The sequence below is a fragment of the Anguilla rostrata genome, chromosome 11, assembly GCF_018555375.3.
Source record: "Anguilla rostrata isolate EN2019 chromosome 11, ASM1855537v3, whole genome shotgun sequence".
In the NCBI taxonomy this organism is placed as follows: domain Eukaryota; kingdom Metazoa; phylum Chordata; class Actinopteri; order Anguilliformes; family Anguillidae; genus Anguilla; species Anguilla rostrata.
This window is the reverse complement of record NC_057943.1, coordinates 13526671-13670849: the sequence shown is the minus strand read 5'-3', so window position 1 is coordinate 13670849 and position 144179 is coordinate 13526671. Positions and strand designations below refer to the sequence as shown.

General features: G+C 40.7%; 6 protein-coding genes across 12 annotated transcripts in view; 2 read left to right on the top strand and 4 right to left on the bottom strand.

The window, feature by feature from the left end:
• Positions 1-26837: 26837 nt before the first annotated feature.
• Positions 26838-38424, bottom strand: acss2 (acyl-CoA synthetase short chain family member 2). The gene is made up of 19 exons (XM_064298051.1): positions 37602-38424; positions 36595-36790; positions 36262-36353; positions 35992-36095; positions 35488-35560; positions 35045-35120; positions 34550-34661; positions 34191-34238; positions 33084-33221; positions 32686-32856; positions 31461-31594; positions 30988-31120; positions 30388-30444; positions 29980-30060; positions 29279-29387; positions 28738-28806; positions 27846-28022; positions 27440-27514; positions 26838-26997 (listed from the first exon to the last, which is right to left on the bottom strand). Exons 1-19 carry the CDS (start codon positions 37726-37728, stop codon positions 26870-26872), a joined length of 2100 nt encoding a protein of 699 aa, XP_064154121.1. The 5' UTR covers positions 37729-38424; the 3' UTR covers positions 26838-26869.
• Positions 38425-48968: 10544 nt separating this feature from the next.
• Positions 48969-57896, bottom strand: mapre1b (microtubule-associated protein, RP/EB family, member 1b). Of its 3 annotated transcripts, none has more exons than XM_064298048.1 (8): positions 57704-57896; positions 54342-54462; positions 53820-53965; positions 52963-53161; positions 51751-51798; positions 50980-51092; positions 50671-50823; positions 48969-50292 (listed from the first exon to the last, which is right to left on the bottom strand). In XM_064298048.1, the coding sequence occupies exons 2-8, from the start codon at positions 54460-54462 to the stop codon at positions 50242-50244; spliced, it is 831 nt and encodes a 276-aa protein (XP_064154118.1). In that variant the 5' UTR covers positions 57704-57896; the 3' UTR covers positions 48969-50241. The 3 variants fall into 3 exon arrangements, with proteins under 3 accessions (XP_064154118.1, XP_064154117.1, XP_064154119.1); XM_064298047.1 differs by having other exon boundaries at positions 54342-54465; positions 57704-57895; XM_064298049.1 differs by lacking the exon at positions 51751-51798 and having other exon boundaries at positions 54342-54465; positions 57704-57895.
• Positions 57897-60295: 2399 nt separating this feature from the next.
• On the bottom strand, positions 60296-80803 carry LOC135233988 (uncharacterized). The gene is made up of 26 exons (XM_064298046.1): positions 80663-80803; positions 78181-78305; positions 77812-77957; positions 77374-77575; positions 75510-77251; positions 74964-75111; positions 74466-74525; positions 74197-74270; positions 73270-73419; positions 72018-72080; positions 71401-71550; positions 71085-71192; positions 70515-70662; positions 69551-69931; positions 69408-69452; positions 69215-69294; positions 68424-68536; positions 68098-68281; positions 67640-67724; positions 66393-66538; positions 65652-65742; positions 64982-65130; positions 64595-64680; positions 64027-64096; positions 63536-63654; positions 60296-62473 (listed from the first exon to the last, which is right to left on the bottom strand). Exons 2-26 carry the CDS (start codon positions 78293-78295, stop codon positions 62332-62334), a joined length of 4797 nt encoding a protein of 1598 aa, XP_064154116.1. The 5' UTR covers positions 78296-78305; positions 80663-80803; the 3' UTR covers positions 60296-62331.
• A 3006-nt stretch (positions 80804-83809) lies between these two features.
• Positions 83810-118578, bottom strand: dnmt3bb.1 (DNA (cytosine-5-)-methyltransferase 3 beta, duplicate b.1). Its single transcript, XM_064298044.1, has 22 exons — positions 118426-118578; positions 114172-114265; positions 102050-102200; positions 101034-101122; positions 99771-99923; positions 99078-99233; positions 98371-98529; positions 98040-98147; positions 96969-97110; positions 95462-95584; positions 95299-95343; positions 95045-95124; positions 93541-93653; positions 92975-93158; positions 92329-92413; positions 91766-91911; positions 89789-89879; positions 88667-88815; positions 87971-88056; positions 87659-87728; positions 87155-87273; positions 83810-86435 (listed from the first exon to the last, which is right to left on the bottom strand). Exons 1-22 carry the CDS (start codon positions 118488-118490, stop codon positions 86294-86296), a joined length of 2550 nt encoding a protein of 849 aa, XP_064154114.1. The 5' UTR covers positions 118491-118578; the 3' UTR covers positions 83810-86293.
• A 490-nt stretch (positions 118579-119068) lies between these two features.
• commd7 (COMM domain containing 7) lies at positions 119069-128669 on the top strand. Of its 4 annotated transcripts, none has more exons than XM_064298042.1 (9): positions 119069-119147; positions 123741-123794; positions 124447-124549; positions 125379-125435; positions 125543-125580; positions 125828-125918; positions 126727-126776; positions 127982-128030; positions 128175-128669. In XM_064298042.1, the coding sequence occupies exons 1-9, from the start codon at positions 119109-119111 to the stop codon at positions 128249-128251; spliced, it is 558 nt and encodes a 185-aa protein (XP_064154112.1). In that variant the 5' UTR covers positions 119069-119108; the 3' UTR covers positions 128252-128669. The 4 variants fall into 4 exon arrangements, with proteins under 4 accessions (XP_064154112.1, XP_064154113.1, XP_064154110.1 ...); XM_064298040.1 differs by lacking the exon at positions 119069-119147 and adding an exon at positions 122774-122958; XM_064298041.1 differs by lacking the exon at positions 119069-119147 and adding an exon at positions 123017-123270.
• A 14860-nt stretch (positions 128670-143529) lies between these two features.
• Positions 143530-144179, top strand: part of nol4lb (nucleolar protein 4-like b) — a 104146-nt gene continuing 103496 nt past the window's right edge. Inside the window, exon 1 of one of the 2 annotated variants that reach the window (XM_064298037.1) lies at positions 143530-144179. This exon is cut by the window's right edge and continues 492 nt beyond it. The gene's annotated coding sequence lies outside the window, so the exon portion shown is untranslated. The other variant, XM_064298038.1, reaches the window with a different exon arrangement.

Genomic DNA, 144179 nt, shown 5'->3' with positions numbered 1-144179 from the left:
AGGGGTCTTCAGCTGGGGTCCTACACAGGGCTGTAGGTATGCTGGATTTTGTTTTTGCCTCAAAATTATCGACCAGTTTAGACTCAGGTGAGGTTAGTTTGTGCAATTATTTGCTTTAATTGATCAATAAAGTGTTAAGTAACAACGAAAACCAGCATAGCCTGCTGCCTTCCGTAACCAAGGACGAGGATTCCTGATACGCTTCATCTATTCTAAGCCCTCAGGAACCCTACGGAATGGAAAATAACAGGATCTTACCCACAGTAAGTCGATACAGAACAAGGGGGAAAACACTTTGTACCCTTCACACACAGTTTGACATAATCAATTATAAAAAAGCAAACAAATCACTTACTAAAAATGTTGTGCCGTGTACAACTCACGCACAGCATTCCCCAGACAACAATTTAACTTGAGATAATCATAACAATGCCATCTTTATGAACTAGCTGAAATGACATTCTGAGCTTGGTTCTACTTCAGGTGTAATTAATAACCAGTTGGGCTTCACAGTACAGTTATCAGCTATATCCCATCTTATCTGTCATATAATGTTAGAGCCTACTCTGAGGGTCGTAAAATGAATGGTGTTTGTAAAAGCTTAAAGAGCACAGGTAATGAAAACATCCACTGAGAATATATGTACTCTCATGATGACTGGGTAGGAATTTGCTCTTTCTATTTATAATTTTAACACCTTCACCAGGCCTTCCTCATTGGGCTTACCACTTCTAACACTGACCTATTTTCCCCTGAAACAAGAGTCTGTTTTTAGGAAGCCCTGCCACTTCCTTTTTATTTATTTTTTTAGCAGGGACCTCTGGGAAGAATCTGCGCTTTGAAAATGCTGGCAAGGATCCAAGAGCAATCCTTCATATGAAATGATACCATTGCTTTGCTTTCTTTAGACCCTTTCTACTCTCCTCCTCTGGAGATTGCGGGGAATGTGTTAACTGCAAAAGGCAGTGCACCATTTATCATGGTCAGCATACTACAGGGCTCAAAACACGCATCGCTCATCATATGTTTGAGTAGTGATAAAAATGCTGCTTCATTTTATGTTTGAACTCTACTTTTAAATGAAACATTTAATTCCATGTGAGGGTAACAATAATTTATATTTTTGTTGTGTTGCACAATTATTTATAATCGTTTAATGGTTTCCAAAGGACAAACCTTGCTTTATGTTCAAAAACTAGCTGCATGCAGCAAATTTCCCTTGAATTTGCTGCTTGAATCACAAATGCACTGCATGCTGAGTAGGCAAAGTTCCAGGTAGCGTGTACTGCCTGAATGTCATCAGTCCAGTATTTGTGGGGTTACAGCTGAATGATAACAGGTTATCTTAACAGTGGGTCTTAAAAAAAGAAAAATGAAAAAGGCTGATGGCTGTGCAATGGCAAAGAATTCCATTTGGGGCAGGGTTCAAAATTACAAACTAAGGGACTTCACGAAATTGTCATTGGGTGAATGACTGATGTTTATGTGTGTCTGTGGGGTTTTGGGTGGGGGTTTAATCCCAATCCCCTATATTCTCTTAATGGGAATATAGCTAGGATCAGCATTTTTTCATTAGAAGCATACATTCAGCACTGATGATGGTTAATGTTAAAGACTCCCTCACAGACACCCATAGAAATGTGCCAGAATGTTTAGTACCACTCCTAAGCAGACTCCTTTACGTATACAGAGCAACTCTGAGAAGCCTGCATTCACACCATGCAGGGACAGAGAGAGCGTGTGCTCTGCAGAGTTTGTTCCCTGCTTTTTGAGGCTTTTCTAGGTTAGGGGGAAAAATGAATGTATAAAACAAAGCTCAGCACTGCTTAAATCATTTGTTTGTGAAGCAATTGCATACTATATAACAACATGTATATGCACACACACTAACTCTCTTTATCTGTCCACATAGAGTATATAGACATAGAAATTTAGCAGCATCTTAAACGGACATGCTGGGTTTGTATGTGACTGAACACATACTGTATATTTATGAAAAAGCCTGCCAGGTGGTCCCTATGTTTAATTCATTGAGGGGTAGGTGGATATGTCCATATTTAGATTGAGAGGATTAAAACATACTTTAAGAACATGATTAAGATTTTATGGCAGCGTCCAATCATAATATTCACATTATCTTATAAGGTAAAATGCACAGCGCCATATATAGTTGCGATTGGTGTAAATCAACGCTGGCCCTCAGTAAACACAACAGGAGTTAAATATATAAACAGAACGGTTGCCAAGAGGAAACCCATCAGATGAGAGTGTGTGAGGTGTGAGCCTCTGGTAATGTAAACAAGTTCTCTATTTAGGCATGCACTCCCCCTCACAGCACTGAGCTCTGAGCCACAAAGAGCTTCCAGTGAAAAGAGTCTCTCTTAACAAGATGCACACTCATCCACCCACACACACACACACACACACAGACATGCATACATACCTCAACACACACGGCCACACACACACACACACACACACACAGACATGCATACATACCTGAACACACACGGCCACACACACACACACACACACACACAGACATGCGTACATACCTGAACACATACGGCCACACACACACACACACACATGCATACATACCTGCACACACACACACACACACACAAACACATTCTACATACACGCACTAACCGCAAGAGGAAGTGTGCAAATTTACCTCATCAAAGGCAAACTGCCACAGCCAGGAGGCAGAGGGGGATGAGAGAACGCATTTGAAAGGAATCATCACAGGCATAAAATACAGAAGAGAGCAGCGTCTCTCGAGGCTGGGCACCACTACACCTCCTCAGAATCAGCTGTCACTCCATCCTCACCCACAGGAGGGCACGTATAGATTTCCATTAAATATATGCTGCATGTCAACCCTTTTCTGGTATAATACAATCTCTCCTGCAATCAGAGTGCCAGGGAGGCAGGCTTCTGGGTCATACTTCATGTGGAAGTGGGTAAACAGCACCTGCTGAACTCGTTCCCCAACATCCATTTGTATACACGCTGATAACAACCAACGCTCTTCGCTCGTTCAACAACCCCCATCCCAGCACCCTTATCAGCACCACAGCCACCCTCACACACATTTGCGGGCCATTCATTGTCACAGTTAAGGCTACATGGAACACGACTTGGTTATTTATAAGACGTCGCATTACAAGGAAAGGGGGGAGTGATAGCATTCCTGGAATAAGATTCCTTTAGCCTGGGTGGGGGTGGGGGGGTGGTTGGGACAGGGGCTGTGGGGATGAGATGCGGTGGCTCTTGGAACGCTGGCTCATTGTGGGGATGAGTTTCCTGTTCTTCGGGCTGCTGTGTGTTCCCATGCAGAAGCCCCTTCACTACGGCCCTTGTCAAAGGGAAGATGGTGGCTGACAGAGGACTCGTATCTCGCCGCAGCAGAGCCCGCATCATGGCAGCTAACAAAGGCCTACATCCTCCTTGTTTAACCTTGAGTCTGCCCCCCCCCCCAGGAACCCTTCTCCACTCCCACCCCCCATCATTTACACCCTCCCGTGATCACACACTCACGTGTGGGTCAGCCCCTTCTCCTCCCCACCCACCACACACACATGCACACATACTGTACGCACAGGAAACATCATATAAGACAAGGCTAAGCTCCGTTAAGCCAAGAAACGAGGTGTGGAGCCTGTCTTTGCCCTCAGGCGAATAATCCCAAACTTCCTGATTCATCAATCTCTCCTACTGCCCCCCCCCCAATGCAGAGTTCGTCGCATGCCTCGTCTGCAGGGACAGAGTCTTTAAAGGCCTGCCTCATCTGGACAGGTAAAGCTCACCTCATTAGGCCTGAGTGCTAAGCTGCCAATAGGGTTGACCGAAACAGACTGATCGTGTCTTTCACCCTAAAGCATTAAAAAACAAATTCTTCCTCTGTGCAAGATAAAACCGAAAACACATTGTGTCTATTTTAATTGCTGAGTGATGAAAGGGTTTATGAGACTTTATTGGTGCAACTATATTGGAGGAATCCAGTTTAATCATGTATCAATTGTAATTAGAGTATGACATCACAGGTTAACCTTTAAAGATTTTGCTCAAAGCATTTTGCTTTTCTCCAATCTGGAGCTGTCATTTTCATTATTATTTTTAATAATTTCTCATTTTTAACAATCTTTCCATTAACAAAAGCAACATAATTCAGTGTTATTTGCCCGTCATAGGTATTAACGATGCAGGGAAATGACATTCAGAACTGAATGATTTTCTCTCCCAGAGATATAAAAGTTATATTGCTGTTTTATTGTCTTAATGGATAATAAAATAATAATAGATCTCTGCTCTGGCCAGAGGGGAAGAGGAGAAGAGGCAAGAGTGTGTGGGAGAGGGGGGGTGAGCTGCTTTTGATCCAATGACTTTGAGGTTTCTGATCACAAGTTCATGAGTCAAACTTAAAAAAGAAAGGTAATTGTTTATTTAAAGTGTACAGCCATTTTTGGCCACTCCATAATTTGAAAACAAATTGTTTATTTTTTGCGAACATAAGCAGTATTTCTGACAGCAGTTCATGCTGGCAAGGTGATTAACATGACATTACAGCCAACCATAATTTCCCTCTATGATATAAAATTTCCTAAAAGAACAACCTGAAATTGAGTGTACAATCAATACTGCTTCCTGTCAGAGCAAGAATGAACCTGAAACCTTCAATTTCTTGAAAATTACAGACAGGTCGATGTTCCGTGTTGTTCTCAGAATATTGACACAAAATGTAATAGTGCTAGATTTTGCAATAAATTACCTATCTATTTATAGACAGGAGAACAGATTATGTGTAGTTGCAGCTTGAGTAGAACTTATGAAAGTAGCATGCTAATGTAGATTCATCTTGTTGGATTTTGTTGGCGTAATAATTGTGGTCGAAAGCGTACATTCGATGACTATGATGCTCATGCATTAGTGCGATATGTAATGAAAAACACAATAGCAACGTCAGCAAGAACAGCAACGTCGGCAACTACAGAGAGAGGGATATTATAGTAGGGTTGCAGTGCATAAACCCCTCATTACAAAGACGAATGCACATTTTAAAATTCAGCGGCGCAAAAACCATAGCCACTGGTCTACAGAGATGTGGAAAAAAGTGATATGGTCAGATGATTCATCCTTCATCATATTCTCAACAAGTGTGGCACACACTAGGAGAATGTTACAGGCCTGAATTATTGACCCCTACAATGAGGATGGTGGCTCTGTTATGCTGTGGGGGGGGGGGGTTGGTTTGGGTCTACTTGGTCACTGCAAATCAATACGAAGTTATTCTCAGTGATCACCTTTATCCTATGATAAAACATTTCTATCCTGATGGGAATGGTCTCTTCCAGGATAGTAATGCCTCCATTCACAGAGTATGAGGGGTTTGATGAGTATGAAAATTGTGTTAATCATATGCTATGTCCTTTCGCAGTCACCAGGTCTCAACCCAATCAAGCACCTATGGGAGATTTTGGACAGACGTGTTGGACAGCGTTCTCCTCCATCATCAGCAAAACACCAAATAAGGGAATATCTTTTGAAAGAATGGTGTTCCATCCCTCCAGTAGAGTTCCAGAGACTAGTAGAATCTGTGCCAAGATGTTCTGGCAGCTCATGGTGGCCCAACACCTTACTAAGAGACTTGTTGGTTCTTCCTTTAATTTGTCCCCTGTCTGTGTATGTGTGTGTGTGTGTATATATATATATATATATATATCACATGAAAAAATTTGATTGTATAGTGCATTTTGCAAACAATTTTCACAATACACTTCACAGTCTAAACTAAGGGTGTGCATAATATGGGAAAGCACTGACCATGTGTGTTTGTGAGCGTGCATGTTCTTTTAGAAAGCCAAGTAACGAAGCTCAGCAAAGAGCCGCAGTGAAGTGTTAAGATTAAACATTTGTCCCATTGCCACCCCCCCCACCTCCCCACCCCCCCACACCACTTGAAGTCAATGCCTGAGCCCTGCCGCAGCCCATCTTCAGCTGAATGCTGTCATTACCACAGCTGCCCTGGCAGCACAGTCCCATCAATGTGGAAGTGCCAAGCTGTGCACTTTTGCCATAAAGAGCAATCATCCCTCATCCAAACATTTTGTGCTGACTTTCTCAGCCTCCCTCCTTGTCACACAAGCAAGAATGTAAAAAAAAAAACAAGAATCACAACACAACATGAACATGCCATTTTTTAAATCGCACACCATAATTTTATCTGCTCAGCAGGATCTTCCTCGTGTATAAAATAAAGCTCTTGTCATCTGTCAGAGCAGAAGGAAAAAGGGAAGGGGAAAGCAGGTAGCTGTGTCCTGGGATGAGTGCCAAGAGATGCCCCTTTCCTGGGAGATGGGGGGGGGGGGGTGGAGCGGTTGAGCTCAAGCGGATATTAAATTCAAGTCACAAAGCTCTCACCTCACAGCAGGAAAGCGAGTGGAAAAACAGGAGAAGTTACACCACAATGCTCTGATTTTAATCACAGAGGGTTAATTAGGATGTGTGAAACTCTCCAAGGAAGGTGCAAATAAGTAGTTAAATATAGAGAGGCCTGCTCACACGTGCTCAAGCGTGTACACACACGCCTGCACACACACATTCACACACACACGCAAGCACCAAAACATTTTTTTCATATTTCAATGGATTTTTCTCAAGAAGAGCAAAGATCAAATCTAGCTTACAAAATATATGACAAATTTGAAAGAAGCATTATTCATAAAGCACTAGGAATTGAGAGGAATGCTCTGAATGCTCTTTGGTGCTTCACTAGCTGATGCAAGATTTTTTTTTAAAGTATTATAGAGATAGTAAATAAATACCTTGTGTATGCTTTCCTCATAAATCTGAATATTTTTCTAAAACATATATGCATTATAGCTGTGATTAATATTTTTGTGAGATAGCCTTACAGGGTAGATATGAGTTATACTACATTCCTCAAAGACACTATAATTAAACTAAAAACTTTCATTAAGGATTCAAAATACGATCATGAACCCCATTAAATTAAATGACTGATGTCTTTCATTTTGAGCCATGACTGAGCCACAAATGAATGTTCCAGAAGAACAATGTCATAGATCATGCTCAGCTGAAAGCAGCAGTTTTGGGGTTTGTTTGCATTTGTGTGTATTAAATAAATAAATTACACACTAATGCAACCTGTGTGTTGCCATGGAAACAACCACAAAACTGTTCCCAGGAGTCAGGCTGTGGCAGATCTTTCCCAGCATGCCAAGCTGCCTTCACAAATGCATTAGAAACCCAAGCCACTGGTTGCCATAGGAATGGGAATAGGAGGTGGACGAGCCATTCGTCAGAGGTGTGAACGGGTTTGGGTAGTGCAGACACTGAGATCAGGTGCACTGTGCTCAGGTTTTAAAGCGTTCAGGGGGAGCCTCACCATAATGTTCCCAAATCACATGGTGCAAAGCCCACATGCACAATTCACCTCCTGATGACGTTACTGGCCAAAACATCACTGTATCAGTCAGAGAGGTCAGGGCCTGATTTCCAAGTTCCAAATGTCAGATAGTCCAAATCTTTCTGTTTGAGAATGGGTGAAAAAAAAACACAATTATCAAAGGCAAAATACATTTACTTATAAGTAAATTTATATAATCAGAAAATGCAACGTAACCCAACTATATTCTAATAAGTTATTATATTATTATAGACATTGATAATATTGAAACTTTCTTCTCTTTGGTGGTCATCATGAAGGCTTTAAAGTATAAATAAATGGCCTGCAAAATGTAATTGGCTTCTACAATGGTTGATTTTTACATTAAAATATGGGCGAACTGTGTGGGCATGCAAATACTTTACTTTGGAGTGTTGTTACTGCATGATTCACACATGCTCTTCAATCAAAGAATTTCTGGTGAAGTGCTGTTCTTGTAGAAATCACACGCACTCTTCAATTAGGTCATGATTAAGGGGACTGGTCTATTGTGAGCTTGAAGCCCTCTCCAAGAACTTGTACAGCGTTGTCCCTGTTCTTTTCTTCCTGTCTGAGCTGTGATTGGCTCTTGTGTTGCCAAGGCAAAATAAGATAGCCAATCGTGAAAATGGGAGGTAGTCCAGCAGTCCTCTTCACGAAAGAAGACAATGGAAATGAATGTTCGGGGTATACAAGAAATGCATATACTTATATAGGCAACATGTGCAGATCATCAAAGTTTAAATATTTAATGCTTTTGATTTTCTATTATATATTTTAATGTATAATGTTAAATTTGGAATAAAATAAATGTTTATGTAGATATAAAATTAATGACAATATAATCTCCCACTAAACTTCTAAGCGTCTATGTTTGTGTGTGTATGTGTGTGTGTATGTGTGCGTGTGTGTGTGTGTGTGTGTGTAAATTGTTAAAAGAGATCATTTTGGCAGGTTTAGAAGGTAATAATTTTATTTCATCAGAGCTTTAATTAGAAATCTTTGATGAACTGAGAGTCTGCTGTTGTATAATCTTATCAAGAACAGATATCTCATACAATACATATAGTTACTTTGCCGAAATAGAAACATTTGGTCTTCAAAAATAAAATGTGAAGGAATACAGCAAAAAAAAATTCCCAAAATAAAACTTATTTTTCTTATTGTTATTCTAATACATGTCTGTGTATTGGCCAGTGTAGATGGAGGCCTGGACATGGCTGGAGGATTGGTTTCTCACACCAGGGAAAGAAATGTTCAAAAGAGAAAAGAAAAATGAAGGTGGAGAAGAAAGCAGGCCCTGGGACTCAAGTGCTAACCAGAGGGGTGTGAAGGAGAGGTCATGACCCCTTCACGCCGCAGGTCGACATGCCAACAGAAGCATTCAAACGCCGGAGAGCTGCATTCAAACAGACCTCAGAGGTCTGAAGGAGAATAAACAAGAACCCAGAGGTATAGCTGCACTCTACAGAAGAATAATTTTCTCGTGGAGGATTCTTAGACTGTACAATGTGTATGGCTGTTTCAATGGAGAAGATATATACTATACGTGTGAAGAAGATGGTATGAACTCATTTTCATTGCATATAAACAAAAAAGTGAATTAGGAGTTCCAATAAATTCACATGAACACTATACCCTTTATGTGTCCAATGCTTTTACAAAGCCAGGTTAGGAAAAGTATCTTGCTTAAAGATCATAAGCATCAATATCCCAATAAAGATTCAGATCTATTACTTTCTGGTCCGCAGTTTAATGCTGCAATTTTTTACACTAGCAATAGCTCCAAGGAGCACCTCTGAACAATATAAGAACAGAAAGAATTATAAATCAATGTCCTTTAATGGAATATGCACACACATTTTAATGTGTTTCACAATGACTGAATCATCTAGTGGTGAACTAGTAAATGTCTGGAAGGAGTTTGAAAGAGTCTCTCATATAACTGACCTTTTCACACATTTGCATCATCACCCAAAGTGTGCACACTGGTGCGTCAGAGCCCTACTCAAAAAGCATACCCTTTTGAAAAACAGTTCTTATTTTAGCAACAGGTAGGGAACAAAATGTCACACTCCCCACTACCACCCCCAGCCCGATAGCCCTGCTGTGCTTGTATTTTTACATCCCCCCTGTGAAAAGGTAACATAAATGGCAAGCAGTCTGGTTGTTTCCCTGTCTCTGGTGTGACAGCATCTCTAACTGCACCCAACAGGGGAGTCCATTCACATCAGTCCCAGCAAGCTTACACATCACTGGGTCAGGAACTGTCCTGATCTGATATGGGGAGCTACCCAGGACATGTCACATCCATTCACTGTCTAAGAGGATGCAGACCTGTATTTGTTTTTCTTTTTTTTTTGGGGGGGGGGGGGGGTTGTAGTGACTCACCTGCCTAGATGTTGCTACACCTGATGCAGTAAGGCTCTGTACAGTTACACTATACCTCAGCATTTCTTCAATCACGAAAGAAAACAGGCTTTAGTGACTTCACAATTTTAGTGTATTTTAATAATCCTTGTTTGGAAGTCACACTCAATAAGAGACAGGGAGATAGAGACAGCGCACAGGGGCCAACCCCAGTTCTGAGGCCAGTGCCTGGCTCAAGGGCAATGGCAGGAGTATAACTAATCTGACATCCATGTTTCCAGGCGTGGGAGGAAATCGGAGTACCCGGAGGAAGGCCACGCAAGCATGGGGAGAACATGCGAACTCCATCTTGACTGGATCCAGCAGACTAGGACTGGAACCCGGAATTCAAACTCCTTCTTGCGAGGCAACAGTGCTAAGCACTACACCAATAATAATAATAATAATTTAAATAAATAAATAAATAATAATAATAATAATAATAGTAAGAAGAATAAGAAGATTGTAAATATTATTATTATTATTATTATTACTATATTGTTACTACGACTACTACTACTACTACTACAACAATCCAGTAATAACTGTGATTAAAGGATATCCGGGTGAAAAGTGGTGCCTTGGTCACTGGAGAGAAGAAAGAATTGCCTGACATAGGTCCACTGCAGCATGCTTCATATCATGGCGGCACTTTAAAAGCTAAGGAGAAAAAGCACGGGAGACAAATGATATATTTCACAATGACACGATGATTGTTCTTATGGACATTATTGTGAGGGAAATGTGCTTCCTAAATGAACACAGCATGTGCAAACAACAGCAAGAACAGCAGCAAAAATAATAAAGCAGTTGAAGTTCTTTTTAAATTAGAGCTACATTCCGCTGGACTTGACTGCTTCACTGGCAGACACCCTCCTGGGAAGTAGAACTCCAGCCTGACAGATGGTGCAACGCTGCATTTTTGTCAAAATTTCGCCTCTTATCGCCAAACTGAGATGTGTAATTGGGGTAAGCACTTTTTCCTGCTCCAACTGTACTGTGAACATTCAGACACACACACGCATGCACGCACACGCACACAAATACTCACACACACACATGCACAGGTCAGCAGCTAGTGAAATTGGAAAGCACAAGAATGTATTCATTCTGACAATTCTGTTAATGGTACACTACCAACATGCTTATAAGAATTCTGTCATTTCATATATTTCGATCATATTCTGACAGTACATCCTTCATTTGTTTTTGGGTTTTTTTCCGTATGGAACAAATGAACTCATTGTGTATTCCAGTTCAACCAACTCGAGAAAAGTGCACTCCTTTGAGCTTGACCTCTACACTCCAGCTGTGGATGCTGAGGGCCAAAGGTAAAAGGTTAAGTGTTCTTGGTACCATGGTCATCCATCAATGTGTCAGCAGTGTTTACAATCTTCCCATGTAAGCATTAAAAGTCCCAGTTGTTATATCTCAGTTAAGATTTCCTTCAAGGGTAAGGATGATGGCATAGCCTAATAATAGACCTGAAGGTAGGTTTAAAGTTATATTTGCATTTTGCACTGTGCAGCAAACTGTAAAGCTAAAGACATATTGACGAGTCATTGCTGCTGTGTTTATATATTAATTTATAATTTGATAAGGCAACATAATTATACATGACCTCTTTTTCATCTCTGAAAGCATCTCTAAATATTATACAATAGCAATAGCAAGGCTACGTGCACGGGCCAGTTGCAGCTACATGTATCAATGTGTAAATCGATACTAGAGCCCGTCAGTGCATGGGTCATTAACTTGGCGTAAAAGTAAGGTACGGTTCACAGTTGACTCCCTCCTATCATTAGCTTTAAATGTTAACACAAACACCAATTCGGCAGCTTTGTTCAGACATCAATTGATCTTGGACGAAGGCCTACGCAATTCATTGTACCCAATCCGTCCATTCATTCGCTTCTCCATAAATTCAGCCGGGACGACTCGGATTAGAGCAGCTCGATACAGAGCCGTAACTCAGCGCCAATATTGGCCGAGGCTAACTTTCCGCAGATGCCGCTATGATCCTGCGGTCTGCTCACCATTCCGAACGGAATTCTGCCTCAGTACATGGCAGCGCGATAAACAAAGGAATAAATAACTTGACAGACACCACGTCGCTGTGCAAACTGCTTGTAGGCTGAGCAACGACTGTCGTTAATTCAGTGAAAATCTCTCCCCGGAGTGCTGCCGCCTTGCACTCCAGTTTAAACACCGGTGTTATAACCAACGCACCAGATGCTACTGCACAAGACCCAGTAATATGGAGAAATGCAAAAACACGATACTGACGAGCTCAAGGCTGAAATTCCCAGGCCCGGGACAAAATGATGTCATTAATAATAATAATAATAATAATAATAATAATAATAATAATAATAATAATATTTATAACAAGTTCAGGGAACACTGGGCCCGTACAGTATATTACAAAAGTCAGAAACCACCCTTTTGTTCATTCAGTTTCCAGTCAAATCAGCCATTCAATTTTTTTCAGTGTCAGACAATAATGCGGGAAATATACAGTATATTTAACAGAGAATTGACACATAACTGTGATATATAATATCAAATCTATCAGTATTTGTCCACTCTTTCTTTTGAGCACCCTACTACTACTTTACATCTTAAGTCCTTCCAATCAAGGAAGAAGATACAGCTGTGTCCTCCCAACAAAAGTTACCAAAAGTATCAATGGTGTTGTTAGAATATTTTGCCTTCAGAAGTGGCAACATTCAATCAAACACCTACTCAAACACACCTCAGCTGCCTTGTTTTCATGTGCCTCTAAAATGGCTAAAGGGTGTGTTTCTGATGAGATTAGAAAAAAAGATAATTCAACTGCATTAGGGAGGTGAAATTCAAAGGAAAATAAGTGAAAAAACAGAAGCCTTCAAAACTGGAGTTCAAAAGATTATTGCAAGATATGGAGAATATGGAACTCCTATCACCATAACAAAGACAGTACTTAACTATTTTATCTTTGAGAGGAAAAGCAAAGTCTCCCGAAAAGAATGGCAGCTGTGATAAAAACAAAGACATACTAAATACTGATTTGATATAGGGTGGTCTCTGACTTTTGCACAGTACTGTACCGGGACCCACTGATAGATAGTGCTGAAACAATGGGGTAGGCCTCAGTGCTTGTAGAGTTGATCTTTACGGTATTAAAGTATTGAGTGACAGAGTGTGTAAAGTGTAGGCTATCTCTTGCATTGGCCGTGATCACAGTACGCTAATAAACGAACCACCTGCCAAGAGAAAAAAACATTTTGGCAGGCGTGAACACAACAGTCTAAATAGCAACCCGTCAGCAGTTAGCAGGTGGGCGAACACGATTATTATCAATTTTAATAGTCTGTGCCTATCTTACGAAAATAATGAATTAGGCAGCAGCATCCCAGGACGTTATGTCTGTTCCTCAAAATCAATTTCTTGATGTGATAGGCGTTATTTTTCAAAGAAAAAACTACACATCCCTTGGTGTCACCAGTAATTGAACGTGGCATCTTAAAAGAGGCGTGGCAGTCAGTGTGTGAACGAGGAGAAGTGAAAGATAAAGCGTTCTGGATCTGAGCCAGTTGTCAAAGGCGATCAGTTCCATCGGGCCATAAAATATTTAGACACATGCAGTTTAGGTCCGCACACCAGCCTCTCTAATCTGCACAACCTAGGAAGCACAGAATTAAATATTAACCGTCCCACAGAAAACACAGTGCAATGTGTGTGGTAATGCACACGTGTGCACACATCAACCACACAAGCATATTGATATACACATAACACTTAGTGCTCAAACATACAGCACATGCACATGTATCTACACATATGATCACAAAAAAGTCAGTAGGAATGTCTCTCTGTAAAGAGACAAATCTTGCACAGGGGTGAAGAGGAGGTATGGTATTTTTAAAGAGAACAGAAAGATGAACCAGTACAGTATAGAGTTCCACCCCTCCCCATACAGAAATGCCTTCTGTTGGGTTTTTGTGAGAAGTCCCAGTCATACAGCTTACTGGCTGGATCACAGCTCCAGAGTGGTGTGAGGAGCAGGAGCATTACTGATGGCGATGCCAGACTGGGAGTGGCTGAGTTTACATTCAGGAGAAGCGGCCAGGGACTGTGGCTGGCCATAGAAGGTAATGGCAGGAGAGTCGCTTTGCTGCAGTGCAAAACGGGGTTAAGCTGTGGCAGCTAAATCAAAGGAAAGACTAAACCATGAGGCCAGGGCAGTCTCCGCCATTAAAAGGAACAGTTCACGATTAACATTTCAGTAAAAAAATCCAGACCAGAAACAGAAAATGCATTTTAGCCTGATCTAGTTAGTGTAAAATGCATAATTATAAAACATAATAAATATTCACTGAAGCGGCAACAGATTGAGGCAAAACCAAACAAGCTGATTTTACCAAGAGACTGTCACACATACGCACACGCACCTTGGACCAAAGAGAGAAGAACGAACTTCCAGACATTTCTGGAACAGCTTGAGATTGGTGAAGTCACTTCACTTAACACACTTCAGCATATTACCACATTATTACTAGAAGTAGGTCTTCAAATGGTGGGGGATATATATGCACCCTTTTAAAAGACGATTGCATTTTAGACTATGATTTACAGTTCATAGTGTCATGGAAAGAAATTATTTCAAAGTGCCCTTGGCCAGCTGGACCCATAAAATGTTTTATTAGAACGGTTGTGTTGGTCTCTGATCAAAATGATCTAATAGTCAAGAATCTTACATTGCATTTTTTCAATGAGCCTCATCTTTAAGGGAATTCATTGGGATTTAAAGGGATAATGGAGTCAAGCCCCCCTTTTTCCAATATCATTCTCGCTCCATTTGCTGCACTTGCCTGGCCACCCTGTCTAGTACATTAGGTGAATTCAATGGTTTTGTGTGAAAGGTGATGGTGTTCCTTCAGCGGAAAGTGGAATGATTTGTTGCCTGGAGTTTTTCAAGAGGGTGCTCCAGAACCATTATGAGGAGGAAAATGATGGCGCAGAGAGGGGGATAAGGGACCATTTTTCATGTCCTTGCGTCTTGATTCTGGAAAGGTTGATGAAAAAGGGATGGGCCCTAGAGATATATTATAATGCTACTGATCTCTTCAGCTGACACTAGTGTTACTGTGTGGCCTAGACCCAATCCTTTGCTAAATTTCTCAGTTTATTCAGGGTTATCATCACTATGCTTATGGTTTTATGTTTTACTTTTGTTAACAATTTAGTTCCTTGACTCTTTAAATAAAGGAGAAAAGGTGCTTTTTTCTTAAGGGACCAAGAGCAGTAGCTCAGCTGCATTTCCAACCTGCAGATCTCCAGGGGCACAATCCAGTCTGCACCCTACAGAAACAAACTGTGTTCTCTCATTGTGATTTTAAAACTGTAGATGCCGACATATGTGAGAGCTGAAACTGTCGCACAGACACAAAACGCACACTGAATCAAAACGAAACAGACAATACGACACTCTACAGAGGGAAAGTGTGTCAGCCCTAATGACTTTTCAACTAGCAATCATTTGCCATGTCTACTGCCTCCACCTTCCTAATGAGATTGTCTTCACCACCATGTGCATTGCCTGGAGATGGCCAAGATTTCCTGCTGGGAATTACCAATCCATGGAAAGGAGAGAGGCAGAAATGAGACCTACATATTAAAAAGGTAATACTACACTTCAATCTCTCTCTATGCGATGGCGCTTTTAAACTCAGGCTTCCCGAGTTATTTGGACAATTCAACACACCATGACCATGGAGTTCCATAAGGTTTCATGTTGTCAGTCTCCATGAAGGCTATGCCCCATGGGATGTGAGGGAGAACTTGCATGCAGTGTGCCATGGGGAGTGTGGGGGTTGTCTTAAAGAGAACATTGGGTTTAGCCCTTGAGGAAGTCCGCACTGTGTATGTATGACTGTCAATGTAGCTACAGTCTCTACACTTAGCTGATTTTAAAGTGGGCATGTCAATTATAAAATGGTGCAAAAGAGGCTATTTGGTCCATTTAAACTGCCTACTGGCTTTCTATTCCTTTGTTCTGTTTCATTCCATTTATTCTAGATGGCTGAACAAACAACTATAGACCAACAAATCTGACGGTGTGAATGATTGTGCCACTCAGTGTACTAATTTCTGGAACACTCCTCTCCTGCCCTCTTCGCACAGAGAGCATCACGGTATTTGTTTGTTTGAGAAGGAAGTGATCCCTAGTGGCTCGTCTCTGTCACACGGCAATGAGCAGCCAGAATTTCCCCCCCCATCTCGTTTTTTAATGCTGGGCTCAGCAGGGGCGGAGAAACTCACCCCCAACAACTCGCCGCACGCACCATCCTGTGTTGCCACGGCAACCCCGAGCCAGGCATTCACTGTGCTGAGCACAAGGCACAGGAAGAGGAGAGAGAAAGAGAGGGAGTCTGACAGAGAAAGAATATAATGATCAAATTAACCAGACATAGAGAAGACATGAAGAAATAATTCACATAAATACAATTAACCTCATTAGGATTTTCCTCCAAGTACTTCCAAAACCACTGCAGAAAAAAAAAATGGTCTCACCTGCCTGTGGTGAAATAATCCCGACAATACAACAATACATCAAATAGCAATGACCAACACTGTTCATGGCCCTGACCATTACCGAACAATAACCTCTTTCAATTGATTAAGCTTGTTATCTTTAACAAAACATTTTACACCAGTGCCAATTTTCTCTCCGCTGAGTCTGTTTGCAAACACAAAGGAAACTGAACTCAGCTGGCCACCTGCAACACTATAGCGCCCCCTGTCTATTCCTTGTAATATGGCAGCCAACAGTTAAATTTGAAAATACAGAATACTGTGCGACATGTATCTGTTTCACCTTGAATGATACTGTTACATTTTATAGCCATGATAGCAGAATGTGTCCATGGAAAGATTATAAATTGTAGGACATTTTAAGGTCATCTTGCATAAGACTTTGGTTACCACGCCATACCATTGAAATACAACAAAGTTTGTGATTCGACCTGTTTCTGATCTGACAAGCTTTCTAAATATTCTGTGGCAGCTGTGTGTGAGATTGGAAAAGCTCAGGGGGACTGAAGTTATCCAGATTTCTGTGGCTGATTGGATTTAAGTACACCCCTTAAAAGGCCCAGGCAAAGCCCATTACTCCCAGGCTATCTCTGTAATGCAAAGTGCTTGGCTGAGGGTTAAAGCCATTTCAAATGTTTGATTTTGAGCTGGGTGGAGATGAAACCCTCCATTCTTTTGTATTAGCTCGGTCTCTCCCACCACAAGAGAACATAAACCAAAGAACTGTTTATAAAAATATGCACACGCAGGTACACATGCGCACGCACACACACACACACACACACACACACACACACATGCCCGCATACACAAACCAGAGCGAAAAACTGTAATTACATGTTTTCCATCCAACTCTCTTATACACACCTGAAAAAATCTACAATAATGCGCAAGCATGTATATGAGCATTCTTCTATGCTCATATAAACACCACCTGAGGCTGTCCTGGCCTAAATGTATAAATTAATTGTTTAATTGGTTCACTTCCAGTAATTTCCCTGACTCTTGAAAGGCTGGAGAGATTAAACGACCTGCATGGCCTGCTGGTTTGATCCTCTCCTGTCTATAACCCCCTCAGGACTGGAACTGAACTGGCACAGATGATAATTGCAGTGGCACTGTAAATGCAAAGTGAGGACCTGGGGATGTGCTGTGCTTCAGTACCCACAGTGCCGCACTTTCAGGACCCCAGAATGATTTTACACGCTTTTGGGTTTAATGAGAAAATAACACCGCAAGGGCTAAAAGAATCCCAGTACCACCCTCATTGTAGGGCACAAAAGGAATTTCTTAATCAGTGATTGAAAATACGATTCATACATTTTCTACCGCCTTTAGAGAACTTTTATGAATACTAATATAGCTAGTGGTTGTCATGGGCTCTTGAATTTATTGTGAAATTTCTTGCCAATCATAAAAAAAGTTTAGGTCAAAGCCAAAATAATTAATCTTGCTTCCACAACAGAAAACGATGTCACCCTCCAAACAAGGGCACATTTATCTTGGGACTGTAGACCATACTGCAGAGAACTACCCATGCACCTTAGCAAGTCATGAGGCTGAAACTTGCAGGGGACTTCTGCTCTGTATGTATATGCTGCAAGAGGAGACTGGAAGGCAGGAGAGAACATGCACAGTGAATTAGTGTGGTCAGTTAGAGCAACAGTCTGATGTTCTGAATTCAGCCATGAGGAGACCTGAACAAAGATTTCCCTGAATGAAACAGACACAGAGTAAAATTAGCAACAGACAGCTCAGCGGCGGTAAGTCTGTGGGCAGCAAACAGATGGTGTTGGGCTGTTTGTAATTACTCAGCCTCGGTGTGGTGTCAGGGGCTGGGCGGGAACGCCTTCTGGGATTGGATCAGCCGGGCTGGTGGAGAGGACATGCAGCCCCTCCCTGTCTGACCACCTGGTCCTCTTCAGGTGTTCCAAGCTTTGGCCCCTATTGGCCCTTCTGTAACTGTGGGAGGAGTCAGTCAAATTTCCACATGATTAAACCCTGAGACCTTCTGGAGCTCAGGCCTGGACCTGGGGAGCATTGTAAAGAGGAGAATAAAATGATCACAAATCACATGAGGTTTGCTTTTGGGATCCTTGATCAAAGGGGTCTGATTTTACACTTATTGCATCACTTTTACACACTGCATCAGGAGAGCCACACTGATTTGGCAGTGGTATGCCTCAATCACAAGGCAACTGGGCTCTGTAAGCATTATGTCAGATGTGTACAGAATGTCAGAACTCTGCTAATCTCCCACCGTATACCAGACATGCATTTCAGACAGAATATGACAATAAGGTGGGGGCTGTAATTTCAAAATTCTTAGGCAGCAGAGAAGTTGAATCATGAGGCAGTTACAGGAATTACATTCTCCCTAGTTGAAACAGCACCTTTAAAACAGATTACCGTCATGCAGTTTGTCTGTATATTGTTTCTGAAAAAAGAGTATTATGCTTTCCATTATTATTCTTTTGGCAGCTACATTGTAGTGCCCCTTTGAGAGCTTGCATCCATTTTACTTTTTAAAAGTCTAATCAATATATTCAAGAATTTAAAAAAATATGATTAATAACAGCAAAGGCCTTGAAGCAGAATAGAGGTTACACACAGGTGGTCCAGTAATTGCTTCTTAATTGCATTTCTGCCACAAGCACATTTAAACCACAGCACTGTCCTCTGGGGAGTCTGACAAAATGGTGTCTAACCCTGGTTGTCCTCAGCAGTATGCTGACCTTGTTCACACACTGTGCTGTAGCATGCTTTGGAAGAGCAGGGACATGGTGACACTCATTTGGAATGCTCTGATAAAATTCCAGAGTGGAACATTGAGTAGTTCTGCTTGCCACAGAAGAGCCCTTCTGTGTGAAGGAACTGGCCTGACTGCTCAATTTGGAATATCCTCTCTCTCTCTCACTCATACACACACACACACATGCACACAGTATGCCTCAGCAGGAGGAGAACAGCAGTACTTCGAGAACTCAGCTTTAGAAAATCCATGGCTTCAATTTAAGCATTGAGTAATTAAACTAAATAGACCTTCCGTTCTACTGCTGTAATACCCTTAATATTGATGCATTTAGCTTTAAAAACACTACCAACAGATTATCAACAGCATATCAACAGTTTAAAAACACTATCAACATACACCATTCAATTTCCTTCTCTCTGATTATAATCATAAATGTCCTGGTAAAAGCAATGTCTGCTCACATGCATGGTGACTGGATCTATTTTGTCCTCATGAATACATGATTCCACAGTAATTTTGGGAGGACTGAAAGGAGGTCACCTAAATTGGTGTGTAGGGTATCTGCCAAGAACCAGTCACCTCCGCTGTCTCCAACATTGCCAGCTTGCTCTCACTCACAAAACAATCTAGTTAGACCCTGTCACAATCTGCTGATCACGACAGTTCTGCACTGTTTTGTGTCGATAATCACAAAAGTGGGTTGGAATAGGGAGAGAAAGCCAGGAGGGACATTCCCTTTAGGGAATTAAAAGCAGCACTGTTTTGACAAGTGCAGCAGCCTCATTATGTACAGAAGTTTGCAAATATGTCTGCTGTACAACTGTTCAGACAGTATGGTTGATGTACTCCTCAAACAGACTACCATTTTATTCCCATATATGTTCTTGTAGCTTAGAGCAGTGTCAGGGTATCTAAAGAGATGATGTACTGAATAACAACAGTATACAGGAATTGTGGGTAATGCAAGCATGCACCCCAAAGTAGAAAGGTTTGAAAGTTTCATGATATGTGAATGAACATATGAATTAAACTGCAAAAAATATTATAAAATGTAATTTTAATGGAAAGAAAGTATGTATTTTAGAATATGTAACACTACATATTATAAAGGACATGAAGAGGAAATTGAGTTTAAAATATATCAGCACCAGCCTTGGCAATAATTTCTATGCAGGGAAATTTCACTTTAGAAAATGCGGTTACTATTTCTGCATAGTCTGCATATCCACATAAATTGGGGGGTTCAAACATTATTTTCTCCTATAGATGGAGGCCTAGGGGACAGAGAGAGAGTTAGATTCCCCCAACACGAGCAGCAACAAGGTCTCGACTCTTTGCAGTTCTGGCCCCACGATGGTGGAACGATCTTCCAGCGGAGGTCGGAACAGCAGAGTGTCTGAGCACCTTCAAACGGAAACTCAAGACGCACCTCTTCTCTGTGTACCTCTCTCCTCTTCCCTAAACCCCCTCCCATAACTATTAAAAAAAATAAAAATAAAAATAAATAAAAATAAAAATAAAAAAAAATTTTGGTTCAGACTATCTTGTTTCTCCTTAATGTATGCTATCATAGTAAAGGCTTTTTATCTGCATTTTGTTCAATGGACTTAAGTGGACTTGATCCTGAGTTTGGTTACACTGTTGTAAGTCGCTCTGGATAAGAGCGTCAGCTAAATGCCTATAATGTAATGTAATGTAATTTATAGAGCCATAGCAGGGGGCTATGAGTTCATCTTATAGACAGAAAGAACAGAAAACAGAACTGCAGGTGCTGTGTTCAGTACTGGGATTAACCAGGGCACTGGAATTAGCCCTAATCCTGCATGTCAAATTCCCCCCAGCTGCTACGGAGGAGCTCAACAACTCACCCCACCGTTGGCCCCACCACACACCTTCTCAGGTTAGTAGTAGACATATGCACGCTGACTGCTTTACCATTATCGTCTTAGTAAGTCATTATTGGCTTACAGAATAAGCAGATTCATTAAAAATAAAATAAAAAACGAGCGCAAGTGTCAAAATCCAGACAAAATATGCAATAAGGTATATTTAGTAATACAAAGACCATGACTGCTCCATATGAATTAAAATCACATGACACCTAATGAAATAGGCTATGGCTCATGTTTGATGGAGTGTTCGCTTTTCTCTCTTGTAATAGTTCAACACAAAGCACAATCTGGCCTCTTGATTTCGCACAGTCGTCCAGCTGCTGTCTTGTCTCTTGCACTCTTCAACCCGTCCAAAAAACGCATGTGCTTGCACACAGACACACACATACAGTACACAGACACACAGATGTACACAATCTAAAGAAGCAACAGTATTCAGTGGTAGGAAAAAGAAAAATGTTTGTGGATTCCCGTGAAACACTCCTGGGGCAGCAGGGAATCTCCAGGTTTGAGCTGGCAGTATGACATCACGGCGACTTAAGGGAAAAGCCGTAAAGTATTTTACAAGATTTCCCTGCCTGGCACATACTGCGGACACCAATGTCTCTGTCTTCCGCAGCCTTTGTTTCCATGTGCAAACACAGAACCCACCCAGCCCCCCCCCCACTGTGCTTTTCCCCTCACCCCCAGTGTCTCAGCATCAGCGTCAGTCCCCCCAACACACCCCGTCCAGCTACATATGTTCAGCGGGGTCAAGCACAGCCGACAGCTGGCCGGCACCCCGGGGACGCCCAGGCTGTCCCCACATTTGTCTCCGGGCCTGAAACGGGACTTCCAACCCATTCTGTATACCTTTCAGTTAGGGCAGGTGGGATGGGAGATCAACACAAGCCTGGCTGTGGGGGTAACTGTACAGCAAGGCTGACAATTCTCTCAAAGGGACACAGCAGAAAAAAGGGTTTGTCTTTAATCGGGAAACCGCTCAGCGCAATCAGAGCAAATTCATAAGCGGTATGACGTGGCTCAAAGCCAGCCGCCGTTACCAGCGACCTCAACTCAACATCGAATTCGTCACCTTTGTTATTACACAGGAACGGATCTGCTTAGTGTTTACGTTCGCAGAGGATTTACAGGACACGCATTTCCATTTAATGTGACACAAATGCTAGCCGCAGGAATTTTTTTTCCCCAACTGGTAAAAAAAAAAAATTGCAGTGTAATGTTTATGGAGGCCTCCATCAAAAACGCATCACAGCTGCCGTAGAGAGAGAAATAATGACCATTAAATCACCGCATTTGTACTCCCTCCGTTTAAACTAAAGAAGGCATATATTTATATGTTCTCCAGCCTGAGGTTAAAGGCAGCATTAGAAGCTGCAATTCCCTCCACAGTGCCACAGACTGCAGCAGCGTCTGGCTCAGCTGCAGGCTGCTGAAGATATCGAATGGTCTGACCACGCTTATTCCCTGACCGCCTCTGGAACAAAAGACAGGCAAAAAAAACAAAAAAAAAACATCAGCAATATCAGGGAGAGACAGAATGAGAGGAAGGGGAGAGGGAGGAGAGAGAAAAAATCAGAGAGATGGAGAGATAGATGAAATGCTTGCAGGGTTTTCATTTGCTATAGCTGCATAAACAATGCAGGGAACGTTTATTGAAAGCTGAATTTGAGCATTTGTAGGCGATTGTATTACACTGCCCTATGTCTGCTTTGACACGCATTAAATTTTTCTTTCTTTCTTTCTACAGCACAGTCAGGCGATCAACTGGGCAGGGTCTTCTTTCACAAAGAAGGTCCCTGTGGATCGGCCCAAAAGCACAGTATCTCAAGTTTCATTTAGGGGGAAAAAACACAAGGGGAACAGAGAAATATTACCGTAATAAACATGCCAGGTATGGATTTTTTCCTCTTTATTTTTTGGGAAATTACAGCATAAAACTGACATCAGACACCAGGCCATCACATGAGAACAAATCTCTCGCTTTGTCCATCATTATGCTAGCCTCAGCCCATTAGTGATTCAAACTGTGGTTCTTCCATGAAACAAAAGAAAGGCAAGGTCAAAGATAAATACACACAGACACACACAAACAGGACACAAAACACAGCTCTCCTCAAACCTGAACAAGCACTAGAGCATGAATTATTCAAATGGAACCATCCCCCAAACGCCATAGCATTGAGATCCTTAATGTGAGGATATACTTCTCAGTGTGTGCAAACAACACCTCAACATTAGTCTGCCCCACTAGAAAACAAACCTCGACCAAAAATCAACACCAAAACAAGAGTTCCAGTGTGTCGTGTTTTTCAACATAACAACAGAATGCTAGAGAAAAAAAACCTGTATATTTCTCATGAAGAACAAGATCTGTTTCTAGCCTGCATGACAGGTAGATATACATATTTCCTTCAGCAATGGTGCCACCTTGTGGTCACATGCCAATAGTCCTTTATAATATTTGTGCAAGCAGAGTCTATTTCCATTTATTAATATTGACTTTAATATTATGGTAATGCAGACATAACTTAATTAAGATATATGCAATGGGCTCATAAGGAGAATGAGAAGGAAAATTTATTACATCGCATTTGCGTTATTTATTGTCACTATTCATGAGATCCCTAAAAGGTTTAAATACAACTGTTGTTATGGGTCAGATCAGATTTAAGCTTTTCAGTTACTAAGAAATATGTGCAAAGACCTTTGATTTAGATAGGGATGCTGGGACCCAAAGCCTGATCCAAAAGATAGCAACTCCCAAGGGTGCTGCTTTCTCGATGGCACATATCAGACAGAAGTATGTCTCTTACTAGCAAACTATTGCTCGTTTCAAAATAAACCAAATTTCCTATATGATCTTCCGGGTAAAAACTAATGGTGCAGACTTGCGCACAGTGTCTGGGTCTTTTCTCACAAGATAAATACAAGATGGCGTAGCTGCTGGCCAGCCTTAGGGCAGTATTACTCCGAAATTCTTGCTTATCACATGAGAATTCATACTTGTCAAGAACCACTTCAGTCACTCACCAACAAAAACCACTTATGACACTGACATTTTATAGGGACTTGGCAGCCACCATTATTTGCATAGCAAGTAGTCCACACTCAAGTGCACAGATATATCCAATTATATACACCAGTAAGGGGGGTTGGGGAACCATTTTCTTTTATTTAATTATGTCTATTCAATGTCTTAATTAGTGCACAGCTTAAAGCTGGAAATGGACAGGTTTAACAGCATGAAAAGTAGAAAAATATAGGCCAGGACTACAGTCTGCCACATGGTGCCTAATTACATGGATGGCAAAAGAGCTTTAAAAAAATCTAGCAATTTTGAAGAGTCAGTAATTCAGTGCATTTATAAAAGTAAACTCACAGAAACTCAAACTGACAGTCTGAAAAGTCTTAAAATGGAGTATAAATCCATAGGCCAGTTATCACAAATTACAGCACTTTTCCAAATGCAGTTCTGCCAACATACATAATTATGTTTCCCAAAGCCTACAACTATCAAAATGATATATTGCATTATTAAAATATCACATCATGGTTTTGTTTTTAAGCTGTTCCCCAAGACATGCTCTGTGAAAGCAACTACAAAATGGCCTAACCGGATAAAATTTTCAACAGAGTAACTGTCAACAGAGTACAACTACGTTGCACAAAATTATTTAGTACAAAAGAAATTATAATTTTCTAAGCATAGAGTTACAGCTCATTTCCTGTGATATTTAATACAGGGTCTTTATCAAGGATGCAAATCATTTTGGAGTCCACTATCCATCATTTAGGCCTGACGTATTCCATTTCTTGAGAAATCACACTAAATATATTAACAAGATCTGCCTGCATTCATTGTAAACCCAGCTGTTCAACTGGGTGATTGCAGAATAAATTTCAATCAATTTACCAACTTTGTGAGGGCTCACAACTGAAAGAGCAGATCAGACCAGTTACACTGCAATGAATAAAAAACCTGAATGCATGACTCCTACCTGAGAGCCAACAGTTACTGTTCAGTCAACATCCATCCAGGAATCTCTATTCCTGCAGCCTGAACAGTATGATCCATAGATGGTTCAGTTAGATTAAACAAGAGAGGTATTTCATGTATTTTACATCCGTGTGTTTGCCGAGTAAAAAATAATAAATCACTGTGCTTTGTTATAAGATTACAACACTTAGGTCAATCATTCACGTCCACATCGCAAACAGGGCCCAGTATAAATACTGAGGTTTTACGTTTTAATGTTTTGGTATTTTTAGTTATTTGACAAAATGCTTAATACTTAAAGGCAGTGCCAAAAGAAAGCAAAATACTACACAGATAATTAAAAACTACAATTTTCCAGGACCTACAATACAAAAAATAAATCACACAAAACAGATGCCAGCAGATACAAATGAGGAAGAACTGCTTTAGCGTACAGTAGCTATGATCCTGACAAGCTTATATCACCATGGCCATTTCCCTAAGGGAGTACTAAGCACAAAAATAAACAACTATAAGAAAACAACAACATGGAGTATGGATAGTAACTGGTAGTAAATCAGAGGTTCATAACCTTTCTTCAACTAAATCTGTTGCATTTGTTATGGAATAAATTAGGGTAAATCACAGACAAAACATGAACATTTAAATTGTTCACATGCACTTGCATCTACTCCACATTTTAATTCAGTTTCAATTTCTGCATTAATTAAACAAAACATTTCCTTTCACAAGTCACGGATTTCATTAGTAAAATAAATAGACCTAAATAACTCATTCTTGCTCCCTGATCAGATTCCTGGTTGATCGACTGAACAGTGAGGAACTACCAATAACTGCATAAATGACCACATGAAATCTCACTGAATTGAGATATAACGGTATAATTGCACAGTAATCAAACAGCAGGAAACCTCTATGGCGTGTTTGTTGAACTCTAGTGACCCAGCATTCCCTGATAGACAGTGGCAGGGTCTTATACTGGGAGTTCATTCATTTATTTCTGACAAACTACAGACAAGTCGTAGTCCAAAAGGTAGGACCAAAGTTCAACAGACAGACCAGCCAACCCTGCCAAAATGCAAACCTGCTGTAAATTGACTACTTAGGCCACAACAAGAACATATTTTGCAAAGACCCGATTTACTCAAATGCTATTCAACTATATACGAGAACCTGTATTTTCTACTTTAAAAAAAATACTGGACGGAAACCACATTCTGACTACTTAAGCTTGAATCATTTACTCTCTAGTGCAGGAAATGGTAACAAAAATATACGTTCAAATGCATGTTTTTATTTCTCTAACAAATACCAACCCGTTTCCTTTGTAGTTATGTTGAAACATGGAAATTTTTACCATGAAATCATTTAGTCATACACACCTAATCACAAAAGGGAAAAAAAGAAGAATGGTGTGATGGTAATCATTCTGATACTACCATAGGTAATTCAAAGCGCAATGCACAGAACACACTGAAAAAAGAGCGGAGTGAAAATGAAAGGGCAGCACAAAATAACACAACAATGTTACATGGATTAGCAAGTGAAAAATGAGTTACAAACAACCTGAAACCTCCTACGTATAACGAAGAAAGGCTAAAAAATGGCAAAAATCTGGCAAAAAAAATAAAAGAAAGGCAGCGAGCTGTGTGTTGAAAATGTACAAAATGTAATTGCATCAGGGGAACATTCCACCAAAGTGAGCTGCATTGTTACTGCAGTGCCCCCCTATCTCCACCCCAGCTGCACCGCCCCCCCCCCCCCCCCCAGTTGAAGCGCTGCCCACATCACATGGCGGTGGCGCAGCGGTTTCCGAACAGCTGCTCGATGACGGAGGTGTCGGCCAGCGTGGACACGTCGCCCAGCTCCCGCTCGCCCCGGGCGATCTTGCGCAGCACGCGACGCATGATCTTTCCTGCGTCCACAGAAAGGGGAGGAGCAACGACGCCCATCGCACGCGTAAAAGGAAAAGAAAAATTAAGAGGCGTTTTACAAGCCTTTGGCTTTGTTCAGTCCTTTAAAGTTTTCTTAAAACTTTTGAACACACAACCAAGGGTGTGAGACAGGAGAAAGATTTATCAAACAGATCCAGCTGGATAAAGACCCAGGACCTGAATCTTCGAGTTACTAAAGTGCTATGGTGTGATGGTTAGAAAAGTACTACTGAAGAGACTAGGACAGGAAATTAGGTTCAAATCACAGGTGAGCACACATAATACTTAAGTTTAAAAACATCAAGTGGTGTAAATGAACACTACTGTAAACAAAGACATTCGCCAGACACAAGAATAACTACATAAAAATCAATCATCAAAAATATAATATAATATGTAAAATGCAAAGAGTGGAATCCTCACCTGATCTGGTTTTGGGCAAGCCAGGGGCACTCTGTATGTAGTCTGGAGTGGCAATTGCACCAATCTTCTCTCTTACTGTTGGGGGCGGGAGGCAGCCATTAGTACCACGCTAACTGAACCCGAACCCTTATACCATATCATGCATTACAGATTTAAGATTAAGTAGCTCCTCAAAAAGAGATTGGACATTGGTTATGCTAAAACACTATTTACTCAGTACTCTAGTTGTATGCATAAGAGTATTAATCACTGTCTGGTCCTATGATGGGTTAGCATGAATCCAGATGGACTGGGTTTCACCACTGAGGGAGTCTGGCAAACTGGCAAAAATGCAGACATCAGGTGTGCACGTTCACAAACGGGACGGTGGTGCGTACAGGTGAAAACGCCGCCCCCTCAAACGCACCCAGCTTCTTGAGCTCGGCCTCCAGCGCCCCGCTGTAGCCGACCCCGTCCCGGAGGGTGACGAAGCAGTACAGGCTCTCCCCCTTCACGGGGTGGGGGCACCCCACCACCGCGGCCTCCGCCACGCCCGCGTGCTCCACCAGCGCCGACTCCACCTCCGCCGTGCTCAGCAAATGCCCTGAAAGACGCGGTGAGAGAGATGTCACTCAAACAGACAAGTCCATTTCAAACAAGGCAGCAAAGTCTGACTGCACTTAGGAACAATAATCATGACTAATGGCAACTATAAATGGACCACTCAAACTCACTCCAGGGAACAGTTTGCCTCTGAACTCAATCAATTCAATGTCAAACAATTATTTTTCAGAGTCACAGAGCTGGAGACATGATACAATCATGCATTTAAAACAAATGTGATTGCACAGCACAATATTTATGTAGAGCATTCACGACTTGAACTAACATGAACTGTTTATGATGAGGCTATTTATGACCATATTCCCAAAGTTAATGGCACTACTGAAATAGTCTGAGTAACTTAACACGTCAGCAAATGTAAGAACATTTTTGTACAACATGACTTGAAACATGTCTGAAAGGTAAAAATGTTTCAGTGTCAGGAGTCCATAAACAGAATCACTGATTGAGCTCTCTTATACAGTGCTGATTAGTCTTACCATCAAAAGCAAAATCCAAAAACCACTCAGAAAGCAGTGGTACTGATACATGTTATAGCCATCTTTTGCACTGACCAGTTTCATAAATCAGTGATATTATTATATTACATATTTTTAATTGAATGTATGTTATCGCTATGGTTCGATCTGTGAGCAGGCCTACAGAGGCATAATTATGAGCTCACCCCAGAGAGAGAGTTCTGCAGCAGTGCTTACCAGACACATTGAGCATGTCATCTATCCTCCCCGTGATCCAGTAGTAACCGTCCTTATCCCTACGGCAACCTGTGAGAGCAGCGTCAGAGCTCATACTGGAGTCTTTATGGACCTGGTAAACTCATGCAAATGGTAGCACTGCTAATGTCATTTTCAAAATGCTCGGATGAGGTTTCAGAATTTAACATGCAATTCTCATCCAATAAGTCTCCAGATTCCTTGAGCTACACTTATACCCTAGAATCTTTCATGGAAACATAAGCCTCAATAAAGCACCTATGCAAAGAGTCTGACATTCACAACTTGAAGATGTACCAGTAAGCCCCAAATTTTAAAACATATAAAGCGTTATATTGCAACAGTAGATAAATGAGCAAGCTATATAGGGTTCAAATTCTCCAATATGACTGCACTCAAAATCTCCTTGTAATCGGCTGAGCTATAACACTTGCAAAGCTTCAAACATCGCCTGGGCAGATTGTAAATCAGATTTCTAGTGTGAATTTCAAGGCGAGCCATTGATGGAGAAATACTATCTTACCATCTCCTGTAACATAGTACCCAGGGAATTTCTTGAAGTAGGTGGTCTCAAACCTCTCTTGGTTTCCAAACACTGTCCTCATGATTCCTGGCCACGGCTGCTTGAACACCTAAGAAGCAACAAAAGGTTTAAAAAAAATTCTGATGGGGAAAAACTTCTCCCATCAGCAGCTCTGTCAGTAAAGGTGATCTTTAAGAGTGCAGGCTGGGCCACATGCGCTTGATTCAGGCTAAAGCCTGTGATACAGCATGAGCTAACCATGCCTAGGGGGTTTATCGCAGCGGGACATAATTAGCTTCATTCCGCCAGGGGTGGGTTACAACCAATTTAGCCACTGTTCCTCAGGCAAGAGTAGCTAACAGCGGCGTTAGGTCCTCCCAATGCCGAGGCACCTCTGATCAGTGCTAGCCCTCCTGTAGTAGTGTGTAGCCCCCGGGACCCTTCCCGTTCCCTAGCAGCAGTTCTCTCAGATACAGAACACCACCACCATGCAATGTAAGAGATTCTATGTACTAAATAACAGTTGGAGAACGTTTGGCTACTGTAATCTACTTTACATGCACTGCATACAAAAGTACAGTACATTTACCAAGTTATATTACACAGACATTAGGAAAAGGTGTATAAGTATTGTTGTAGCATAAACACAAATGCAGATCACTAGACCGGCATGTAAATACGTTGTCATAAATTCACAGTACCAGATAGCCTTCGCTTGGTCCTTCCAGCTCCTCCCCAGACTCGTTCAGAATAGCAGGAACAACACCAAAGAAGGGGAATGTCTACCACAGCAAACAGATAAAAGCCTAAATGTACTGCAGCCCATAAAACTAGAACACAAATGGATAACAAGGCAGAAACAGCAGCTCTGACTTTGCTAGGTTTGTGTGGAGCCATTTTGTTCTGCTGAACCCTTTCTTTCTTAATTCCATTGTGTGTTTTTGTTATTTTAGTGGCTTTGAGTTTGGTGGAGTCAACTCATAAAGTACATCTCATCTCATGCACAACCGGAAAATGGCTGAATTAACACAAGGTGTGAAAGAAGTGAAAAGCGCTGTTGAAGAGAAACGTCTTAATGTGTCAACAGCGAGACCAGCATGAGAACCTACAGCTGATCCAGGCTTCATGGGTGTGGCACCTGGCAATGGTGTCAGAACATGCCCTCCCTGGAGAAGAGGACAGGAGGGGAAAAAAAAGGAGAGGGAGGGGAGGAAAAGGGAGCAGAAGAGTGGGAGGAGAGAGAAGAGGAGGGAAGAGCAGAGTCAGGTCACTACTCAGTCTCAGCAAACACCCACAGTGAGTACAAACTCATTTTTTAGGACTACGGTCGCTCTGTCATGCAGTGTGCTTGAGCTCTGTGATGGAGCATTCTGTTCCCGCTCTTGACCTTCCACTGATACCCATCCTTTAAATTCCCACAGACTTATTATTAGTGTTCAGCTGCCAAAATGCACTGCAGAGGAAGCTGGATCTGAATCAACATGCCTGATAGTTCAACGCATGTTTATCCCAACATCAATTTTATCAACATCCAATCTACAATCTAAACCTACTTTCCACTCTCGCAAAGTACGTATCCACGCAATGATGAGTGCCCAGCACAGCGGCACTGGACGCTTCTGCTCGGGATCCAACCAATGACCTGCGATGCGTCTCCGACCACGAGGCCGTGAGAGAGCGGCGTTTTTAAATGCCCGGCTGGCACTCACTGTCTCTGTCTGCCAGAAGGTGTCCACCACAGGGCACCTCTTGTCGCCGACCACGCTGAAGTACCACTGCCAGGCCTCGGGGTTGATGGGCTCCCCCACCGTGCCAAGCACCTTAAGGGACTGGCGCTTAAACCTGCAGGAGGAAGGGGAACAGACCAGAGGGCTTATACACGCCCTCATCCAAAACTAGAAGCATTCAACATGAAGGCCTGCAAACTTTCCCAGACAACTGATTGAAAAGATTAAGGGTTAACTTACTAAAACACCCATGCGTGCTTTATATTATAACTGATTTCACCAAAGCCCAGTGTTAAGCGTTTCCCTAATACATTGCTGCACTACTATAGCTCATAGGGAGGAGGAACTGTTTGAGGTTCGCCTTACCTGGACAGTAGTAGTTACTATACCCATTTTACCCCAGTTATACACAGCCTATCAGAGATGAGGACTCAGTATCTGGGACAGGAACTCACTTGTGGACCGGCTCGTTCCCGTACTTCATCAGCATGCGAATGGCAGTTGGGGCGGTGTAGAACTTGGTCACCTGGTACTTATCGACGATCTCCCACATGCGGCTCACGTCCGGATAGGTAGGCAATCCTTCAAACTGAACAAATTACATGTTTTTTATACTGAATGATTACCAGTTTTTAACTAGTCCTTCTGCATTGTGTCCCATTTCAGCACCTCTGTTCAATAACAGTTATGTTTACCCATTTTGAATTTGTTTATTGTGTCCAATGCTACTATGAACATCAAGGCATTTTAATGATGTACAAGTAACAGGGAGTGCAGGTAAGCGGCATACACACAGACTTTTCACATAAGATATAAGCTTTCATGTGCCAACAACCTTCTCTTTATTTGAACAGAGGGAGGAAGATGGAGAAGGACATGGAAAGAACAGAAGGAGAGGGGGAGAAGGTCCACGTAGGGAGGTGGATAAACCCAAAAAGAGAAGGGGCTGAGGAAGCTACTGGAGGAAGGGGTGAGAAAATGGGAGAAATTTCTATACATTTCTGGATAGACAAAATTATGAGACGCCAAAAAAACAGTGCACTCAAAATTAAAAGAGAAATACGACCAAGAAACAAGAAGAAATATTCACAAAAAATAAAAAAGGAGAAATTAGAGTAGGATGATTTCAAACAAAAAGAGGACAAAAAGACCCCAGTGACAATAGAAGGACATGTCTCAGGCTGTGCAGGATGCCTTTCTATCTCCTGTATACCGTTTAATTCATAGAAAAGAGACACAGTCACAGGGTTAGCTTTTCATCTTTTGTTACATTTTATGATGATGGTCAGATTTCTTTAAGGCAGCTGACAGTAGGCAATACTGTAGGCTTCTCTTTTTCAAATCCAATATGCACAGCTGATAAAGATAAAATAGCTTTAATGCTATGTGACTACATGTCCTAATTTCAACTGGATTTTAAACATTGTTAAAAGGGTTTAATTAAGAGGATCACAGAAGAAATTTGAAAACAGGAGATATGTTAGCAAAACAAGACAACCTCGATGGAAAATTACAGCGATACCATTTTGCACTTACAATTGGATTTTTTTGTATTACACAAAGTTATTAATTTATGGAACAGCTTACACAAGCTCATACCAGAAGCAGCAGAGAACTTTAAAGCAAAACTGTAAACACAAAGGCAACATTCCTGACAGGAAACACTTTGTTCTTTCTTACCAGCACGCTGGTGGCCCCATTGGCCAGGGGCCCATAGGTGATGTAGGAGTGGCCTGTGATCCAGCCAATGTCTGCTGTGCACCAGTACACATCATCAGGCTGGTAGTCAAACACATATTTGAAGGTGGCGGCAGTGAACAGCAAGTACCCGCTGACCGTGTGCAATACACCCTGCCAAGAGAGAGGGCGGAACGGCATGTAATGGCATCGAAGTAACATGAAAAAAAAGAATTACAAAATGAATTACACTTTAAAACCATAAGTAACTCCTAAGTCAACTATGGCTGCTGTTTACACACGCTCATGCCTAAGCTCATTTGCATATGAAGCACTGAAAAAGTGTTTACTGTGTATTGTGAACGTGCTCAGAGTGTGGGAAAGAAAGAGAGCTCCAGTACCTTGGGCTTGCCCGTGGAGCCGCTGGTGTAGAGAATGAAGAGAGGGTCCTCGGACCCGCACCATTCCGGCTCACACTCCTCGGAGGCCCCGCCCACCAGCGTGTGCCAGCAGAGGTCCACCTCCGGGTTCCAGGGCACCTGCGTGGAAATGCAGCTCTTATGATCTCTCTGAGGACAACTAAACCCTATAGAACTGTAGGATTTTAATCTGGCCAATGGCTACACCGGCCAATTCCTTTATTACAAATGTCATCTAAAAGTAACCTTTTTTGCAAGAAAGATAATACACAGTATCGTCACCTACATGTACATATGCTGATAAAAATGCCATCATACAGCTTGTTTAGACTTATATTATCACCATACTTAATTACTGATTCTGTGCCAAATTCTTATTTGACATTGGAGAGAAAACAGGACTAAATGACATGTTGATATTTTTTACAGAAAAGCAGGGCAATCAAATACAAATGTTTAACCACGATGTAATAAAACAATTAAACAAAAACATGTTTACATTGTTACTGATGATAAATAATAATGTTAATTCAAACAACATGCTGATGCTTCTATTAGAGGAAGAACAGAAGAACACAGAGGCAGAGACATGGGATTGTGTAGGACCACTCAGATAAACACTATGAACAAAGGTCAAAAGATGTTGACCAAATTACACTATACGTAAAATTAGATTTTAAAACTGCCACAATGTGACATTTTTCAAGCAAGTTAACAGTTCCCAGCATTTTTCAAGCAAAATGCTGTTCGTGTAGGAAAAATGTTTCCCAAACAAAGGTCCATTGTTCTAAGCAAATGGCTTGAATTCAGTTGGGAGGGCTGGCAATTCTAATTTTCAAGAATTATCAAATAGACCCTATATTCCAGAATATAAATGGAATAATTAATTAAATAAACCCCAACCCACATGAGAATGGTCGTTCAACAGCTCATGAGAGGACCACAAAAAACACAAAAACATAGTGGGGCTCTTACAAGACAGGCGTTTACCTGTGTAACAAAGGGAAGAGATATCACTAGTGTAATAGACAAAATAATTGTTTGAGCAAAGCTAAAAGGCATTGGAGCTTGGGGAAATCTGTAAAATACCTGAGGTGTAGGGTGGACTTTCTTGGCTCTTTCTCTCTGTTTCTCCTGCTAAAGGGTTAATCAAAAGGTTTAAAACAAAAGGAGAAAAAATGATGATACTATCACAAACAACAAAAGCTAAATCTCATTGGGCTCAAGAGAAGGATATGAATTTACACTTGCCTCTTCAAATATGTTACAAAAAATATGCATACCAAAGATTACTAAATAAATGAAAAAAGGTTTGAAAATATGGGTGCACAGAGGTTAATGCTTACAAGTCAAACAAAGAAAAGCCATTATTTTACTGTGAGGACACCACTTCTTAAATGGTGACCCCCCGAACATAAACAGAGACCAGGGCCATATCCCTGCCTTACCTGCAGGTCGGGACAAGCACGCTTCACTGGGGGAGACTGGCAGCCAGCCGGGGAGACAGACTCTTCCTTGGACAAGTGCTTTATCATGATGCACTTCTGCACGGGGAAGTTTCTGGAAGTAGGACAGCAACAAATCTTCACCGCTCTCTTACAGTATGAATAAAGGGTGAGAAAATTTTTTGAATTACTGAAGAACATTTTGATAAGTGAACACATATGTATATAACGTATACTGAGCGGAATCAATTATACAACAGATGTGGTTCTCAGCCAATAGAAATCTGACTTATATTGCTTAGAGAGTTTATGTTGTGCATCCACATACTATGTGCTGCCCAGTATGCTCTGAAATTTAAGAGCCACTACCATATTATACAAATGAATATGTAACATAATTAATGTTGCTCAGTGAAGATTGCGCAAGTGCGGGTTGAAGTTTTTCACTCAGTCTAACAATGGACAGGCATGCGCTAGGATTAGGTTGTCTGTGCTCACTTGTCCCTGCATTTCCTGAGTGCATCATCTGCAATCACTTTCAAGTTGATCAGCTTGTCTCCTCTGTAAAATCCATCTGCAAGGTAGACGGGACAGTGCAAAATTAATACTAACTGAAAATGGGACTGGATCAATGATAATGGCAGAATCTACAGGAAATTCTGATAATGATATTAATCTTTTTAGATACTTCCAAGTAAAATTCTTAAATTACTGAGACTTTATGAAGGGATAAAATAACTGTGAACCTGTGTTGGCAGTAATCACAATCAACATCCTCTGTCAAACAAGTCCAACAAGCCCAACAAATCAGAAAACGGATAAGAAAACAGAATTGTGTGTGCAATGCTTTAAATTTTAGTGTGAAATAAGTTCATTAACACCAAGCAAAAAGGTCAGGGGATAATCCTTATTAGCAGTGCAATAAAAGAGGCTTTTCTTACCAGCAGTGATTAGCAAAGAACACTGAGCGTCTAGGATCCTCTCACAAAGGGATTCTGCCGAAAATCCTGCAAACTAGAGCAAAGAAATTAAAGAATAAAAAAATAACCATACCAACCAAACAGGGCAGGCGTCTTCTCCAACGGGCCTGAACATCTGAACCTAAGCTGGTCCACATAATGGGCACTTTTAGTTCCTTGAATTTTTCCCTCGGCCTACATAAAGAAACCGCTATAATTTAGAAATACAACCGTTGAAACGGATTCAGTTATTGCAAAACTATTGTCTTATTTCAAGACAATAGTTTTGCAACATATGGTTTCATAATCTTAATGAAATGAGCATGCCTGTGGGTGCATACATTGCATAAATAAAAGTAGCAATGCTGGACAAGCCTGACGGTACTGGCAGTTACAGGAAGTTTAAAAAAAAAACGCAGCCGTTCTAGCGTTAAGTTATGAACGCCCTGTCTTGTCCTTGCCTGCAGTCTTCACGTTCTCACTTACCACAATGGAGTGAACCGCTCCAATGCGTGCACATGCCAACATGGCAACCACCAGCTCCACGATCATGGGCATGTAGATGGAAACGCGGTCACCCTTCTTCACTCCTGCTTACACACAAGCACACAGATGGAGAACCACGGTTACCAACTACCACAGTGTTCTGCTTGTCTCCCGCTAGGCTGCCCCACCAGTATACCTCATTTCACTGGTACGATTTTTAAGTAATACTGTTACTCTGAATATAACATTAAAAAAGGTGAGCCCCTGTACCGAGTGACTTCAGGACGTTGGCGAATTTGCAGACTTGCTTGAGTAACTCCCTGTACGTTACGTTCATCTCATCGCCAGGCTCATTCCCCTCCCTAAGATTCAAATAAACAAAAAGGATTTTTGATATTAAAGGTTAATCAATGAGTTTGAAGAGTATGACAGCCTGTTCATTTTAGAAACATATCAACACGTAATATGTGTTCCATCCATCACCATAATATACTTTGGGAACAAGATTTTTTCCATTGTAATAGGAAATTTAACATTCACACAAACTCAAGCCAGTGATTTTGTAAACGAAACACAAACATGACTCACTGCATGATGACTCACCAAAAGAAGGCAATTTTATCCCCAAGTTTTCTCTCATGGACATTCCTGTCTAGGACATTGTAACAGATATTGGTGGTGGCCCCTTCCATACACTTGACATAGATTTTGCCCTTTGTGATGTCGAAGTTGTAGTCCAGGAACTGGCCAGTGTGCTTGGATTTCCAGAAGAAGTCATTTGCAACAATGCCCCAGAATTCTAAAAATGCAAAAGGGTTTGTAAGAGAAATAAATGGATTAATTATAAGAGTGTGGAAATCCACAGAAACATCAGCTCTTCCATGGGACGCAATCATAGAATTAGGCAAGTAAAATGCCACAAGAGGAAACCCTTGTTAAAACTATGTGGGACTGAACTTAGTTAGTAGTCAAGTGGCAGACCACCCCAGTGACACAAGGTTACAATAGGAAGTGGGCTAGTAGGGGGCAGTCTTCACTGTAGATCAAGTAGAAAGGGCAATGCCCCTGTGTAGTGACATTGTGCTGTAGATAGAGGACATCCTTGAAATGAGATGATAAACTGGAGTTCTTGACGGACTGTATTCATTTAATATGCCACTTACTACTGTGTAAGCGTATTTTTATCCCGGAAAACTCCCCAACATGGACATCTAAAGCGGCCCCCAGTTTAAAATAAATCCCACTTCCTCAAAGTGAAGTTGGTGTGAGGTGAGTCCTGGCTAAGAATGTACCGCACACAATTGAACCTCTTTGGAATATTGGTACAAGAAACACATAGCCAAGCATTTCGCTAGAATGCATACACTGCTGCCGAGTAAACTAACAGATTATGTTTGCCATCTCGCAAACAGATATTAGCTTCATTTATGCTAAGCTCGTACTAGGTTGTCAGTCAGTTAGCTTAGTAGTGCATCCCTTCCTTTACAGCTAACAAACCATGTAGATCAGCACTAGCTAAACTGTAGTCCACCAGACAGCGATGCATGGAGTGCAACATTAACTCCTTAGTTCACCGCGAAACATGAATAACACGTAGACACGCCACTTACCTTCTGGGTTTTCAATTGATTTCTGGTAGAGTTCTTTGTATTTCTCAAAGGTGGGAACATGTGCATCTTTGAGTAAGTCACTGGCTGCTTGATAAACATCATCTCTGGGGGGTTTATCGGGAATCATTTTGCCCGAACCGACTGTCTTAGCTATCTTAGAATGTATATAGCTAACGTTAGCGAGCTGCCTTTACGCTGATTAACAAAACAAACACGAATGGCAACAATTTAGTGTAAGATAACAAGTTATATTGATGCTACACTTCCTTTTGTGCAGCTTGCCAGCAACCTAACTAGCATTGGCTAACCCTCTCACTGGTAAACACAGCTAGAGCTAGCGTCGCTTATTAACCCTGGCTTAGCGAACGTTAACATGCTAACCAGTGCAGACTAGTGCACTGATGTTTGCTAAATCAAAGAGCGATATGGCATGACATATATAGATGTTTGAATCAAGGACAATGCTACCGCTACTGTCTACAGAACTGTTGGATGACTACAGTTAACTAGCTAACGTAGATTACTTATTCCGAGTTGCTCGAGCAAGCTAGCTAACTGAGAAAAACGAGATGCACTGTCCTTTTACGTGAGACGAGGTCGTTTGCATCAACTTTACTTCAATTCCAAATTTTAACTTGTAATCTGAAGTCGTATGCATTTATAAATGCTAACGGTACCATTCATTTAATACAAGAAATATATACCAAAACTCCGCCGTTTGTTATCCTACTAAAGTTGAGCCTTCGAAAGTCCTTATTCTAGTTCCCATTATCCACTTGCTACGACCCAACGCATGGAGAGGACAGTGCATCGTTACTGTAATGGTTGGAGGAGGTGCTAGCCTCGTCAAATCATTCATCAGGACAAACGATGACGAATTAAATGTTTCTTAAAGTGATAGTGATGTTACTGAGGTTGTAGCAGTTGGATTTACCGGGTGCTTGAAGGCACCTCGAGTTATTCACCTGACAATTTTTTTATTCATTTTCCCAACAAAGGAGTTCTGTTTTCAAGAGGATCGAACGAACATGCACGCACATAGAAACACACACACACACACACGCACTGCACACAATAAACACAGAGAAGTCCGAGACAATTCCGGAAATGGTACATTCCACTGAGAGAAGCAGTGACAGGGGGTGCTGTGGTGCCAGGCTGTGTCTTTTAACCCCACAGAGCCTTCTGTAAGTGTCCTACCCTGACCTGAATCCGGCTGCTTTGTTAACAAGGACTGCGTGGGAACTATGCATGTTACAAAACCCAACAATGAACACTATTTAAATGTCAGCGAAGTGGATTTCAGGCGTCTCTCAGAGCCTGAGTTCATGTTGCTGACAGCACACCTCGGTACTGCATGCAAGAATTTCTTAAGGTCTCAACAACATCACAGTCCTGAAGGAGGATGTTTTGGGAGGAAGGATATAACATGTTCTACATTACATACCTCAGTCAGATGTAAAAACAGGGCTTGGCTGTTGTTCTATGTTGTATGTTGGTCAAACATAAAAATCGTACTTTTATTCTGAAGCAGTTCAGAATCCACCTTTACTGAAGATGGGATCAGTGAAAAACACTTGAGTTCACTGTTCAATGCTATTCACTTTATTCAAATATGCTCAGCACTGTTGGCTACATTTTGAGGGGATTTGAGGTGATACTCACCAAGACTAAAGCCCCACTGAGAGTATAAGGCCAGATAAAGAATGTTTTTGAATAGTTCCATTTAAGTAGAACAAGAGAGCACCAACTCAGAGGAAGGGCTCATCTTCAACCATGGCAGAAAAGATCAGCTGAGGTTTCCTGTTTGAAAATCACAGTAAATGCAAATAAACCATAATTTGGCTATAAATAACTATGTCTTCATTCTAAAACTAAAATCTGTTTTCTTTTATTCAAGTATTCTTCTGTGAGAGTTTAGTCACAAACCCTATATGCGTCCTCCCCCTCTCTATACCCCTGATGTTACACGGCTCATCTGTGCTCCTTAATGCCCTTTTGTGCTCACAGTAGGAATGTGATGTGGGATGCAAATATGGTCCTTTCACTTCTGAAAAGAGGGGTATAGAGGTCCTACTCTCACTTTGACCAGTCCAGGGCTCTGCTCTTGGTTATGTTCAATTATGTTTTTGAAGTGTTAGCGTATTATTGGAAATATGTACTAAATACCACTGATTTATTTATAGATGGCTATGTTTGATAATAATGACCGAAGTGGGATGTTTTCTATGGGAAAAAACTATGTTTTTATGGCGTTTCTATAAAGATAGTATGTTTAAGGCAATTCAATGTTTTTAGCAGAGGTCTTCAAATAATAACCTTTTTTATTATTTGAATGATTTTTTAAAGTATGGCTGCTTCTGTGATGCATGATGAATGTATAATTTGAATTGGCTATAGACCCAAAAGAACCTCATGTCACATAACTATCCTTTGTTGGAATACTTGTTTCTTTGTTGTGACTGAGTAATTAATTTCCAAAAACAGAACGCATGTCTTTAAATTCTCCTAGAAGGTTCGAAAGTACGAAGCTGCTGCAGAGCTGCCAATGTGAAAGATATTAAATCACTGTTATTAAAAAAATTCTGCATACTAAACAAATTACAGCTAGGTGATGTTTCCCACTTCAGCCACAGTGTGTCATCAGAATGGTCTAATTGTCAAGTTGGTAAAGGATGCAAACATTTAATTTCATCATCATCTTCATTTAATATTTGTATGTGCAGATGCCAATGTGCATCATTCACACCAGTCATTTACAAAATGTCTAGCCTAAACAAATGTATCATTCCATAACAATTACAAAAACAATGTTGTCTAAATCAAATAGGCTGCACAAAGTCCTGCAAAATATAATTCACATGAATTTATGTAATATAATACATGTTCAAATTAATTACATTAACTAATTTAGGAGGAAGGTAGTCCCTTTATATTTTATCATTAATTCTCATGAAAATGAGAGAAAGACAGAAATATATGGATTTTTTATCCGACCCATAGATTACACATATTGGATTAAACATGCGACAGCCCCGAGAGGCAAATTCATGGTAACTGCATTACAGGAGCAGTGGAGCATGCCGTCATCCTCTCTTCAACTTCATACATGACTGGGAAAATTTGGTTAGTTTTTAATTGGAGCAATTTACTTTGTCATCAGCAGGTGGCGTTAGCGTTCAGATCCCTCAGGCAATGAAAGAGCTAAATGGGTTGGTATGGTGCGGACAGAATCAAAAAGCTTCTACCTAAAACAGAAAGTCACACACCCACAGCTGACATATTTTCCAGCTTTTAAAAAGGGCAGACTGAGATATGGAAAGTAGAATGGATTGTAGTGGCTTTATCCTTGCACGACATTCTTGCACAGATTTTCATCATCAAGTACACATTAGTCAGTGACACTGAGGTTGTCCGTGGGGAATGGGATGAAAAAGCGGTGGTCTCTCCTTGACAATAACTAATGCATGCCTCCTGATATGTCTGTCAGCCATTTACTTTCCAATAAGCTCCTAAAATGGATACCAACATGGCTCACATCTCTTTCCCAAATGAACTTCTCATGTTAACAGGTTCTATTCATCAAGCAAAACTGGATGATTATCCCAAAGGGTATTGTCATTTTTAATCAGCACTAGTACCTTATTCAAAAAGTTTTAAAAAATGTATTCTTTCAAAGCAGTGTTACCAGTACACTCAAACCATGTGTCATCAAGGCTAAATGACAAGCTACACATTAGTTACCAAATATGGAGAATGCTTTAGAGTAACAGGGAAAAAATGAACATATCTGTAATTCATAATAAGGCAGGTATCTTAGGTGGTCACCCTTGACAGCTTAACACGATTAAGTTCAAGATTTAATTTCACTCGTCTCATTCCCAACTGAATGCAAAATTACACCATAATTTAGGGTTGATCATTTTACTAGGAGAGTTTGTGTACTGTGATTAGAATGGTAGACACAAAACCAAATGCATCCAGGCTCTTGCATACTGAAAATATATGTTCAAAGTAAAGGTGGTGCCTGCGATGAATTTAGCAAAACTCCCCGTCTGGGCATGCAGTAGTACAGTCACAGATGTAGTGCGGACAACCAATGGTGTGCTTGAGCCAATCATTCTCCTTTGACCCCACTCTCTGTGTCTTGTCCTTTGTGTCGTTTCTGTGCATGGCTGAGACACATGCATGTACAGAGTTCTGATTGGCCAGTCGCAGTGTCTGTGCCCCCACAGTCAGAAGAAAGGAAGCACTCTCACTCACAGATACTTAGAACATGCTGTACTGCAGGAATCGTCGGCCGTATGATTAACAACCACAGCTGTGTGAGAAGAGCCCCTCATACTCCCACTTCCCAGACACGCACACACTCACACACACACACACACACACGCTCGCACAAATAAATCTTTGAATTGAGAGAGAGCATAGTAGTCGTATTCTTTACTGAGTGCAAGATAATTCTGAATTAAAAGAATCTGGGTGAGAATCCTAAAAGGAAGGAAAAATGTTTATTTCGTTATAAAATACTGAATCTTCACCCTCCAGTTTCTTAAGAAATAGGAAAGTAGGGGCACAAAGTTGATGAATGGCTCATAATTTTAAAAGGAAAATTTGGAAAGTAAGGCTGGAAGAATATATGCCTTAAAGGCCCTGCTGTTCAACATGCTGTTCTGAGCCACACTAGAGAGTTTAACTGATTCACAGGTGCTGTCTACAATCTTATAGTACAGCACCAGTAGTACAGTACAGTAGTAGTACAGTCTTGCTTGGATGTTCTCAGAGTGGGAATCTGTTTCATCACAGATGTTTTCACATCCACACACAGACAGTGTCACATGTCTATAACAGTCTAACTCTCCAGTGGTTGTTCATCCCACATTGCACACTGCAGTTACCCTGGGACACATTTGTAGCCATTGTATCTTTACAAAAAAATTTTTTTAGACTTCAATTAAAGCACATAAATGGTAAATGGACTGCATTTTATATAGCGATTTTATCCAAAGTGCTTTACAATTGATGCCTCTCATTCACTCATACACACACACCAACGGTGACAGGCTGCCATGCAAGGTACCAATCAACTCCTTGGGAGCAATTAGGGATTAGGTGTCTTGCTCAGGGACACTTTGACACACCCAGGGTGGGGCGATTGAACTGGCAACCCTCCGACTGCCAGACAACCACTCTTACCTCCTGAGCTATGTCGCCCCACATACTGCACATGCAGTATCATGGCTAAACAAGTTCTTAGAAATGTTCTGACTGGGCTCAAACTTATAGATCACAGCAAGTAAATTCAAAAACAAATCACAGACACTTACAATGCAAATCAACTGTTGAAATAACAATGGTGAAACATATTCACCTGAAAGAAAACTAGCTGAGCTGAGGGATAATAACATCAGACAAACTGCTGAAAAATACAAAATAACGTAATAGTCTAATAGCATTTGACAGGGATTGGATGGTGAAAGCAAAATACTGTACAGCAGTGGTCTCCAACCCTGGTCCTGGAGAGCTACAGGGTCTGCTGGTTTTCATAGTGATTCTGCACTTCATGAATCATTTAGAGCAGTTGCTTACACAGTTAACTCAACTCACCTGGTGTCTTGGGTCTCAATTGGGTGCTGATTTTAAGGTGAAAACAAAAACCAGCAGACCCTAATAGCTCTCCAGGACCAGGGTTGGAGACCACTGCTGTACAGTATATGCCACGTGTTCTTAGTTTTCTTATTTATATTATCCAGAACATCAAAACTGGTTTGCGTCTGCATGTTAGCGGCAGGTTGCCATCTCTTTTGGACTACGTATAAAATATACAGTGAGCTCCATAACTGTGCACTGTACATGCACAGTTTTTACAGCTGCTTTCCATGAGCAATTCACTGGCCTGCTACAGGGGTATCAATGACTGAAGGGGGCTTTATGATGATGTCATATCATATGATATGTGAGTTAGATAATACCGGCTTTGTGCTTCTTCTGCAGTACAAAAGAAAAAAAGAAGAAGCTTGAAAGTGGCAGGGAGGATGAGCTAGTGCTACATACTGGAGTCACAGCCAGCAGCGTCTTAATAATTAAGCTGTCTGATCCAAGCAAATTTAGGGGTCCTGTCTCAGAGAAGCACAGCAGCTCCTGGATTTGGGCTCATCTAAACCCTTAATTTAAATGAAAAGCTACCCTTTGATTATCTGAACAGCAACAACCAATCAGGCTGATTACACCAGTCTACTCAGAAAATGCAGATTTTATTTTTATTTTGCTACCTACTGCAATTCATGTAAATCGACATGCAGAAAGTTCTGTAATAATCCATTGACGGCTGTGACCAGATAGATCTGGAAACAGCAGAGCTGGTAATGACCTCACAGTGAGCTTGTGAACTTAAAAGAGCAGAGGCTGTGGACACACATATCATAAAATCTCTCAAAAGTAATGTTAATGTTTATGGTATAAAACAGGAGATATATTTGGATATTATGAATATATTCAAAATTCACACATTTTATTAGAACATTAGGTAAATGTTCAAAATATGTCAATCTGGTTGTATATTACAACTAATAATTTATTATATTATGCATTGTAATTTCACCTGTATATGATTTTACATATAATAATAATAATAATAATGAGTATTACCAAATACTGTACATTTTGAATTCTTCCTTTTAGTTTTAGTCATTGCTCAGCTCTCTTGTTAACAGGCAGCTGGTCTCTCGACATGCAGTCAGTTCAGTCACATGACCCGCAGACATTATGAAGTGATTAAGAGTCCAGTCATGTGCTGTGTCATCTTCAAGAAAGGGGGAGAGAGAGCTGCAAGGAATTATCTCTGACTAAGGCACAGACTGTCTGAACGCACGTTTGTACATGCATACCTGCACACACACCCAAAACACAGACCCATTATTCAGAGAGATAAAAACAGTCAGCATGCACTGGAAAATATACATATCACACGTGTGCTTCCACACATGCTAAAATCAAGCCATTCTCCAACATGCACATCTCTATACTGCATAGGCATGAGATTCACACATTATCAGACAGATCCATTGGAAATAGAAAGCACATACACAAACAAGTATAGCAACACACACACATGCACAACGAAGATCCACATGCAATCCCACACATATCAACATGAGACAGGCACAGGAAAGTTGTCCTACTGCTTCTCTAACCAAACAATATGCACTTATGCAAACATTCCATTTTCATGTTACTCTGTACCATCTGACCTTTTGAATCATCAGCAACAAATTGTAAAATATTCATGACACATCACATAGTATCACTTCTTTATTAACTGCTTATTGTGTGGATGGCGAGACCAGGGAAAGACATTCTGCACTGAAGCACAAGGCTAGTTTGAACAAAAAGGAGGAAAGAGGCAAACACAGACACGTGGTGTAATCAATGTTTCTGAAATGTCACTCCATGTGGGATTACCGGTTCTCAAGAGGATATCGTGGTTACCATGAGCACCAGGGATGGGGGGTTGGGGGCTAGGAGCTGAGGGAAGACTGTGTGGAAATACACTGTTAATACATTTTAAATGGAATGGGGTCATATCTGACAGGCATAAGGCGAGTCAGGTCTGACAGATAATATGTTGCTGCTATTTGACAATTTACAGCCAACACAACTACCTCCCAAAGGTTCCTTTAAAACCTGTGTTAAAATTAACCAAGGTCTCAGGTCCTAGATCTTTCCACAAACTCCTATGGTAAATCTGGGAAGGAGGGGCTGAGGTACAGTAGAAAAGGGTTTGAATATTGATTTTTGCGTGCAAGACTGAATCATAGGAATAGGTGTTATCCATTTTACAGTCGTGGAATTGATTTTGGCCATTCCAACCAAACCTATAAAATATTTAGACTAGTAAGCAGTGGATATTTGATTCTAGGGATTTTTCATCCTTGGGTATGTAACAGCAGACAATGAGAAGCAGTGGCTTTTTATTTTAAGGTTTAACAAAATTTTAAATTGAAAATATAACTTCCAAGACTATGACAAAAACTACAAGTACCAATACACTGATGCCATGCACAGTAGGAGGGTATGAGGCATAAATAGAATATCAGAAAAGGATAAAAGACATCAGCAGCTTCAGAGCACAGAGAGGGGGTGGGGAGAAGAATGCAGCCCTGTACAGCCTGTGTTATTCTGGTCTCCGATGTCTCTAATGGGACAGAAGCACCAGGGCATTGCTGATCGGCACACACTACTTCCGGCCAAAGGGACTGGTCCCTAGCCAAATGCTGGGGTGGCTTGTTCAAACATCCCCCCTCCCAATGCTTTAAAAGAAAATCATCTCCAGAGCTCTTCACCACTTAAAGCATAAGTGAACCCTGAGAATTTTGTCCCAGATTTACCTTTTTCCTGATCTGATTACATGCATTCTGAACATTTAAGGGAAAGCCAGCATTCCTGCCTGGACTCTTTCACTGGCAGCAGTGTCACAGTTTGGAATCTGCTGGCAGCTCAGCTCAAAACCCTGCCATGACTGTCTCAATGGAGCACATGTTTCAGCACACAAACAGCCCCAGTATGGGGCTCTGTGGAGAATCTGAGAAGGGGGTGGGCAGGGGGGAGGACATTAGGGCTGTTCATGATAAATTACGCATGACTATCCTCCCTGGGGAGCCCAAAGATCATCTGTCAAAGTAACCAGCAATGGTGCTGAAGCCAATGACTATCAAACTACCAACCATACCCCACCATAGCTTTAAAAAAAATCACTGTGGTGGTGATGGTCTTGGCCATTTTCCTTCAACAAATACCTTCAACTAACTGTTCTGTTAAAGGTAACAAACAAGCAATTAAGGTTAACATAAAAAAAACATCTTTTAAGGACTTTAAGGTCTGATCCCAAGTGAATCTGTTGTTGCTAATCCTATCCCAAGTTTTATTTGGGATAAGCAGCTATTGGCTGTACATGTGGTACTTTGAGATGTATTCAAGAGCAATGGTACACCATTACACTCGTTGCAAATACATTATTTTATATTTTAGAGGAAAACTGAGTGTTGTTAGATTGTCTTCATTTCAAATGAATGGTGGATTAATGGTACAGATTTAAAATGTAAATGATGAAGGGCCACATTAACCTTAAATTTAAATAAAGACATTCAACTTCCTGTTTCTCAGCACTGCATATATTCCTAGGCATGCTTTCCATTACTGAACTGGTATGAGACCGTTCGCCTTGCACAAAAACTAGATCTTGGTGATAAAAACACTGATCATAATTGCAAATAGGTCTATACTATAGGGCATGCATTATATAATCAATCTGGATAATATAAAAGAAAATTTTATCAGGGCTTGATTTTTATAGATTAGACAATTATTTTTGTAATTGCAGTTAAGATATTTTTAAAAATAAGGTTACATTTAACCATAAATGGCCACATATCAAATGTATTTGATGCATCACCGTTGGCTTTAGCAATAATGGCATATTGACAAAACATATTAGCCAAAGATGCAACCAGTTGTGCAAGGACTGACATAGCGGTCTGAATGCAGAACCAGACATAATAGGGCAGTACCACATAATAATCATACACAGATCTTGGAAGACTTCTTAAATTCAAGGACGTTTTCCCCTTTACAAATGTTTTGGAAAAACCAGCAAGAGGAAGCAAACACTACTTGACTCTTGGTGTGCAGAACATCTGAAATCTTGGTGCAGACTGCATTTTCAGAAAGGGAAGCAGGCTGCACTTCCTGACCCTCACAAAAGGGAAGAAAATAAACCCAGTCACAGTACAATTAAGAGGAACTTGAAATTCAGTGCTAAGATATGTGCTGCTGAAAAACTAAAAAGTGATAGGGGGGGGGGAAAGATTAACACAATACAAAACATGGAAATACCATTTTATTTTTATTATATGTAAGAATTTGACTTCAGCAAATGTGAATTTTTAAAAAATGGGGGGGAAAGAGTCAACACCCTGCAGGAAGAAAGCAATCGAGGTACATGGTCCACAGTGTACAAGAACGTCAGCAAATAGTAAAAAGGCCACAGGAGAAATCTCAGATAGCACCACTGCAGATCTTGAGTGCAGCAGAAGGAAAACCCTTTCACTGTTTACCTCCTTCAAAAAGTAATATTTCACACCAACACGGGAAAATTTCCCTCATGAAAGACAAAAATGAACACATTGGCACAAAATAAGAAAATCCAAGAATATGTATGTAGAAATACAAAACGGATTTCATTGAACAATGTTTTGGAGATCATTCTTTGTTGCAGTTCTACACCCCAGAATGGCTTCCACTCCAAGTACAGAACACCAATAGGTAAAAAATACCAGGCCACAGATTACATTACACCCTTTCATACAGTTATGATTTGTCTGAATAATTTTCCTTCCTACTTGAAGCTTGATGCAAGTCATTTACTGCTTCAACATGAGGCTAAACAGCAAGCTTCCTTTGCATGAAAATATTTTAGAGCACACCAGCTGGCGCATTAAAATGAAGCTATGCGATCATATCCCTTTTGTGCAAAACACATGCCAGACGCATGGAATTGCAACCATGCAGTTCAGGCCAACAAAAATCAGAAGCCAACAGGACATATGTCCTCCTCACAGTTTGGCTGAGAAGTTATGCCCGTGAGAAAAAACGAACAATGCTTGCATGTAGAGGTTCCATGAAGATGACCTTCTACCCAAAAATTCCATCGTATTCCTCACTGTAAAAGCCATTCATCTTCCCAATCAAATGCGTTTCAGGAGCACAGCAAGTTCAGTTCACTTAGAGCTCGATTCCCATATGAATTTTCTATGATTAAATTCTAACGGGAACACCCACCAAACTACCGGAACATAAATTTGAACCTGCAGTCAATACTATACCTGCACCTCAGCCCTGGAAGCTTCAAAAACAGGAAATACACTTGCAGCTTCAGATGTTGCTTAACAGAGCTGCAGTATCCCAGAGCATACTCGCTTCCGCAGCACAGCAAGTGATACGCGCGTGAGTGTAGAGTACGTATTTATTTTTCTTTGAGTACAGCAATATCGGAAGACTGCGTCTGGGGCAGGGCGCTCCTCTCCTGAAACATCCATTGTCTAATGCCAGTTTCTCTAGACATCTTTATTTCAGAGCAGCAAAAATGATAAGAGCTCAGTTACAAATACTTCAAACTGCATCACAAACAATTGCCAAAAACGAGAACATCCAGAAACAGTCACATCTATGCATTAGGTGGAATCTTACCAGATAAGCTAACTTCGTTAAAAATAAGGCAATTTAGTTGGGTATAAACTCTCCGCGGTCTTTTTTTTTTTCCACCATAAAATGGCAGTTGTACACAAGGGAATATTAAGTAATTTGGTTACGTTAACCTGTCAAAGCAGAGAAAACACATGCTAAAGGTAAATAGAAAAGGAAATGTGTAGGGCTCCGTTAAGAGAAAGTACCCTCTGGGGAACTTTTATCACATTCTCCATGGTAAAAGACTTACATTTGCAATCATTTTCCACAGTTACATCACTTATGCCCAACTAACTTGCTTCACAGGCACACTAAGGGCAAAATCAAGTCAAATCTTTGATCCATCAGCAAAATACTAATTAGAATGGGATCAAAAGCCAAATTTTGCAATTCGGGATTTAATGGGTGGAAGGTCTGATTTGATCCAAGCCAAAGACGAAAATCTAAGTACACCCCTGAAAATGACCACATGCAGTGAACCCTGGGCCTTACCAAGCCTTTGCAGTATGAAGTATTGGTGTTTTTTGCACCATCTGAACATCACACCCTGACATACCGTTACATGTGAATACGGAGGTGGAATAACTGCTCTTGGATTTATCACGGCAAGTGTTGCGCAAGGCTAACTTCATAATTTGGGTTAAGCCACTCTACTGGCAACCCAGAAGGAAAGTAGTTAGTGAAAGCAAAAAAGATTGCATCTTATGTACACTGACATACACTGTGGCTCACCGAAAGAACATTGATTGATGTGTCTGACGTCCAATCGCCCTTATATCAGTTTTGCTCCAGAAGTAAAAAAACAACAAAAAATTATATATTACCAAGGTAATAACCATCACTGTCTTTAAAAACCTGTAACAATGTGGGCGCATTTAGAAATTATTAGCTAAGACCAATACATTTAGAAAGTGAGTCTCTCTTTGCAGTATCAAAAAAACTACACAAGTGAACAGGTGAAACAGTACTAGGATAAAGGAACTATTTTTTTTTTTTTTTTAAAAGACAGGTGTGCAGGTGGCAGAAATACTCTACTTCCCTGGAGAGAAGACAGACAACGCTGAAGCTGAATCTTACGAAGGCTTCTTCGGCCTCAGTCAAGAGAGAAGCTCCCAGCAAAACCGAAGAGGAACCTTACAAACGGCTTACCAGCCGGAGCCCAGAGACAGGCTCCTAGCGGCTGGGCCTCTCAGAGCTCTATGTACTCAGGTCAGGAGACAGGGGGCAGCACTCCACTGGAGAGCATAGCTGTGTTTTTTTGGGGAGGATCGGGGGGGAAGGAGGGGTTTGCGGATGAAACAATGTGACAAAGTTCATTTGGAACCAAATGCATAACATAATCTGGCGGGTGGGAAATGGGGCACATCGGGTACAGGTGATATTAAAGTTGCATCCAGTCTTAGAATTCCTCTTGGTCCTCTGACTCAGCATCCGGTATGACAAACCCCTCCTGTAAGGAGGAGAGGGGCATTGTTAGTACCCACAACTGAAGGTAAAAGGAGTAGGATGGGAAAGTGACTCAAATGTCTGTGATATACTATTTTACTACAGTGCCTTAACAGCCAGTTCAATGCACTGCAGTGTACAACTATATGTAAGCTCAGCCTGACCTTGAACTAATCATTCATTACATTACAATGGCCTTTGCAAACTACTTTCATTGGATGAACAGCACAACCAATTCAAGTAGACTGCCCTTGTATGGCGCTAATCAAAATGTCATAAACCACATACATAAAATGTTATGAATACAATAATGGAAATACAAACAGGGAAAGCCCAGGACTGGCTGCTGAAGCGCTTGTGCAGGAGCGTGCTCTGTACTCACGTCTGTGGCATACAGTATATCCACAATCCTCTGCAGTGTGGGGTCCCCCTCGCCCTCCTTCTCTTGGCAGATGAGTTCAATGTTCCGCAGCTTGCCAAAGTAAAAATCCCTCTCCTTCTCCATGTCCTGAATCGTTGACTTCAATATATTCAGCTGGCGAGAGAAGGACACACACAACCAACACCACCTTTAAAGGACTGTGAAAATATGCTTTAAATATTCATAAAGACTTCATAAGAAGAAAAATAAAGGGATCACGGAGAGAAGAAAAAAAAGAATGATTCCCCCCCCCCCCAATGTGCAACAGACCTCCTGAACGAGCTCGGCCCTCTCTTCATCCCCACCGCCTGTCCCTGGTCTCCGCGCCAAGCCGGATGCCATTTTAGGTGGGGGCTTGGCCACGGCTGCTGACCGCTGTGGTGCTGGGGCGCCAACAAGCAAGAAAAAAAAAAACACCAAGTGAGAATCTGTTGCAGGACACAAAACCCATTAGCCACAGACTGCTTGCCCCTCTCGCATCACAGCCCCATGCACACAACTGCACCGGTGCAGCATGGGAAAGGCGCTTCTCGAGGAAGACTTCTCAAGGGAAGCTTCCTCACCACAGGAAACTCCCAGCATCAAACAATCCCACTATGCAATTAAGTGTCCCCACCTCTCTGCCACACACAGCCCCCACAGTGACATGTTAAAGATCTGAAGAAGCGGAGGAGGAGAGAAGCTTGGAGTAACACAGAAAAAAAAAAAAACACGACTAAGATCGACATCACTTACAAAGAATCCCTCAGGACGTGCTGAATGAGAAATGCACATAAAGGTGTACATAAAGCGCTGAACGTAATCAAGGACAAAGTTCCCACTATAAGTAGCAAGGGTCAGAACAAGCATTACAGTAGATTACCAATATGGAGTCTAAATATTTGAACCCTACCAAGGGCATTATATACAACATGCACATTTTCCAAATGGTAAAATTGGATAAGGGGGACTTAATGAATGAGAACATTGGCTTGATAGTGCTCCCACAGGCCCAGTGCACTCAACCACAGTCCCCTATGTGCAGTTACTCAAGGACTGTACCGATTGCTGCAGCTGGTTTTGTGCTTGTTTTAGGAGACGGGCTTTCATCTGTAACAAATTTATGAGCATTAATAAGTTGGAGAGTCATCAATAAGCTTGAAGACATTGACTCTGCTCAGCACGCTTATCCAGCTCCCAAATATGGGTGTAACCCTGTACTCTGGGTCCACCCATGCGCTGCCTTTTTATATGCAAACAGAACAACCACTCTTGACTTTAGCAAATAACTGTATGCTCTCTTAAAATAAGACCATTCCTGAGTCATAATGCAAGCAGGTGCAGCAGAACAGCAGGCACTCCTGACACACAACCTGTGGTCAGAGAGGAGCACACAGGTCACTGTGCAGCAGGAGCTACTCCTCCCCCTTTCAGCACTAGCATTAGCAGAGGATCCCTCTAAGAGGGCCTGGAATGCAGAATGCTAGCGGGATCAATAGAAAGGAGGAGAAACGCAAGCTGCCGTCAGAGATGTGCATGAGCATCCAATCACTGCTCGAGTGGCACGGATTACAGCGGAGTAGCAGTGAGGCTCTAGTGCTCGGGTTCTCTCTTCCTGCATTTCAACATGTACTGTGTGAGCACACCAGTCACATTTACACACATCCTGGTGTTCTCTGTCCAATATGAAGTATGGCCAAATGAAGTTAAGCATTTGTGTACCACCGTCTTATTGAAGTGCTGTCAGTCTCACTGAGTTTCTCAATGGTAGTTAACAGCCATTCCATAAGCAGATCAATTTATAACATCTTAATTTCTAATCTCGAATAACAAGAAAATACAAAAAAATGACTTACTGAAATGTAATGTCTAACATCACTGGTGGTAAAAGTGTAGGCAAAAGGTTTTTTGAAATAATCACATTTCTTCATAATGGCTGAGGTTTCTGGACAGATTTGCTGGTCATATACACTGAAAATGATGATCAGAAAAAAGTGGTATGGGCTATACCGTGTGACTGCTGAACTACTGCACAAAATTGTTTTGGTTCTAACAGCCACTTTCACATCACTTCCAATAGTGTTTACTACCTTTAGGAAGATTAACTTCTAAGACCAGAGATGATTACAACCTTAATTCCAATTCATTACCAATACAATTAATTAGTTCAGTGAAAATGAAACTCTACTTTCAGTGAGCTCTTATTAGATGATGATTGTTTTGATTGTACACAAAGCCCAAAAGCACAGAGTGTGTCCCAGTGCTCCGTCTCACCAGCATTGAGGATCTTCTTAGGCTTGTTGAGCGCGGACATGGAGGGGTTGGGGAGGGGTGCTGTCTCCTGGCCCTGACGCGCTTCCACCGGGTCATACTCCTTCCCATCATAGTTGGCGTCAAAGAATTTCTTGAACCACTGCACAAACTCGAAGTTGTCCTGGAACTTGCCTTTTATCAATTTATCCACAGGGATAATCTAGACAGAATGGAAAGAGAAAGATGGTAAATACTAGACAAGCAGAGCAAAATAGATAAGGGTTGAATACACACAAGCCACCATTAACTATAAACTGACTAACACATGTAATAGCTTAACAAGCATTGCTTTAGAGAAAAATATAGTCCCGAATATCTAATAAGAAAAAAAAAGGATGAGGAAGACAAGACAAAAAACAGTGCTGTGATCAGTGGTCATGCTATCACGCTTGGCAATAAGAACCAAATATAAACTTAAACTGAGCAGCGTCTGTCTGTGAAGCCCAGCTGACCTCTTTACCAACAGAATGCCGACTGGCAGGAGACCCCTGCACTCATTCTGCGGTAAACACAATTAACACGCTGCACCACTGGACAGCACTGAAATCATGGGGGCTTTAATACAAAAACACAGACTTCTGTGTAAACCTGGAGTTAACCAGGACTACAGCAGTTAAAGCATGCTGGTTTTACAGGTAGTGTTTTTAAATGCACCGACCAGAGAGCTTTCCATTACAGCTTAAATAATCTTCTATAAAGGCAAAGACTTTAAAAAAATGGAAGGGTGTAACTAATAAACAGAGCACACGATAAAATGTATTTGGGAAAGAAAAAAAAACACTGGGAAGAAAAGAAGGGAAAAAAAGATGAGCACCAACTTTGTCAACATTCATCCTCTTGAAGCCAGCTTGCAATAATTTAAAGTTGTGAATGAATTCATGTTCTAGCTTGGCACCAAATTTGACTTTCTTCAAAGGCACACTGCCAGGGAACAGCATGTCCATGAACTGGCAGTAGGCCGCACCTTTGGAAGACAAAAGAAACCACCATCTAGTATTCACAAACAATCCATTCTTTAGTACCTTCCAAAATCATTGTTCCACAGGGGCTACCGTAAAATAGACAAGAGCATTACAGACATGTTTAAAAAAGGAACTGGAAACCAGAACTGTCTGTACGATGCAGACACCAACTCTACTGGTAAAACTTCAGACCCAAAGAGTATCATCACAGGCCAAACTGGGCAGACTTCAAGATTCAACAGCTTACCAGTCCAAGCATCCGAATTGATTAAACTGGGTTTTGCCTCAAAATCAGAAGAATAAAAATGTCAAAATGCCAAGAGCGCATTGCATTTCACTTCTATTCATAGAAAGGTAATATAAACATTCCTCTCTCACCTGAGCATAGAAGCTCAATCTTAGTGAGGTTGATCTGTAAAGACTCATTTATCCAAGCGAGCATGTCATGGCGACTCAAGTTGTCGCTAGTCACTGAGGTCGAATAGACGTTCACAGCCATCTTCTGGAAACAGGACGAGACAGACAATTACATATTAGGAGTATATACAGTCACCAGAGCATTTCGCATACAACATTATCATTCTAGAAACATTAGGCCAAACCAATTTTTGCATACAAGAAATTTATGAAGATGACCCATTAGATATTGACATCAAACGATTTATTCAGACTGCTGCATGTGAACTGACATGTGACAAAAATCAACAAGATAATTAAACCTGTTAAGGCAGAGTCTAGCTACTTGTTGTTGACCTGATATAACGTCACACATTACATGTCATTGCACAAGGTCATTTAACACATTCGAAAGTAGCAAACATATTATGATAGTTGATGGTAACAAAAATGTGCTGCACTTCTATTCTTTAAAATAAAAACAGTTGTCTTCTACTGCAACCGTTTAAAACACAAATGATTCGCTGTTGCAACATTGGTTACCAGTTACGGTGCTGTGAAAAAGTACTTGCCCCCTTCCTGATTTCCTCTATTATTGCATGTCACCCTGAATGGTTGCAGAGCTTTAGACAAAATGTAATATTAGACAAAGGGACCAGAGTAAATAAAACACATTTTTAAAATGGACTGCATTGGACTGCATTTTTATTACGTGCGCTTATCCAAAGCGCTACATTGACCTCCATTCCAGAGCATTAGGGGTTAGGTTAGGTGTCTGCCTCAAGGACACTTGACACGCAGGCGGGGTTTGAACCGGCAACCCTCCGATGCCAGACAATCGGTCTTACCCTGAGCTAATGACCCTCTAAAATGATTTCATTGAATGAAAATATTCCAAATCACCCATGAGAAAAAGTAAATGCCCCCATAACTTGTTGCACCACGTTTAGCAGCAATAACTGCAGTCAAATGTTTCCTGATATCAGTCTTTCACATTGCTGTAGAGGAATTTTAGCCAACTCTTCTTTGCAGTACTGCTTTAATTCAGACAAAGTGGTAGGTTTTTGAGAATGCCATGAACAGCCTGTTTCAGGTCCTGCCACAGCATCTCCAGGGGGTCCAACTCAAGGCTTTGACAAGGCCACTCCAAAAACTTTAATTTTGTTTGTTTTCAGCCATTCATGGACTTTTTGCATTTTGGATCATTGCTGTGAAACTTTCAGCTTCAGCTCAGACAGATGAGCGGACATTCTCCTTAAGAATTTTCTGGTACAGAGCAGAATTCATGGTTCCATCAATAATGGCCTTCCAGATCCCAAGGCAGCAAAGCATCCCCACACCATCACCCTACCACCACTAAGTTTGTCTGTTGGTGTTCTTACTGGGAAATGCTGCATTTGCTTTCCGTCATATATAATTGGACCTGTGTTGTCCAAAAAGTTCTGCTTTTGACTCATTGGTCCAAAGAACATTATCCCAAAAGGGTTGGGGATCATCCAGGAACTTTTTTGCAAATGTTACTCTCCCACGAATCCCAGTTCTGCTCAGTCTCTTTCTTAATGTGAAATCAGGAACACTGACTTTAGCTGAGGCTAGAGAGGCCTCCGGGTCTTTGGGCGTTCTTCTGGGATCTTTTGCAACTTCCTGGGCAAGTTATGGATGCGCCCTTCGAGAAATTTTGGCAGGCCGACCACTCCTGGTAAGATTCACCACTGTTCCAAGTGTTCTAAATTTGAAGATAATGGCTCACACTGTGGTTCAGTGGAGTCCCAGAGCCTTAGAAATGGCTTTGTAACCTTTTCCAGACTGATGCATTTCAACTATTTTTTCCCTCATCTCTTCTGGCATTTCCATTGAACGTGGCATAGTGTGGTTGTAGAAACTCTGAGGTGACTACTTCACTCTGATGGTAAAGTTTAATGAGTGAGTTTTAAATTCAACAGGGCTGGCTGCAATAAAGCATGGCTATGTTCAATTAGCCGAATGAAATGACCAAATTTGGTTAATTGGCTGACTGAGTAACTAAGGGGGCAATTACTTCTTCACAGATGATATGGCTTCATACCCTTTTTCATGAAATGAAAAATATTTTGAAATGTATTTTGTGTTTACAGTTTCCCTTTATCTAAGATTACATTTTGTCAAAAGATCTGAAACCATTTTGTGTGACAAATATGCAATAAGAGGAACTCAGGAAGGGGGCAAATACTTTTTCACGGCACTGCAAGTTAACATTATATCAACGTTATCAAGCAATGCTGGCTTAGCCCTGTAAATTTGATATCAGATGAACTGCATGTTGGTTTGTTCAATATTAACGTACAGATTTCAAACATCTAAGTAGGTAGCTATCCAAACGTATCCATTTTCGATGTAGTCACTAAACTAAAGCAAAACCGCCCATCCCTATAAAAACTGAATTATCTAACGTTACGTTGCTTAGCTAATAGCTAGTGGGTGGTGTATGGATGAACCGCAATGTAACATTAAAATTAGCGTTCGTTAGCTCGCTCGCTCTAGTCCATTCGATATTAACTAGGGCCTCCACACAGGACGTACGTTAAGAATAACAGGGTTAACTATTCCAAGTTCGCCAGCTAGATAGGGCGAAGCAGCTAACTTGGAAAATCGAGATAAGAAGCGGATTTCACAATTCTGAATAATGATCAAGTTAACTAGCTAACGTAACAAAGTTGGCGAATAGGGCAAAACGCAAGCAAACGGACAACGTTAAGTTACGCATTTCCTTTAAGATGACAGTCAGCTAAACTTGCTAACGTTAGCTAGCTTGCTAACACTCCCACCAACAGCTCACTAAATTCAAAAGATCAAACTAGCCGTTGCCATTCATTTGAAAATTTCATTATCTAGGAGGCCCCTGGCAATGTATGGGACCGGTACAGGTCCTGTCCCGAACAGGTTGTACCGCTATCGTGCCACCTAACGTTGGTTACATTTTGTGGGAAGATGAGCATATGATATGCGGCCTATTTCCATCTAGCTAGTCTATAGCTAGCTAGTTAGACCATTCCACATTAGCAAGCAATGAATTGGAATATCAGGCTAGTCTAGCTAGCAACCATTTGTTAGTTATCCATCTGCTGGCTAGACGTCTTTGCCACAGTAAACACATTCAGAAATGTGCGCATTAAAACAGTTACACTACATTTAAAGTTTATGCGAGCATAATCTTAATCACATTCTGCGAGCTAACGAGTCATAATATAGCTAACCATTCGATAGCAAGTAAGCTCTGCCTCTGCTGTCCGCCATTCAATTTCAACTGCTTTTCCCCCTACCCTCCCGTCTCCCTTTCCCTCAAAACTGTAAGTTTAAAGTCTTACCTTGTTTAAAATCAATTCCCTGTCCTATAAGCAGATGATGGGTCAAATGAAAGTAAATGTCTAGCTATTTCATACACACGCTGCTATTTGTCGCTTCAGACTTTCTCTTATGCTACTCCCGTCTGCCGGCGGTAAATTCCGTTCTAAGCTTCGGCGTTTGTTCTCTAAGTGAGTGACGTCACGACGTAACGGTTGAACGCAGGGTTTGTGTGTGTCCTGCCGCAAAGAACGAGGTTGGGCGAGGCACTTCATTGTAGCCGGCTGCTTATTAAACATTTGCATTGTCATACTGGCTGTGAGCTATAGGCTTCTGTAAAGCGCTTCAGCCTGTTTGCACAAGAGCTGCTTTACATAGTTCTTTATAAAATATGATTGAATTGTCTTTTATTTTGCTCTATTGTTTGAAAAGTCGTAACAATTTAAAACCAGGAAACTGACACACATAGGCCTACAACTGTTGTGAAATGTGAAATAAATCTCAAATGGTCAGAAAGATCGACATATATGCAGGATCTACTTATGAAGTACTCCATAATAGTGTTTCACTGAGGACAAGTTGGATTGTGGCCAGTGCTTTTATTAGGCCATGAAAATTGTGTCATGTATTTGGTCCAGAGTATATCACTTACATCACATCTCCCTAAACTGAGCAAAGAACTTTACACCAATCTTTTCCCAAAGCAAATCTTAGACAATCACAGGTGCAAACATATAGTCTCTGGAAACAATTTGAAACATTAGCTACACCCTTGAATGTGATGAATTAACAAACTGAAATTTTGGAATTCTGTGGCATTATGTCATTATGGCACTATGTCAATGTAATTACTGTTCTATATTGTAGACAATGTTTTGTAGAATGGGCAATACAGGATTGAGGGAAATGCCAAACCAGACTGGCTATTTGAGTTTTCAGCATTAGAGAGAGGAATGCTGTCATAATGGTGAATTATGACTGTTGTACTAAGAGGCACAGGTGTATTTGCTTGTATGTCACTTTTTCACAATTGACATGGTTTGTGAAATAATGTCATTAGAAATATACTGCATCAGTACCCAGAAATAGCACTTCACTCAATTCCATTGACTTGTCTTTTATATCATTTTCTGGAATAAAACTGACTCACACCCATTATTACTCATTATAAATTAAAGGAATAAAGAACAATATGCCATACCGAGGAAAAATATCTCTTTGGAGATGTTATATTTTGCTTCACCAGCTAAAACAATCCAGGTTTTGGAAAACTGGCATAGCCATCTATATACATACAACCTGCTCAGGAGGTTATAACCGTAGAATAAAATATAACAGATCTCAATATCAGTACTTTTCCCCATCACACGAATAACAAACTATTTAGCAATGCTATGCACAGTTACATATTCTCAGTGATTTCCAAGCCCCTCTTGTAGTTGCGTAGATACAAACATCTAAAGTCTATTTGACTTAAAGGCTTATCAAGAAGCAGCTATTCAACAGATCCCCTGAACCCAGTTGTCATAATTGAGATGTGTTTGTTAAAATAAACTTGTACTTTTATTATGGCTAAACAAATCCCATTTCTGGGCCACACCATACAATAATTGTATCAGCATAGTTGGTTGAAGTAACTGGAAATAAGCAATCCTAAAGTATAAAGTTATAGTAGGTGTGATGATGGAAATGACAGAAAAGATCTGAAGATTGGGGGATTAGGGCAATACTAATTTTGACAAATCTGAGGTTTGGGTAAGGGGTAATTGACAGTTTTGAAAGCTTCCTAGATCAGCTCAATAATCCTGAGTCTACATCCTGTATATGCATTTTTGTGCATATACCAGTTTTACATCACATAAATTATTTGTACACAAACAAGTATAAATTAAATGTATGACATATCCAAGTTTGAACAAGAGGCTATAAGACAAGGTTTAAATATGGAAAGCCCATGCACGATACAAGGCACATGATATTTAAGTGAGTTTTTTCTTCGAAGAAAACAAACACTACTACAGTGACAAAGAGTGGCAACGGTTAACCAGCATCAATAAAATTAAATGCTCAACTTCAAACTTCTGAACATACACAATAGCAACAATGTCTATTCATCATTGTTCACTAAATGGTAAGTGGTTGACTAAGCATGTGAAAAAGTATTTGAAACAATGCAACCACATTTAATCAGAAAGATTCCAAAAACCATATAGGTTTCAAGATACTGATTTTTGCATTTCAGAATGGAATAACATATTTCTATTGTTACTAGAGGACTTTAAGCCAGCAGTGACTGGACCTCTGATTAGGGTATTTATGTAACGTGTCCTGCACAGCTACATCTATCTGTATGTAACAATAGGCATTTAGACCTTCAATGGCTGCTATGGAGGTGTATGGTTGCTACACAATACATAGCTCGGTGAAATAAAGTAAGGATTGCATTATTATTGCATTATTATGCATAATAATGTCTGACTAGATTGTTTTATTAGGCTACAAATAAATAATTAAAAATATTTGGGACTTAACAACAGAATTCGAGAGACTAATAGCTGCAAAATATCAAATACATTACATATCGATCAGGGACAAAAAAACTAAGATCCCACCACCAAAGCGAAATTATTTTTATTTAAGTCAACCTTCAAATGACAAAATGCAATGCAAAGAGTGTAAAACAGAATTTAATAGCACCACGTTAAATCTTGAAAAATGTAATGAAAGATTACTGAGGTACTGTATATAAAAAGACAAAGAAATCTATGATATGTTGAAACTGATCCCAGAGCTCTTCTGCTTTTACTTTATGTAGCACCAGGTCAATGACTTCCCTTTTCTTTCACGATAGCAGTTTCTATCTCTGCAACCATTCCAGAGGAATGTTTGAGCTATGCACAGTTTGTAAATAACTTTACGTATGGTTCATCATTTGCCAATTCTTGATCCACATACATATTCAATTTTATGATTTCATTTAAATTACACTTATACTTTATATTTTACATTTATACTGACAGTCACTTGGATACGAATTGATTGGCAGGTGATTAAGTAGCAAAAATACAGATTTGGAGTGGATAATGTTCCACCTATGGTAAAGACATCAAAACATTATTGTACACAGTAACTCCCTACTGTCACATACAGTACTTAACATGCGTGTCAGCAGGCTACATTAACAAAGAGGTATCTTTTCTTAAAGAATACAGATCCTTATGAAATAATGGAAAATGAGACTCCATTAAACATGTTCTGTTGATTGATGTACCCCCCCCCCAGAAAAAAAAAACATACAACAGCCTGCAATTTCTAAAGGTTCAATCTTCCAACTTTTTTCATAAGCTTTTTCTTTCCAAAAATGTTTTCAAGACAAGCTTTAGATTGTGATATGATACATTCTAATTGCATTTACTTGTGCATAAAAGGATTGATGGTTATGTAATGAATGATTTCACATTTCGAGACAATGAAATACAATGATAAAAAATAAAACTGCAGTTTCCTCTCTGCTAATGAAAATAGGTGATACTGGTTGTACTTAATCATCTATAAACACCAACAGCAAATTACCTGATTATAAAAAATTGACTTGAATCAAAAATGAGTCGTAATGAAAGTGAGCAAAACCACTCAAATTATACGGAAAACAAAGACATTCAAATCGTAACATTCAATATTCAATATCTTTTGAGAAAAATTATGCTCACATCAAGTAAGGATATCTTGATCTACGTAACTGACCTACAGAACTTTAACCAGAAAAAGCACCAATGTAATAATATCACTGCTGCACTGCAGTGCTACATAACAATGACATGCACTTATAAAAACATTTAATAAAACCAGAAAATACCTGGCATTAAAAATACATGTAAAGAATTGTTTTGGGTTCCTTTCTCAAGTCAACAAGACCAGGTCAAAACCTAGTATATGGCTGGACCTAACGCACGTGATCCAGCCGACCAATGGTGTAACTTCATCACTCAGTCAGATCACTCAGTCACTCAGTCACAGACATTCGCATTTGTAGGGCTGGCCCCCTGTTGCGGTCCAGCCAAAAAAATGAGTTCAACAATTAGTCAAAAACTTCAATCAGCCAGCTAAAAATGACCTACACATTATTACAAGTAAAATACAAATAATGGTAAAGGGTGGTGAGCTTACATTCTACAGAATGTTCAACTGTTAATACTACTAAAAAGTGGAAAAATACAGCCGCTGAGGCAGTTACCGAATAGTAATTATGAGGTAGCCCGTGTGAGCGTGAGAAAGCTCCAGTCCTATTGAGATAATGTACGTTTGACATTTCTGAAGAAAAATATAAAGTGGCAGTGCCATGGTTGAAGTTATAAGTTAGGAAATGCCTATAAAAGAGGTAAAAACCACATATTATCAATAAAATGTTTTAAAAATTAATTATTTTCTTACGAGTACAAAAGATAAGATTTTCAGTGAATTGAGTGTAAAAAATCTTTTAAAAAACATTTAAAATGAGGATTTAAATTCAATTCATTAATTTGTTCATTCCACTGCAGTGAAAGGAAAGGGGTCTAGTTCCTCTGTGCACACCCCGCTTTAGCCCTTCCCCCATCTGCCTTTCTGTTGCCAGGCAACAAACCCTGATAGGAAGGGGGTAGGGGCTGGAAGCCTATTCACAGGCAAAGTAATCTTTCAGGGGTGCAAATAGGTGCCTGATCACAGGAACGCTCCAGGAACGACCCAGCACCTTCTGACGCTGTCCCCGGTTCATGTTGTTAACATCAGTGTAATGCTTTGGAAAGCCAAAGATCCTAGAAAGGATAAAACCAAAGGAAAAGAGAATATTTAATGCACATTTTACATCACAGACAACTGCATGAATGATGCATTTTCATGTCTTTAATCTGTTTCTGTACTGTGTTATATGTTAAGTTTTATGTTGGGCCTTATAACAGCTCCAAAAATATGCAAAAAACGTTATTTTTTATTTTTTATTTAACCTTTATTTATCCTCAGAGGGCCTACTGCGACTGAGGTCTCTTTGTCAGAGGAGTCCAGCCACAGACAAGCAAACATTAAGACACAATATTAAAATGGCACAAATAAACTTTGGTTTTCTAGAGTGTAATAACTAAGCTGATTTCTGGGGTAGGTGTACAGCATGGTTTCTGCCTGTAAGAAAAACAATATATTAATAAACTACAAAGAATTAAAGGGATAAGTCACTTTAATATAGGTATTCAATTGGCCCAGACAGTTTTTGCATGTGATGAAGGATACTTTAGTTATCTATAGATGTTCCAACCTATCAGATTTACAATGGCTGGTATAGGAATAATCATGTTTGTTTTTTTAAGCAAAAAAAATGCTTCCAGTTACTCCAAAGGAAAGTGTACAGCAATGTTATATGAATCTAGAGGTAACACATATGGACAAATTAACTTTACAATGTCCATTCACTTCTGTCCTTGAGTGCAGCAGTCCAGGTCACATATGTCATAGGAAAAAGTTCTAGCCAAAAATAATATTCAATGTAATTTTCTGAAAGATAATCATTACATCGCTGTAAGGAGTGACTGGAAGGGTATTTTTTGCTTTGAACAACAATCTCATGATTATCCCATAGCAGCCACTGTAAAGACAGCAAGTTCTCAGAGTACCTAAAATAGCCTTTACAGAAAACCTGTCTGGGGCAATCAAAAATATTACACTAAAACTGAAATAATAAACTCTTTAGCATCTGTTGCAAGGCTGTTACCTTTCCTTATGGGTGCTACTATAGACACAATCACTCTTCAAGTATCACATCAGAACCTTGTGTCAATACTCTAATGAGAAAATAATTTGTAAAGATGTCAATGTCAATATGTTACTTTTCCATCTCGGTGATCCATAGGATGTCATCTTTCCCATTCATGGTGACAGGAGCAATCTCAGCCTTCCCCTGCTTGAGGGAGTTAGAACCTGTGGTGATGGTACGCACTTTGGTAAACTGCACAAGAAGACACAGGGAGGAAAAAAGATCGATTAGAAGTTTTTTGTTTGTCCTGCTTAAAAAGCAAGAGAAAAAAGCATGCGCAAAGCTTGGCTGGCAGTTGCTAAATACTTTTTAGACCATTTAAAATTTTTTCTTCTTGTTCTTAAAATGTTTTTGTTCTAACCCAAACCCTAACCGTAAAATCCCCTGAGCATAATGCATTTTCATTGAGACAGAAAACACCATTTCTGCAAGCGAAAATTCAAAGCTTCATTCAAAGTATTTCTCCTTTCGCAACAATATTATGTAAATGAGGGGATCGGTGGCACATGGGTTGACAGAAATATTGACAGGAGACATTAAGTCAGCAATGGTGATTCTCTGTACCTTAGCCTCCCGTCCAATTTCAAGACACTGCTGGAGGTCAACATTGTCACTCAGAGAGGCAATAATGGGCCTGTGTAAGAGATAAAGCCTTATATGAACACACTTATATTAAGCAGTGAGAAACATTTCAGTGAGATAGCTGCTTAATTTCATTAAATTATTCATTTGTAACAATTTCACAAATTTCAAGGTAATGAGCCTCGACCTTGCAACATACAAAAAGCCATTTTACAGAGAACATGGCTGAATAAATTTAAAGCTCCTATAAAAATGTTACATGAAAATGGCCACATAACACAGGCTCAGTGGTTTCTAGAGGGTAACCTTAGGCCCTATTCTCTGGCATATTACTTGCTACACAATTCAGAACAAAGGGATTGAAAAATTAACAGACTGGGTTAAGAAGGTTAATAAGAGTAGGCGATTGAATGTTAAATGTGCTGTGGTATCCCATAATGCATTTCATAAAAATGAATAGCAAGATTTTTCACCCTTTAAGTGGCTTTTGGCCTGCAGAAAGTGGTTAGCTATGTATAACAGACACATGATTGACATGTGCTAGACGTACCTGTCCATCGCTGGCAGGTTGCCCCAGAAGTAGCGAGCTCTGTGGGCAGGGCTCACCTTCACAGCATCGATCAGGATTGGGTTACACTGGAAATGGCACACAGGGTAAAGAGGTCAGGGCATCATGACTGTCGTTGTTTTCATATTGTTAACTTGTTTCTTTCATTTGTTCCTCATTTATTCTCTGAGGTTTGGCGGAAATTACGAAAAATAAAATCTCTGATCTCTTCAGCGCAGAGGCAAAAATGTGCGATCAAAAGTTGTTATCTCAGGATTTACTTCTACCTGCACTCCTGTAGAATATTCAGCCTGTTTTAGGGGCCTGATTTTTAGCACTTCATATTCAGATCTGGACAATAAAAGGACATTTCCAGTTGCAGACCCTCACCTCAAGGAAGCGGCAGATGTCTTCTTTGTCTCTGTGGTTCATAGCCACCACATTCTCAAAGAGCCAGAAGAAAGGCCGGTGGTCATCTTCTTTGGGCTTCAAGATGTTCAACAGCCGATAGTATTCAAAGAAGAGCCGACCTGTGCCTTCTGTAACAGAGACACGCGAATATGTAGCACAGCTACCACCAATTACGTGTCCCCTGCAGGCCCACCAGCCACAGCCTGGACTGGCACTGTTGGGATTCCACCCCAGAGCGTTGGGCCCGTCCATGCACAAGAACAACAACGGTGCTTTAACTGAATGAGCCACCCAGCAGCCCTCAGAGATCAAGGTTTTAAAGGAACTAAAACCTCCAGGGCAGTTCCTCACAGAGGAACAAAACAAACCAGTTGTGATCTTAACATGAACAATTAATCATAATAAAAATCAATACTCACAAGCTTTTATCTCTTCTATAGAAAGCAACAGGACAGACAGAAGATGTGACACTGGATAAATTCTGGCCTTATGCTTCCTTTTCCAAATTAAGTGCTACCCTGCCCTCTACTGGAACCGTTCTGCAGAACATTAGGTTATAGCTCCTAGAATCAAGAAAGTGAAGTAAACCAAACCCTATACATTGTGTGTATTTCTAGCTTCAGAAGGGGAACAGATGAAAGCTTCATACCAAAAAGACCCTTCCGAGCAGGATTTACAATGGACAGGTCATTACAGGGGCTTCCACCAATCAGAAGATCAAAAGGACCCCATTCAGCAATCTGGAACAAAGGCAGAATAACAAATGAATTTAAGAGTACCTCATGGGCCCCTGGGCAAAGTCCAACTTTAAACAAACAAATCATATAACATTCTAGGGACAAATATGGCTTTGGAACACACTTTTTATGTGGGCAATTTATTTTTACTTCAGATGTTATCTAAATGGTCAAGAAACGTGGCACTCATTGAACTAAATCTACCTAATATGTAAATACATATAGTGATATATAAAGAGCTAAAATGCATGTTCTCATAGCTATCAAGACCAGACATTCCCAACCATGGCTCTGGGTGCACATTGTGAGGACAGGTTTGTAGTCCGCCTACTTGTTGAGTACTGATCTTTACTATCTCTACATTTCTATAAATGCACAATCTATGTTTCACGGAAAATTACATCAAAATAGAAAATTTAGAATCAATCATTTGTAATTCAGAGGGAATACAAGTTTACACAATACAACTTATTGAGAAGTTGGTTTTGTTTTAGGTACACATTCCTGAATCAGCTTTGTGGGGGTTCTCACGCAATACACCCAGTTAAGGCACAAGCCTGTGCAGAAATACACTCTTCAGGCCAGATCTGAATCCTGATCCTGCTCCAGCCAAAAAAGAGAAAAGAATAAGTAAATAAGCATGATACACATACATGCTTCTTGGTTATGGTGCGAGCATCATTCACGTGCACAATTCTGCCTTCATGGTTGATCTTTCCCACTGCGATGGAGTCCTCACAGATCTCTGAAGCCACATATCTGTCAATCTTGAATCCCAGGTCCTTCAACACCAAATATCCTGTTGGTGAAACAAAATGCCTGCTCAGAAAATGTCTCAGTACCTCCGCTATGTAGCACATACATTATATGGCCAAAAGTATGTGGACACCTGACATCCAACATCTCATCTGAAATTATGGGCATTAATATAGACCCACTGCCACTATAACAGTCTCCGCTCTTCTGGGGAGGCTTTATACTAGATGTTGGACCATTGCTGCAGGGATTTGCTTCCATTCAGCCAGAGCATTGAGGGCGGTCACTGATTGGACGATTAGACCTGACTCACATTTGGCTTTCCAATTGATGCCAAAGGTGTTTCTATATGCACCTTGCTGTGTATATTTGTCTTCACTGGAACTAAAGAACATAGCCCAAACCATAATAAACAGCCCTAGACCAAGGGGTGGCCAGATACTTTTGGTCATATAGTGTATTTATACTAATCTCCCACTATAGTGCAACCACAGCCGTTCTAGAAGAACTTTAGAACCACAATCTTTAATTGAGTATTACCTCACTGAACATATACCTATAATCGGAATGCTTCCACCTTATATATTACAATGATGTTAGAGTGGCGCTCTGGACCCTACCTAACCCGGTCAAATGACTTGCTTATGCTTAAGGTCCCTCGGGCTCGATCAGAAATTGGAAAGTCAGCATTCCATTTTAGTGCCCCATCCTCCTGGAATGAGCTTCAGCAATTGCTGAAAATCAGTTCTCTACCGACTTATGGGCAGTTTAGATCGCTGGTTCTGAACATTCCTGTCTCTGATTGTATCTGTTTTTGATCTTATCTGTGCTTTATTTTATTCTAGTTATTATTATTACATATTATGTTGGTTTTACTGTTGCTATATTCTGTGATCTTTTATTATACTTATTGTGTCTTAAATGTTTTTGTAATCTCCGCTACATTGAAAATGAGGGCCTGGCCCTCAATTGTACCTCCGAGAATTAAATAAAGGTTATGATGATGATGATGATGATGATGATGATGATGAATCGAAATGTGCAAATATATGTACTTTGTGTAGGGAGTGTTTTATAAATTGATGTCAATACTTTGTTAAATGCTAAATTAGAGAATAAAAAGCCAAAGAAAATTAAAGCTGACCTGTGGCTATTCCATCAAACAGGGATAGGACCTTAATGGGGCGTCTTTGTCTTGCAGGGATGGATGGATAAACTCGATGAGGCTCCTGAATGGGAAAAGACAGTGTTCATGCTGGCTGAGTGACAACAAAGATCAGTTATTGAATTCATATGCATACACAGTCAGGCATTGGATGCATTTTTAACCTCAACTAGTGAAGTTCCATGCTGATAGCAATAAAAGTTAATGGGCATATGAGTTCACTGGAACATTTGAGTCCAAGACCGACTGTGCCCAAATCCCAGTTATAAGACATGAAACTCTTTAAGAGAGGACTGCATGGAGATACCAGAAGTGCTTATCACTAGAGGGAACAATAACACAACCGTAAAAGACGCATGTTGCCAGAAAGCCCCCTCATAACTGAGATAAACCCCAAGTCTGCACGGGACAGGAAAAGAAAAACAGAGGTTGCTCACAAACTGCATCCCGCTGTTGTTGGCAAAGAACTCCTGCACACGGATGCTCCAGTCCAGCCGGCTTTTGAGCACGCCGTAGCGTTCTGAGGGGATGCAAAGGTAGCAGCTCCAGGGGTCCACTTCTGCCAGCCGGTCAAAGGTGCCCGGGCCCACCAAGATGTTCAGGCAGTCCACGCAGTAAGACCTGGGGGAAAAACAAGGAGGGTTTGTGTCACTGATACAATGGGAAACTTGACCAATCCATACCCCAAAACAAAAAGATTCAACTGCTTTTCATCTAAATGAGTTGGGAAAGCTCTGCAGTAGAGCACAGCAGAGATCCTCACCGACAGCAGCTAGCATTGCCACATAGGACAACCTCCAGTCCTGCGCAACACACGGTGCAATAGGACTGGTATCCATCCTCATCATAACGGTAGAGCGTCTCCGTGAAGTTGCCCTACCAAAAGCAGAAGCACACATTCAGACTGAGGACAATGGATCCTCTGTACGGTCAAAGAGGTGTCCCAGAGATTGTTCATTGACTGAAGATCTCACCCTCATTCTTAATGCTGAAGGAGACCTCACTCGTAACTCCTCCACCATGAGAAGCCATGGGCTAACTCTATATAGTTGCGTCTTCTTCTACTCCCATACAGTTGCAATGAGTTGTGCATGCAAATTCCTTCAATACAATATCTGAAGAATCTGTCCCTTCCTCACCACTCACTCTAAACAGCTCCTAGTCCAGGCCCTGGTGGACCCATCTCTTCAGTCTGAATCCCCTCAACCCCACACCCCAACAAAACCAACATTGCACTTGTACAAGATATGGTATTTTTAAGTGTTTTAGGTCTTAGGGCATGTCATAGATGTAATCTATATGTATTCAGTATTTGTACTTGGGTTGTTCCTTAATGCAGTAAATTTGCATTAGTGCTTTTGTGAGATTAAATATACGCTTGCTGGTCTAGGAATGTCTGTCTGACACTATTCCTCATGCACATCAGGTGGATGCATTTATGTCCTACATTGTAATTTCTTCTGGATAAGATGGCAGTAATGAAATTCAACAGAGTTGTCAACCAAAAGGAAAGACAACAGGGATTTCATATGTGATAACAGTCCCTTGCTGTACCTTGCATTTTAAACATAAACTCCCTTCAAATAGTGGGTGGAAGATCTCAGTCTCAGTTGTTCCACACGACAGGCAGAAATCTAACAGGGAGAAAGAAAATGTTTAATTTAAGACTTAATGACAATAGTGTTATAAAATAAGCCTTGTGAGAAATAATGAAATCATAATAAATTCAGACAGAAAAACTTCTCACCTTCTATGTTGTTTTTATTCTTCAAAACTTTGTGAACCATTTGCTCTGAGAAATGAATGGGGGGAAATATTTCATCAGTAACAGTTCTAATAAACAAAGGCTGTTAACCAAATGCAAACCACATGTCAGAGTGAGAGCCAAACCTCTGCCATAGTGCCGCTCCTGGTTAGTCATATTGCTGTAGTCTTTGCTCTTGTAGGCTTGCTTCAGTTTTTTTAGTGGTGGCTCAGATATGGCAGGATCTGTCATCTCTGCCTTTCCATTGACCAGCTCTTGCTTTCCATTAACTCTCTCTTGTTTTCTGCTGAAAGACTCCTGCTTCCCATTGAAAGTCAACTCTTGCTTCTTGCTAGAAGAACCTTGTTTCACGTGGGCAGACTCTTGCATCACATTGGTAGAACACTGCTTCTGGTCAGCAGACTCTTTCCTTGTGGGAGTGGACTCTTGCTTTGTACGGTCAGACTCCAGCTTTGCATGGCCAGCCTCTTGCTTTTTGAGGACAGGGCTCAAACTGCCGATAAGTTCTAGGAGGAATCAAGACAAATGTATATCAAAAAGCATTTCAACAATAAAATTTTAACCCCGCTTATCAGGAAAATGATTGAATCCAATACTGGTCAAAGTAATGCAAGTATCACTGATTACATTATCATTATAATTATTTATTTATTCTGTGCTTATATACAGTGTAATCCGTATTTGGACAGTGACACAAGTTTTGTTTACCTTGGTTCTGTACTCCAGCACAATGAAATGAAAAAAAAAACAATGAATATGATGTTAAAGCGCAGACTGACAGCTTAAATTTAATTTAATTTGCATTCATATCCAGTGGTCCAAAATTCATCCCAATTTTAGAGGGCCAAAACCAATTGGAAAATGGGCTGCTATGTTTTTTAACCTTTGGTCAAAAATAAAGGAAACCTCTTCACCATGTCTGCTTTATATTCTGAGTTGCAGCCACAAGATTTGCAGTTTGGTGGAGCTGCCTAACTGCGATAACAAGTGTCTGTACATTCATTGCACTTACTCTACAGCAGAAATATCTGATTGATAGAGGTGAACAAGTCTCATACTACACTACATACAAAACGTTTCACTGTTTACCATCATCAGTCTGCATTGGAGGTATAAATGCCTCTGGTCCTGTGGGTTTGAAACCACCAAAAGCCCAGTCCAGCATCAACTTCAGCTGTGTATCCCTCCCCTCCTCCTGCCCTGCTGGAAATGTCTTCCCACACCTATCAGCAGCCAACTGCAGGAGCAAAGACCCAGCTCACACTTTAGCAGAGAACAGCCACACACAGCCCATCATCAGGCAAAGCACCAGCACTCACACACACACAGGGAGAACACCCTCAGACCGGAAACACACTTATTTGCACAATACCAGCATCACAGCTTCATGCACTCACATGCACACGATTCAGAACATATACAAATGCCTCAAAAGTGTTATCAGTAGGCAGATATATTTGGTTACTAGGCACTATGCCTCTACTACCCAGTTCTGCTCTGATGCATTTCATATGACATGCTATAATAGCTTTGCAAACATCTGCCAAATTAATGAGTGAAATTAAATAACAGCATTCTGCAGTGGGATAGCAAATCTGTTTCAGAGGTAGAGGGTAACAGTGTAGCGAAGAAGCCGGGGAAATGCCGACGCTGTTTTACCTGCAGGCATTGGAAAATGGCATCCTTATAGATTGGCAAGTTGGCAAAGGAGTCGGCACAAAAACACTTGGCAAAAGCTGCAAGGTTTTGGAGCCCATTTACGTGGATCTGAAATCAGAAAGTGATTCATTTGCCAGTTTTCAACTTGTTCATTAATCTGCAGTACAAAAAAGGCTATTAACAAACACAATATTACAACACCATGAAATTCCCAACTGTCCAAAAAAAAAAGAAAAAAAAACCATGAGGCACATGCAATTGTGCGCTTGATTTCTGTGAACCACCCTGCACCACGCACCAACGCAACATCCCTCACCTCTGAGAACAACCCGTCTCCAAACCACTCCACCATGCGCACACCCGTGGGGGCCTGCTTGAATCTCCGGCCAATCACCTGGGCAGGCCAAAGTGAGAATCCTTCAACCTCCCCCCACACCAGCTCACCTACAGTAAAGCCTTTGCCATCCTGCAAAGAGACAGATGCAACACTGAGGTTCAGAAGAGATGCAACACTGAGGTTCAGAACAGATGCAACACTGAGGCTCAGAACAGATGCAACACTGAGGTTCTAACCGATTCCCATCCCGAGTGCATTCCTTAAGCCCACTGCTGATTTGGGAGAGAGCAGACATCCACGGTTCTCCTCCTAACCACGTTGTGTCGCCAACTGCTTCTTTTCACACCGCAGACAAACTAAGCTTGCATAGAGCGGAGTCGGGAGGAAGATTTTCATGTGCGGCTTTGATCGCAATCTACGGGGTCGTTGGATAACAATGAATGTGGAACCCTGTCTGAAACTATACTAAACTAGGACTTTTGATCCCCGGCACCTTCTAAACTGAGATTCCTTCAGCGTCCATTTCTGTCCCTGAATAAAGCACATAGAAAAGGAGGGCTGACTGACAGAAGCCCTGATTCTGTCAGAAGTATTACCAGGTATGGGTAAGTCTTCTTAGGCAGCTTGCTAGGAGTTGATGTCTTACTGTTCTGCTTCACCTGAAAACAAAAAAGAAAAATGAGTAATGAAACCATAAATTTTAGAGATTTAAATTTTACCTGAGACAAATGAAATAGGAAACCATTTTAAAGAAGGGCCTCACTGTCATCTGCATTACTAAATCTAGACTATTCCCTCACAGAAAGACAGAAGAGCATATGAACTTGAGAGTGTGGAAGTGGAAATTTGAGATCAGTTCATGAAGAAAAAAAGACAACTGATCAAGATGAACGAAAGGAGCAAAAAACACAGGACCATCCAGAACACAGAGTAAACTATCATTGCACCATGTAAACGGCACAGAGAGGAACAATCCTTGCTCCTAAATATCCAGAACACACATCAAACTTTATCAGAGTTATCAAAATAAGCTTTGGGAATACTCAAGTTCTTGAAGCCAAACTGGAACCGTTCCATTTGTTTTCATTTGTTTCCATTAATCAGTCCGTCTCACTCCAAACAAACCATGACAAAGATGGAACACTCGATGTTAGGTACTCCGTATAAATGTCCAAGAAACAGAAAGAATAAAACGCCCTTAAACTGCCATTACACACACAATGTGCATTATATTTTTCCATATAAATGACAGTACATAGATGATACATCCTAGCATGTAAAATCACTAGACAACCGAGCTCAGTGTGATCTACCATCAAATAAACATTTCAGTTAGTCCCAGCTTTATGTGACATAACAGGACACAGATCGTTGCTCCTTGTAAATAACCAGTACATCGATTCCAGAACCTTTTTTTCTGCTAACGTGCTGCACACAGAGTACACTGGATACAAGTGGACCACACAAAGATCCATCTGATAAAGAAGTATGCCTGCTTCTCCAACTCAAGCAGCTTTACTCAGTGTCCTCCTTGAGCTAGGTGCACTCCAAGTAATAGCCTAACTCAAGTCACTGGCTAAAGTGATGCTAGAGAACATTAAGGATGAGGTTATGGTATGTAGGGTTTAGACAAAGCAGTCGATGACAATGAAAAAAATATACCCTTTTTCTTGTAGAATATACCAGTTTGGAAGTAGCATCCTATAAAAACTCCTGTGTCATCAGCAAGTCTCCTTCTATAGTCAGTGAAGGCAGAGATGTGAAACTCACAGAACAGATATACTCCACTGTGGAAAAACGCTATCCCAGAATGCTTCATCTCATGAACCTCAGCTCAAAGATACCTACCACAGGGCTTACTACAGTCTTTCTTGGGCTCTTATTCTTGTCATGCGTTTGAGGTTTTTCCTGGGTGCTGACACCAGCCTGAAATAAGAGTCGAGCCTGCGGTTTCTGGCGCAGGCTCCGCCCCCGGCCATGTGACCCCCTAACTTTGTCCTAGGAGGAGGAACAAAAACCTAGACTCAGGCCACCACTTCCAAGAATCATGAAAGTTAAGGGCTTTAAGAGCTGCAGGCCAAAAACAGATCTAGTCATAAAAAGCACTACGGGTGAGACAGGAAAAAGCGCATTCAGCCAAAAGCAAGCGAAGGAAAGCCCTGGATTGGTGAAAGACAGTGCAAGATAGGGGGCAGTTAGTCAAGCAACTTCATGTGAATGGCAGCATGACGTTAGTTCAAATGCGGAAATGGTTTTCTCATCCCGGTTTAGTTTTCATAGCAGTTTTAACTTAGAAAAATTAAGTGGAAAATTATCTTTACTTTTTTCTTTCCTGATTAGCAGTAATACGGTTCTTCTGATATACTAGCTCGATCTGGTGCAAGATGTTTTGTTCAATTTTCATTCCAGTGATCCATTTCATTGGTGATCCAAGCTGAGGTCTAAATGCACTGGTTTCATCTGAACATCAAGCCATCCGATTTGGCAATAACCCATCCCTCAGCTGAACAGATGCAATGAACTGAAACATACTACAGAGACAGTGCAAGCACAACTGCTGGAACGTGGCTTTCTAGGAACAAGTTTAGGCAATATTTCTAAAGTTCATGGAATGCCCCTGTTAAAATGAGATCTGGTGCATGTTAACTGTATTTGCCAGAAAAGTCACATGGATTTCAGCAGTTGCAATTAAGCAGTTAGAATGAACTACATGCAAGAAACAGCCACTAAAGCCTTTTTTCTATGCAAGGAAAAGCATAACCAAACAAGCCTTACCTCCTGAGAAGAACTGCTTGTACAGACGATGTCATCATCAATAATGATTGGTTCCAAAGCCTCAGGATCTGGTCCTGTGTGAGAAGTGGAAATGAAAACTCAAAACATAACAAACATGTTATACTCTGTGAAGAAATACATGCAAAAAAAGCTATTTTAATGTCTGCTGCATATAGATGCAAGTCATCATGTGAAACAAAGCCATCCTAATTGGTGCTACAATTGGCCAACTGTTGGCACAGAGTGACTGTGCATTATTCCTTCCTTACTGCAACTCTCCTGTGATGGTGCCATCGCTTTCGTGTCACACACTGTAAGGTCAATCACATCTGAAAAACACCACATGATTTTAATTTTTTTTTAAATATATAAATAATAAATGAATCCCACGCCCCTGTGATGCACTACATAAAAATAAACAAATGGTTGTGTTTTTTTCCCCCCTTCAGTAAAACCAAATAGAGCAATATACGAGCAAATGGAAAAAAAAATGTTTCCCTAAGACCTTGTATACAACTATCCCTTGAGGAAATTCACTACAAATTTCTAATGAAAATGTAAAGCCAGAAACGCAATGCGGAAATTAACTGACATTAGGGCAAATTAAATGTTTCTAATGGACTGGGACCAGACTTCACTATACAATACTTGTTTGACCCACTTTCATCACATCTGAAAATTACATCATCACCCTCAAGTTGCCGAAACCCTTACAGGCCCAACGTTGTGTTCATTTCACAGACATATGGACCGTATTTCAAACTTGCCTGATAGTCTACAGGTACTCTGATTTTGACTCTTGTTGCTGGCTGTAGGTGACAAGATCTCTACGTCCAGTGAAACAGCACTGTCATCAGTAAGCTCACAGTCTGTCACATTCTCATCCAGGAGCCCCATGTCCTCTCTTCCCAATACCTGAACACACAAATATATGCACACACAGCAATACCAGAGAAGAAAAGAGACATGTCATCAGTCAACTCAAAACAGCATAAAAAACAACATAAAGACCTTATTGTATAATTTCCCCCTCAATTATTCCGCAAATATATTCATTTTCAAAAATAGTCATATGCAATAAGCAATGGCTTAATTAGATAATTTTCCCCACTTTTAAAATATGTACAGAATATATGCTTCATCTAAACATTTATGTTCCCATTATCTTATAAGTTACATTCCCTATTGTTCTGTATGTATTGGAACATTTCCCTGTTACACTGAATACTTTTATAAACAATACTCCAGATATTTTTCATATCTGGATCCCACTCTAGTATAGTGAATATGGTTTAGCAAATTCAGTTACACACATGAAGAAGGATCTCCTCTGGTTCCAGGGGTGGGAAAGGCAGAGCCAGAATGATTAGGATGAGTTTTCGAAGGATAGACGTCTGGTCTAAGGTCTTCAGCACTGTGCCCCATCGCTGCCTGAAGAAGGTGTCTTGGGAGTCAGCCGGGGATTCCTCCTCACCATTCAAGAGCTGACAGTCTGAAAACTCATTCATGAGCTGCTTGGCCTCTTCTGGGGTTTTGCAGAGCCCAAGCTGGCTGCCCAGATCTGCCACCATCTTGCCTGTTAGGTTCTGTTCCCCAGTGCGTTTCAACAGAAGTGGAATAGTCCTGAACGTGATGGCACTGAGTGGCAGGCTTCCTGAAATGCTCTCCATGAGCGCAGTGTAAAAAGCGACAACGTCTTCAGCAAAGGTTGCCATGGTGTCAGTCAGCTCATTCTCACTCTGGGCCAAGAACTCCCGAGCAGATGCACCAACATTCATCTTGGTATCTGGAAGATGGTCCACCTTGTCCCTCAGAAGATCAGAGTTGTTACTACTGAGGAACTTCTCCACAGCTTCTGGGTGCAGAAAACTGGCAGCATATAAATGCAGCAGGCCACTGGCCTCCAACAGGATTTCAGCCAGGTCCATTTTGCTTGTGCCCCCACTGCAGTTGAGCTTGCGTTGGAAGGCACAAAGAGGCTCAAGGGCATAGCTGAGGAACATGAATGTCAACCTGAGCTGGGGGTTTTCCAGCTGTGTGCAGATCTGCTCAGCTTTGTCATTCTTGCCACTGCAAGACTTGAAGTAGGAGATAAGGTCAGGCCACATGTTAAGAAACTTTTGGATAATGCTGCTTAAGACCAAGCACTGGGCTGAGAAGGGCAACGTGGTGTCAGATGTCCCTGTGTTGACAAATATCTCTTTCAGGTTGTCATTTGTGGTGGAACAAGTAGAATAGTGGTCATGGATATTCATAACAAGGTCCTCCACCTGGCTGGGCAGGGCCTTCACTCCTGACTGACAAGCATGGTTGGCCAGACCATACAAACTGCAAAGGGAGACTATGCCAGGGTTCATCTTTTGGAGGCGTGAGAAAAACTGTTGAGTGAACCTTGCATCAGCGTTAGTGTAAAAAGTAACTAAATTGCAAAGCAAAATACCAAACTTGTTCAAGGTTTCAACCAGGCAAGTGAATACAGCAGCATCTGTGTCTTTCCGCGGCTGAATGACATCCAGCAGACGGATGCAGTTCCTGCCAGTCTTCTCATCAAAAAAGCCCACTAGTACCGCACTCAATGCATTCTCCTTGCCTAGCTCCATGCCACGGTATAGATACACACAGTAGGGCATCTGACAGCAAATGGCAACAATGTCCTTTGGGTAGTCGCGCCCTAAAAGTGTCCTGGCAGTGCGGTGTGACACCTTACCCCCACACCCTTTCTTCTTTTGGAGTCCCTGGCTGCTACAATGCCTCTCAAGGAACTTCAACATGTTGTCGTGAAATTGAAATTCTTCTGGCTCTCCCATTCCAGTCTTACCAGCTCTCTCAGCATTCTGCAAGTGCCGGAGGCACTGTTCATGACGTCTCAGGTCGTATGGCCCATGATAACTAATGTTGATGCTGGAGTCACATAGTTGGCAGTAGCCATGATGATCACCCAATTTGCTACGACTGACCCAGGGGAATGTGTCACACCAATTGTCAAGGAATATGATTTTTTTCCTCTTCTCCTTCCTGTGAGCATCGGTGTCAGACTCTGATCCTGTTGTTTCAACTGTCCCCAAGCAGAACAAACAAGTGAGGTTATTAGGCATACAACTTGCTAATTAGTTTTTGTACAAATGTTTTCAATTGCATTACATTTCTTGCGACGATTAAGTCAATTTGAAGTCTTACCTGGGTGGGGACTGTTGATAACTTTAGTTATTCGAGGAGAATCAGGAGCGCACATTGCAGGCAAAATTACCTGCCCCTTGCGTGCCTCTAAAGCATTGTACTTCTGCCCATGGTAATTTGCTTCAAAAAACAGCTTGAACCACTTCAAAAACATGAAACTGTTTTCAGAATTCCTGCTGATTAACTCCTCCACTGAGAGTGACTGTGTAAAAAATAGGAAACAAAAAAATGCAATGATGAAAACACTGAAGTAAAGTTCAAGTGGAATAAGGCAGTCTGGTTCAATTGATACCAATATTAATGTTTTTTCAAAGGCTAGAAAAATGTACAAATATATTTTATTTCAGGTTTTTCCATTACCAAATGCTTACAAATTCTAAACTACATTCACTGTTTAACTGATAGTTGTAGAGAATTAGAGAACATTTGAAGACTCACTTTGGTTATTCCGGTATGCCTGAATGAAGCTTGCAACAAGCTGTAGTTATGGATAAATTCCACTTCTGTCTGAGCTTGAAAGTTAACCCTCTCCAGTTTTACAGACCCTGGGAAGAGCCAGTCCATCAGCTGGCAAAAGGCTGCCCCTAGAGGCCACAATGAGAGCATTTTTTAAAATAAAGGACTTTTAAGGACAATAAAATGAAATAAAGGACATTTAATGGCAGAAGACTACAAGGTCAATTAAAAACATTCAGGGAGTGAAAATAAATTATAGACAGGAAAACAGATATCATTCATATTCTACTAATCCAAGCTAATAACAGCAAGGAGAGCAATAAAATAATGGAGGAAAAAAAGCATTTGTACCTGAGCATATTTGCTCAACCTTATTGAATTTGGTTTGCAGTGATTCATTGAGCCAGGACAGCAACTCAAACTGGTTGTAATTATTTTCAGAGGTGAGACTGACATTCACTGCCATCTTCCCCAACCTGTTGAAATGCAAAGAAAACATAGGGAAAGGGTTGGTATTCAACATACTGTATGCAGTGTGAGCAGCAAACCTTGTTTTGAACCACAACTACCAGTGGAAAGTGTTCCACAGATCATTGATTCAGTAACTGTACTGCCACACCTGAGGCTTGGGCGGCAGTGTAGTATAATGGGTAAGGAGCTGGTCTTGTAAACTAAAGGTCACAGGTTCAATTCCTGGGTGAGGCACAGCTGTTGTACCCTTGAGCAAGGTACTTAACCTGCATTGCTTCAGTGTATATATCCAGCTGTATAAATAGATGCAATGTAAATGCTATGTAAAAAGTAATTCTGGATAACAGCGTCTGCTAAATGGCTGTAATGTAATGTTTACAGAGTTTAGGCTTCTGTTATGATATGAACCATTGCTAAATCAACTTCCTCATTATAACTGTTCTCATTAGTACAAGCAGACCTTTCCCCTGCTTCCCAACACACACACACACACTGTGCAGTGTTGCCACTCACCATTTAATGCACTACTGACCGACACAAAACATTTCAAATACTACAGCACTGCTGTAAAACCACAACAGCAAAGTTACAGCCTAGATAGTACAACAATGGATGGTTCATGTCATGCCAACACATTCTGGCAAAGCCACACTGTTGACTTGCTGCACAAGCCTTTCCTGAATGTATAAGTGCTTAAAATCCACATAAACTTTCAAGTGTGTTTAGAAATTTATTTTTTCTTCATGTCAGAAATGAATAGAAAATATCTTAGTGAAATTGTGCGATGCAAATGTCAAAACAACATTTACATAAAGATGATAATGGAAGGGATGGATTTTCCCAGGACAACCAGCATAGGCCCATAAAGTCTAAAATTGCTTAATACTATGGTATGTTGAATGCTGGTGAATATAGTATCATGGGGTGAAGGTGCTACAATATACATTTTGAACTCAATATTATTTGCATATGGTAGTGAAGAAAATGTGGAAATGCATGGCATTCATTTGGCATATTGTGGAGGCTGGAACGGGGGCCGAAGGCGGGGGGGGGGGGGCCTCACATCCCACCCCTAGAACCCGGGCCACACTTTTAAAATCGCTGCTCCACCCCTGGGCCCATTCTTATTAAAATCATGTAATCAAGACTAATAATGGCGTCCTTCCTGGATCGCAAAGTGTTGGTGTTTATATTGAAATTAACTAGTCTCACTGGATTAAGTTTCTGCATTTACAAACTATAAAAACAGGTCTAGTTGCCCTTCAAGCACTTCTCGAACACGAACAAGCAACCGACCTACAATGCTGATGGTAGCCTAAAAAAATGAAAAACGCAAACTGAAAGCTAATATTATTAACAATATTAAAAATCGCATAGTTCAATTTCGACTTCCAAAAGCACGACACCAGTAGGCCTACCAATTCGGCAAAATGGCTAAATAAGGCAAAGCCCGCAAAAACTTTTCGCCGAGACGTCGACCCGTACAAGATGGAAAAGTGTCGCTTAGCTTACGCTTCCTCGCTTAGTTCTGCGCATGATCACATTTTTGCCGCGAAACATTATTCCTGAGCACATGTGATACGATTGAGTCAATCACAGACTAGTGCGTATAGTGTCCGATGAGAAACGCAACTCACGTCGCAAACTCTGTAGCTAGTAGGCTACTTTGGGAGTTAATACAAATTTTAAAATGTGAGATTAAGTACATTTTGATATTCTTTAGTAATCCTGAAATGTTATATGTAGTCTCCCTACAAATAAATCAACAATTTATATTCCATGCATTTGCAAATTAAAATACAGGCTACCATAACTAGATAAAGCTACAGTGGTTATGTTCATTTTTCTTGGGCCAGAGATGCACAGCTGCAACTCGCCCTTCTGGACAGCTACATAAAAGTAACACGGAATTAACCACACAGTGTTACACGTGGGCATTACTCATACATTTTGATGAATACAATGATCTACCGCAATATTAAAACGTAACATTTTTTCAGTCCTCGCCTAAAAAGACAATCTTCCCTGTATATGCATATCTATCAGTGCCTTTACTTTGAAAATACTTAAAATAAAAGTACATACATTTGGAAAAAGAAAAAAAAAAAGACAAAAGTGAGAAATTGTTTAAATAATTTCGCAGCAACTGTACCTAGTTCGTAAGTGTATGGATGGTGAATAAACAAAACTAACTCGTCTGATGATTTCCACTTCGATTTCAGGTTCGGTAGGCTATATTGGAAAATTAGCACAGTTATAGAAATGACATAATCAAACGAGTGCATAGCCCCTAACTAGATTGAATTGCAGCATGTTTATACACGATTCCGTTAAAAGATGCAATCAAACCACTGTAACTTACCCCGGCCCGCCGTTCCTTTATGCCACGGGGGGATTTAACTCTAAAAGTTTCGCAGCGCTTCTCCTTGACGTCATAATGGTCATAGGCATTGTGCCTGACCAAAAAAAAAAAAAAAGGTTGGTCTATATGTGAAAAGCCACAATGTAACCTAGCCCCCACCCCCACAATGGACATTAGTATTTTCAAAGTTAACCCTGTTGCAAGAAATGGCGATTGTTAGGCAATCATAATAATCTATGGAAGAAGTTTAACGAGATATATTGATGCATTTGCAGAAAAATAGTTACTGACGGCAGCTACTGACACGCAACAGAATAATTAGGCCTTAATAGTTGAAATACGCTTACATTTAATATTGAAATTAATATTAAAAAGAATGTATTTACGTAATTATTTACAACATTAAACTGTATACACGGAGTGGATACAAACTAATCGCATGGTATGCCTTGGTTTCTCTTAAAATGTCCGCTTCGATCTGCTGCGATTTTCGGAACGTAGCCTATACTGTAGGTCTATATACAAAATTAAATGTTGGCCTAATGTTCCCCTATCGCCATATGTCCCACAAACGTCGATTATTTAAATAGGCAAACCAGCTACTTGAATGAACATAAACAGTATTTATATCCAAATGCAATAGCTAGCCTAAAAGTTCATTTAGATAAAATGTAACGGCACTGTTGTGATGAATTGCTCATTGTTGAATTAACCCAACAATGTGTATTTTAAATGAGCCCTAGCACGTAGTGTAATATGCCTCACTGTCTCTTTTCGTTGTATTACATTAGGTTGATTCAAAGTTAAGCTTTTGACTGTTGTAATGTAGCCTTTTTTCCATAATCTTCAGTAAATCCACAAGAACCGGGATGCTTCCTCAGTGAATGAAATCTGGAAGCGTTCAAAACAATATGTCGCATGGACAGCATGTCCACGCTATTCAGTCTTTTAGGAACATGAATAAAATCTGGCAGCCTTAAACAAAACGAGTCGACATACACATTATTTATAGCACACTTCTGCGTTTCAGGATGTGGTTATCTTTATCGTAAAATGGCAGCCAGAACCACAAAATGGCCGTGTTGCACAGTTCTAAAGGAGATCGAGGTTATTCCTTTGTGTCCACCCTATGGATTTATGGCAGTGCAATTAGGCAAATGCACGCCACCGAAGTGTGTTCTTCAATTGAATTTAAACAAAAAGTAATGTGGAAGACCCCATAACAAACTCGTGATTAAAAGGCTGCATCATTTGCAAACCACAGGCATGTAGCCTGACAGGCTCTAGTGTGGCCAGATGTCGCTCTGATGGGAAAACGATCAAAATTTGTCCAACCAAGAGATACTTGGGTTGAATTTATATTTAAAAATCAACTAACCAATAAGAAGAATCTAATAAGTCGGCCAGTCTTGAACTACCCAGTTTAAGAAACTAATGGGCAGTGCTGGTTTTATGCTAGTCAAGGTGATAATGAAAACTGAGCTGGTAGACCGTCTTAGTCAAACTGGTAATATGATGATTATGCTGGTAGGTTAAATTGGTCATGTTAAACCAGCTGGTTCCATCTTGCAGGTCACAAGTATAACCATCACTGATCTATGCTGGTTTCTGCAGGGTAATCATTAAAGCTTTCACTGTATCCTTGTTTGCAACATAAAGCTGTCATAAGAATGTGGTTATTTGGTGGACAGGCCTTTGATGTGAATCAATAGAGGCAGGCTAATGGATCAAAATCTTTAAAATTTACAAATATTCTGAGATTGGATGCATTATTTTAAACTCACCAGTAAAAGGAAGGCAAAAGTGGGACAACAAATATTTTTGCCAAACATGATGCAAAGAGCATTCTGAACAAGAAATCCTTTTTTGAACTGGGCAAAAAGAAGGGTTTTGTATGAATGGGAGACTGAAGAAGCATTTTCATGTGGGGCAACAGTTCATGTTATTTTTAATGGAAATGTGAAGTATTGTGATGAACTAACTGATGGATTACAACCAAACTCTTGCAGAAGTTTTACAAGCATGTCAAGCATGTAAATCTAGATAAAATGTGAAGTGGATATGGGGGAATCAAAGTAGTCTTAGCAATGTTCTGGAGTGCCATGTTTTCTGGTCTTGGATAAGATAAATTCATGAAAAAAGTTTTCAATTGAATGTCATAAAATATTGCCAAGACAGACAGGAAATGTAAAACCTTGGAATAAGGGAGAAAGGACAGAGCAGCAGCTCCTGATAATATAAATATAATATAAATGATAAAATAGAAGCATTTATAAGAAAACATTACATGCAAAATGATAAGCAAATCAATTCTGGTGGATTAATAATGTATAGGGGTTAAGGAAAAGTGAGAGCAATGATTGTGTCTGTATCTGCTGGATAAAAACCTCACTGAACATTTGAAGGCTTATGTCAGTTAGGAGACTTCCTGTCAGAGCAGTTGTGAAGTGGAGTCGCTTTGTGAAAACAAACCCTGCCCCATGGTCAGCTGGAGGAATCAATTAATCACTTTTACTGGAGTATGCAGTTGGAAGGAGGTGTGGAAAGTCTTGTGTCAACTTCACTCCTACTTTACCATGTATGTTGTTCATATCGTCAAAACTAAACCGCAACATTTTTCAGTTTCAGTTTTCCAACAAATATTATCAGAATTAAAAGCACAAGGGACATCTTCAGAATATTAGCAATTCAATTTTTAAACAATGTCCCTAATTAAATTCTCTGCCCCGTTGCTGGTTAGCATTCTGATTGGGAAGCTTAGCACCAAGTTCTTCAGTTTGTAGCAGGCTGTAATATGTGATATCCAAAGAGGACCTATATTACAAAGGGCAACTTCTGTTGAGTTTTCGTTAACTTTTGATAGAATGTTTTATTTATTTATTTATTTATTTGTTTGTTTGTTTATTTTTTATAAATATGTTAATTTTATTGGGGCACTGTTGATCTTGCAACAATGCCCCAATACAAAAGACGCACTGTCGTAAGAATTTCAGATTTTGGTTTTAAATCAACTACCTTTATTTTAGTTGGCTAGTAACCTGCTTTACTGGAATTAAATATCTTTCAGTTTCAGGATTTACAGCTTTCAAAGTCCCTGCTGCCAGTTGGACACAATGCTTCACATATAGACTGACACAGCAGATGTGATTAACATTGGGCTAAATCAGCTTTATTGATACATGACAGAAAGCAGCAGGTACACAACTTTGATATCATTCTGTTGCTCTTTCAAAAGCTGACAAAAATTACAAAAATAAAACTACAGGCGCCATCTTGTCCAATGACATCCACCTGCATTTTGATATGTCTTATTCTCAGAATAAAACTAAGACTGATAAAAAATAATTCCATGTAGGCTGTTGAAATAAAAGACATAAAAAGGACTATATTCCATTGCAAGAGTCAAAAGAAAATACATTTCTTTTAAAAGTTTAAAAACCTAAACATCTACTTAATGTTCAAAGAAGATATTACTAATATACTAATGTAGATAAAATGTAAAAATGTGTAACATCAGAGGTTCTACAATAAACTACAACATCATTTTAAGATAAAAAAAACAAAGCTTACATTGTATGATATATCCAATGTACTGTCTACATTCTAAACAAAAAAAAATGGAAAGAAACCGGACATACAACTCTCAAAGACAGGTTAATAAGTAATATAAAACAGACTGAAATAACTGCAAGCCATAGATAATTCTGTATGTTAAAAAAAGCTCTTATACAGAAGTAAGACATCCAACAAAGTTTACCATACAATAAAAGGCATGTAAACAATTCATTGTTGTTAGGCACAGGGAAGCATATAGATCATTCTATGTGAAATACTGCCATAATACCAAAGATTACATTGAAATGTTTAATATACAGTAGTATATGCATATTCTAAAAAGGCACAATGAGCATATATATTGTTGAACTGTTCTAATTTATTAATTAACATAAGACAGTTTTAAAAAAGCTAATCAGATGCATCACTCATTTGCTGCACAGTATAAAACACAGTTAGTAGAAAAAATATTAAAGTTGAGCTAGCAAAGAAAATGGACTAAACAATTTTAAGGTTTACTTCCATCCAAGTAATAATAATAAAAAACACTTTTTCTCAGATTTTTTGTCCTGAAATATTTCTATATTGGAAGGACAGTTTAATTGTAAACATTTTTTCAAGCATCACATACAGTACATAATCACTATATAAACATTCCACTAACTAAAATATGTGACATAATATAGAATATATGAAACAAAAAATGCTATATTTTCGTATATTTTTGAGTGTGGATAAACATGAAATATACCCGGTATTCTGGCTTTGAAGGTCGAGGTAGTGCCCACTTGTTTTTGGTGAAAGCCCACTATTTATTCTTTGTCTGCTTCTTCACCCCCTATTGTGATTCTTTTTTGTTCATTCATTTTTTTTTCAAGTATTAATTGACATTTCTGCTACTTAACGTAATCAAATGTACAATTCACATCATGTATATCATATCATGTGTTCCCTGTGTACATGTTTTGCAATGCCAAATTTTTACATAAAAAAATCTTAAAGTGTCTAACTTTAATTGTCCTTTAAAAAGAAATCCATCAAATTAAAGTTTTTTTTTTTGAATCATGTTTTTTGTTTGTTTTTTACTTCAAATAAATTTAAAACCGATGCTGTGATATAATAAAGAAGATCAGTGTAAATGTTTTGCATATATTTTATATCTTAATAGAAAAGACATTCCTTGTTAAAATCTCACAGTAGACGGGGTGAAAAAAGTGCTGCCTGTAGGTTATGATGGTTAAACTGAGGTATAGCCCTTAAGTATGGCCCAAAATGGCTGACTTATTGCCAATAAGCAGACCCCTCCCTTTCATTCATACTCTGAACTGAAAATGAAAATTCTCTGCCAAAAAATGATAAATTTGATATGTTTCATGATGTGTATGCAGTGCTTATAGGTATGACTGGGCACATGCACCCTTGAATCCAACCCTTCTCTCCCAGTCGACACGAAATCTGAGGTTTCCTGAGAATTAGTACAAAAATATAAACCTCTGTTCTAATTGTTGAATGTGCTCTATCAATATATGAATCAATGTGCAGTATTTGCATGGAGATGATTTCATTGTTTAAAAATGGCATTTTACCATTTTACACCTGTGATCTTAGAGGACATCTTCTTCAGCAGGAAACTCCAGTGAGAAGCTCAGGCTATAAGTAAAACCAGCTTAAATCATTTCCTGGGAGATAATGGCAGAATTCTAGATTACTGGACATGGTTCAGGAAGCTAAATCAAGCAAAGATTGTACTAGAAGTACTCCACACATGTAAAACATAAATGAATCTAATTTGGGACTGGAGCTCTCCTTCAAGTTGGGGCATAGGCCTAATGCATGTGACTAAAGCACAGTCTAAAATGTCTCTGGCTGCTGACCGTGCATCTTAAAGATCTTTTAAACAAAGAAGATGGCATCTCTGCAACAGCTGGTTTTGTTAAAGTAGAAGACTGCCTCTAGTGTCAATGCCCTGTCCTGGAAAAGATGGGGCCCTGCAGCGTTCAGTGCAGAGAGTGAGAATTTATTCTCTACCCCATGTATTCTGCAAATAATCTAGACTGAGGGGCACGGGCCAGGATACTATTCGCAAGCGAAGTAGTCCTTTAGTGGGGCGAACAGGTGCCTAATCACAGGTACACTCCAGGACCGACCCAGGAGTTTCTGTCTGGCGCCACGACCCATGTTGGACACATCTGTATAGTGTACCGGGAATCCAAAAATCCTGCAAGGAAGCCAAAATCAGAGTGACTTTATTTACAAAAGACAACTCAAATGATGTAATTCTGGATAAACTGAATATACATCTTGAGTAAGTGCTAACTGAGTTTTAAACTGGGATAAATAGACCAAATAATCAGTGCAGTGAGCTATATAATGTTTGATTTGGGTCTATACTCCACAATTTTAGATTTGCAATCAAACCATTTTTTATTAAAGGATATTTTTATAAATTTTGGTAAAAATTACAGCACTTTTTATACATAGCCCCCCATCTCAGGGAACCATAATTTTTAGGACAAATGGCTTCACGGGTGTTTCTGATTCATCAGGTTTGTTCAATTACTTCCTAAGCACAGGACCCTTAGTTGCACTACAGACTACTCATGTGTAACCAGATTGTGAAATTTTGAACATTGCTGTTTGTCTGCTTTTATAGTATGTTAAATGTTGAAATTTTGTTGTGTCTGTAATCAACTGCTGCTTTCTTGGCCAGGTCTCTCTTGAAAAAGAGAGTTCTAATCTCAATGAGACTAACCTGGTTAAATAAAGGTTAAATAAAAATAAAAACTTTTTTTTAAGTATGCAGCCTTGATTCTAGGCTTTTGATTGCGTTTGGAGTCTGGTATTGGCATTAAGTGGGTATGGATAATGGAAGGATGGGTGGATGGATATACTGGAATCAGCTTCTTTATAGGCACAAATGAATGATTTGAAACTCACCTCTCCAGCTCTGTGCACCACAGGATGTCCTCCTTCCCATTCATCATGACAGGGAAGTGTTGGTCCTTACCCTGCTTGATGGAGTTGGACCGTGTGGTGATGGTGCGCACCTTTCCAAACTGGAAGGAAACAGGTGGTGACAAAAAAGAGACTGGTCCATTATTTCAACTTCCATTAACCTGGTAGCATGGCACAGGCACAGAACATAAGCTATCATTTTCACACACACGCGCGCACGCACACACACACACACACACACACACATGCATTGGCCTGGGTCCAATACATACTTAAACTTAGATAATAAAAATCACTTCAGCTAATCCCTGATAATTGTCAACAAAATGTGTTATAATCCAAAATATGCATTCATATAAAATGAGATTTTTGTTCTGAATATTGTTAAAAAACATATGGCTATTTCTGAAATTGTCAGTAATCGGCAGTGATTTTTCATTTCCCGTTTTCGTCATTTTACTTTCACAGTGAACATAAAAGTCTAACCTTTGCCACGCGTCCATGCTCCAAGCAATCCTGCAACTCCAGTTTGTCCATTCCCGAGGCACACAGTGGTCTGTCACAAAGATAACAAGCGTCTCTTAGAAACTATGCAACAAAACAGTCTTCTCTTGCAATGTAAATGCTATGTAAAAAGTTGTGTAAGTCGCTCTAGATAAGAGCGTCTGCTAAAGAACGCCTGTTTTCTTCACAACATTACCATAAGCACCTTTGCATCAAACATGGCAGAATGTCTGCGAGTAAACGTGGGCTTAGGAAATGGCAGCCTAGCCATGCTGCAGGAGTCTCCCCACTCACCTGTTCATCCCAGGTAGGTTCCCCCAGAAATAACGAGCCCTGTGCGCGGCCGAGACCTCGATGGCGTCGATCATCACAGGGTTGCACTGAAACACAGCAGCATGAACACTGGTCAACACACCGGTCGCCACAACCACCAACAAGCTTCTGCTCCCTAGTCTGTCATCAGCTCCTCTGATGCAGCGTCAGCCATTAGTTCTTATGTTTACCCAGCAACTGTGCTGTGGTTCTGCCAAATTATCACAAACTTGCACACAGAATTACTACCTTCCTCTCAAAATATCTGTAAATGTATGCTGAGTATACAATATACATGCTGCTGTTGGAAGAAGGCATGTTCTTCATTCGCTGTGAAAAACTGAGATACTGATACAAATGCCAGTATAGCTTCGTTCCTGTACATGCTTAATGCATACATCACCTGCTTAGCCATGACTATGGATTAAGTGCATTAAATATAAAAATAAAATAACCTCCAATGGGGAGCAAGACTACTGGGTTTTCACCTAAATTTAAACCTGCTCACACCACAACTGTGTACTATTACTGCAGGTTAAGGTTCTAGAATCTAGAATTCTAGAATCTAGACTTCAGTAAAGTAGAACTCCTTTCAATAGACATATTTTATCTACAGTATAAGGAATATGGAAGAATTTTCAGCTTTGAAGTAAAACTATTTTTACAACTGTTCCTGACCTCCAGGAAGCGGGAGATGTCCCTCTTATCGTTGACGCCCATGGCGACCACGTTCTCGAACATCCAGAAGAAGGGGCGGTCCTCCCCCTCCTTGGGCTTGGCTTCACTCAGGAGCCGGTAGAATTCGAAGAACAGCCTACCCGTGCCCTCTGCAGAAACATTTGTTGAATTCAGTCCCTTCAAGTACTGTACTTCACTTACAGATCGACTATAGATACTACTATCTATACTACTATTGTATGTGTGTAGTCCCTTATCTAATTGTGTGACCTGCATGGTTTGTCACGTACACACACCAACACAAACACAGACTAGCTATATACAATGTAAAACTACTGTTCACACTGAATCTGTCCAAGCAGAGTGGAACCAAGGGAGTGCTGGTCACAGTAGGCCATTATAAATAATGATTTTCAATAACTCTTATTTGTTTCATTATGAATCCAATCACTACAGGCCAGGAAATGATAGCTGTAACAACCTATAATTCTTAAAAAGAAGTTCCTGCCTTGTCTTCTCACGCATATTCACAGAAGGTCAACTGTCACCAGATATCTTTCACTAGTACAGACAGGGAACCAGAATGAAGGATATTTCTGATGATTGATAACCTCTAGAATAACTGACAGTCTAGGATGATTGTGGATTAAATTGCTAGGCACCAAATTATATCCAGGGAAGTGGTGTAGCTCAGCGCTCCAGGAAGTACATCCCTCTTCAACGTACCTGCTTTTACATATGATCATTATAATATTCATTTATCCAGGGCATGCTGAACAATTTAGATTTTCATAAATCATATTTATGGACATTCCCTGACGCAAGTAAATATATATTCCTGATAAATAATACAGAAAATGTGACTAGAAGTAAATTTAGCTATTATGTCAATTATTTATGTCTGTATATCTTGCATTATATCACTGAAATCATACATATAACATTATATGATATATTTAATCTCAATGCAGAGAAATTTTCTTGATATCCTTGCCGTGCTACAAGCAACAAGATAAAACTCGTTTAGATGAGAAAATTATTAATTTGACGCTGAAACCTGAGCTAAAAAAATGAACTGAAAAGGCGGCATAAATCAAGAATATAAAGAGGCCCTATACATACCATACAGCCCCTTTCTGGCTGGATTGACGATGGAGAGGTCATTGCATGGACTTCCACCAATCACCAGGTCAAACGGCCCCCATTCTGCAATCTGTGTGATACAACAGCGCCACGCTCTGTTACTTTTAGTGTCCTGCAGCATCAGGCTCAGGTGGCCTTCCTCTCAGTTCTCATTATACACTTTGCTGCTGGAAGTGGCAAGAGTGGGCCAGTAGGGGGCCTTGCAATCAAGCAAAATATAGTGCCCCAGTACAGTGATGGAGCAATATGCTCTAGAACAGTGGTAACCAACCGCCAACCCTGTCCCTGGATACCTACCATCCTGTATGTTTTGATTTCAACCCTAAATTGGCACACCTTCCTCTACTAATCAGCAGCTCAACAGAGATCTCTAGCTGTTGAATGAGGTATCCTTTGTTAGGGCTGGAGTGAAAACCTACAGGATGGTAGGTTTTCCGGAACCGGATTGGCTATCACTGCTCTAGAAGGTACTGTCCTTTGGATTCGACATGAAATTGAGGTCCAGATTCCCTGTGGTTATTCAATCCCATGGCTCTTTTCAAAAGAGTAGAAGCACTAAGCTCTGAAGTCCTGCTCAAATTTCCAAGCTGGCTCTGTACATCTGGTCATCTAATCATTCTCTGACATTGACCAACATGGTAAATAACAATGAATACTACTACTAATACTACTACTACTACTACTACTACTACTAATAATAATAATAATAATAATAATAATAATAATAATAATAATAAATAATTGTGTGGTGTCCATAAACGTTATGCTCTCAAGGACATGTAGCCCAAATTTGTCTGTGTGGACCTATGTTCAATAAGTTATTAAAACCTACGTTGATGTTCATTATTGTAAGCTGTTGTTGACTGGGGAGGGCAGGTCTTTGTTTTCTTGTAGAAAAGAAACTAAAGGCACTCACGTGAGCTGAAGATAAAAGCCTTTAATTAGATGTGCTTACAACATTTAAAAACATGCTAAAACTCCCTTTCATACAGCAAAACTCAACATGACTGGTTTGTTACATGGGTTCCATTAACTGCTAAAACTCCCTAAACAATTTTTTTCATTGAGTCATTGATGTGTGTTTGACTTTCGGTTAAACAATGACCATGGCTATCCTCTGCAGCCCTTCCCCCACCATCGCCACTCTTCCTCTGAGGTGCATTGCTTAATGTGCGCCTGGTACTTAGAGGTGGGCATTAACAGACTGCAGCCTCAGGGTAGGCTTAAGTTCCCAAACAGGGCGGGGCAACTGCATAAAGAGACCAAGGAGTCTTAGCTCCTTTTGGTCTGACGGTGTGTGAAAGGGTGTGTGAGTGAGGGGGAGGGGGGGTTTGTCTTTAAAAATCTGGGCCTTTGTCAGATGGAATAATGTCACTGGCTGACATAAAGGCTTTCGCAGCTACTGTGTTTGCTGTGGGCCAGGGGGGGCGGGGGGTGGGCTCATGAAACAATCACAGAGACAGGAGCCAGACACACAGGTGCAGTCAGAGCAGGCATGTCTGTACTGATGATGCTGTGTAAATATGCTGACATATAATGCGTTCAGGTGAGCGGGAGAAGGAGATGAATGAAAGCAAAGTCCATGGACACAAAGGCAGACACAAGACACTGAATTTATGAAAAGTTCATAAAGGACTCTTGACTGCCACCCACAAGAAAAGTATCCACACAGCAGGTTGCTTTTATGCTGCAAGACTTCTCACAAAAGCTTACACGTTATATTACTGGCGTATCGCCATCAGCTAAACTGTGGACTTGTAAACGCTCAGGTGAGATGAGATATAATGCAGAATAATAAAGAATAAAGAATAATTTTTCATGAAGCAAGAATAGAGAGACAAAAAAAATGAAACGAAGACAAATGAAGCCCGCATTCACATGGCATGATTTTCTCAACTTTGCTAGGAGTCATCAGAGCATCTCCTAACCCCCTCCTCTTCCGGGTTCTCCACTCACGTTCTTCCGGGTGATGTTCCGCACGTCGTGCACGTACTGGATTCTTCCTTCATGTCGGACGACTCCCACGGAGATGGAGTCTTCACACACCTCTGACGCAATGTACTGGTCCACCTTGAAGCCGAGGTCTCTCAACACAAGATATCCTGCCACACAAACACACACACACGGACGCACGTGTGCACACAGAGAATGGTGATTTACTGAACCTGGCATTGTGTCAATCACTCGCAGAATAAAGGGTATGAGAAAGTGCTTATACAAATGCTTGTCACTGGGGTGATAACCTACAGGTACATACAATTGTACCCCTCACCAGCAATATATATTTCATTTGCACCTTTTTTGTTCGTAAAATGTATTTTATTATTGTACTTTCAGGGTACATTAGGTAAATTTGTTCCTTAATTTGTTTCCTAAAGAACACCTTTATTTCTAAAGTGATGACTACAACAGGAAACAAAGGAAGAAATTGCAGGAGACTGTTTGTATGGTGACTGGGTGTGGCTTATGGGAGAGGCTTAAGGAATAATAAAAATGCCCAAGGGAATCCCCATGCTCACCAGTGGCAATACCGTCGAACAGAGAAAGGACACGGATTGGACGTCTCTGCTCTGCCGGGACCGCTGGGTAGATCTTTGGACTTTCCTGAACAAGATTATATGCAAGATTAAGCTCTAGGAATCATTGTTAATAAAACTAAAACACTAACCAGAGAGCAAACACCTGCACATAAAAAAAATCTTAAAAATAAATAATTCCAGAATTCATTTCCTTTGTTATGGCCTGGTAAATGGACTGCATTTATATAGCGCTTTTATCCAAAGCACTTTACAATTGATGCCTCTCATTCACCCATTCACACACACACTCACACACCAACGGTGAAAGGCTGACATGCAAGGTATCAATCAGGTCGTTGGGAACAATTAGGCGTTAGGTGTCTTGCTCAGGGACACTTCGACACGCCGAGGGCGGGGGATCGAACCGGCAACCCTCCGACTGCCAGACAACCGCTCTGAGCTATGTCGCCCCCATAACATGTGTTATGTTTCTGAGTTCCTTTTTGAGATTAAAGTTTAGTTGGAGGTCAGCTCAGATTCATAGCACTACATAGAGCAGATGGTCTTAAGTGCAGCCACAGAAGTGGGGCACGGCACAGGTGATGCAGTCCCGCAGACCACAGGGTGCCACGCTGGGTAAACTCACAAACTCCTGCCCGTTGTCGTTGATGAAGAACTCCTGCAGCTTGATGCTCCAGTCGTGCCGGCGTCGGAGCACGCCGTACTGCAGGGCAGGCTGGCACATGTAGCAGCGCCAGGGGTCCAGCACCCTGGCACTGTCCGAGGCCCCAGGCCCCACTAGGATATCCAGACAGTCCACGCAGAAACACCTGCACGGGCAGTGAGGGCAGACACAACAGCTTAGAGCACAGGGACTGCTGCTGGCACAGATGGAATAAGAGCGACAGGTAGTAGTGAAACTAAAGGAACAGGAAGAGTTGGGTAGAACAGGTGCGACTGAGAAAATCTGTAGTCAAGATTGAGAAGATCGGTGTGTGTGAACTGGTGAATGAGAAGTGCAGTCTGAAATTACTCTGAGAACCTCTGATAAAAAATGGTCTCTTTATCATAAAGTGGACAACAGTAGCAACTTTACGAATTGCTATGCCCTGCATCACGTTATTGTATTATCGCTCATCTTCTATCATGAGCTCTTAGAGACCACCAGATGTCCTGCTCTATCCTGAGGGAAGGTGCGAACGGGCCCCTCACCTGCAGCAGTTGGCGTTCCCACAGAGGAGCACCTCCCGGCCCCCACAGCATACTGTGCAGTAGGACTGGTAGCCATCATCGTCATACATGTAGGACATCTCTAAATACACATCCTGGCAAGTCAAACAGATGAGACATAGAGAAACGTATTTAAAAAATCATTATGTAGTGAGAGGGTCTCTAAATGTACTGTATGTCCTAGCACATTAAGATAGACAGGGTGCAGAGACCTTCCTCCAGCCTAAAAGGCAGTTATGTTTGATTGTTATAACAGGTACAGCACCAAACAGATGTCATTATATCTGTATTATGAATTCCAGATCACCTCAAGAGTGTTAAAGAAAATTCCCCTGATATACATGAAAATTTCCTCAGGTACACTCAAACTTAAAAAAAACAGATTTTATAAGAACAATTCTGTGTCCCGCATTTTTTCTTTTCTTATGTTAATTTGGACTGCTGTAACTGGGCTCATCCATCATGGTAAAAAAAGAACAACAGGCTCAGCTAGAGACTGAGTACAGGAGACCCAGAATGATGAATGATGAACTTTGAGAACTGATTCCTCAACCCCATAAAGGAATTTTTGTTGACAATGTTTTTGTCATTTTTCTTTACAAAACACAGCAAGTAAGTCTCTCAGGCATCATCCTCATCATCATCATCATCAGCAGCAGCACCAGCAGCATCACCATCAGGATCATCAACATCAATATCATCATCACAATCCTCATCCTCATCTTCATCATCATCATCATCTATCAACAGCAGCAGCATATCCTTTTCTAAACCCATCAAAGCAGAGGGGACTCAAGGAAGCATATGCATCCATGAAGAAAGGACTGCAGAAATAATCTGAACATCTGACATTGCTGGAAGTGCTTTGATCAGCATGGCCCAACTGAGATGCGCCATTCTTTTAAGCGCAAGTATTCATGTGCAGGCTTGTTGGGATGCAATTAAAATGACAAACAGTCTCTTCGGCAAGCTCACTCAGGCCTTAACTGATTTCTGTGGACATTTGTCTACAGGGCTGAAATTACGCATGACATGCTGGAGGAATGCTTTCTACAAGCTCACCCCCAACAGATTTATCCTGATATTACATTCTGCCCTCTTTGACTGCCAAAACTGGCAGCGGTTTATAACCAAATATACAGGAACGGATCTAGCACTAGTGACATACTGACAAAATCAAAAATATGACTACATTGGGAGTTAGTGGTATAGTATGTGATAATTAAGCAATGGGTTTTCAAGGTAAAAATCTGCATAGGTGACTTAGTCTAATGTATAGCCAGCTGAATGCTGTAGCCTATAAGAAAGGTATGTCAAGACTGACTCCAGCCAAAACTCACTTTGAGTCAAAGGTCCTGAGCAGCTCAACACTAAATCATCTTTCATCTCATCTGTCACTCAAAAGGAACCCAAAGGACATTATATGCACAGACCTTTGAACTAGTGAAGTTGAGCTGATTATTTTAAAATGCTCATTCCCCAGTACCTTGCATGTTTGGCAAAGTCCTCCTTCAAAAAGTGGGTGAAAGGTTGCCGCTCTTGTTTTCCCACAAGAGAGGCAAAATTCTGTTCAAAATAAAGAAAATTTAAAATTATCAGTGAATTTCATAACATGAAATAAAACAGTATATGAGCTCCATCACAGCTGTTTGGCATACATACACTTTAAGTAATAAAATATACAACAAGTATTTAATTTCACACCTCTTTGAGTAAAAACATGGGTAATTTATTACTCACCTTCTATGCTTCTGTTATTCTTCAAAATTTCATGGACCATTTGCTCTGGAATGTAAAAAAAAAAAAAAACCACAAATAAATAAATATATCTTGGCCTTTGAAAATCCTGGTATTGGGTACTTAAAGTGATCATGCAGCTGCTGGCCCTTGTGTGACCTCTTACCTCTGCTGTAGACATCTTCAGTGCTCTGCTTGGCCTTGCACAAGTTAAGCTTTGGTCTCTTGGCTGTGGGGAAATACTCCGGCAGACTAACGTCAAGGACCTGGTGATTCAGTGATCCATTTTCTGAAGAAGATGACCATAGTCAATGTAAGTACTTATTTCTGCAATAAAATGTTACTTATTGATACAACTGTATTCACATAATAACAATGGCCTGCATGACATAACTGTTCTCTTTGCAAATCCAGCAGTCAGCAGCATTATTACAGTAACTGTATTTGAGATCCTTTCTTCTTTTAACTACCTCTTAAAGATGTCAAAATCTTGACATTTTCAGACAGACAACAACAAGGAAAGGTATGCTTGAGAACATGCATACCTCATTATGAAGTAGTGCTGTGAGTGATGTCATTTTCAAACAATGTGTTTGGGGTTTGTAAATCAGGCCCTTAAAGTCTTGTTATAAGCAATTTCATCAGAGGCCATAGTGTAGAAGGTCTGATAACCGTCATTGCTAACATGACAGCATTTCATAACATACTGGTAATTTTGTGATTGCGTTGTTTTTCTTTACATCAGATAATTGTTCAGCATTTTCTTAAATCCACAGATATATTTGAACTTGCAGATATTTGCAGGCTACTTGAATTCAAAGCAGGGATAAAGATTAATCCATCTGTTAGAAAATACAGACAGATTGATACAGATAGTTTGGTAGATTGGCACACAACATGGTATACGAATAACAAAGGAGTTGACCTCTTAAAAGTAACCAGTATTTTTAAGCAATTAAATTAATCTTTCGGAACTGCAGCCAATATATCACAATATATTGCTGCACATACCATTTCTATTAACTATGTAGGTTATCTACTCCAATCTGATTATAATAAATAAAATGTAAAAGATGACTGGAATTAATTGGCAATAGATTATTGGGATAATCAACACAATCATTTATCAAGCAATATATACAAAAATAAATACATGTTTGTTGCCAGCCATGCTCTCCTTGCACATGCATATACTGTATGTATGATAACACTGTGCAGAGAGACATAGCATTGCCAACACTATATCTGGTGAAAGGAAAATCCCAAAATATATGTATACTATAACTGCAGCCTTAAGCAGGTCCTCAGGCTATGTTTGTACTAGGATCTGAAACAAGGACATAGGCTTCAAATTACGAGCAACAAGTAAAACCACCTCTAATAACAAACCTGCCAATGTAATCAGACACAATAGAGAGATCGAAAGAGGAAAAAATATGCCTGTGAGTTTTTTTCTTTGAGGGCAGTAGGGTAGGTTGTCAGTTCATGATCGGGAGATATGATGTAGCCTTTCACAATAAATAAGAATATGCAAATTCACAATATAAGCCGTGACCTGCTCCACTCATTTAGATGGGTATGATTGCCCTTTTTTAAGGTTGGCTCAAACTGTGAACTAGAGAGCAATTCCGGCTGTGATCACGGCGACAGAGAGAGGAAGGGGACCATTATACCAGAGTTCTCTGTGGGTTTGAGCCCCTCAGACCCTTTGGGTTGGAAGCCCCCATTGGCCCAGTCCAGCATGGGCTTCACAAGGTCCTCTGGGTTGTCTGACTCGCAGGGCGGGAAGGTCTTCTGGGCACGCATACTGGCCATCTTCCAAACACAAACAGACAAAGAAACAGACAGCTGTGAATGCACGAGGTTGGTCCAAAAGACAGTACTGGCAACCCCTGGAGCAAAGCAATAAATTACCTATGCACAATTGAAACAACACTCTCAGCCTCAACCGGGGGTGCTAAACACAGACAGACTAACAAATGGACCGGCATATACAGGCACACTGCTCAATGACACAGACAGACCACAGCACAGCTGTAAAAGACATACAGTGGTTTGAGATAGACAGATGTTCCAAATTTGGATCAGTGTTTCAATTTTAATGCAAGACAAACATAAACCAGGTGCCAATGGTCATACCTATTTTGACTTGCTTTTAGCTATCAGAAACAATATTTAATAAAGCAGAAGCGATGCAGGATTATTGGGGAATTCCAAAGACAGACAGGCACATGCATATTTACTTTTTTGACAAAGTTTACAACCATTTAAAATGCATATACTCCTAAACATTTTCTTCTTTCTTTCAACAACTTTGCCAGGACTGCTTCATAACTTCAGCCAATATTTTTCGTGACACCCAGCCTTAGCAATCAGTTTCCCCCTTCACCAGAATTCACCAGAAATTATAATTTCACAGCTGTTCTTCTGGGGGGGGGGTTATGCCCCTTGCAGTTCTCGGGGTCTATGCATTTCAACCCCCCAATATTCAAACTGAAGTTATGCTCTTGCATTCCACCAAAACCGAAGCATAACTCATTTAGCCACCATGTTATGTAATGTTTCAGAGGGGTGTATATTAATGCACCCTACAACTTTTGTGTGTACCCTTACTGACACACTGCCTCTCTTACCAGAGACATCACTCTCAGTAAACACGCTGGCTTAATAAACTACAATAAAATAAAATCCCACATAACACCTCTCAGGCCTTTCCTGTTTCTCTCAGTTATAATTTCTCTCACCTCCAAGGCTTGGAAGATGGCTCGCCGATATGATGCCAGTTTGGTGTAGGAGGCCTGGTTGAAGAACTTGGGAAAGGCTGTGATGGAATCCAGCTTGTCTGCAGAGACCTACAGACAAGAGAGTAGTGTGTGTGTGTTTGTGTGTGTGTGTGTGTGCGTGTGTGAGAGAGAGAGAAATATGAGATGAGTAAACAAATGCACAGATGCACATGGAATAAGCTGAATATTATTATTATTATTATTATTATTATTATTATTATACTACACAGTCTCCTGCCCTGGTATAATATGGGAGGAGTGGAGTAGTTCCTGTGGCTCTGTTTACCCTCACCTCTGAGAACTTTCCATCTCCAAACCACTGCAGCCACCTCATGCCATGGGAGGCCTGCCTCTTGCCTGTGGCACGCCAGGTCACCACGATGCCCGGCCACCAGGAGAAGCCTTTGATCTTGCCCCACACCAGCTCCCCGATGCCAAAGCCTTTGTTGTCCTAGAGAGGAGGGTGGAGACAGCAGAGGGGAACAGCAGTTGAGCAGACAGCTCACGCATTAAGCCCTTCTCCACGCGTAAAGAAACGCACCAGGTGCCAATGGGCAAACAAGGCCGGCGTGATTGTACAGCTGTTCAGCACCCGCTTCATCTGCTCACACGGGCCCAAACTTGCTTTTCAGGTATGCTTTGTTGATAGTAATGTTTTTTTTTTTTTTTTTTACTTCCAACTTGTTGGAAATCTAAATCATCCAGCTGCAGAACTGTGTCTATATGAATCCCTTCATTTAAAACTGAACTGGTGAATGTATCAATACACTTGAAAAGAAAACCTGGTTTTTCTATATTTTTACAAGAGCTGAGGTGAGTTACTCGAACTGAGAAAATCAGGTTAGAGAGTCAGCCTATATGTCAAATATATTCTCACACCTTACAAATGGAACACAGACAGGGAACAGGACCACCGACAAAAGAATAAGCAGGTCAGAGACATCAGTCTGGTGTGGGATGTGGGAGGTGGGACAGGGTGAGCTCAGGTCCTGCTGTTACCTTGTACTCAGGCTGACTGACGCTTTCAGCAGAAGCGAGAGAGGAGGACGTGACACTGCTCTGCGCCGAGTCTTTTGAGTCCTGTTCAAGCAGCTCCAGGGAAGGGCCTTCCACCACACTGCCCACCATCAGACAGGGACTGGTGATGGCCTGGCTCTGCACATGACATGACACAAGACCATGGTTACATCCCACATGCTGCTTACTCTCCCAGTCTGATCTAAGCTAGCTAGGTTTCCTAGTTACCTCTGACTGAGGATGCTCAACTTGGCATCCGACCACATGCAAAACATTGCCATTTTATATGGTATAGGCATGCAGCTTTTATCTATCATGAAGATTTTTTTCATGTAGTTTTTTTTACAGACCTAAAATACTGCAATATGACCTGACCTCACAATATACACCTCTTTCACAAGAAGAGGTATAGATACATCATCTCCCACTTTTTACAAACAAAGCAGAGGGTCTTTTAGCTCCAACCCCTGTGACAAGGTGGTTACAACAAAGATCTGATATCTCTGTTTCTGTGTGTGTGTGTGTGTGTGTGTCTGCGTGTGTTCTCAGAGGGGCCTTTCTGGGTTAATAGACTGGTGTGACTAAGAAAGCCTGCAGCCAGAGCTGCTGAGACTATATGAAGTTGACTCTGGTTATGTGCCCAGTATCCTTGCATCAGGGTGTCACGCGTCTCACCAGAGGACTTCCGCGCTCCTGCTTGCCCTGCCGGCCTCGGTCCCGGCTGCGGGGCTTGCTGTGTGGCGTCAAGCCAGCCTGGAAAATAGTCCTGGGAGGAGGCCGCTGTCTCAGGCCCGTTTCGCAGCCTGCCCCGGCCCGCGATTTGTCCTCCTGCCAGCCAAATCAATCACCTCAAAATCATCCACCACCACAACATCAGAAGCACAATCTAATGTTTGTTACCAACACATATTTTCTGGGGGGGGGGGGGGGGGGGGGGGGGTGGACAACAACAACGTAAGACAGAGGGCAATTTTTCTGACAGTTAAAACCAGTTCATCCTGCTGTTCAATAGGCACACAGCCCAAGACAAGCATTCCAGTTTCGTGACCTAGAACCATTTGAGAACCACTTACAAGTGGGAAAAAATGCTCAAAGGGAAGGCGTGTTTGTTTTGATCCATAAAAAAAATCCTAAATTTTTTCTCTCTTTTGTTATTATCTCCCAGGTTGTTTTGAAATCGTATAGCCTGCAGCGATTGGATGTTCTCACACTATTGGGGGAAGTCATCTCATCTTCATCAGATAACATCACTGCTCAAAACCTGTTAGAAAATAATCAGTTCAACCCAGTTTTTATCTCCAAGCTCTTTTTGTTCCCTATCTGCTTACATTCCCGCATCTCTGACCCGCCCCCCAAAAAAAGAAATTACCCTTTAACTGATTTGTCCCTTTTTTGCCATCCACACATCCACCCTACCATGCTCACTAGTCAATATTATCTCTCTATGAACTACACTATCTCTACAAGCATGGAACAATTAGGGCTTTCCATGTAAATAAGCACCAAGAATACATCTGTCACCAATGCATGCCTATAGTTTTCACGTGCACAGCACACAATATTGCTGTTTTTGTCGTTGCATGCCATTATAACTGTATAATGATTGTTAACATTAACCTTTCCAACAAAGCTAGTGGCTTCTCCTGTTCACAAATTGTGGGGTAAGGCTGCATGTGTCACTCAGTACATCACCAAATATACTTCACTTTAAATACCTTCTTCATTCAATAATTTCCTGAGATAATTGGTAGGTGGAGGTTATAAGCTACATTACTCCTGGGCATTAGTGTGCTGTAGATTCCATTCTAGTCACACACACCCGCCTCAGTTCCGTTCAATGAATCCCTGCCTTCCCCAAGTCCACAGATATGTGGTGATGGTAATGGTAAGCAGTCAGACCCAAATCTGCTAATGAATGTACCCCTCAGGTTAGCGTACCTCACCGTAGGAGGAGTCCCAGACGCACTCGTCCTCAGTCTCAGAGCGCTTCCGGGTTCTCTTCCTGCCACCTGCCAGCTGGTTTGTATCTGTCCAAGGAGAGAGAGACAATAGAGAAAGAGAGAGACAGAGAGCAACAAGAGAAGGATAATCGGTACGATTCTCTTGAGAGTAAATAAAGAGCGGGGCTCTTTATTCGAAAAAGTGCAACCAACCCTGGCATAAGCCAGATCATTAAGGAGTAGTCATTGTGTGTTGTTAGGAAAAGGCTCACCTACATTGTTAAAGGGGAATTACAATTCTGTGAAGAAATCTGGGGACCATTTATGGACTTTCTTAAAAGCGGACATACAGGCTATTTTTTATAAGATATTATAAAGTACAAAACTATTATGTGTTCTGAGGATATCTGGGGCCTAACTGGAAAGTGTGACTGTTGTTGGGGATATCTGGGGTCTAGCTGGAGTGGAATTTCTATGGCCATTTCATGACTATGTATGCTCAAAATCCTATGTTAATACATCATGCCAAACGGGCTGCTCATTGCGTTATTTTACTTCAGTCTACTTAGGCTGTCTGTTTAACCTTGTAATTATCACAGATTTATCTATGTTATAGCCTGGGTGTAATTGTTTACTTCCTAGGAAAGTACACAGTACTTATTTCTAACAGAGGTGTTTCCAAAGACGTTTTATCAAAATTCATAGAAAGCACACACCATTGATAACTACAAGGTAGTCCCCTGAATTCATGGGCAATAGAGGAGGTGTTTCTAAGTATTTCGGTTTTAGGTTGTAAGTATTTACCTAATTTTTAACAGTGGTAATTACCCAATTATGTGCTATTTTTACCACATATTTACCTAGTGAATACCTAGAACTTACGGGACTGCAAAAAGGAAAATGACCAGATAAACAGTGGGAAGGGTGAGCTGATTTAGGAGTAAATGGTGGGGCATGTTTGGGGAAGAGTGAGTATGGGCATGGGTGGTGATTGGAGGGGGAGGCATCTCATACCAGGGGGAGAGGCAGCGCCGTCGTTCTGCTTGGGGCTGAAGGGTGAAGGCGGTTCAGCAGCAGTCAGGGGACTGTTCTCATTGGCCATCCCCAGGCCACTGTCGTTCTCTGACAGACCCTCCACTGCAGACATGTCCCCATTTACGGCAGCCTTAGAACAGACAGGGATGGAGAAAGAAAAGAGAGAGTGAGAGACGGAGAGAGAGAGAGTGAGACGGAGAGAGAGAGAGATGGATAGAGACAGAGATAGAGAGAGAGAGAGATGGAGAGAGACAGAGAATGTCTCTAAACATGAGACCCAGAATGCACCAAACAAAAACCTCTCACATTAAAAGATTCATGCTATGGTATCAGAGGGCATCTTCCAGGTGCCTTCCCTAACACTTGCAGTTCTGTATCAGGCACCCTTGACAATGATGCAAATGTTCAGGTGGAGCACCGCCTGTAGGGAAGGAATATCAACGCATCCTTTCTGATGTACAGAGCCCAAAGCACCTGCATTATTGACAAGTAAAGAAACTGTATCTACCTCCCCTGGTTTTGACTTAAGAAAATAAAACTTGTTACACTGCCAACCTCAAGATATTATTTGGTTGTTTTTCCTTGGCTTCTCAAATCCTTGACATTGAAAGAAAGGACCCCAGGGGTGGAAGACCTGCCCATATCTGCCCTGTTGTAACTCGAATGTGGGATCTCAGCAGAGAGAGGTCCCTGTGAAATATGTATCAGGTTGGCATGTGCCTTTTGGAAATGCATTTTAGACACATATAAGGTGCAGATGAGGAAAGAGAACGAGGTTTTCAACTCACGGTAAGTCACGTTAAAGTGAATAACAACAAGCCCCGCCCACCCCCTCTATTACCCATTTAGAGCAGCAGCCTAGGTAACATTGGTGATCTTTTACTTTGAACGGTTTGAGAATTAAAAAAGAAAAGAATGATTTTTGATTATTTGATTTAACAGACGACATGCGTGTTTAAGACGGACAATCGACAAATCAACAAACTGATCACATCCCTAAGAGAGATAGCTACACATTTAAAAATAAGCTTTAAAATGAGAAACAGCATAATTTTTAGGATTATAATTTCAAAACATAAACTGTTAAAGAATGATTTCATGAATCAATTACAGCACCGTCAAAGTATGAAAAAGGGGGAATAAAGGAAAGTAAAAAGGGTGTGTTCAGCCACGAGGAAGTGGGAAGAGGGAGAGTGGTCAGAACGGTGGGGCAGACGGCGGGTCTGTGTCCATCCTCAGGAACTGAGGCTCTGCCCGGGAACAATGCGGCCTGCTGTCGGCGACGCGGAATCTCCGCAGGAATGCCAGACATGCGCCGCAGCTGTCCTCCAGGCGAATCGGCACAGCGCGCCGAGCAGCCAGAGCAAAGCTCGGCCAAAAAACAGTCAACACCGCGCCCACACCTCCTCTCAAAGCTCTCCGCCTTTGCCCGCTCACGTCTCCTTAGTCGCTGCACGTCTCTTACGGCTCAGCGCCTCCAGAATGACGGTAATAAAGTGCTCTTAGGCCCACCGGTTTTTCAGCGGAAGGCCGGAGACATGCCGCCACAGCAAACCTCAGGCCTGCCGGCAGCCAAATAACACAGCCCTGCCTGACACTATCAGAATTGCACTGATTCAGGTTTATGGCCTTGTAGAGCAATGGAGAAATGGAAACAGTAAAGACAGACAAGGAAGTACGAATTAAGTATCAAGGAAGTAAAGGACAAAGAAAAGTGAAGTAAAATGGAGAACTGAAATTACTGAAAAAGAGCACACAGAAAGATGGAGGGAGTGAAGAGTAAGAAAGAGTATAAGGAACAGAAAGCAACTGAGAAATTTGTATATGACGAGAACAAAAGAAAGAAAAAAAGACTGATGGACGAGAGAGAGAGAGAAAGAGAGAGAGAGAGAGAGAGAGAGAGAGAGAGAGAGAGAGATCAGCAAGGTCACCTGGAGGTGTTTAGCCTTTCCTAGCATGAGAGAACTGTATAAAGGACCCCCTCATTAAAGAGATTAAGAGTGAAACTCAGTGATAGCTGAACAATTTCCCCTCCCCCAAGTACTGCAATGTACATAAACAATCTCTCTCGCCTCTCCCCTTTTTGTTGAATGCAAATAATCGCCTCCACAAACCTGACATGGTGGCAGCAGGTCTGTCAGACCTGACCATTTATCAACACTTATGATGTGAGAATCACGGTAAGCCTTCACCACCAGGGAGAGAAAAATGGGCAATGAGAGCTCAGTGAGAATGCCCATCAGTGTGAGCATGCCAGAAAAGTGCACTAAGCACAAGGATCATCAGAGTTAAGGGTATATGAGAGAAGCCATCGGGGAAAAAGGTATCTGTCTGGACCTGGTCTGACAATAACTGCAGTTAGGCACTTGCAGCAGTACTCCCAATACTAGAGCAGTGACTAAGCAGACCCAAAAACATTTGTTTTGCGCAATTACTCTCTCAACTCATTGACTGAGTGAGCAGCTCCCCCAAAGTAAGAGCAATACCTCCCTTTCACCACTAGATGGCAAAAAGGCCCAGATAAGAGACCACAGGACTCCAAACTGCCTTTCTTGGCGGTGTGAGTGAATGTCATGCCAGTGAAACTACAAAATTAATTAACTTTTAATGAACTATCATCTTTCGTTGCGCAATTTAAGCTGTTCTAATCTGTGTGTGTGGTGTGAATGTCAGTAAAATAAGAAGGCTACTACATGCCCATTAAATCACTATAAAAATGACAGGTACTCCTCCCTTCCCTGCCCCTCCCCAAGGGCACTGTTTACACTGAGAATGGGTGAGGACACCCCTTAAGTATTTTTTCATTATATTGCCATGGACAGTTGTGTGGCACATTTTGAAATACACTTTAATTTAAAAATATTTTTACTGTTCTTAATTACATTTTAATATTAAACACCGTCGCCTCTTTTTTAAGTCTCCCTCCTTCATTGTAAATATCCACATGTCTGGTGGTAAATGCTAATTTCATCAATGCAAAAGAAACTACAGAGCAGCCATCAATCACTTTACATTACAGAATCTTTCTAATCACACATGACAATGTATGTTATCCTTAATACTTTGAAGCTGATGGCAATGTCACAGTTAAAGTACTGTACAGATCACTGGCTTGTATCGTGTCTCACACACTGAGGTATACACAAGTACACCCAGTCTCCCAGAAGGTCTGGGAGTGTTCCAACTTTAAATGGCAGCTCCCACACTCCAACAGACCACGTACAATCTCCGGGAAATGTTTTGCTATCACAGAAAACCTTTTTTTAGTTAAATTCCACAAATTATTTTCTGGTATGCACAATTTAGGGTCATAGAATAACCATTAAATGGATATCTGAAAGATTCAGTAGAAGCTACATCAATTATTTAGTAAAATTTAATTTACATTTATTAACAATCATGTTGGTGAAAATGTGCACTGAAGAACTTCAATGATTCCAATAAAATAACAGCATGAATGTGTTATTGAAAACTAGCCAGGTGTGCGTATGTGTGTTTGTAAATGAGAGAGAGAGAGGGAGAGTGTCAGTGCCTTGTGTATATGCATATTGCATGCAGCGTAGTGCACTGATTTCAGCTGCATTCAGATGGAATAAAGAGGGCTGCAAGCTCCGATAGAAAATAAAAGGAACAGTGGACGGACAAACAAACACCAAATCCCATGCAAATACTGTACGGTGCAAATGAAGCAGATTCAATGAGACCCCTGTTTCTATAGGGTAAACTGATGGTAATGCAGCAGTTACAGAAAGCACCAGCACATGACCTTCAACTCCAGTTTCCTCTGCTTTCTTTCAGTAATTCCAAGCCTCTCTCTCTCTCTCTCTCACACACACACACACACACACACACACACACTCTGTCCCAGCAGGGTTTTGGTGAGGCTCTCTGAAGGGGCCGGGTTGCAGGGGCTGAGGTGGTTTTGGGGGTCATTCATTCATTTTGCCTTTGTGCTGTGCTATGCTAGGCCCCCCATCGCCCATTCCTGAAGGGGCCCACACAAGACTCCATTTCAGTCAGCTTTTGTGAGTATGAAAAAAAGCCCTGAAGTCCTGAAGCAGGGCCATAGGCCAGGTGGCTGAGGCCCTTTCAGCATCTTCCTTCAGTGCCATCCCAGCTCAGAGGTAGAGAGAATCCAATCGGAGATCACAGATTACAGGCTTTGATCACCTTCTCAAGCTGGGAAAAGAACACGAAGGGTGAGTCCAACCAGCTGCTCGACAGGCAACTCGGGGATCTCCCAAAAGACCAATGCTCATCAGGTCTCTCACCCAGAATTCCCACAAAGGAGTAGAGACTAAGCCAAAAGCGTCAGGTTTCACACCATTGCACACTGCATACCTGTTTCTTTTTTGTTTATACTTAGCTAAATTTCCGTGACGCTAAAGACCGTGATGTTGCTACCTCATTGATGAATAAAAAAATAAGGAAACATGAAGATGCCATACAGAAGGAAATAATTCGTACTCAGGGTAGTTTTAGGGGAATACCACATCCCATGGGAAATTTCATTTTGGCAAATATCCAAATGAGGCATGAAATGCTTAATACCTGCCAAATGGTTAAATCTGTGGTTCTCAACTTAAATTGAGCAAGATTGGCTGTAACCAGAAACCAGAATACACAGTGATCCCAAGAACTGAGTTTGAGAAACACTGGGGTAAATGACCAACTAATATTTATTTATTTATTTATTTTGGTGGGGGGGGCGAGAGGGGGGGGTGGGGGGGTCATGATATTCCAGAACGTGTACACTCTGTGATCTTGATGGTCTGGGAGTCTTGTGTTCGGTGATAAAGAGATGATAAGCAAAATACTCTCAATTCATTGTCAGTCATTAAAACCACTTAATCAGAAGCATTTTCTTAATTTATTTTCAAAATGGCAAATTCATAAATTTCATAAATGCCAAAACAGAAAAATCCTTCAAAAAAGCACCAGGGAAACAAAACCTTGTTTACAAAAATAGCTGTGAATGGCTGGCTCAAGCCATTTGCTAAAAATGAAAATAAATAAATGAATAAATAAACACATAAATTTAAATGATGTTGCACCTATACACAGCTAATTTCACACACATACCTCCTGCTGGTCAGACAGTCTCATCACAACGCATCTTCAATAAGCAAAGTGCAGCCTGTAAAATGTTTTGATGGGAGTTGAAGTCTATGGCTGGTTAAATAGATTACTAGAAAACCTAGACCGCACCTCCCACCAGTAGCACTGCGAAGCATTTTTGGCAATCTGCCCACTGTACATCCCCTCAGCCATCTCCCTCTCAGAAAGTCTCTGCCACAGTAGTGCGCTTATAGCATGGTTGCCTTGCATTCCCTGGGAATGAAAAGTTAAACAACATCCCCCAGAAATATCTTATAAGGCACAAATGTTCCTTATTTGGTTCAGGTAGCTGCTGTCAAGGTAGCTGCTGACAATTGCATTTATATCGCACAGAAAATCTTACACGTTCTGGTCCACAAGAGCATACCTCATGATTAGAAACACAACTCCTGTGCTGGCATAATAGCAGCCTGCACTTCATCGGACATGGTGGATTCCTGTGCAAGCCTGCAAGAGTTCTGTGCCAAAGTGGGCAACCAGTCTATTAACTGTCAAAACTAATAGATTCTAATAGGCATGGAAAACAAATCGCAGGAACTGAGAGAACTGGTGCAATGACTTAAGGGGGAGGATGATAATCTCTTACAGGAACGAGCAGAAGCCCTGGCTGCTAGAACGTTTAATAACCCTAGCTTTGTTTATTATAAGCTCTCCACTTTTAATGGCACCACCCATTTGGAGCAACTATTCCAAATTCCTAGAAAGAGGAACTGTCCAGCGTCCAAAGGCACTACAGGTATGAGCATTACAGTATGGGTTGAAGAGGTTCATTTTAGCATATAGGCTAAGCATTTAGCCCCTATTGATCAAACCTATTTCATTTATTATTTAGAAGCAGAGGCAAAAATTAGGTATCGGACCAGAGGAGCAACTTGAAGCTGAATCAGTGTGCTGCATCCAGGATTTGATGGCTTCCAGGCAGGCAGTGACTTGACAAACCTCAGCAGAGATACTGCTTTTGGTCCTGATGTAGATTTAAGAGTAAATAGTGCACTTGCCTGCGGGGGTCATTGACGTCACTTTAGAGCCAGGTTCAGGAGGTGTTCTAGCTACTCTTTGCTCTCATAATTGGCAAGTTAAAATACAGTACAAAAAGCAGTTGAGTCTCATGAGCTGTCAGTTCTCACCCTATTTGAGCAGCAGAAAACCAGGTCCTTACCTCAGAAGTATGAATCAGTGTTTTCAGCACACAAAGGGGACTTAGGTTGTACTAACTTGATTTCCCATAAAAGTCCTTTATTAGGTTACATACCAGTTCGACAGAGGCATATCCCTCCTTCAGATTATAGGGTGGTAAAAGCCCATATACGGCAGCTATTAGGTAACCAGGTGTTCAGGATAGTAACCCCTATGCCTCCGCAATAGGCAGCCTCTGTATGTGCAGGCATCACAGGCAGCCGAAGAACAAAACTCAAAGAGATGCCTTTCCTCTCCCTGGGACTGAAGAGTCATTGGACACACTATCAGGAGCAAGCTGGTTTTCAACAATGTGTCTGGCAAGCAGCTACAACCAAGTTCCAGTAGCTGAAAAGACTGCCTTTTGGGCTCTTTGAATTTAACCACGTACCTTTCAGCCTTTGCAACACTCCCAGTACATTTTAGTGGCTGATGAGTAAATATTTGGTACACAATATTTTCAGTTATTACAGTTATATCTTGATGATGCTGTGGATGTTTTTCTCCACACTAGACAAACGTTAATCACCTAGACTCTGTGTTTGGATGCCTGCAGTACGAAGACGTTAACGTGAAGTTGGGGAAATGTTGCTTTTTCCAAAGGGAGGTAAAGAACCTGAGGCATGTCATTTGCAGTGAAGCTGTTTCACTCATCCGAGTGAAATCTCAGCAGTTTCTAATTTGGAACGTCCCATTCATTTTTGGGTTTCACCAGCTGTTATAGGTGTTCTGTATAACGGTTTTCAAAGCTCACTGCCACACGCCATCTGCTCATAGCTGAACTGACCACACAAAAGACCTGCAAGCCTCTAGATAAGCCACTGCAATACTCCTGGACGGATGAGTGCAAAAGAAGTTTTCAAGGTTTGGTTGGTTGCTACACCCATTTTGACCCATGTTATTTTTCTTTCCCAGTTATCCAGGAGGTGCATTTTCTGGACAGACAATAAATCCACTCAGCCATCTGAATAACTGCCAAACAGGGTGCGACTGAACAGCCTTGGGCAATCTAGTTGGCTGCTTTCGATATACCGCGTGGGACGTTCTAATGAGAATGCAGATTCTCTTTGAAGGAAATATCCACCCCTGCACCTCTGGAAAGGGTTCTCTGTGGACCCACCCTTACCTGAACCCCTGGGGCAGATACTTGCTGACAGTGGGTCTTACCAGGTGAGTCAAGCTTTCATTTCTGCCTTGTTATCCTATTCGGCAGCTGACCCTGCTACACTTCAGAAAGCTGACCCTGTTATATAAGTAACTTCTCTAGGTTCTGGCAGTGTAAGCAGGCCCGTAATCAGGCAAAGTAGCAGGCACTCCCCAAATGGGTGTCGAAATTACTGCAACAGTGGAATAGGGTGGTCCACCCGAACAGTCTTGCTTTCTTCGGCCAGGCGGAGAGGAAGAGGCACATCAGCTACTTCTGAGTGCTTAAAGGAAGAGGTAATGTGGCAGCTACACCACAGCCAGGGGCACCAATGTGATGAATGTACCACTGAACCAGTGAGACGTATATCTTAATGGCCAGGGATGTACCGTAACATAAACCAGTGGTGTCAACAGTGTGAGCGATGTATGGTTGGCCAAAGCTACCCAGCCTCCAGTCCAGACCATGATGAGCCACCTCCTTGCTTCAAAACAGAATTCATGCTTCTTGAACCATCTCAAGATGGCAAAGAACAAATCCTGATTGTGACTGATGTGTTTTCTAAATTTACACTTACATTTCCAAACAGAGATCAATGAGTCTTGACTAGCCTGCATACTGGTGAAAGAGTGGTTCTATAAGTTTGGTGTTCTAGCACACATTAATTCAGATCAAGGTTGAAATTTTGAGAATGCGCTTATCCAACAGTTGTGTCAGTTATGTAGCATTCAAAAGACTTGAATAATGTCATAATGTTAAAATTAGTCCCTCAAGCTTACCAATTTTCTACCAGTTCTCCTGCTAGGTTTAGCAGAGCAGAGCAAGCTATGCCTTCTGAGGAGGACAGCGATGACCCAATGAATAGTGACCTTTGGATAATGATGGGACCCTCCAGTACAGCAACACCACCACTTGTATTGCTTTGTCTTCCTGTGACAGCATCTATTGGTACTATTACCACTCCAGCCCCCTTGGATGTGGCTTCCATGGTGTCCCCAAAGATGACCCAGGCACCAGTGGGGTACTTTCCCTGAGGAGCACAAGCCATGTCACTACCGGGATGCATTCCAATGTTCACCATTTCCCAGTAGCACAGCTTCTGCATGGCTTCTGCTTTTTTCAGACCATGGAATTGACTAATGGTCAGGGTGCTGAGACAAAAGCCGGGGGCAGACAGTAACCAAATGAACTCAGAATTCTGTTCTTATCAATGAACTGTTTCCCTCAAGCCCAGTACCTATATGGGGCGACATGGCTTGGGAGGTAAGAGAGTTTGTCTGGCAGTCAGAGGGTTGCCGGTTCAATCCCCCGCCCTGGACGTGTCGAAGTGTCCCTGAGCAAGACACCTAACCCCAAATTGCTCCCAATGAGCTGATTGGTACCTTGCATGGCAGCCTTTCACCTTTGGTGTGTGAATGGGTAAATGAGAGGAATCAATTGTAAAGCGCTTTGGATAAAAGCGCTATATAAATGCAGTCCATTTACCAATATTTACCATCCATATAGCCTGCAGCAGTTTGTAACGCCCCCAATTATTCTTAATAAATATCACCTTTCGCTTGTTCAGCCTATATAGTCAGCGAACTGGCTAGGTGCATAAGTTCTCTCCCAGTTTCAGCAGCTCACCTATCTCCACTGTATTTTCTTGCTTGTGGTAGGTAGGTTGGAACTTGATTTGACATGCAGCCTGCATAGCTTATTTGCAGATAGTGAAGCGTCCTTACATATAATAGGTGTTCATGACGAAGCGGTGGTACTTTTGATGTTAATCTGTAGCATCATAGCAGAGTAAGATAATGTATCTGTTTCCTTGGCTGAATGCATTGTTTTTGTAATGTGGGAGCGTCATGTATTAGTGCAGCATGCAACAGCGTGTTTACAGTGACAGACAGTACTTGATAAAATCTGTAGCAATGCTTGTTTCTCAGGATTATCATTTTCTTAGTAGGTTCAATTATCCAACTGTTGTTTTGCCTTTTTAGACTAGCTCATTTCTACATGCCATTAACGATTGGCAGACTTTTTTTATTAGTTATACTCACAGGAACTCCATTTAGACTGCTGTCGCAGGTTTCAGCGATACTGCATCAAGACGGTTATACCCGCCATTGTGCGCGGGTGGTTCTGTGCGTGCGTTTAACAACAATATGCAATGATATGATATGCAGTTATATTTTGCAACGAACACATTTGTGACTTTACTGCAGAATGTGTGCCTCGTATCTACATGGTGTGGTAAGTAGTTCTACTCTCCCCCCTGTTGGTATGCCCCCTCTTGTAGTCAGCTCCCCTCCCTAATACGTCCTCCTGTCAGAGGTAAAAAGTCCTTTTGGTATCATCTTTTTAATTATTATATTGCAATGTCATGTATGTACAGTATACCATAAAGTCTGACCTATGAAAATGATTTTATGTGAAACTAAATAAATCAATTGAACTTGTTTATCTGAAATCCACATCTCTGTTCCTTTACAATACTGTGCCAATGTGGGAAATTGGTGTTCTCTTAATTGAAAGCTATTTATTTCAATGTAGTTGGTGTGCTTCTGGTCCTGGCCATCTCTGTATCATGACGTCACTGAATAATCCCACCCACAAGGTTCCTCACTGGAAAACCAGCGTTCTCACAGTAATACCACATGTAGAAAGGTGTGAGAGATGTCTATCAGTCTATTAACAGCACTGCATACAATGGGACTGTCAACACCAAACAAGGGATCCATTTCTGGCCAAACGCAACCAGTCGGTTGAACAAAGACAGGTTGAATTAGCACTCTTCTCTGTCAAATTTTGCCACTGACAGACAGACATTTTTGTGTCGACAGCCGATAACCACATGGTTTGGAAGTAAACACAAGCGAAATGTTATGATTAAGTAGTCACGTCCCACTTCTCCACCCCGTCAGCCACGGTCATGTACAGGCACGTCGAACCCTGCAGCCGCGCTCCCCCTTCACCTTCCCACAGGCCAGTCCTCCACAGAAAGCCTCTTGCCTCTCCTTCACACGCACAACGTGAGCATATCTCACAGCAAACAATGCACATCAAAACAACACACATCGGAAATCCCACAGGTGTGCAATGCAGCAGTGTGAGACCCAAAAATAATTCTGTGAAAACACGATAAGACAAATAAGGAAAGAAAAAAAACTGTTCCGGACAGGAGAAAGTATTCATACTCCTCTGCATTCTGGGAATCAGATAGCTTGTCACATTACTCTAGAAGAGTGGAGATCTAACATTACTGAATGATAGTTCAGTGTAAATTATCTATAGCTATATCTCCTCCAGCATAGAAAGAAATCAAGATAAATCTTGTCGTTTTTATGTTGAAAACATGAGATCTGACTGGGTTTTCATTTTCTCAGGACATGACAGAAAGCTTAGTCATAGGGTAAGGCTACTTTAGAAATGTCTTGACGCCATTTAGTACTTGTTAAATTTTGCTTTATCTGCATTCCCATCCTTCCCATGTGTGGCCTACTGGCCTACTGGCACAGTACCTAGAGGGTAGGAGGCATGAATGTAAAGTAAGTGGGGAGGGGGAGAGACAGAGAGAGAAGTAATGAATGGTTTCAAAAACCCTGAAGCAAAAAAATCAAGGGGGTGCCTCTGACTTCTCTGTGACTGAACTGTGAGAACTGTGATCCAGTCTTACCCAAGCAGGAAATGCTCAGATTCCAATATGTTGCAGGGCAGGGGAAAGGGTGATACCTGATGGTTTTAAAGAGGAAAAGAGACAGAGAGAGTAGGATAATGCTTGTCCTCAGAGCGAGCCTAAAAAAGAGAGGGAAAGAGAGAGGAAGAGGGCAAAGGGGAAAAAAGAAAAACAGAAAAGATAGATAAGAATGGAGATGAAGAAGACAGACAGAGGCAATATTTTATTTCTAGGGTGTGTATGTGTGACTATGTGCAATCAGTGAAGTTAGAGGTCCTTCTAGCTGGCTGTTGCATGTGACAATTATAGCTTTTGCCGGTTTCCAGGCCTGATACCCAGCATGCTGTTCTCAGAACTTGTACAGCAAGCAGGAATACAAGCCAACAGACCATGCTTTCCACTAACTATCCTGTACTTATCAACGCCACCAGTTTGATACAAATGAATTAGTAACCATGTTTAAAAAAAACTTATTAATATATTTTGTCATGGCATATTCTGTATGGTATGTTATATTCTGTGAAATATTATAAATATTGCCTCTAAAATGTGGTCTGCTGTAATCAGACATAGCTTAGAGGTAACTTTGCAAATGGTACAGGCCATCTCAGAGATAATAGATAATGGATAATGGATAATAGAGATAATAAAAGAAACTGAAACACAAATGGAAGGACAAGGAAAGGAAGCAGGGTAAAAACTCACCAGAAGTAGGGACAGTTTAAAAAAATTGCTTTAATTCTAAACAACTGCATACATAACTGAACAAACCAGAATGGGCCTCTGTGGAAACCATAGAACTAAGACCACAGGTCCTCTCAAATTTCACAACTTATTCCACTTTCCTAGAATCCTCCTAAAACACAGACATATTGTGTAATCCAATCTAAAGGAGGTGGCAGACAAGGCACAGAAGTCAGAATTTCACTGTTCTCAAAATATCTATATGCCATTAAGGAATCCATCAAACCAGACAGAACAGAACAGAAGCAATACTGGTCTTACCATTGCTGTCATCTTGTTACTTTCTCCCATGATGGTGGATGGGCACTTGTTTGATGGCATCACGGTCACGGTCTTATGGTCTTGTTTATCTAGCCTGCATATAAACCACACGATAATGTGTTAGAGGGTAAGATTCTGCAAGATGACTTCTGTTTAGAGGTTTGAAATCTTGCAGACACTTTTATATTACAGGACAACAACAAAAAAAATATGTTTAAAGCAAAATGGGCCCATACATTTAATTGGCTGAAAAATGTATTTTACACCACATGCACACACACGCACCGACACACTTGTGTGCACTCATGCAAGCAACAGGATCGCACAGAAAACACAGCTCCTATATCAGGGTCCAAGTTTTACTCTGTAAATGAATACTATGGGCAGCTGCTCATTTATATCCTCTCAGCACTACTATCCACAATGCCATCTCCAAATAACATTCCCTTCAACAGTAGCTCGGTAATGCTGGAGGTGATGCACACAAAAGAACAGAAAATCCCCTCCCAGTGACAGAATGGGACGTCTGCCAAAAGTTCAACCAACCTGAAACGGATGGATTTTTAAAAATTAAAGGTAACCTCATTGATCAAAAAGTCTCAGCCTCAGGTTTTAGAGCCGTATTTCATCTTGAGATACTATCATTGCAGCTATCGTCTGTGACATCTTCAAAATCAACGGAAAACACACATGAATATTGAGCCGCAAAGCCTTCAGCTATCTGTGATTTAATGTCTTGAGCAGTATCAGTCATGATTATCAAAATAATAACAGTGTCTGACATGGTGGCAGAGGTGGAAAATCCAGGTTCAGAAAGCAAAAGTTTGTCCCAGCATGGGACCTGGATTTGCTCATTAGGAGGCAGAACTGAGTACTGAAATCAGCTGGCTATGTTCATGGGAAGAAGAAATATACCCATGGACTTAAATATATTCCAAAAACCCATGAAAAAAAGGTGTGGTCCTTGCAAACAATCAGACTTGTGTGTAAAGAGTAAAAAACTGACTGATAGAAAGAGAAAGAAAGGCCTCGACAGATTCCTTTAATCTTGATAATAAAGCTCTTTCTTCAGCTATCAGTGATGACACATAATTAAATAAGAGGCTTGGGAATGCAGGTGTCCCTGCATGTGCCTGTTCGTAATCGCACATGGTCAGTGGGTGGGACATCTATGCTGGACAGGAGCAGACCAAACTTGCCCCTTACTGCTGCAGGGCAAACAGGACTTAGCAGCTGTACAGCATAGGGCAATTTAGGGCCATTTCCAAATACTCATTCAGCAAATACTCAGGAAAGGCCCATTGGGATATACAATCTCTTTTTCAAGGGATGCTTGACCAGCTGGATCAGAAAAAAAATATGTTAAACAGATGTTTCAACAGACACTAAATTAAAATGCAATAACAACACTATATTTTATACAGTAGTACCTTAGTGATAAGAACCATTCAGAAACAGGGTTTGTTCAATGCTGAAATGTTTGTTACAAATTGCACCAATTTGACTTTGATTAATTTATCCCAATGGTTACTTGTACTACTCTAGCCTTATTTTTAAAAGGTGCTAAATTTCTAGCTAAATTGTTCAATAAGTTACAGACCAATATGAATTCTAAGATAACTGCGTAATAAGACACAGCATAATAATAACACTGAAAAAATGCTTAACTGAATAAACCTAAAATGTTTAATTCAATTTGTTACATATTTTGAGGTTTTCTCAAATGAAAGGAATATTTTAATGTGTCAAAAACAAAAAAAATAAAGTATGCATTAACATATCAGAGAAGGTACAGCTGTTTTTGCTTTATTACGTCAGAGAGTATTTTGCTTTTTTATGCCACTGCCTTTGAATCTAGCTCCCAACACCCAAGTACAGATGGGGTAGGATATATAAATCTTTGACTGAAAAGATGACTTATTTCCATTAATGCTCATTTTTTGGCATCACTGATAATAACAAAGGTAATCTAGGTATCATATACAGAGGAGCAGGAAAAGGCATCATTTGTGCTTGTGACTGGTCAGTTCATAACTCTCAGGTCTGTAACGCTGATATTCTATATTTGTACATTGATATGATCTCAGCATGCAGAGTTCCCAAAGAACATCTTCAGGATAACAATTTACCAAATATATTTACCCACAAACACATGCACACACACACACACAGAATTATTCTACCATTACTTGAATCCCAGACATGGTACTCCTGGGAAGAGGTGGTCAAAAAAGTGGGAACATCAAAGCCACACTGGGCGTCTGAGTGACGGAGATTAGAGCTGAACTGTAAGTGAAAGTGCTTCTGAGAGGATCAACTGCCATCTTGTCAGAACACCTCCGCCATTATGATTACACAGCCTTCCTCTGATACACCACTGAACACTGAACTTTTTCAGTGAAAAAAGAACATTCTCCAGCCACTAAAAAAAACTGAAAAGCCAATGGTTAAGAAGAACATTTTAGATATAATTTCAAATGATTAAATGACTGTCTGTCTTTGCACAGTCCAAACCTCTGGACCACTGACACACAAGCTGTAGTGTGGTCCGCAAAAGATCTCTTAAGTTGCATGGAACCATTTCAATAAATTTGCAGACACCCAGCATCTACAACAAATCCAAAGTATCATCAGGGGTGAAAAGAAAGGATGTCCCGCTTTTTCCCTGTCTTAGGTGGGTTAACATAGATGTCATCGTGTGGTATGCGAATTTGGCAGCACATATTTTGCACTGAACAGTGTTTTCATTGAGCTTTTCAAAATCATTCCACGCGGGGCACACTTTTTCAAGCTGGCTGTCTTTTCAACTGACAGTAAGTCATGTTAAAGTGAATGACAACAAGCCCCGCCCACCCCCTCCATTACCCATTTAGCAGAGTAGGCTAGGAAACATTGGTAACGTTCAACAGTTTAAGAGGTAAAAAAATAAAATTATGGTTTTCGATCATTTAATATGTGACATGCATGCTTGTGACTGTCAATCAACGAATCGACAAATTGTTCACATCCCTAGATGATACCCAACTTTATATTTCATTATCCCCTGATAACTTTGGTACTCTGTGTTCTTTATTCCATTGTATTGAAGATGTAATGTTACGGATGCCCAGATGTTTTTTACAACTTAACAGAGATAAAACTGACATTCTAGCAACATTCTAGGCTCAGAGAGAAAAATGTGGCTATTTAGACTATTTTTCCCTTAAAAGCAAAGAGCAAGTTAGAAACTTAGAAGTAATCCTAGACTCTGACCTTAACTTTTGGGCTCATGTTAAAAATGTGACTAAGAAAGCTTTCTTTCACTTAAGAAAACATTGCTAAAGTACGGGGCTTCATTTCACAGACCGAAACTCGTACATGCTTCTATTTCAAGCAACTAGATTATTATAATGCCCTCTTCTCAAAGCCTTTCATAAAAAATAAACTATTGGTTGTCTGCAGCTAATACAGAATGCAGCAGTATGGGTTTTAATAAAAACAAGAAGGAATGAACACATTAAACCTGTCCTATAGTCCTATTACACTGGCTACCTGTTAGCTCCGGAATTGATTTTAAAATTATTTTATTGGTTCACAAATCTCTTAATGGCCTAGCACCAAAGTAGATGCTATTAGATTATAAACCTTCTAGATCCCTTAGATCAGTGGTCTCCAACCCTGGTCCTGGAGAGCTACAGGGTTTGCTGGTTTTCATAATGACTCTGCACTTCATGAATCAATTATAGCAGTTGATTACGCAGTTAACTCAACTCACCTGGTGTCTTGGGTCTTAATTGGGTGCTGATTTTAAGGTGAAAACAAAAACCAGCAGCCCCTGTAGCACTCCAAGTCCAGGGTTGGCGACCACTGCCTTAGATCATCTGGTGCTGGTCTTTTAATTATTCTAAAACTGCAGGGTAAGCAGCTTTCAGTTTCACCTCGCCTAGAAACTGAATAGCCTGCCAGCTGATTTTAGAAATAGTGAAAAATTGAAGGGCTTGGAGCAAAAACTGAAAGCATATTTTTTTTAGTGCAGCTTTTGATTAAGGGAATTTAATTGGTTTTATTTGGATTTTATGCTGTTTACTGTTACTTCCTTTGTTGTATGGGTTTTTTTTTTGTTGCATTTGTGTTTGCTTTTTATTTATTATTATTTAATTTTTAATCTGTTCTATCTGAACTGCTTGTGTAATGCACGTTAAGTTGCTCCCTGTATGAAATGTGCTATAAAAATCAAATTTTATTGAATGATTGGTTGATTGAATGCAGCCTTACCTAGTAATCTGCTGGAACTTTACTGTGTAGGTGTCCATAGCGTGAATAAGAGCCAGAGGGTACATTCTTGGAAAGTTTCTCACTCAAGACAGTCACATTTATAGCAGTGATTCCCAGCCCTGTTCCTGGAAATCTACCATCCTGTAGATTTTAACTCCCAGCCCTGACAAAGCACCTCATTTAATAGCTAGAGATCTCATTGAGCTGCTAATTAATCAGGTGACCAAACAGGGTTGAAATGAAAACCAGCAGGATAGTAAATATCCAGGGAACAGGGTTTGGAGCCACTGATTTACAGAAATGTTCCATTTTAGTGTTCACGTGAACAAAACAATTAAATTACCAGACCAAGCACGTAAAATTCTAATTGTTGTGCTAAGACATTCATCAAGCTGTGTGTTTCTTACTAATGCGAAAAATGACAAAGTAAATTGAGCATGCAGACTGTCGTGACTCACTTATTCTTTATTGCCAACGTACTTGGCGTCTTCAGATTGTTAGCCAAAAGTCAGCCGAGTTTAAAAAAAAAAAAAAAAACATCATACCTGGCCAGGACTACCTACAGGCCTACGCCATGGTTTTTCTCTTGATCTACTTCCGTAGTTTCTTTTTTTTTAAATATATATATATATTTTTTTTAAGTGTTTGAAAGTCACTTGTGCCGACAAAATACCTGCAACGTCATGTGTAATTGCGATCTACCTGGTAGGCTACAATTAAAGATAATCATTGGCTTCTGCAAGACAAGACACTAGATTGTCAGAAAGGTTAATACGGCAATGATCGATATTCTGTGTGTGAATGCGGTTAGTGACTCTGCTGATCAAACTGACTTTTTTTTTTTTTATTGGACATTACTTTCGCACAATAACTTCATTGCAGAATTAAAAGAATCAGCACGGTAGGCTACAAACTTGTAGCTTCCTCGATCAACTTTGAAGAGCACATCACAAATTTGTGCTCTCAATCTTAATTTTCACGGATAGGGAGTAAAACGGTGGTCCCAAAACAAGAGACAATTAAACATTGTTGTATGCATTTTAATGGTTTGCATTAGGCCTAAATCATATGCCATTAGATTGTTTGACATTAAATATATTAATATGAATTTAAATTCAGGATTTACGGCGTTCGGCTAACCTACCTATAAACACATTCGAGATTAAAATAAATAAATAAAAATCTACATTAATCGCATGCTATTCTGGTTACTTTGAATCTATGACAGTGCCTCAGCAGGGAGCCAGTTCAAATACTTCCAGCCCAAATAGTAGCCTAATATGTTTTAAAGAAGAGTAATCTGATTCGTAAAACCCTGACACTCATAACTGATATAGCATCAAAATCCCGCAACGACAAAAATACAGCTAAATATTTGTTATTGACGGGTACGCATAGGCTACTTTCACGCTCTTACACTCAGGAACACACATGGACACTCACGGCATGGCACTAAGAACTAACAAAATAATACACTATGGAGAAACTGTCCCACTCATGTATGCACTTGTTCGAAAAGAGGAAGTAATGCTTGGACTTAGAAATCACTATTCCCAAATGAATGCTTCAATATACCACACCGATAACCTCTGTTTGTAATGTAATCGAGATAAATATATACTCGATCTAGTCAATTTCCGAAGCTTATAACTGTAGAATAATAAAATGGGATGTATACGCTTAAAAACTGTTTCAAACATGTTGCCTATAACCTAACGGTAGCAAAAGATTTCCAGTGCACATATTCAATGTAAGATTTATACAGAATATCAGTGTGTATTTTACAACCATTTGTCAAGACAGCTTTCAGACAAGGAACGGAGTAGGTAAGGAAATCTTTAAAATAACTCATTCCTTCCTCCTATGCAACTTACATAATTCTTACTTAGCCTTCACGTAGCCTGTTTGTACGCACTGCATGTGAATCGACAAATACTTTTGCGTAGTTAACCTATTGTCATTGTTATTGTCAGATTACTTTGCTACAGTTATAGTTGATAAGACGTGTGTTAACGACCGAACAGAAACGATTGCTTCTTTTTCATGCAGCGTGCTGGAAACTTAAGTTCAGACAGCATGCCTATATCATGTGAATGAGGAAAGGAGAGGAATTTACCTGTTGCAGCAGCTGCAGTCTGTGGAGCGAGAGAGAGTTCAGATTGATTGGTCCGGTGGTTCCCTCTGAGAGTTCTGCGGTTGCCAAGGTGTCACAGTGTGTCACACTCAAACCCATGCATATACGGACGCCTCTAAGCCCTGGGGGCTAATATGTATATATGGTGCAATTTTTCCCTTCTCCCCCCTCCTGCTCTCTAACTCTCTCGCTCTTTTTGTCACAGTACTCAGGCGTGACTTTTCCCGGGTCTCGAATCGCTCCTCAGCTGAAAAAAATACATTTACCCAAGTTTTAACCCTTTTTTAACCCTTGCTCGATAATATTTTCAATGGAATTTTAATGAATGGCAGAGTGACATGCTAAATAATGAACTATACACTCTACTCATTCTGTTACAGTGTAACACCATATGCTGTACAACAGCTACAACAAATACAATGGGCAAATAATAGTAGTAGTAGTAGTAGTAGTAGTAGTAGTAGTAGCAGTAATAATAATAATAATAATAATAATAATAATAATAAATTTTATACATATAAAACACATTTCATAAAAGTATTTCAGCTCCAAGTGCTTCACATTAGCCTACAGTACTAAATAAAAATACAGCATAGTTAAAAATGGATGGATGGATGGATGAAATTGCCAAATATTTGCAATAAATTAAGGCAAGATCCGGAAATAAAATGAGGACAAAACAAAAAACAAAAATGAGGAGAAATAAGGACAGAGGTAAAGTCATAGTTTAATTCTGAAGCCATTTTTAAGCAGCTTTTAAAAATGGCAACTTGATTTACTCTAATTCTAATAATAATAGACTGTTGATAATGAATAAAATTCCATATATTAAAAGCAAGCAGTATGTTTAGACCATGCATTGTGCCGCAGAATAGCATATAATGATTGGGTTGTTTTTTATTAGCTTTTTAATAGTTGCTTACACGTTCAGTTACATCACAATTAAACCACAATTTCTTCCATGAAAAAATGTGAGGTGGTGTGTACAGACTTAAGACTAAACCATTCCTCAATCATGCTTAAGACATGTAGGCTACTCCAGCTTAAAACAGTTAAACTACAATTTACACCAAATGTATGTATGTTATTGTGATTATAACAGTTTGTTTTGATGAACGGACACTGGTCACAGTTTAACTATGACTGAAGAGCAGATACAAACAGCCATACCCTAAAAACATCAGAAGTAAACATATGTGAAGACAGTTGTGGCTGTTCACTTTCTTGTGGCTTAAAAGGTTTTCTTATTTCATCTTCATTAGTAAAAATTGGGGTAAATATGATAAAAGTAATACTGTCACATTCAGAACTAGTGGAGGCTATCATAACTTTGCAACATTAACACTTTGCAGTTAGATTTGAAGAGGGAGAGCTTTTGTAAATAGAGTCTGAACATAAATCATACAAGAACAAGACCAGGTCAAAACCTAGTAGCTATATGGCTGGATCGGTCGACCAATGGTGTAACTTCATAACTTGGCCGACCAAAGGTGTATAACTTCATCACTCAGTCACAGACATTCGCGTTTTAGGGCTGGCCCCGCTGTTGCGGTCCAGCCAAAAACAAAATTGTCTGCCTTTGGTCTCTAGTATAAATGCAAAATGCTAGAGTAAGCATCCAAAACAATAGGCTACAAACATAGTACATGGCTTTGTGTGTTCAAGCCTGCTGAACCTATATCAACGGGAGACCACTCAGACGTTATGGCTTATCTTTATTTGCTCAACTTGGCCTTGTCGATGGTCATAATTTAATGCTGATAATATTACTTAAAAATAATCTTAATTGTCGGAGAGTAACGTAGGCGTAATTAAACATACAGCCGAGCTCCACTGAGACTGAGTTGTGTTTGGGGGCACAAACTTGGAACTATAATTAAAACATTTGATTAAAAAAGGCGAGAAAAGGGTGGCAAAGAATACATTGTAAGAAGACGTAATATCACATGCACTGTGCCAACCCAAAAATGAACTGAATTTATACGTTCAGAAGTCTGAAGTGTAACCGAACAAGAAAGTAACTAAATTAAAAAATATCAAGAAAATCAAGCCTTTGAAGTCATATTAATACTGGCTTTATATGCTTCAGTTTAATACAGAAAGTGTTACCTGGTGGTGCACGAAACACTAGTCCATGTTTCGGGCTGCATGGCATGATTATGAAAATCACGAAAGTGCTTTACTGAATTAGAAGCATAACCATTCCTCTAGGCCCTTCTTGCCAAAACAGGAAGTCAGGGAACTGAGGAAGTAGCAAAACATTGGTGCGAGCGCTTTTGAGCTTCAGCTATTTAATTTTGAAGTAGAGCGGCACTATGTTGCAATTGCAGTTTACTAAAGATACTCTACCAGATTCTATTAGCACTGACTTCCAGAATTTGAATAAATTTAGTGAACAGGTAAGCGTTCGTACTGCAGAAGTACAATACGATCAGCTCTTGTTAGCTTGCTATCAGCTAGTTGTACACATTATGTGCAACTACGGAATGTTACTGCCATGTCTAGTTTTGCACGTTGCATTTTAAGGATTATAGCTCATTTACAAATATTTTGCGAATTCACACAAGTTGTTTTGGCAATGAACATTGACAACCTGCCTACCCACTGAAACGTAGTTAATACAATGAGCTAAGTGCCATGAGTGTCATATGACTAGCGCCTGCCTTCATTGCTTTGGTTGCATTCAGCATCTTCCCATTTCAGCGTATCTAGTAAGTTAGCCACTCATTTGAACTACTCGCATTTTTAAACGAACTGCTAGACTATTTTGACTAGTTATTTGGAAGCTTTGTTGCAGTAGCCTCTTAACAAATTGCGAAATTAATAGCTTCGTGATAGCTCACAGGGTGAAACAGCATGTTTTAATGGCGATATGAGACTGTGCATCATGCATGTTCACGGTGTTGTAACAGTTGTCATAAACAGATTTCCTCTCGTTTTCATGCTTAAGAAAATCACAGCGGACACTACCCGTGCATCAGTTCTAATTTAAATTGAGACGATAGCCGCCTTATCGGCAAGTCTCATGCTCATCTCTCCGGTCTGTTTTTAGTTTCTTTTCACCTGAGAATTTTGTCATTACTCGTATGCGCAACATTAGTGGAAATTAGGAAATTTGCTTCCTGTGGTTCTACTAAAAAGAAAATGCATGAATGTAATGGTGTGTCTGTTTTTTCTACAGCAATTTGTAAGTCTGACTGACATTATCTTCCGCTTTTTAGTAGACCCTAAAGAGGTAAGAACTCATTATCAATGAAAATGATGTGTTGCGTGAATTAAATGTGTGGTCCTTGTCATGCATGTGGATTTCTGATAGATCTCATTTCATTTTATTATTTATCTAAATAAAACATGAACCATTGTCTTTAAGTATTCCCTCTTGTATGTCATTTTAAGAAAAATACACGATTGGATTTCCATGTACATACTGTCTCCTCCGTTACATAAGAGGCTTGCCATAAAGGCATCACTTTCCACTGATTTATTGGGCAGCAAGGAATGGTATGCTAAAAAATATTCCCAAGTTTGATGATGGGTTCACTTTGACATTAGCAGGTGGTCTCTGGACCTAGAACCTCTACACATAACAAAGGAATCATAATGCTTGTTGTATTATAGAATTTTGTGGCATGTCCAGTTCACTGTCAGTTGGAGCAAATAGTACTTTTTCCTAATGTGTATTTTTTGTAAATTTGAATGTAGTTTTTCTTTCAAATTTGGAACCTAGAAATCTAGTTCAGGGGTTTTCAACCATTTCTGGTCCTGATTGAGGAAGCTTTGCCACCTCTGACTCAATAGAGTGGTGTGTATAAGCACAATGTTTTGGACTATTGTTCTGACCCTTGTTTACAGTGGTTATTGTCCTCTTTTCCTGACATGATTAACAGGCAGACAGGTTCCTGCAGCAGCTGAGTGAGTTTGCTGCGGAGAATGGGATGAGCGCAGGCCCATTGCGAAACCTGGTGAAGAGTGTGCTTCTGGTGCCTCATGGTAAGAGTGGAAAAACACATATCGCTCTTGCTCCAGTTTACTGTATCAGCCACACTTGTGTGGCTCCACCATTTCAGAAAAATTCAAGGACACTCCATAGGGTGCTGCATTATGAAGTTCTCTAGAGTTGCCCCTTGTTGGCGCATTAAAAGCTGTCTGGGCCAATAAAAAAGATGAGGACACTCAAGGGCTTCTGGATGGCTCATTCAGTCGAGTTACTACACTGTGGTGCATGATTGAGCCCTGCGGTCCCTTGGGTCAACGTCAGTCCATGCCGGTGCTGACTGTGGCCTGTAGCTCCATTAGTAGTGTGCAATTGGCGATTGTGTTGCCCAGGGTAGGGGGGCGTTCATTTGGTTAGGGATCCATGGTCGTTGCTCTGTAGTGACCCCTGCAGGTTGATCGGGCGCCTGTGGACTGCATGTGAAAGCTGCATATGAAAGGTCTTCCTATGACACCACTCGAGCTTACCTGTAGTCTGTGGTGTGAAAAGAAGCAGATGTGACACCACGTGATTCAGAGGAGAACTGTGGATGTCTGCACTCTCCTGAATCTGAATCGGCAGTGGGATTCGCAGCATGAACTGCAGTTGCAGAAGATTAGCCATCCAAATTGGGGTGGGAATTGGAGGTGGCAAATTTATATATAAAAGTATATTTTTTAGAATATGCCTGAAAGAGAACCATCCCTGTAAATAAAGGATAATTAAAAAATAAAATGAAAAATATTTCCTTGAAATTAGCACCAGCAGGGTGATTTTGTTGGAAACTTGATATTTTGTATTTGTCAGTTTTTCATTTAGGACATCTACCCTTTTATTTGTTCTCAGGTGCTCTGAAGAAGGCTTTAAATGCTGACCAAGTGAAAGAGGATCTTGTCACTTTAGGTGAGCTGTATAAATGCAAAATAACCCCCCTCCCCCCAATTGGTGTAATAGGATGTGCTGCATTTTCTTTTACTGTATAATTTTCAATGTGTTTGTTATTGTTGTAGGATTAAATGAAGACAAAGCGCTCTATTTCTCAAATCAGGTGTGCCATACCTCTTTCTCTTTAGGTTTTTATTTTTAAAGCAATGTATCAACTGGGAAATGAATGAATATGTAGGTTTGATTATGCTTTTTGTACAACAGACCATTTGTTATGCTATGGGTGATAGTTTAGATGTAAACAAGAATTTATTATATTGGCCTCTTATTTAGTCTTATTCCATGGAGTATTAAAGTGATCATCCCTCTTGCACAACAATACATGATAATTCTTTTTTTATCTCCATCAGTGGAAAGTCCACTATCCTGTACTGTCAAGATTGGCCGTGGGACAGACTCTGATGGTCAATCAGCTTGTGGACATGGAATGGAAATTCGGAGGTAAATGAGAGAATGACCTTAGTAAGGTCTGATACACAGATATTAAGATACAAAGTACTCAAACAATTTAACAGGAAGTAGACAAAGAATCATATAATCACAAGCAGACAATAGAAATTCACATTAAATATGTTTCAAAAAGATTCTTCATTAAATCATATGCATTGTGTCAATATTCACCTTTAATTAATTTGAAAAATAATCAAATTTCTGGGTTTATTGTATATCTCACTATTCTGCTACGTACTACCAAAGTGAATGGGTCCTTTTCCCAGAGACCTGATAGAGTGGGCTGATGCCGTTGGCTTGAAACCATAGCTTATGTGAATTTACTCATCATCCATAAGTAGTTATTTCAGTCTCTTTATTTCCAGCTTGTCACAGGTTAATTTACCGCCTCTCCATTCTGCAATAATTGTAGGAATAGTCTTGACAGAGACCATTAATCATGTGAGGGAGGGAGAGAAACACTAGTTTCTTTTCTGTCTTGACTGAAGAGTTCTGGTGAAGATGGCTCTCTGTTGCTATACTCCTGAATGTGCGGTCTGGATTCTGCGTGATTCTTAGGGTTGTGTGACTTATACAGCTACAACAGTGATTGTAATCAGAACAGTATTGCTGCAAATTGATATTCATATGCACCTGCGCTGTTAGGAACTCTGGAGACCCACAGTGCCATAACAATCTCTGTAAGGTGATGCAAGTCAGACAAGTGACTGTCAGCTCGTGGAATCACAGTATTTGCTGTTTAACACACTACACGAGAATAGAGATATGAAGATCGTTGACTCCCTGTTGCAATCCTCAGTGACTGTCGGGACGAGCGAGCTACAGAAAGTTGGGAACATCTTCTTGCAGGTACCATTTGTGCTCTTACTACTGATCTGTAGTGTTATATAACCATTGGGCCTGTAACTTAATATGACTTTTATAAGGCAGAATGGTGCATGCATGAACATATACAATGTTTTTAGGTCCTAGATTTACCAGCCCTCAACAGACACGCTGGTATCCATTGATACAGTACCATTAAATGTCATAATTACAGAAATGCAAATGTTTCTTTGTTTTACCAGAAAAGGATTAATGTTAAATTTGGAAGATGGTAGTTCCAGGTGGCTTGGGACCATTTTCCATTTTTGAAAGCATTTTTTAACCTTTCACTGACAAAACAGATGCAGAGTAATATTAATTGGTATCTTATATATTATATGTATTTAATTGTCACTTGTGATATAATTGTCATTTATCTTCATTACCATATGCTTGCTCACCCCTTGTATTATTCTTTTTTTGGTATCATTAAGAGTTGAAGAAGTTTTTTTCTTTTACCTAAAAGTAACAGTCTTTTTCTGTACTTACAGTAAAATGAAACTGTCCATTGCTACAGGGCCTGTCCTTTCCTGCAGAGTTAGTCATAAAGGAGGTCCTAAATTTCCCTAAGCTTCAAACAGTTCATGTTTCTGGTATAAGTGCCCCCTTAAATGGTTGGGTTCTGACTGCAGTTGCTTGGATTGTACTCCTTTAAGCCCACTGCTGAATAACTGCTCATTCGTACACCCTTGCAGCTTTTTACGTACTTTTAAAATTTCCACTGCATGTATAACATTATTCTGTCGGAAGCAAATGAAAGAGTTTTAGTGTCCAACAGAGTCTATAATTAGGCTTGACTACAGGTGTGAAGGCTCTGTCATGGCTCTGTGGGATTTTTGTAATATTTTCTGTGGGAAAATAATTAGGCAGTGATTGATCAGCATGTTGACTGGCAGACTTTATGTCAGCAGCAGGAATATCCCGGTGGCCTGTTTTTTTTGGGGTTTTTTTTTTTTGCTAGAGGTTTTTTCTGATCAGATTATTTTTCAAATATTTTGCCTTCCAGCAATGGAGAGTGCCTAGTGTGCGGGTGATGCAGAGTTGTGTGCATCGTACAGCCATTGGGACACCACGGGCCTGTGTAGCGTAGGAAAGAACATTATTTAAAGCTTGAGATGTCATTATGTGTACAGGGCTGACACGTCTAGTGGCATGCAGTAGTTATATCGGTGTACCTGTGTCTCTTTCAGCTGAAGTTGGTCGTTAGGAAGGGGAATTCCACTGAAAATGTCTATATGGGTAAGCGGCGTTTTAGAATGATGGTTCCTCTGTACAGCACAACCCTGGTAATAAGCTCCTGGTTTGGCGTGTGGCTGTGTCTCATGGTCTGCTCTCTGTGCCGTTGAGGGTTTTTCGATGATGTTGATTCCTGTCTGGCTGCAGAGCTGACCCTTCCGCAGTTTTACAATTTCCTGCATGAGATGGAGCGTGCCAAAGCCAGCATGGACTGCTTCAGCTGAGCGTGCCGGAGGCCAGAGGGCACGAGGAAGGTGGACTGGCCGCAGATCGCAGATTCAGAACCACAGACTGGCGTTGTGTGGAGCGTGGGGAACATTCTGGACTTGAAGGGTTCTTCCTGAGTTCCGTGATGCAAGATTTAAACCCTTTGAGTGCATCCTGTTTGCTTGTCTTGTACAACACTGTTGAACTGTGCTGTGAGTGAGTGAGTGACTGAGTGTACTCATTGCCACAGCCCCATTATTCCAACCCCACTTAAAACACCTTTGTTTTTGTTTTTTGGGAGTGATAGTTTTTTTTTTTTTTGAGAATAAAACTATCACTCTGTAAATTGCACTTTTTGCTAAATTGTAATTGTGTCATTACCATCATATTGAAGATGTTTTCATTAATCTGTTTCGAATAAATAGTAAGAATAAATGTTTTGCTTCTATGTATCATTTATAATATTCATTTATAGTAAGCCATTCAGATACTTGTGTATTTTCGCCAGCTGAGGGTGAACTTTATGTAGGTTTATCCTCCATAAAAAGACTGATCTGTACAGTGGTGAGTTGTGAGCCCCAAGGTGAATGATAACCAAATATTAGAGCTGAGAGACTAGAACATTTTGTGCAAACAGAGGGGAATTTCAGTAGGGAATTAAACATGCATATAGAGCAAAATTAGTCAGCTTGCCAGTGGGTAAAGATTGCAGTTTAGTGTGAGCACTCATGTATCGATATCCAGAAATGCTTGTGTGTAACGGAAGAATGGTGTTTTTAAAGGCGGGGGGGGGGGGGGGGCGGTAGACGGTGAGGACGTGGAGCGGGGGCAGAAAATATCCACAGTTTGCCCCTCCACTCACTTGTCCCTGCCGTTTTGTTCACACAATTTATCCTCACCTTCTCACATTTCATCTGTCTCCCTGTGACTTTCCGCCTGCATGCCAGAGCTTGTCGTGCAGAGCAGTGAACCAAATGAGGAATCAAAGGAGAGTTTGAGTTCAGCTCTCTCTCTCTCTCTCCCCCTCTGTCTTTTCTCTCTCCTTTCACTGCTCAGGTCACAGTCATTTTGTGTCCTTTGTTTTCCTCCCTGGTGGAACATCCCTCAGTGTTATAAGCATGTAATTATGTGGTTTTGATTCAACAGTCACTCCATTCATAAACAGCTGAAATGCCTTTGTGCTTATCGTTGCTTAAGAAATATAGGAGTAGGGCAGTTAAGCACATCTAACCCTGTGGTTCTTGTTCAATGTGCTCTTCTCATCTCCTAATACTGTATACTCAGACATGCAAGCATTCTATTAAAGATTTGCATTCTGAGGTTATTTTCTATTAGCGCTTGTCATTTTCTGAGTCAACACACTGACCATAAGACTTGAGTACTGTGCAATTAATGTATGGCACATCCGTTGACCATATGTGAGTATTCTGTTTCTTTTTTTTTTTTTTAAACCATGGTTCTAGCCTCACATTACAAAACATTGCGAAAACACAGCGATCCTTTGATTACAATCGCATCAATGCTGGGTCAAGCTGTTTGGCAACAGAAATGACTAAATTACAAACTGCCCTTACCCTCGTCATTCCACATTCACATCTCTCCATGCACGCAGCTTGCATATTGTGTATGGTGACACAAGATGGTGACCATTCAGTCTGTTCTTGTTGTCTCCAAATGGTCTCCATTCAGGTCATCCATGTCCCTAAACTGGGCTGTCATTAGCAGTCTTGTTGGCAGTAAGGGTGATGGTCATTGTTTTCTTGATCAGAACTAGATTCAAGCACTTCACGTTTGTAGATGAAATAATAAAACATTTAAATGACAAGACTGCCAGTTTGGCTTGATTACACTGAAACCAGGTGATAAATAACGGCTGGGCGGTGAAGAGAACACCGGTGATTCTAAATACATGAGGATGACTTCAGGTGATAGTCAGGATGGAAAATAGAAATTTTGACCAAATAAAACACTGCAGTTACATTAAATCCAGAGTGACTTGCTAGTCAAGTGACGAAGTAGAAAACATAAGTGATAATCTCAGATAAACAATAAGACTTAAATGTCATGTTAGCACACATTGCATTCATTGATTACACAATGCACATCCAGAACTTTTATATATTTGAAATATATGACTAATTTTGTATTGTCTGTATTACAGATTGCAGTTACTGATTGTTTGGCTATGAACTTGATTTTCCATCATCAAGGCAGGTTTGGTTCCATGGCAGGTTAATTATGATGTAAAGCCTTTTCCGTTTAACAGCATTTAATGTACCTGGGATTTGGGGGGAATCCCCTTAACCCATTGCATATGCAATAAAATGGTGTCAGTTCCTCTTTGGATTAGATTATAATTGTATATTTATTAGATACACCAGCCATGAACTCCAGGCCCACCCACCATTTCCAAACACAAGTGTGTACATATGATGCATTGTACTGTGGAACAGCAAAGAGGAAGTGGATAATTCCCATTAATGAATGTGAACTTACTGCCATGGCTTGAGCATCTGTCATGTCGTCTAAATCTACAGATAAAGTCACTTTATACAAATTCTAACTTCCATCCTGTGTGTTGTGAGCAGAGCCAGTGCAGGCAAGAACCACAGCACCCTGTCGCTGCAGATTATCAGTAAGGAATGGCGTACAGTGTAATTCCTCTTTATGGTGAAAACACAAATAGGAAGAAGGACAGCAACTCTTGCGACAGTCTCAGCCTGCTCAAACAAAGGGCTTTACAATATGTAGTTCATCATCCCAACAGTTTCAATGACTGTGCCAGTGAGAACATGTATGCTCTTTCACAAGCCTGTATTATTCCCACTGGTTTTTGTGTGTAGTTCAAAAGGCAATTTATTTTTTTTTAAAAAGAATGCAGTGTAAATATTTGGGCCAGGTGCCGCTTGTATATTAGACCGCTGTTGTTGCATAATGACTTTCTGTTTCTTTCAGGAATGCAGCCATCTCTTACAATCTGAAGCCTTTGTTCATCCTCCATTTTTTCCCCTTTTCTCCCCCCTCCCACTGAAACTCTCACCCGCAGTGTAGGGAGACTCGGCAAGGTTGTTCTTGGCTCAGAGGTTGTGACTTAACCTACTTCAGTCCAGCGTGCCACAGCATGCTGGTGGCCGTGGAAGCTGTAGTAAGTGAGCTTGGGGAGCCAAGCATTGATTTATGGCTGAATTCACTCAGAAAAGATGAAATGACTCTGCTTAAGAAGTAGCTTTATGATGGTCATAAATGAGCAGTAGATTTTGTCAATTATCTTAATATCTTCCATAAACTTTAAAGCAGTACAACTGAGCTCTTTATATACTCCAAGGTACTTGGAATAGATTTGACAAATAAGATATTGTTTCTTTGGTCATATATAATAGTGATTAAGAAGCCAAGTTAAACATCTCATCTGAAAGATGACAACTTCTAAAGCATAGTTATCACATAATCCCATTGGATTCGATTTTATTTTCAACGAACATTATGAGGTTGTAAAATTCCCACTCCAAGATATTTTTTTGTTAGTATTTTTTTTTTTTTTTTTTACATTATTAATTATTTACCATTTGCATAGCAGATTCCTTTAGCCAGGGCAACTATACAATTTATGTATAGCTTTACATACATCATCCATTTACACAGTTGGAGGTTTTACTGAAGTAATTCAGGCTAATTACCCTGCTGAACACTACAAAAGGGCAGTGCTCTTTTCAGCCTGGCCCCACCTAGGGCTCGAACTGCCTACCTAAGAGTTTCAGCCCAAGTTTGTTTTATTTGAAACATTAGAGCGAGCACAGTGATATCTATGTACCAGTATGTGAATAATTAAGGAAATATAATGTCGGTTTTGCATTTATTGCACTGAGATCTCTTTATTTCCTCCGTAAGTTCACCATGAGTGTGGAGAGAGGATTTGCTCTTGTTTTCTAAAGCAGGAAGTAAATAATTGCCGAGGAGGAACAAAGGAAACGAGGCTTTAGACAGCGTGTTCTCTCTCAGCTCACAGGGATGGGAGACAGCACGGACATATGCGCAGGTGTCCCAGCTCCGATCACCCCTGCGCAGGCACAGCGATGGGACTGGCCTGACCCATCTGGCTCCCAGCTATGCGGTTTTAAACGAGAGCCTGTCTTGGCCTCTCTCTTTTGTTCTCTCGACCTCTTGTCCCCTGTCTGCCAGGGCTTATGAATGGCTTCCTGCCCAGGTAGTGAGAAACCGGCTAGGCAGCTCTGCCCCGAGACCACAGCTGCAGCGGCTGGAAGGGGGGACGCGGGGACAGGGGGGGGCTTCCTGTCGTATTTCACCCCACTCCAAACGGGCGCTAATCTGAGCAGGGCAGGCGTGTTGAGTGCGCCCCAACGGGAAAGGGTCCGCCCTTTCGGGCTGGTTCTGCACCGAGCCGTTAAGCGCTCTTGTGGTTGAAAAATAAAAAAAAATATGGTTGCAGCGGTGGTTGAGAGGGGAGGGGGGAGAGGGCACATTCTCCCCAGAGCAATGAGCGACAGAAAGGGAGGAGGAGAGAGTTAGAGGGCACAAAGCGAGGGAGCCATCAGCGCTCCTCTTATTCTATTTGTAGAACATGTCACCACAGACCCGCGCAGGCCCCCATTTAGACCGCGGTGTCGATGGAGGGGTTATCTGTCTGTCACACGTGTGAACCGAACGCTGTACTGTTGGCCTCAGCCTCTGTTTTTCTTGCACATTTCTCACAACATCCACCCTTCCACACGCACGCACACAGGCATATTCTCAGGCGTAATGAGAGAATGCCGGCCCAGAGGTTTAACAGTGCCCTCTCCGTGATGCAACACTCCATATGCTCAAACAGCATTCTACCTTTCTGATAATTAGCAAGTCCACAGATATGAATGTATTTTTCATCTGTTATTTATTACTGTTACTTGGTTACCAGTCGCTCGTGTTTCCTTGGAAACCATGCCCATCCCTTTGTCCCCCATCGTGTTTCAGTCTCCTGGTCCTGTCCCTACCCTGGCCTCCCCCCTCCTGCGCGATTTGTCCCAGGGGGAGGGGGACACTGATGATTGTGCCCCCACACTTCCCCCACCATTACACAGCCTTAATTAAACACCTGCCAGTGGATTCCCAGCACTAATGTCTGAGAGATCTATAGAACAGCCAGCATTGTTCCTCCGCAGGACCGCATGAGATTACAGAACCAGCACAGATTCACATAACACATTAAAGTCCTGATCTTTTGGCCTGTCACGAAGAGTCCTATGCCCAAATTGTAAGGAATTCCACATAATGTCATATGTTGGTTAGTTTATATGCTTTATCGTTAGGAAATTAAGGAGATCGATATCGTCTATATTTTCAATGAATAAAAAAGAGCAGAAAAAAATAACAAAAATACATTAGCCTGCCTGGTGTACCTGAATCTGAAAAAATGTAATAATGCCACAGAAATGACGTCTATGCATGTATTGTAGTTAATTCAAGTGAATATAAGCAATATTATACAACAACAATAATAATAATAATAATGATAATAATATGATATTTGCGTTATATTTACTCACGTTAAAACATTTGAATTACCTATAATAAAGCTAGAACAGCATTCATTTAATGCCAGAGGCCTACAGCTAAGGCGGTGCAGTCCGTATTGCAGTCAGCAATGCATGGTATTTCAAATATAAACATTTGTATGTGTGTACATAATATCCTAAGACCTGGAAATTTTTGTTTCCTGTAGGGGACATGAGTCTCTGATCTTAATCTCCAGAACCATATATTCTACTTTGCTGAAACCTACTCAACAAGGGACATTCAATAAAAATAAATAATATTTTGAAAATATTTTTAAAATACATTAAAAAACATTTCTGCTGGGTCTCAGGAGGCTATATAACAGCTACTTGTACCTAGCTACTTTATTTGCATGATTTACCTCTGCACCATCTCTCCACCATTTGGTTTTTGTTTACGAATATCTTTTGTGAGGTATTTTGTATTGTGTAGAAAAAAATATAAACATTTTTGTATATTTTTATCATTCCTGTTTGAAGGCAGTGTAGAGCAGTCAGTGTTACAGTTAGAGCTGGGTTCCCAGTGTTGCAGCTAAATTTTAGACAGAGTAGTAATAAACTGTAGTGTCAATGTTTTATATTGTTGCAATTAAACAGTTTAGCATTGAAAAAAATCATTTGGGTTTTCATTGTGCTCTGTTGATCATTTTTCTTTTTACCTTAAATTACTCATTTGGACCCTTATATCACGAAGTAACAGTGATAGAGATCTCTTAAATTTTGGTATATGTTGGTGAATTGCCATGGTTTCCGGCCGAAGTAAGTGAAGCACTGTGGCCATATACCGCGTGTTGAAGGCAGAAAACCCTCAGCACCGATGTGGCTAATCTTGTCTGCTCGACAAGCGCAAGTCTCATAATAGAACACCAGGGGGCAGCAATCGATAAACCTTGTTGCGCCGCTCACCGTTGAGTCTTTTTTTCCCTACTTATTTTTTAATCAGGTGTTCTCCAGCTCGGTCTTAGACACTGGAGTAGGTAATAAGAACAATCCAAATAATTACGAAATAAGTGAAAATGTAAGTGTAGACACATTTTCTATAATCTGAAGTGGTATTATGTGATATATAATGATCTTAATACAATATATTTTATAATTATTTTAAATTATTTATATTCATTTTTTTCCAACAAAAATAACTCAGAAAACATCAACATGTGTAAGATTAACCACAAAGAAATTGATGAAATATTTAAAGCCAGTTACACACTTGTTACCAAAAGAGGCTTGAGAGGGTTCCCAAACTCTGTACCCTTTTATGTGCCATAAACATGGCGCTGCTCATGAAAGTGGCTCATGTTGCCTAGTATCAGTTACCCCGAGGTGCCCAGGGGAAGAAAGGCAGATTGGAGTATAACCTATGGAGAAGATTTCTAAGTTTGGAAGAAATTGTGTTTTTTGTGTGTGTGTGTGTGTGTGTGTCTGAGTGGGGATATTCTCTGACTGTAACTAAATAGAAATATTAGCAAAGCTAGAAAGTGATGCTCACATGTGTACAGGAGTTTCATTAGAACATTTACAGACCAGGCGTTCCTGAAGATGACCCTTACGCGTATATTGTCTGTGTGCCGGCAGGTCTGGACTCCCATGCACCTGGGTCAAATGAATGCTGACATTTCCACACCTGATGGAAACAGGGTTTAAGTGGCCAACTGAAACATGCAGAATGGACTGTTTGGAGAGAAAAAAAATAGTTTCACCTCACTTCATTGGTTCAGACTAAAGCCTCTAACATGCACTATTACATGAAGCCAGTGTGCTGTGAAATGTCCTTTTTCCAGTCAAAATGCAATTGCGCCAACACTGTAAAAATTTCAAGGTGGCTACTTAAAATAATGAGTAATCTGGCTGTCTTACAATCTTGAGTTATGCAAACAACGGACCTTCAGTTTCTTGTACTTCTACTGTATGAACTGTATGAAGAAGTATGAAGAACTGAAGATCCGTTGTTTGCCTAACTCAAGATTGCTCATTATTTTAAATAGAGCCACCTTCACATTTTTTTTTTACAGTGAGCTGTATACAACTGTATCATTGTATGTTGACTGAAATTAATGACAGAACAAATGAAGACGAATCTGTTACTATAAACCCTGAACGAAGAGCCATGGGACTGGCCAGGCTTAGAGAGAAAAGGGTGGGGGTGAGTGAAAGAGAAGAGATGAGGTTAATTTGTGAGGTGGGGGAGGGTTGACCAAGGTGAGCTCCAGGACACAGCTGGTGGTGAATTGCTGTGGGACAAACAAAGCCTTTGAGAACAGAGAGGACTGAGAGGCAGTGACTGCAATTTCAACTCGCCTGGGTTTGCACTGCTGTGTTCGTTAATGGGACAGAGTGGATTGGGACTTACACAGACGCAGAAATGGGGAAAATGAACTATATTCCAAAACACCAGAGGGTGCACGTTCGGGGTGGGAGAACACCTGTTGACAGGACACCTGTCTCTAACGCAGTCTACCCTGTGATTGGTTGGTTGTTGCACTTCAGATACGCTTCTACCATTTTAAGGTCATTGTTTAAAACTCTGTTCTCACTCCCTTCTGTTGTGGATGATAAATAATATAGTGTTTATTATTGGTCTCTTAGTTTTATTAGTGCTATGTCCATTGTATAATACAGAAAGGAAATGTGTGGAATAATTTGTCCATGAAATCCAACAGCATGAATCTGTCTTTTAAAATCCACTTTCAGTGTAAACTGAGGAGTCTTAACTAACTGTGAGGGTGTAGCTGGGGTTCTGGACGAGGCAGGTGTGATCACCGGCAGTCCCTAAACCCCAAAGCTGACACACTTAATTGAGTGGTTGTGTGGAGAGGGGCTTGTTTAGAGGTGATGCACAGAGGGGGGCGAGTGGATTGAGCTGTCCTTTTAATTATGACTAAATTGACTCATCAGCTATGTGAAAGAGTGTAAGCCCCAGCCCTGAACCCCACCCCCCAACCCCTGACCCCACCCCAGCCTGCCAGCTGCATTGGCAGCACACGTCAGCTCTGACCTAGGGGGACGGGTTGATAGGCTGATTAAGGTCAGAGGTCAGCCGAGTCAATAGGTCCTGCAACATCTTCCAGAGACAGATGGACTCAATGTGCCCTCGCAGACTGGCTGATCAAGGCATCATTTCCTTTGTGTGGGTGGATGGTAGGGTGGGTGGGCGTAAGTGAATGTGGATGCACTTGTGTGTGCATACACGTGTGTGTGTGAGAGTGAGCGCGTGTGTGTGAGTGTGCCTGTGTTTCTTTTATTGTGCAAGACTCCTTGCAGGGCCTGCTCCTATGTGTGACTTGTCAGATACAGGTCGTCTTCACACAGGGCCTTTCACACACACATGCACGCACACACACACACACACACACACACACACACTCACACACGCACCTTGAATTTAAACTTCTTTATATTCTCCTCTGCGGGGTTATTGTAGATGAAACTATGATACAGTATACAGGTATCCCCATGGATCAGACCAGCGGAGACATATTTCCTCAGCACTGCCAGTTTAGCATATTCTCACCAGGGGTTTGTTTCCAGGGGAAGCATAGTCCTCCTTAGGTAAGGGGGGCAGGAGGGGGGCATTGTGTTAGTGTGTTCAGACGCTGCATGTCTTAGTGAGAGAAAGTGAAGAAAGGGATAGTGACAGAGAGATGGAGGGAGAAAGAAAGAAAAGGTACTGGCGAGTGGTGAGTGTGGTGTGAGTGGTGGATGGTGGGAGAACAGAAAGGGAAAGGTTGACTCTCGGCTTACAAGATTGGCCTCCATAGCTATATGTGTGGAGCATATTCTGACCTGCTCTGCTGCCTCTTGCCTGACAGGAATAAAATATAACATCTGTGAAAGTACACATAAACTCTGTCAACTCTTTCTATCTTTCTCCCTCTTTTTAACTCCTAGTTTCACATGCACACACACAGGTGTGAGGGTTCACATCCCAGCTGGGGTACTGTCTGTTGAACATCCAGCTGGATAGTCAACATAAAAAATATAACCTGTACCAAGTTATCCAGGATTTGAATATATTCTGAGCAAGGAATTGTTCAAGGAATTTATCAGCCCATAACTTTGCAAGGCTACCTTATGAATGCACTCGTTCAACTGAAAGGTTCATAAGCACTACTTTCCAATAATTTGTATTCACTGTAAATCACTGAGCCCAGCATCAGGTTAAAAAAAAACAGCTGGTGAGCAGTGGTTGGTGAAGCCAGCCTGGAGCGAGAGTTGACCTCTCCGAGCCGCTTTGAAAACCGCCATGCATACTCTGTGCCAGTTTCAAACTGTGGTTTCTTCTCTTAGATGTATACAAAAATATTTATCTGAGAACCCCTACCCAGGACCGGTGCCTCAGGCTATCTTGTTTAGCCACTGTGTAAGACGGATAGATGATCATTAAATACCCATTATGCTTCATGTACAGCCTTCAGACACTGTAATAATTAGATACGGTCTTACGAATTGGCTTGCGTTCGGTCACGTTCTTTGTGACTGCCGCTGCCCTATTTTCTACCTGTGGTTGTGGGTGTGGACAAAACTTGAGCAGAATAGCCCCGATTATAGAGTTGAGATTATCAAACTGGGATCTATAAGCAGTGGGCCTTAGAGTGAGTGGTGCGATCCATTCCAGTGTGCAGCCATCTTGTAGCATTGCTACGGCACTGTGAGCATCGTTGCAGCAACATTGCAGAAACATTGCAGAAACATTGTGAGAATGTCATGGGTTGCCTGGGGACCTCTAGTGACATAATCAGCATGGTAGCACGTTCTCTCGATAGGACTCTAGAGGCTAGAATCAAGCATCCTGTCTTCTGTTTTCATATTTTTGGTTTAGACCTAGAACTTGATGATCTGCCTGAACCAGAATTTGTGATAAGCGAGGTGTGTGATATCCGTCACAGAAATCTTGTTTTAAGTATAGCGTGATATTCACTTTCCTGCTGCACTTCCTGTTTGTTAGATCTGTCCATGTGATGCTGTGGCCTTTTTTTTGTCACTTTCGAGTAACGTTCTTCACTTTGTGGCATCTCCGTTTTGAGCTGCACTCACATACCCTCAGTAACCAGGGAGAGATTTCAGGTGGCACAATCAAAGACGGCCTATGAAAAGACAAGCTGTTGGAAAAAAAATACTTTGCATTATGTTTGCTTTTTACCACTGCTGCCATTATGTGTGAGTACGTGTGTGTGCATGCATTTGCCTGCTTTTTTTACAGCATGGTTCGGTACCTGCTGATGAAATGGCGCTCTTAACCATACAGTGCGTCTGCCATAGAATGTAGCGCATACATACAGTAAGCCAGGACAGCATGGATCAACATCCGCCCACTGAAGACCCCTCCAGCTGACTGCCGTCATGGCAACAGATAGACATGGCAGTCCCAGCGCAGTCCTGCACCGGGGTGGGGAACTGGACTCTGCAGTGGGGAAGACTGCAGTAGAGCTGTGTTTGGGAAGGAGGTCATTTATTACTATTTGTTTTTACAATGCACTGTGTCACTGCATCGTTGAACATGTAATTGGAACGATACTGTGACCCTAAGGATATGCTGCATTGTAAGTTTGTCTAGATCAGTAGGACTGCACAGTGTGTACAGGACTACTGCATGGGAGACACTGTAATGTTTTGTATAATATGAGAAACCTGAATATGTTGAATGAGTGGTGTTGTAAAGATGAGGAAAGTGACCCCCCAAATCTCGTAAATGAAAATGAAATACACAAGATTGAAAAGTCAGGGTTGCTACAGGGACTTCTGTCATCAGTTACGATTTCAACAGAAGGGCAACAAATGTTTCTCAGAAAAAGGAATGACACAGTAAACCACAGATGAGTGACCATTTTTCTCTTTAGCCAGTTACTCGGGGGGAAAGGAAGCTGAGAGAGACAAACGAATTTTGTAACATACTTTCACTTCCCTTAGAGATGTGCTATTTTGATACCCTCCGTTGAGTTGTTGACTTCTTTACCTCAGCTGTAGAAAAGTCAATCTGAGAAAAGGCAAACAAATTAATGTAAAAAAGATCAAGCTGTTCCATCAACCATAGGCATTATCTGTATGTCCCCATTTAAAAATCATAATATTGCTCATGTGTTATTGACCGAGTTCTCATACTTGATGTCCTGCTATTAAGGCTGGACAATTAGAGGATGGGTGCAGACAGCAGTTTTTACATCATGAGCAACTTCATTTTATAGGCTCCTGTTAATCGTGTTCATATTCTCAATATTCTTTGAGCCTGTCCAACAGAATGATGAGTGAGTGGGTGAGAGGGGTGTGAAATTCTTTTTGGTTAACAGTTAACAGAACACAGAATATGTGAAAAATCTGGGAGCTGCTCCTGTTCTCCATGTATTTGTGTTTAGAGTGTGTCTATTAATTAAAAGAGATTAACCAGGGATGAAGAAAAAATATAGCTCCAGAATTCCTTTGATATTCCAGGTGCTGCATATTCCTTACCAGCCTCAACGGTGCCATTGTGATTCAAGGCTAAATTGTGAAACATGAGTCAGAGCAATACATGAGTCCACATCACCTCAACTCTGACTTCGCCCATTCTGTACCAAAGCTTGGGCCACAAAAACCAAAAACAGATGGAAGAGTATGACATGGCATGCCTAAAAACTAACTGAAACTAGCCTCTCTAACCTGCACTCCCACACAGGAGGTACATACCAAATCTTCCCTGATGAGCTGAGTGAGTGATTGAGCCACCACACTGAGATTTTTAGGACTTAAGTGTACGTTCCATAGTACTGGTTATATTCAATGGAATATTTTTTCCATTGATACAAGTTCAATCCATTTAACATTAATTGTACAAATATATAGATAATACACATATAAAGAGATGGATAAAATACTAGGTTTTTTTTTTTTTTTACTGAAACCAGATATTATTAATGTATCATACAGTAATCATGATATACAGGTATATTTGTAATTATTTATGATTTTGTTCTAAGGAAATGTTGTCATATACTAACATTCTTCTTTTGTCTTCTTACTGTCTGATAGTTTTAATTTACTACGGCCCTGTAGCAAACACACTCATAGTGGGTAACCATGGATTAAATAATTGCAAATACAAAATGAAGCAGACAACACCACGTGTACAGACCAAGCACATAATGTAATGTAACTGCTCATATTTTTAGAGGATACATCCCCCCCACCCCACCCCCAAATTACGTCACAGTCTAAATGTATATTCAAAACGTGGACTTCTCCGTTCTAACAAAGCTATACTCAAGTTTTCTGAGCATTTAAAGATTTATAACAGAAAAAATGTGAGCATGTGATTATAAGGAGCTGTTCCATAGGCTAGAAGGGCATAGTAAAGTCTAGGACAGATGAAATACCATGTCTCACCGAGAGAGTTCATCTGTCAGTCATTTTAAATGGAAATTACCTTGCTTTAATAGTTCACACTATCTGAAGTGGGGTAGCTAATCTTATCATGGAGAAATAATAGAGTATCAATACAGGTAATTCCATTTCACCGGTCCTGCATTGTTTGTGATTTATGAGCTGAGGTGAGGTTTTCATTTAATCCAAGCCTATGTTAACATGTGATATTAATAAAACAACATGGAATAAAGCAATGTGAATAACATTTCCAAATGTCATTCAACATTTGTACTTACCACATTATTAAGGATGAATATTGGCATCTCTTTTTCATGGCAAACTTGTCAGTCTATAATTCACAGGTTTAACATAAATCCTGGTTCATACTATTGCCTTGTTTTTCTCATCTAGTGCTATAGTCTTGAATGAAATGTCAAAACAATTTTGCATTGTTAAATAAACAAAGCCTCCAAATAAACGTGACAACACAGTTTCACACAATGAAAGTTGTTGAATATTGATTTCCCATTGATTTTATTTTAATCTTAAGGAGAGGTCATAGGACCAGCATGGCAGTCGATTTGCATTAAGAATGTACTTATTTAATCCTACATCCAATACATCACATTTTAGGTCTTATATTCTAGGACCACCAAGTGTTCATCTAATGCATTAAAGTGGGACACACTTTCAGTAAGTAATCAAAAATAAGTGGCATGACCCAAAAAAAAGCACAGACCCCTTAGTGAGCTTGGTGATACTCTGAAAACATACTGCTTGGGACAGCATGGTGATAGTACAAATGAAGAGGAGGAAGGGGGAAAAAAAATATTATTGGAGAAACTGGAGACGTACAATGAGCCAACCAATGAAACAGTATGTTACATGTTGCACAACACACACGCATGCACACACACATGCACGCACACACACGCACATACACCAAGACAGACTGCATGTATACTCATAGTGAGTGCCAGGAAATTAAGTATAAAATATGAAGTGATATTTTGTGTCTAGTCTAGGCCTAAGACAAGGTAAGTGTTGATGCAGGTGGGTGTCAGACTGCCCCTGCTGTAGAATCTGCTGAAAAATAAGAAACATCACCAGATTTACTGAAATCCATTATATCCATATATTTTTCCACTAAATTTAAAAAAAATCAAGAGCTATCTCATTGCCACCCTATCCCATACTGAAAGAAATGATGCACATTTTGCACAAACTTGTACAAAATCTGTAACAAAAGTTGCATCCAATATCCACCACAGCATCAGTTAATGATATTCAGAAGTATGCCTACTTTATGTGAAAACACCTCAAGAAAAAGAATATACAAATTTTCATTCACAACCCACGTCCATGCAGTGTGCTTGTCTGTTTGTTGATTGTGTGTTGAGGCTATGGAATGTGTTTTAAGTCATAGGCTACATGTCTGTATGATAAATATGCGTATCCCTTTGTATATCGTCTTATAAGTCCATGAGCTGAATCACATTTTGCGTAATCTTTAATGGGTGGCAGCCTATTGTATTTGAAATGGAAAATCACAGAAATAGAGGTAAACTTGTGGAAAAATAACAAAACAAAGAATAAACTAATGAGAGTGATCTACATTATGTAAGCTATATATTACATTTGCTAAATGTATAATACACACTTGCGCTGTTTTTACACCCCTGTGTTGTTATAGCCTACTCTAGTCTGAAAACACCTGGGTTTTGCAAAAGCGATTGAGCCATTTCCAGAACAATGCCATTTCAGTGTATTTGATTTACAATATATGACAAATAATCAATGAGGAATAGACATTTGCCAATGAATGAGAGTCAATCATACCATAAACTAGCCACGGTGTGAACAACACTGTATGCGTGCGTCCGTGCGTGCGTTACACCACGCATCTGTCCTATGTCAGTGCGTGGGACCACAAAAGCAACTGACTGTAAAACAAAAACAAAACGGTTAAACTGACACATTTGCTGGGAAATAGAAGAGACATGGGAGTGGCGAGGAATGGTTCTGTTTCCTTTATAAAACCCAAAAAGCACATATTCAGTGGAATAAAATACGTCCTGTATGGTGAATGTACTATTTCCATAATTAGCCTCGACCATAATTCACACAATCATACAATAGGACGCTTTTTCGTGACGGGTGTTTCCACAATAGAAAAACCTCTTTTTTTTCTTTCGGAAAATAACAGGTTTATTTTTATTTTCTTTAATTTTTAACGAATTAGCTCAGTTAATTTTGGTTGCCCAAATTATTCCCACAAAATATATAATTATAACTGCCGTTGTCCTGAATTCTATATACGCCCTGTAGTAACAAAATATTACAGTTAAAAAAAAACCTCGACCATTTCAGCTATTTAACCGTCAGAGATCCTGTTCTCTCGCTTGGGACAGGCAGTCCGCTTTGTGTTCATTTCGGCTACGGGTACCGCACTTCCTGTTGCATTTTTGGCGTCAGCTTTCCCTACCCCTCGACAGGGATTTTATGTGTAGGTGGTAGGAATTTTTAAGTCTTTTATAGGCTGTTTGTACGTGTAGTTATCATGCTGTTGGCTTTCATTTAGCATATGAAGGAGAATTCTCTGTAATCCGCTTCCCTCCATTCATTGAGTTCGGGACGGTCGGACCTCAGGTCCGATTCAAACAGGTGGAAGACGATTCCAGGTGGAGTTTTAGGGGGGTGTAGACTTACCAGATCGTTGCTTGTCTGTTAAATCGGTCCTGTCCTATTTAGGTACAGGTACATACAAATTGTGTCCGTTAAGGTAGAAATGAGCAAATACACGCGTTGTAACGTCAATGTTGCGTTTATTTTTCTTTGAAATTTAGTATTTAAATTCAGGAAGCGAAGATTTTTTTTAGCTAGCCAGGAGACCTTCACAGGTGGGACATACCCGTTTCGTAGGACAGCCCCTTCTTTCAGTTCCTCAGCGTAGGATGTGATCACTGACATTTGTTGTTGCCGTTTGGGACAGGAGGCGAAGCGTTTCTGCAAACAGGTGTGAGACCACACGAATCTACATAGTCAGCTAGCTTGCTAGCGA

Bases quoted from the DNA above. Each gene is read 5' to 3' on its own strand.
- acss2 (XM_064298051.1), bottom strand. From the start codon at position 37,728: ATGATTCCCGATAAACCCCCCAGAGATGATGTTTATCAAGCAGCCAGT. The intron at 34,239-34,549 runs GTAAGGCAGGGA...TTAACCCTTTAG, and splicing joins GTGCTTGTCCCGACCTGCAG to CAGGAGAAACAGAGAGAAAG. The intron at 27,515-27,845 runs GTGCGTTTGAGG...CGCCCCCAACAG, and splicing joins GGCCGAGCTCAAGAAGCTGG to TAAGAGAGAAGATTGGTGCA.
- LOC135233988 (XM_064298046.1), bottom strand. From the start codon at position 78,295: ATGGCAGTGAATGTCAGTCTCACCTCTGAAAATAATTACAACCAGTTT. The intron at 65,743-66,392 runs GTATGTGTATCA...CCTTTGTTCCAG, and splicing joins GCACCATAACCAAGAAGCAT to ATTGCTGAATGGGGTCCTTT. The intron at 62,474-63,535 runs GTAACATATTGA...TATCCTTTCTAG, and splicing joins TGGATCACCGAGATGGAAAA to GATCTTTGGCTTTCCAAAGC.
- dnmt3bb.1 (XM_064298044.1), bottom strand. From the start codon at position 118,490: ATGTACCCTCTGGCTCTTATTCACGCTATGGACACCTACACAGTAAAG. The intron at 92,414-92,974 runs GTGAGTTTACCC...AATCTTGTTCAG, and splicing joins ACGACAACGGGCAGGAGTTT to GAAAGTCCAAAGATCTACCC. The intron at 88,816-89,788 runs GTATGTATAGGG...ATGTTTCTGCAG, and splicing joins AGCCAGAAAGGGGCTGTATG to AGGGCACGGGTAGGCTGTTC.
- commd7 (XM_064298040.1), top strand. From the start codon at position 122,875: ATGTTGCAATTGCAGTTTACTAAAGATACTCTACCAGATTCTATTAGC. The intron at 122,959-123,740 runs GTAAGCGTTCGT...TTTTTTCTACAG, and splicing joins TGAATAAATTTAGTGAACAG to CAATTTGTAAGTCTGACTGA. The intron at 123,795-124,446 runs GTAAGAACTCAT...CATGATTAACAG, and splicing joins TTTTAGTAGACCCTAAAGAG to GCAGACAGGTTCCTGCAGCA.
- mapre1b (XM_064298048.1), bottom strand. From the start codon at position 54,462: ATGGCTGTGAACGTCTATTCGACCTCAGTGACTAGCGACAACTTGAGT. The intron at 51,799-52,962 runs GTGAGACGGAGC...AATTTGTTACAG, and splicing joins TAAGAAGATCCTCAATGCTG to ATGAAAGCCCGTCTCCTAAA. The intron at 50,824-50,979 runs GTCTGTTGCACA...TTCTCTCGCCAG, and splicing joins GGGCCGAGCTCGTTCAGGAG to CTGAATATATTGAAGTCAAC.